We start from the raw sequence: 144,179 nt of genomic DNA, 5'->3' as shown, positions 1-144,179 counted from the left end.
ATATATATATATATATATATATATATATTGGAAAGGATCATAATTTTGCGCGTGATCAAGTATATTCCTAAGAGTCACTGGGAAAATGAAACGTGATAAGTTCCCAAGTGCACTTTCGTGTTATAATAATCAATCATCAGGGGAGAACACAATAGAGAAATATAACAGTCAGTTGATATACAACGAAGAGACGTAGCTAGGACACTGTTTGGTAAACATGCGATTGTCCAAGACAGACGACGAGCGTATCATAAACTTATCATTTTTCAAATTCTATCAACAATAAAGTTATCTAATTTGTATAGACCATCACTAATATTAAGATTATAATTCTTTGTGTATTAGATGATAAAAGATTCAATGATATATCTCGTGGTAATAGAGTTAGAGTTAATAAATGAGACGGCATTACTCCAGACAATACAATGATCAAAGTTTTTAACGTGATTAGATAAGGCATTTGATTCTTGTCCCGTTCTTATACTGTATCTATGTTGCTTAAGTCTAACAGAAAGATCCTTACCAGTCTGCCCATCATAAAGCTTATCACAATTTCTACATGGCACTTTATAGATGCACCCAGGAGAATTTTCTGGTGAATTCCTGATTAAGATATTCTTTATAGTACTATTGTTGCTGAAGGCAACATCTACATTAAAGGATTTAAGCAACATGGGAAGTAAAGTAAAATTATTATTGAAAAGGAGAACTAAAAGATTCTTGGTGTCAATGGGAGGTTTGGGCTCAACTCTATAAAATGATTTCTTTGTTAACTTAAGAGATTTATCAATGAAAGATCTGGGGTACTTTAACTTAGATCCAATTGAATACATCTTCTCAAACTCATCATCAACATACTCTGGACTGCAAATACGTAATGCCATAAGGAACATGGATTGAAATGATGATAATTTAACTCTGTCATGTTGAGATGAGCAATAATGGATATATGAGTATACATTGGTAGATTTTCTGTATATGCTAAACTTAAATTTCACATGCCTTGGTTCAATCCATTGACATCACGTCGACCCAGGTATAACACACCGTTCCAATTCACTCTATTCCTTGTACGCCTTTCACCCTTCAGTATGTTCAGGCCCCGATCGCTCAAAAGCTTTATCACTCCATCCTTCCACCTCCAATTTGGTCTCTCGCTTCTCCTCGTTCTCTCTACCTTTGACCATATATCCTCTTTGTCAATCTTTCCTCACGCATTCTATCCATGTGACCAAACCATTTCAACGCACCCTCTTCTGCTCTCTCAACCACTCTTTTATTACCACGCATCTCTCTTATCCTTTCATTACTTACTCGATCAAACCACCTCACACCACATATTGTCCTTCGCACAGCCCTGTCTATAGCCCATGCCTCGCAACCATATAACATTGTTGGAATCACTTTTCCTTCAAACATACCCATTTCTCCTCTCCGAGATAACGGTCTCGCCTTCCACACATTTTTCAACGCTCCCAGAACCTTCGCCCCTCCCTTTCCATGTGACTCACTTCCGCTTCCATGGTTCCATCCGCTGCTAAATCCACTCCCAGACATCTAGAACACTTCACTTCCACCAGTTTTTCTCCATTCAAACTTACCTCCCAATTGACTTGTCCCTAAATCCTACTGAACCTAATAACCTTGCTCTTATTCACATTTACTCTCAGCTTTCTTCTTTCACACACTCTTCCAAACTCAGTCACCAACTTCTGCGGCTTCTCGCCCGTACCAGCCACCAATGCTGTATCATCAGCAAACAACAACTGACTCACTACCCAAGCCCTCTCATCCATAACAGACTGCATACTTGCCCCTCTCTCCAAAACTATTCCAGTCCTTTCCCTAACTACCCTATCCATAAACAAATTAAACACCCATGGAGACATCACAAACCCTTACCGCAAACCGACATTCACTAGGAACCATAAACTTTTCTCTATTCCTACTCGTACACATGCCTTACATCCTTGGTAAAAACTTTTCAATGCTTCAAGGAACTTACCTCCCACACCATATACTCTTAATACCTTCCACAAAGCATCTCTATCAGCTCTGTCATATGCCTTCTCCAGATCCATAAATGCCACATACAAATCCATCTGGTTTTCTTAGTATTTCTCACATATATTCTTCAGAGCAAACACCTGATCCACACATCCTCTACCACTTCTGAAACCACTCTGCTCTTCCCCAATCTGATGCTCTGTACATGCCTTGACCCTCTCAATCAATACCCTCCCTTATTATTTCCCAGGAATACTCAACAAACATTTTTATACCTCTGTAATTTTGAACACTTACCTTTATCCCCTTTGCCTTTGTACAATGGCACTATGTATGCATTACGCCCATCCTCAGGCACTTCACCATGAACCATACATACATTGAACATCTTTCCCAACCAATCAACAACACAGTCACCCCCTTTTTTGATAAATTCCACTGCAGTACCATCCAAACCCGACGCCTTGCCGGCTTTCATCTTCTGCAAACCTTTCACTACCTCATCTCTGTTTACCAAACCATTCTCCCTGACCCTCTCTTTGCACACCACGTCTACCAAAACACCCTATATCTGCCACTCTATCATCAAACACATTCAACAAACCTTCGAGATACTCACTCCGTCTCCTTCTCACTTCACCACTACTTGTTATTACCTCTCCATTAGCCCCCTTCACCAATGTTCCCATTTGTTCTCTTGTCTCACGCACTTTATTTACCTCTTCCAAAACATTTTTTATTCTCCCTAAAATTTAATGATACTCTCTCACCCCAACTCTCATTTACCTTCTTTTTCCACCTCTTGCACCTGCAGCTTTCTTTTATACATCTCCAAGTCGTTTGCATTACCTCCCTGCAAAAATCGTCTAAATGCCTCTCTCTTCTCGTTCACTAACAATCTTACTTTTTCTTCCCACCACTCATTACCCTTTCTAATCTGCCAACCTCCCACCTTTCTCATGCCACAAGCATCTTTTGCGCAAGCCATCACTGCTTCCTTCCCTTAATACATCCTATTCCTCCCCCACTTCCCTTACGTCATTTGCTCTCTCCTTTTGCCTTTCTACACTCAATCTCTCCTGGTATTTCCTCACACAAGTCTCCTTTCCAAGCTCACTTACTCTGACCACTCATTTCACCCCACCATTCTTTCTTTTTTTCTGAAAACCTCTACAAATCTTCACCTTCGCCTCCACAAGATTATGATCAGGCATCCCTCAAGTTGCACCTCTCAGCACATTAACATCCCAAAGTCTCTGTTTCACGCGCCTATCAATTAAAACGTAATCCAATAACGCTATTTGGCCATCTCTCCTCCTTACATACGTATACTTATGCATATCTCTCTTTTTAAACCAGGTATTTCCAGTCACCAGTTCTTATTCAGCACACAAAACTACGAGCTCTTTACCATTTCCATTTACAACACTGAAAACCCCAGGTACATCATTTATTCCCTCAACTGCCACATAACTCACCGTTCCATATATATATATATATATATATATATATATATATATATATATATATATGTGTGTGTGTGCTGGATGTGCTGGAAATGAGATGTTTGAGGACAATGTGTGGTGTGAGGTGGTTTGATCGAGTAAGTAGCGTAAGGGTAAGCGAGATGTGTGGAAATAAAAAGAGCGTGGTTGAGAGAGCAGAAGAGGGTGTTTTGAAATGGTTTGGGCACATGGAGAGAATGAGTGAGGAAAGATTGACCAAGATGATATATGTGTCGGAGGTGGAGGGAACGAGAAGAGGGAGACCAAATTGGAGGTGGAAAGATGGAGTGAAAAAGATTTTGTGTGATCGGGGCCTGAACATGCAGGAGGGTGAAAGGAGGGCAAGGAATAGAGTGAATCGGAGCGATGTGGTGTACCGGGGTTGACGTGCTGTCAGTGGATTGAATCAAGGCATGTGAAGCGTCTGGGGTAAACCATGGAAAGCTGTGTAGGTATGTATATTTGCGTGTGTGGACGTATGTATATACATGTGTATGGGGGGGGGGGGGGGTTGGGCCATTTCTTTCGTCTGTTTCCTTGCGCTACCTCGCAAACGCGGGATACAGCGAAAAAAAAAAAATATATATATATATATATATATATATATATATATATATATATATATATATATATATATATATATATATATATATGTACTTTCAGTTTTACCCATATTAATCGAGAATTTACTTTCTTACATTCTATCACATACTCCCACAACTCCTGTTTCAGGAGTACTGCTACTCCTTCCCTTGCTCTTGTCCTCTCACTAACCCCTGACTTTACTCCCAAGACATTCCCAAACCACTCTTCCCCTTTACCCTTGAGCTTCGTTTCACTCAGAGCCAAAACATCCAGGTTCCTTTCCTCAAAAAAGTAAGAAAGTAAATTCTCGATTAATATGGGTAAAACTGAAAGTTGATGGAGAGAGATGGGTGATTATTGGTGCATATGCACCTGGGCATGAGAAGAAAGATCATGAGAGGCAAGTGTTTTGGGAGCAGCTGAATGAGTGTGTTAGTGGTTTTGATGCACGAGACAGGGTTATAGTGATGGGTGATTTGAATGCAAAGGTGAGTAATGTGGCAGTTGAGGGAATAATTGGTATACATGGGGTGTTCAGTGTTGTAAATGGAAATGGTGAAGAGCTTGTAGATTTATGTGCTGAAAAAGGACTGATGATTGGGAATACCTGGTTTAAAAAGTAGGAGAGATGGCCAGAGAGCGTTATTGGATTACGTGTTAATTGACAGGCGCGCGAAAGAGAGACCTTTGGATGTTAATGTGCTGAGAGGTGCAACTGGAGGGATGTCTGATCATTATCTTGTGGAGGCTAAGGTGAAGATTTGTATGGGTTTTCAGAAAAAAGAGTGAATGTTGGGGTGAAGAGGGTGGTGAGAGTAAGTGAGCTTGGGAAGGAGACTTGTGTGAGGAAGTACCAGGAGAGACTGAGTACAGAATGGAAAAAGGTGAGAACAATGGAAGTAAGGGGAGTGGGGGAGGAATGGGATGTAATTAGGGAATCAGTGATGGATTGCGCAAAAGATGCTTGTGGCATGAGAAGAGTGGGAGGTGGGTTGATTAGAAAGGGTAGTGAGTGGTGGGATGAAGAAGTAAGAGTATTTGTGAAAGAGAAGAGAGAGGCATTTGGACGATTTTTGCAGGGAAAAAATGCAATTGAGTGGGAGACGTATAAAAGAAAGAGACAGGAGGTCAAGAGAAAGGTGCAAGAGGTGAAAAAAGGGCAAATGAGAGTTAGGGTGAGAGAGTATCATTAAATTTTAGGGAGAATAAAAACATGTTCTGGAAGGAGGTAAATAAAGTGTGTAAGACAAGGGAGCAAATGGGAACTTCAGTGAAGGGCGCAAATGAGGAGGTGATAACAAGTAGTGGTGATGTGAGAAGGAGATGGAGTGAGTATTTTGAAGGTTTGTTGAATGTGTTTGATGACAGAGTGGCAGATATAGGGTGTTTTGGTCGAGGTGGTGTGCAAAGTGAGAGGGTTAGGGAAAATGATTTGGTAAACAGAGAAGAGGTAGTAAAAGCTTTGCGGAAGATGAAAGCCGGCAAGGCAGCAGGTTTGGATGGTATTGCAGTGGAATTTATTAAAAAAGGGGGTGACTGTATTATTGACTGGTTGGTAAGGTTATTTAATGTATGTATGACTCACGGTGAGGTGCCTGAGGATTGGCGGAATGCGTGCATAGTGCCATTGTACAAAGGCAAAGGAGATAAGAGTGAGTGCTCGAATTACAGAGGTATAAGTCTGTTGAGTATTCCTGGTAAATTATATGGGAGGGTATTGATTGAGAGGGTGAAGGCATGTACAGAGCATCAGATTGGGGAAGAGCAGTGTGGTTTCAGAAGTGGTAGAGGATGTGTGGATCAGGTGTTTGCTTTGAAGAATGTATGTGAGAAATACTTAGAAAAGCAAATGGATTTGTATGTAGCATTTATGGATCTGGAGAAGGCATATGATAGAGTGGATAGAGATGCTCTGTGGAAGGTATTAAGAATATATGGTGTGGGAGGCAAGTTGTTAGAAGCAGTGAAAAGTTTTTATCGAGGATGTAAGGCATGTGTACGTGTAGGAAGAGAGGAAAGTGATTGGTTCTCAGTGAATGTAGGTTTGCGGAAGGGGTGTGTGATGTCTCCATGGTTGTTTAATTTGTTTATGGATGGGGTTGTTAGGGAGGTGAATGCAAGAGTTTTGGAAAGAGGGGCAAGTATGAAGTCTGTTGGGGATGAGAGAGCTTGGGAAGTGGGTCAGTTGTTGTTCGCTGATGATACAGCGCTGGTGGCTGATTCATGTGAGAAACTGCAGAAGCTGGTGACTGAGTTTGGTAAAGTGTGTGAAAGAAGAAAGTTAAGAGTAAATGTGAATAAGAGTAAGGTTATTAGGTACAGTAGGGGTGAGGGTCACGTCAATTGGGAGGTGAGTTTGAATGGAGAAAAACTGGAGGAAGTGAAGTGTTTTAGATATCTGGGAGTGGATCTGGCAGCGGATGGAACCATGGAAGCGGAAGTGGATCATAGGTTGGGGGAGGTGGCGAAAATTCTGGGAGCCTTGAAGAATGTGTGGAAGTCGAGAACATTATCTCGGAAAGCAAAAATGGGTATGTTTGAAGGAATAGTGGTTCCAACAATGTTGTATGGTTGCGAGGTGTGGGCTATGGATAGAGTTGTGCGCAGGAGGATGGATGTGCTGGAAATGAGATGTTTAAGGACAATGTGTGGTGTGAGGTGGTTTGATCGAGTAAGTAACGTAAGGGTAAGAGAGATGTGTGGAAATAAAAAGAACGTGGTTGAGAGAGCAGAAGAGGGTGTTTTGAAATGGTTTGGGCACATGGAGAGAATGAGTGAGGAAAGATTGACCAAGAGGATATATGTGTCGGAGGTGGAGGGAACGAGGAGAAGAGGGAGACCAAATTGGAGGTGGAAAGATGGAGTGAAAAAGATTTTGTGTGATCGGGGCCTGAACATGCAGGAGGGTGAAAGGAGGGCAAGGAATAGAGTGAATTGGAGCGATGTGGTGTACCGGGGTTGACGTGCTGTCAGTGGATTGAATCAGGGCATGTGAAGCGTCTGGGGTAAACCATGGAAAGCTGTGTAGGTATGTATATTTGCGTGTGTGGACGTATGAATATACATGTGTATGGGGGAGGGTTGGGCCATTTCTTTCGTCTGTATCCTTGCGCTACCTCGCAAACGCGGGAGACAGCGACAAAGCAAAAAAAAAAAAAAAAAGAAAATATATATATATATATATATATATATATATATATATATATATATATATATATATATATATATTTTTTTTTTTTTTTTTTTATACTTTGTCGCTGTCTCCCGCGTCTGCGAGGTAGCGCAAGGAAACAGACGAAAGAAATGGCCCCCCCCCCCCCATACACATGTACATACACACGTCCACACACGCAAATATACATACCTACACAGCTTTCCATGGTTTACCCCAGACGCTTCACATGCCTTGCTTCAATCCACTGACAGCACGTCAACCCCTGTATACCACATGACTCCAATTCACTCTATTTCTTGCCCTCCTTTCACCCTCCTGCATGTTCAGGCCCCGATCACACAAAATCTTTTTCACTCCATCTTTCCACCTCCAATTTGGTCTCCCTCTTCTCCTCGTTCCCTCCACCTCCGACACATATATCCTCTTGGTCAATCTCTCCTCACTCATTCTCTCCATGTGCCCAAACCATTTCAAAACACCCTCTTCTGCTCTCTCAACCACGCTCTTTTTATTTCCACACATATCTCTTACCCTTTCGTTACTTACTCGATCAAACCACCTCACACCACACATTGTCCTCAAACATCTCATTTCCAGCACATCCATCCTCCTGCGCACATCTCTATCCATAGCCCACGCCTCGCAACCATACAACATTGTTGGAACCACTATTCCCTCAAACATACCCATTTTTGCTTTCCGAGATAATGTTCTCGACTTCCACACATTTTTCAAGGCTCCCAAAATTTTCGCCCCCTCCCCCACCCTATGATCCACTTCCGCTTCCATGGTTCCATCCGCTGACAGATCCACTCCCAGATATCTAAAACACTTCACTTCCTCCAGTTTTTCTCCATTCAAACTCACCTCCCAATTGACTTGACCCTCACCCCTACTGTACCTAATAACCTTGCTCTTATTCACATTTACTCTCAACTTTCTTCTTCCACACACTTTACCAAACTCAGTCACCAGCTTCTGCAGTTTCTCACATGAATCAGCCACCAGCGCTGTATCATCAGCGAACAACAACTGACTCACTTCCCAAGCTCTCTCATCCCCAACAGACTTCATACTTGCCCCTCTTTCCAGGACTCTTGCATTTACCTCCCTTACAACCCCATCCATAAACAAATTAAACAACCATGGAGACATCACACACCCCTGCCGCAAACCTACATTCACTGAGAACCAATCACTTTCCTCTCTTCCTACACGTACACATGCCTTACATCCTCGATAAAAACTTTTCACTGCTTCTAACAACTTGCCTCCCACACCATATATTCTTAATACCTTCCACAGAGCATCTCTATCAACTCTATCATATGCCTTCTCCAGATCCATAAATGCTACATACAAATCCATTTGCTTTTCTAAGTATTTCTCACATACATTCTTCAAAGCAAACACCTGATCCACACATCCTCTACCACTTCTGAAACCGCACTGCTCTTCCCCAATCTGATGCTCTGTACATGCCTTCACCCTCTCAATCAATACCCTCCCATATAATTTACCAGGAATACTCAACAAACTTATACCTCTGTAATTTGAGCACTCACTCTTATCCCCTTTGCCTTTGTACAATGGCACTATGCACGCATTCCGCCAATCCTCAGGCACCTCACCATGAGTCATACATACATTAAATAACCTTACCAACCAGTCAACAATACAGTCACCCCCTTTCTTAATAAATTCCACTGCAATACCATCCAAACCTGCTGCCTTGCCGGCTTTCATCTTCCGCAAAGCTTTTACTACCTCTTCTCTGTTTACCAAATCATTTTCCCTAACCCTCTCACTTTGCACACCACCTCGACCAAAACACCCTATATCTGCCACTCTGTCATCAGACACATTCAACAAACCTTCAAAATACTCATTCCATCTCCTTCTCACATCACCGCTACTTGTTATCACCTCCCCATTTACGCCCTTCACTGAAGTTCCCATTTGCTCCCTTGTCTTACGCACCCTATTTACCTCCTTCCAGAACATCTTTTTATTCTCCCTAAAATTTACTGATAGTCTCTCACCCCAACTCTCATTTGCCCTTTTTTTCACCTCTTGCACCTTTCTCTTGACCTCCTGTCTCTTTCTTTTATACTTCTCCCACTCAATTGCATTTTTTCCCTGCAAAAATCGTCCAAATGCCTCTCTCTTCTCTTTCACTAATACTCTTACTTCTTCATCCCACCACTCACTACCCTTTCTAAACAGCCCACCTCCCACTCTTCTCATGCCACAAGCATCTTTTGCGCAATCCATCACTGATTCCCTAAATACATCCCATTCCTCCCCCACTCCCCTTACTTCCATTGTTCTCACCTTTTTCCATTCTGTACACAGTCTCTCCTGGTACTTCCCCACACAGGTCTCCTTCCCAAGCTCACTTACTCTCACCACCTTCTTCACCCCAACATTCACTCCTCTTTTCTGAAAACCCATACTAATCTTCACCTTAGCCTCCACAAGATAATGATCAGACATCCCTCCAGTTGCACCTCTCAGCACATTAACATCCAAAAGTCTCTCTTTCGCACGCCTGTCAATTAACACGTAATCCAATAACGCTCTCTGGCCATCTCTCCTACTTACATAAGTATACTTATGTATATCTCGCTTTTTAAACCAGGTATTCCCAATCATCAGTCCTTTTTCAGCACATAAATCTACAAGCTCTTCACCATTTCCATTTACAACACTGAACACCCCATGCATACCAATTATTCCCTCAACTGCCACATTACTCACCTTTGCATTCAAATCACCCATCACTATAACCCGGTCTCGTGCATCAAAACCGCTAACACACTCATTTAGCTGCTCCCAAAACACTTGCCTCTCATGATCTTTCTTCTCATGCCCAGGTGCATATGCACCAATAATCACCCACCTCTCTCCATCAACTTTCAATTTTACCCATATTAATCGAGAATTTACTTTCTTACATTCTATCACATACTCCCACAACTCCTGTTTCAGGAGTATTGCTACTCCTTCCCTTGCTCTTGTCCTCTCACTAACCCCTGACTTCACTCCCCAGACATTTCCAAACCACTCTTCCCCTTTACCCTTGAGCTTCGTTTCACTCAGAGCCAAAACATCCAGGTTCCTTTCTTCAAACATACTACCTATCTCTCCTTTTTTCACATCTTGGTTACATCCACACACATTTAGGCACCCCACTCTGAGCCTTCGAGGAGGATGATCACTCCCCGCGTGACTCCTTCTTCTGTTTCCCATTTTAGAAAGTTAATACATATATATATACATGTATATATATATATATATATATATATATATATATATATATATATATATATATATATATATATATATATATATATATATATTATCCCTGGGGATAGGGGAGAAAGAATATTTCCCACGTATTCCTTGCGTGTCGTAGAAGGCGACTAAAAGGGGAGGGATCAGGGGCTGGAAATCCTCCCCTCTCGTTTTTTTTAAATTTTCCAAAAGAAGAAACAGAGAACGAGGCTAGGTGAGGATATTCCCTCAGAGGCCCAGTCCTCTGTTCTTAACGCTACCTTGCTAACGCGGGAAATGGCGAATAGTATGAAAGAAAGATATATATATATATATATATATATATATATATATATATATATATATATATATATATATATATATATATATATATATATATACAAAGGCAAAGGGGATAAGAGTGAGTGCTCAAATTACAGAGGTATAAGTTTGTTGAGTATTCCTGGTAAATTATATGGGAGGGTATTGATTGAGAGGGTGAAGGCATGTACAGAGCATCAGACTGGGGAAGAGCAGTGTGGTTTCAGAAGTGGTAGAGGATGTGTGGATCAGGTGTTTGCTTTGAAGAATGTATGTGAGAAATACTTAGAAAAGCAAATGGATTTGTATGTAGCATTTATGGGTCTGGAGAAGGCATATGATAGAGTGGATAGAGATGCTCTGTGGAAGGTATTAAGAATATATGGTGTGGGAGGCAAGTTGTTAGAAGCAGTGAAAAGTTTTTATCGAGGATGTAAGGCATGTGTACGTGTAGGAAGAGAGGAAAGTGATTGGTTCTCAGTGAATGTAGGTTTGCGGCAGGGGTGTGTGATGTCTCCATGGTTGTTTAATTTGTTTATGGATGGGGTTGTTAGGGAGGTGAATGCAAGAGTTTTGGAAAGAGGGGCATGTATGAAGTCTGTTGGGGATGAGAGAGCTTGGGAAGTGAGTCAGTTGTTCGCTGATGATACAGCGCTGGTGGCTGATTCATGTGAGAAACTGCAGAAGCTGGTGACTGAGTTTGGTAAAGTGTGTGAAAGAAGAAAGTTAAGAGTAAATGTGAATAAGAGCAAGGTTATTAGGTACAGTAGGGTTGAGGGTCAAGTCAATTGGGAGGTAAGTTTGAATGGAGAAAAACTGGAGGAAGTGAAGTGTTTTAGATATCTGGGAGTGGATCTGGCAGCGGATGGAACCATGGAAGCGGAAGTGGATCATAGGGTGGGGGAGGGGGCGAAAATTCTGGGAGCCTTGAAGAATGTGTGGAAGTCGAGAACATTATCTCGGAAAGCAAAAATGGGTATGTTTGAAGGAATAGTGGTTCCAACAATGTTGTATGGTTGCGAGGCGTGGGCTATGGATAGAGTTGTGCGCAGGAGGATGGATGTGCTGGAAATGAGATGTTTGAGGACAATGTGTGGTGTGAGGTGGTTTGATCGAGTAAGCAACGTAAGGGTAAGAGAGATGTGTGGAAATAAAAAGAGCGTGGTTGAGAGAGCAGAAGAGGGTGTTTTGAAATGGTTTGGGCACATGGAGAGAATGAGTGAGGAAAGATTGACCAAGAGGATATATGTGTCGGAGGTGGAGGGAACGAGGAGAAGAGGGAGACCAAATTGGAGGTGGAAAGATGGAGTGAAAAAGATTTTGTGTGATCGGGGCCTGAACATGCAGGAGGGTGAAAGGAGGGCAAGGAATAGAGTGAATTGGAGCGATGTGGTATACCGGGGTTGACGTGCTGTCAGTGGATTGAATCGGGGCATGTGAAGCGTCTGGGGTAAACCATGGAAAGCTGTGTAGGTATGTATATTTGCGTGTGTGGACGTATGTATATACATGTGTATGGGGGTGGGTTGGGCCATTTCTTTCGTCTGTTTCCTTGCGCTACCTCGCAAACGCGGGAGACAGCGACAAAGCAGAAAAAAAAAAATATATATATATATATATATATATATTTATATATTATTATTATTACTATTATTATTATTATTATTATTATTATTATTATTTATTATACTTTACCGCTGTCTCCCGCGTAGAGTTAGCGCAAGGAAACAGGAGAACGACTGGCCCAACCCATCCACATACACATGTATATACATTCATGTCCACACACGCACATATACGTACCTATACATCTCAACGTATACATATATATACACACAGACATATACATATATACACATGTATATGGTTCATACTGTCTGCTCTTATTCATTCCCGTCGCCACCCCACCACACATGAAATGACAATCCCCTCCCCCCGCATGTTCGCGAGGTAGCGCTAGGAAAAGACAGACAACAAAGGCCACATTCGTTCACACTCAGTCTCTAGCTGTCATGTATAATGCACCGAAACCACAGCTCCCTTTCCACATCCAGGCCTCACAGAACTTTCCTTGCTTTACCCCAGAAGCTTCACATACCCTGGTTCAATACATTGACAGCACGTCGACCCCGGATTACCACATCCTTCCAATTCACGCTATTCCTTGCGCGCCTTTCACCCTCCTGCATTTTCAGGCCCCGATCACTCAAAATCTTTTTCACTCCATCTTTCCACCTCCAATTTGGTCTCCCGCTTCTCCTCGTTCCCTCCACCTCTGACACATATATCCTATTTGTCAATCTTTCCTCACTTATTCTCTCCATGTGACCAAACCATTTCAAAACACCCTCCTCTGTTCTCTCAACCACACCCTTTTTATTACCACACATCTCTCTTACCCTTTCATTACTTAGTCGATCAAACCAGCTCACACCACATATTGTCGTCAAGCATCTCATTTCCAGCACATTCACCCTCCTGCGCACAACTCTATCTGTAGCCCACGCCTCGCAACCATATAACATTGTTGGAACCACTATTCCTTCACACATACCCAATTTTGCTTTCCAAGATAACGTTCTCGCCTTCCGCAGATTTTTCAACGCTCCCAGAACTTTCGCCCCCTCACCCACCCTATGATTCACTTCCGCTTCCATAGTTCCATCCGCTGCCAAATCCACTTCCAGATATCTAAAACACTTCACTTCCTCCAGTTTCTCTCCATTCAAACTTACCTCCCAATTGACTTGTCCCTCAACCCTACTGTACCTAATAACCTTGCTCTTATTCACATTTACTCTCAGATTTCTTTTTTCACACACTTTACCAAACTCAGTCACCAGCTTCTGCAGTTTCCCACGCGAATCAGTCACCAGCGCTGTATCATCAGCGAACAACAACTGACTCACTTCCCTAGCTCTCTCATCCACAACAGACTGCATACTTGCCTCTCTTTCCAAAACTCTTCCATTCACCTCCCAAACAACCCCATCCATAAACAAATTAAATAACCATGGAGATATCACGCACCCGTGCCGCAAACCAACATTCACTGAGAACCAATCACTTTCCTCTCTTCCCACTCGTACACATGCCTTACATCCTCGATAAAAACTTTTCACTGGTTTTAACAACTTGCCTCCCACACCACATATTCTTAATACCTCCACAGAGCATCTCTGTCAACTCTATCATATGCATTCTCCAGATCCATAAATGCTACATACAAATCCATTTGCTTTTCTAAGTATTTCTCGGATTCATTCTTCAAAGCAAACACCTGATCCACACATCCTCCACCACTTCTGAAACCACACTGCTCTTCCCCAATCTGATGCTCTGTACATACCTTCACTCTCTCAATCAATACCCTCCCATATAATTTCCCAGGAATACTCAAGAAACTTATACCTCTGTAATTTGAGCACTCACTTTTATCCCCTTTGTCTTTGTACAATGGCACTATGCAAGCATTCCTCCAATCCTCATGCACCTCACCATGAGTCATACATACATTAAATAACCTTACCAACCAGTCAACAATACAGTCACCCCCCCCCCTTTTTTTTTTAAATAAATTCCACTGCAATACCATGCAAACCCGCTGTCTTGCCGGCTTTCATCTTCCGCAAAGCTTTTACTACCTCTTCTCTGTTTACCAAATCATTCTCCCCAACCCTCTCACTTTGCACACCACCTCGACCAAAACACCCTATATCTGCCACTTTATCATCAAACACATTCAACAGACCTTCAAAATACTCCATATCCTTCTCATATCACCACTACTTGTTATCACCTCCCCATTAGCCCCCTTCACTGATGTTCCCATTTGTTCCTTTGTCTTACGCACTTTATTTCCAAAGCATCTTTTTATTCTCCCTAAAATGTAATGATACACTCTCACCCCAACTCTCATTTGCCCTATTTTTCGCCTCTTACACCTTTCTCTTGACCTCCTGCCTCTTTCTTTAATACGTCTCCCAGTAATTTGCATTATTTCCCTGCAAAAATCGTCCATATGCCTTTCTCTTCTCTTTCACCAATTATCTTACTTTTTCATCCCACCACTCCCTACCCTTTCTAATCTGCCCACCTCCAACGCTTCTCATGCCACAAGCATCTTTTGCGCAAGCCATCGCTGCTTCCCTAAATACGTCCCATTCCTCCCCCACTACCCTTAGGTCCGTTGTTCTCACCTTTTTCCATTTTGTACTCAAATACCCGTAGTATAGAAGATGTGAGCGGGGATTCAGCTGTATAAAGAGGTAAAACATGTGAAATAGATTACCTTTGGCTAGACCGGAAGTTTGAGCAACGGTGTTTTTATGACCGGCTGATGGTACTTCCGTAGTCGAGCGGGAAAACATTCCTCTGGAATCTTTGCATAATACAGGAAGTAAAGTTTGTATAGTACAGTAAGTAAGATTTGAACAGTACTAAGCGTAAACTTTTTACAGCACTGAGCGTAAACTTTGTACAGTACTGCAAGTAAACTTTGTACTGCAGCGAAAGTAAAGTTTCATAATAAGGGAATTAAACTTTGTACAGCACTGGAAGTAATCTTTATACGATACCGGAAGGCAATTTTCTACAGCACTGGAAATACCGGAAGTAAATCTTGTTCAGTGCTGAAAGTAAAGTTTGTACAGTACTGGAAGTAAATATCTTATAGCACTTAAATTAAAGTTTATGCGGTATTGCAGGTAAAGTTAGTACAGTACTGGAAGTAAACTTTGTGCAGCACTGAAAGTAAACTTTGTATAATCAAGGCAGTAGACTTTGTACAGTACTGGAAGTAAACTGTACAATAAAGGCAGTAAAGTTTGTACAACTTTGGAAGTAAATTGTGTATAGTAATGGAGATACACTGTACAGTACTAGAGAGAAACTCTGTATGTACTGTACTGGAAGTGAAGTTTGTACGCTACTAGAAGTAGACTTTGTATGGCACTGGAAGTAAAGTTTGTGCGGTATTGGAAATAGTTTACATTATCTGAAGTAGAGTTTGTACAGTACTGGAAGTAAAGGTTTTACCGAACTGGGAGTAAACTTTGAACGGTATTGTAAGTAAATTTCGGACCATATTGTAAGTATACTTTGTACAATTCTCAAAATATTTTGTATTCTACTGGAATTAAACTTTGTACAATGCTGGATATTCTTTTTTTTACAGTACTGGAAGTAAATTTCATAAGGTACTAGAAGTAAGCTTTGTACAGTGCTGGAAGTAAAGCTTGTATAGTAACGAGAGTAAAGTTTGTAAAGTACTAGAAGTAGAGTTTGTAAAGTACTAGATATATAGAGTATGTAATACTGAAAATGAATTGTAGTACTGGAAGTAAAGTTTTTCAGTGTTGGAAATGAACTTTGTACGGTACTGGAAGTAAACTTTGTGCAATACTGCTAGTGTATTTTGTGCAACACTAGAAATCTATTTTGTATAATACTGGAAGTAAACATTGTACACTGGTGATAGTATATTTTGTACAGGACTGGAAGTAAACTTTGTACAGGGCTGGAAGTAAACTTTGTATAGCACTGGAAGTAAACTTTGTGCAGCACTGAAAGTAAACTTTGTACAGCACTGGAAGTAAAGTTTGTTCAGTACTGGAAGTAATGTTCGTTCAGTACTGGAAGTAAACTTTGTACAGCACTGGAAGTAGACTTTTACAGCACTGAAATCTAATTGTGTACGGTATTGCAGGTAAAGTTAGTACAGTACCGGAAGTAAACTCTGTACAGCACTGGAAATTAACTTTCTACAGCCCTGGAAGTAAAGTTTGTTCAGCACTGGAAGTAAACTTTGTACAGTAGTGGAAGTAAACTTTTTACACCACTGAAATTTAAGTTTGTACGTATTGCAGGTAAAACTTGTACAGTCCTGGAAGTAAACTTTGTACAGTACTGGAAGTAAACGTTGTGCAACACTAAAAGTAAAATCTGTGAAATAAAGGCCGTAAACTTTGTGCGGCATTGGAAGTAAAGAGTGTATAGTAACGGAGGTAAACTTTGTACCGTACTTGAAGTAAAGTTTGTGCGGTACTAAAAGTAAATTTTGCAAAGTACTAGAAGTTAAGTTTGTACAGTACTGGAAGTAAAGATTTTACAGTGCTGAAAGTAAACTTTGTACAGTACTGGACATAGTTTACAGTATTGAAAGTAAAGGTTTTACAGAAAGAAGTAGACTTTGTACGGTATTGGAAGTAAATTTTATACAATACTGGTAGTATACATTGTACAATACTAGAAATATATTTTGTATTGTACTGGAAGAAAACTTTGTACAACGCTAGAAGTAAATTTTGTACAGTACTGGAAGTAAACTTTGTATTGTACTGCAAGAGCAGTTTTTACTAAACTGGAAGTAAACCTTGCACAGTTCTGAAAATAAAGTTTGTACGGTACAAGTAGTAAACTTTGTACAGCACTGGAAATGCGTTTGTATGATACAGGAAGTAAACTTTGTACGGCACAGGAGGTAAACTTTTTACAATAATGGAAATAAACTCTGTATAGTAATGGAAGTAAACTTTGTACGGCACGGGAAGTAAACTTTTTACAATAACGGAAATAAACTCTGTATAGTAATGGAAGTAAACTTTGTACAGTATTTAAAGTAAACTTTGTACAGTACTGAAAGTAAATTCGTACAGTAAAGGAAGCTAACGTTTTACAGCACTGGAGGTAAAACTCGTGCAGTATTAGAAGTAAACTTTTTACAATACGGGAAATAAACTTTGCACAGTACTGGAAGAAACGTTTGTACAGTACTGAAAGTAAACGCTTTTAATACAGGAAGTAAAATTTGCATAGCACTTGAAGTAAACTTTGCACAGTGCTGGAAGTAAACTGTATAATAAAGGAAGTAAACTTTGAACAGTATTGTAAGTAAAGTTTGTGCAGTAACGGAAGTAATCTTTGTACAGTATTGGAAGTAAAGTCTGTACGTTACTAGAAGTAAACTTTGTACAGTACTGGAAGTAAAATTTGTTCATTACTGGAAATAGAGTTAACAGTACTGGAAGTAAGTTTGTACAACATTGGAAATAGTTTAGAGAACTGGAAGTAAACTTTGTACAGTATTAGAAGTATATCTCTTATGATACTGGTAGTATGCTTTGTACAGTACTAGATACATATTTTGTATAGTACTGGAAGCAAACTTTGTATAATGCTAGAAGTAAATCTTATACAGTACTGGAAGTAAACTTTGTATTGTGCTGCAAGTACAGTATATACAATGCTGAAAGTAAATCTTGTACAATACTTGAAATAAAGATTGTACACACAGGTAGTTGACTTTTTACAGCACTAGAAATTATGTTTGTACAGTGCTGGAAGTAAACTTTGTACGGCACTGGAAGTAAACTTTTTTACAGTACTGGAAATAGATTGTACAGTACTGGAGGTAAAGTTGTGCATTATTGGAAGTAAACTTACAACAGCACTAGAAGTAAACTTTGTACAGCACTGGATGTACATTTGTAAGTGAGAGAAATAAAGTTTTACAGCACTGGAAATAAAGTTTGTACAGGACTAAAAGTAAACTTTCTACAATACTGGAAGTAAACTTTGTACAGTACTGGAAGAAAAGGTTGTTCAGTACTGGAAGTTAACTTTGTACAGCACTGGAAGTAGATTATGTACAGTGCTAGAAATAAACCTTGTACACTACTGAATGTAAAGTTTCTACAGGACTGGAAGTAAACTTCGTACAATACTGGTAGCAAACTTTGTACGGTACTGAAATTAGTTTTTATAGTAGTGGAAGTAAAGTTTTTACAGTAAAGGAAGTAATCTTAAAGTAAACTTTGTACAGTACTGAAGTAAACTTTCAACAGCTCTAGAAGTCAATTTTGTAGAGTACTATTGGTAAGTTTGTAAGTAAGGGAAGTAAACTTTTTACAGCAGTGGAAGTAAAGTTTGTACAGTACTAGAAGTAAACTTTGTACAATAGTAGATGTAAATTTTGAACACTACTGGAAGAAAAGTTTGTTCAGTACTGGAAGTAAACTTTGTACATCACTGGAATAAACTTTGTACAGCACTGGAAATAAACCTTGTACAGTACTGAATGTAAATTTTTACAGTACTGGAAGTAAACTTTTAACAGTGTTAGGAGTAAAGTTTTACAGCGCTAGAAGTAAACTTTGCACAATACTGGAAATAAAGTTTTTACAGTACTGGATGTAAAGTTTGTATAGTGAAGGAAGTAATCTTTGCACAGCACTGAAAGCAAACTTTTACCGTACTGAAAGTGAACTTTCCACAGTACTGGAAGTATCCATTGTACAGTACTGGAAATAAAGTTTGTAAGGTACTGGAAGTAAAGTTTATGAGTAGTGGGAGTAAACTTTGCAGTCTTGGGAGTTTTTACAATACTGGAAGTAAACTTTATACAATACTGAAAGTGAGCTTTGTAAGTACTAGAAGTAAAGCCTGTACAGTATTGGAAGTAAAGTTTGTACAGCAACGGAAGTAAAGTTTGCACAGTGCTTTGAAGTAAACCTTAATGTTGTGTCACCGACTTCATCGAAAATATCTGCCGTTTGCAGTGTGTGTGTGTGTGTGTGTGTGTGTGTGTGTGTGTGTGTGTGTGTGTGTGTGTGTGTGTGTAGATTATAATAATGGAAGAACTTCTCCCGTCATTCTGAGTGCTCATATAGAAAGGACACCTAATTTGCATATTATTATGTCACAGCGAGCCTAATATAATTTTTACGCTCGTCTTCATTATGCAAAGAAGGCTATATTTTGACGGGATACCCTCTATCCTCATGTCATAGACTTTTTTTATCAGACTAAATCAGTTTCTCTTGTGCGGACCAAGTTTTTCATCAATACATGATAGAAATTAAGTCTGAAAATTTTATAGCTTTTGTATATAAATAAAAACTTTGAAGTATGTATCTGTCTGGAACTTAGAATTCTTGAAAATCAGGTTAGACAATACATGTCCTCTTGCTGATAACATTACAGTCCATCTATATATCTATCTTCATATACTCCACTCGCAGATCTGTATTGTGACACAATGGCGGTACTTCCTTCTTTTCTTAATTGTGTTTAATGTGTATTTGAGTTGTCAAATGTTTTTAACATCAAGGATAATGGTAGATGTTGGATGATTGAATGTCGAAAAATTTACGTCATTGTAGCCCACCCTATGTATACTCCATGCCTCACAACCATATAACATTGTTGGAACTGCTATTCCTTCAAACATACCCATTTTAGCTTTCCGAAGTAACGTTCTTTCTTTCCACACATTCTTCACTGCTCCCAGAACCTTCGCCCCCTCCCCCACCCTGCGACTCACTTCCGCTTCCATGGTTCCATTCGCTGCTAAGTCCACTCCCAGATATCTAAAACACTTCACTGCCTCCAGTTTTTCTCCATTCAAAAATACATCCCAATCAACATGTCCCTCAACCCTACTGAGCCCAATAACCTTGTTCTTATTCACATCTACTCTCAACTTTCTCCTTTCACACACTTTTCCAAACTCAGTCATCAACTTCTGCTATTTTTCACTGGAATCAGCCTCCAGAGCTGTATCATCGGCGAACAATAACTCACTTCCCAGGCCCTCTCATTCACAAGAGACTGCATACTCGCCCCTCTCTCCAAAACTCTTGTATTTACCTCCCTAACCACCCCATCCATAAACCAATTAAACAACCATGGGGACTTGACACACCCCTGCCGCAGAACGACCTCTCTTCCCACTCGCACACATGCCTTACATCATTGATAAAAACTTTTCAATGCTTCTAGCAACTTACCTCCCACACCATAAACTCTTAAGACCTACACAAAGCATCTTTATCAACCCTATCATATGCCTTCTCCAAATCCATAAATGCTACATACAAGTCCATCTGTTTTTCTAAGTATTTCTCACACACATTCTTCAAAGCAAATAACTGATCTACACTTACTCTACCACTTCTGAAGCCACACTGCTCTTCCCCAATCTGATGCTTTGTACATGCCTTCACTCTCTCAATCAATACCCTCTCATATTTCCTAGGAATACTCAACAAACATATGCCTCTGTAGTTTGAACACTGACCTTTATCCCCTTTGCCTTTGTACAATGGCACTATACATGCATTCCGCCAATCCTCAGGCACTTCACCATGGTCCATACATTGAATATCCTTACCAACCAATCAACAACACAGTCACCCCCTCTCTTGATAAATTCTACTGCAATACGAACCAAACCCATCGCCTTGCCGAATTTCATCTTCCGCAAAACTTTCACTGCCTCTTCTCTCTTAACCAAACCATTCTCCCTGACCCTCTCACTTCGAACACCACCCCGACCAAAACACCCTATATCTGCCACTCTATCATCAAACACATTCAACAAACCTTCAAAATGGTCACTCCATCTGCTTTTCACTTCATCACTACCTGTTATTACTTCCCCCTTGCCCTCTTCACCGATGTTCCCATTTGTTCATTTGTCTTATGTACGTTATTTACCTCCATCCAAAACATCTTTTTACTCTCCCTAAAGTTTAATGATACTCTCTCACCCCAACTCTCATTTGCACTCTTCTTCAACCCTTGCACCTTCCTCTTGACCTCCTGCCGCTTTCTTTTATACATCTCCCAGTCATTTGTACTCCTTTCTTGTAAGTATCGTCCAAACGCCTCTATTTCTCTTTCACTAACAACTTTACTTCTTCATCCCACCACTCTCTACCCTTTCTAATCTGCCCACCTCCCACCTTTCTCATGCCACATGCATCTCTTGCACATGCCATCACTGCTTCCCTAAATACATCCCATTCCTCACCTACTCCCCTTACGTCACTTGCTTTGACTTTTTGCCATTCTATGCTCAATCTCTCTTGGTACTTCCTCACACAAGCGTCCTTTCCAAGTTCACTTACTCTCACAGCTCTCTTCTCCCCAACACTCTTCTTCTTTGAAAACCTCCACAAACCTCCACCTCCGCCGCCACAAGATAGTGATCAGATATCCCTCCAGCTGTAACTCTCAGCATACATATATATAGTGAGTTTGACAATTGAGATAAGTAGCAACATACTGCAGAGGTAATAAGAATCTTGATCCGAGCATATTGTTGTTATTCGTGATATAAGCTGTTAGATGCAACCAGTCACTAACATTATCATCTCAAGATTATCTGGTTAATCAGATTCGCCAACTGTTCGATACTGCCGTAATAAATTTTGGAACCATCTGGAGCTTATGGACCTCTTCCTCTCCCAGGTGGAGCTCACAGCTTCCTCTTGCCCCATCTTCACCACCGTATCCCTTAACCCTCTTACCATTTGCCCTCTTGTTCTCTCTCATCTATGGTTCATGTACATCATGACTATTTTCTTTTGATTTTAGAAGTCATTGACTGTAGATTCTTAGTTCTTTAATGACTGTTTCTATCATTAATGACTATGCTTTCCGCCACACTATCTCTAACCATCATGTTTGTCTCCCACCTCATTGTCTTTCACCATCATGTTTGTCTCCCACCACACTATATCTCACCACCATGTTTGCTTCTTACCACACTCTTTTATACCATCGTGTTTGTCTCCCACCTCACACCACCTCTCACCATCATGTTTGCCTCCCACCACCCACTATCACCATCACGTTTGTCTCCCACCACTTTAGCTCTCACCATAATGTTTGTCTTCCACCACACACTATCTCTCACAAACATATTTATCTCCTACCACACACTATCTTTCATCATCAAGTTTGTTTCCCACCACACTATATTTCACCATAATGTATGTCTTCCACAACAAACTCTCTCTCACCATCGTGTTTATCTCCTACCACGCACTGTCTTTCATCATCGTTTGTTTCCCACCACACTATATCTCACCATAATGTTTGTCTCCGACCAGACACTATCTCTTACCATGCTTATTTCCCACCTCACTGTCTCTCACCATCATATTTGTCTTTCACCACGCACTATAACTATCATCTCTGTCTTCCACCTCGCATTGTATCTCACCATCGTGTTTGCTTCCCACTACACTATCTACGTATCACCACTATGTCTCACGCCATACTATCTCTCACCATCATGTTTGTCTCCCAACACACTCTCTCACCGTCATCTTTGACTTTCACCACACTCTCTCTTACAATCATGTTTATCTCCCACCACACAATCTTTTACCGCCATCATGTTTGTCTCCCACCAAACACTGTCTCTCAACATGTTTGTCTCCTATCACACTCTCTTTCAGTCTTGTATGTCTCCTACCACAATATCACACCGTTATGCTTGTCTCCGACCATCGTGTTCGCTACGGAGTGAGATAATAATAAACATATCTTCACCATCAAAAACATCTTTACTACACGTTCGACATCACTTTGGACGTAACGGTCAGGTCACAGGTTGGATTAAAAAATTGAAATAAAAAACTGAACCAAGGTTATTCTCTCCTTTCTACGAAGGAGACATAACTGGCATTTGAAAAGGTCAAGTTAGAGGCCATAGGTTGTTACTTGTTCGAAGTAAAAGTTACGAAGTAAAATGAAAAGAAGAAACCGAGTAAAAATATAATATATACTTGCAACGGAGGGAGGCATGATTATTGTGTAACTCACGTGAAGTTTCCACCAAATTAATTTGAAACTTGCCATCGTTGTCGGATGATTGGTCGGAAACTTGACATAATTGTTGAATGCGTACTGGAAAGCAAACGTGCCAATCTGTTAGGATGAGAGAATCTTTCCGTAAATATAAGATCAAAATGTTGTTCCTCATTGATTAAGAGTCTGCAAGTAATCATTCTTTGATTTCGAATGCATCTTCCGATACTTGACGTAGTTTAAGAAAATAACATGGAAAATTGGTGTAACCCAAAGATTTTTGCGAGGCCTTTCGCATATATAAGGACCAAGGACCTTCATGTTGTAGTTTGCTAGGGGTAATGGAAGATCGTGTGAGAAGAAATTGAAGAATGTTGGAGAAAGAACTGCTCCTTGGGAAACTCCATAGTAGGCGTGTAATACTTTAGACTTTTAATGGAATGAAGTACCAGTAATTCATTTGGACAGCAGTAATACACTCACGTAAGGAAAAGTATATGTATATTCAGTATATGAGTTATACATGTATTTATATATAGTATTGCATTGTATGGTAATCATAACGAGTTCGAGAAATGTTACGATGAAGTGTTCATGGAGAAGCCTGAGAAAGTCGCAAATGATATGAAGCTCGATAAACATGGGAAACTTTCATACGAGATATCACAGAGTAGTTGTTAATAGTCTATGAAACCATATAACATAAAACAAAAATTAATGGAACATCTATCCAGCCTGTTAAATTTCATATCCGTTCAAATACGGAATACTTGTGGAAAGCCTTGAGTATGTAAGACTAATGAGAGAATACGAGGATGTATTGACAGCAGAAGATATTCTTTCAAAGGGAAGTAGATCTGAGACATATCAAAAGAGGATATTCATGATCTCCAGTCTCCAGCTGAAGTGATGAAAAGACTAATAGTATTAGTAGATGAAATTTCTTTTATAGTAAGACAAGGAAAAGCGGGCAGAGGAAATGTACGTAATGGAAGCGTGGGGATGCCAGTATACGCCGATGATTCATTATGTTTATGTGGCTTGTACAAAATGGAGGAGAAGGCATCTTGGAGGGGTAACGACGAGGAGCTGAGAATGGAAGAAGGATAAAAAGAACGTAGAACGATTAAGAGTGCGAACTTGTGCACAAGAAAATTAATGTGGGTCTGCTGAAGGAGGAATTGTGATGACTATGTCAGACTGGATTGGATATGGAGAAGCTCCGGAGGAAGAGGGAGGGAAGAAGGACTGATGCTGGAATTTCAGAGAAGGTAAAATTGGAAGGAAACAGATCACTAAGCTGTCGAAGAACGTGGCACAGGAAAGTAAACGCTGGAGCACGAACGTATGCCATATTCTTATGACGTTTAAATGTATCAAATAAAAATTTGAAACGGATTTTGCTTCCATAGCTTATCTCAAAGAACGTAAAAGTTTGAACGTTTATTTGACCAAGATATTTTGGGAGGTTGTCTTAAGGCCTGTCTACACGAGCGGGCCTGATCGGCGGGCTCGCCCGTTAACGGGCATATTTGACGGGCAAACGATCAAATTGCCCGAAAGCCCGCCGAGCGAAATCACTGAGCTGGTGCCCGGTAGCTGGAGTTTCTACCCTGCCAGACGCAAGATAATATCGTGAACCCATAGCGGGCCTTCATCCCACATCCCACGGCATAGTAGCACAGTGAACATTTAACGATGGCAGCCCAGGATAACTCTAGTGAGCCACCAAAAATTTTTTGGTCTAAAGCACTTACTAGTACTTTGATTGACCTTTATCGTAAGTAGACCCACTTGCTAAAAATCGCAGAGTTGCTTCCAGACGAGCTTCTGCTGTAATGCTGTTTCTCATAACTGTGTGTTTCTTCACTATGTATGGCTCCACCTTTGATAACAAGATGTAAAAAGTGCTTACACTCATCCTCAGGTAATTTCTGAAGTCGTGTTCCTCACTACTTTGTAGTTCATGAAGTATTGTTGCAGTGCTTCCAAACATACTTCTTTTCTTTAACCAATCTTTACACCATATCCTTTTCTTCTTTTTCTTCTTGAGACACAAAGCTATTATCATAGAGCACAAAATCTTTTTCTTGACAATGCTAGGCACCATGGTTCTCGTACCACTCCACCCACTACTGGCAACATCGTCGGGCAGGCCCGGCTGTTCATCACTTCGGTCATGTGGACAACATTCACGGGCAGGCCCGCCAGAATTTGCCCGTTAACGGGCAAACCCGCCGATCAGGCCTGCTCGTGTAGACAGGCCTTTAGTATACATATAATACACAGATTAACGTCCTATATCATTACAGAATTGAAACTATTCTGTGGATTTTTCCAATACACGAACGTTTATCCCCCTGCCGACTGATTCTACTAAAGATTTTGGTCTTTACCTACCTCCCATGCACGGCCCCTGCCACCCACGGCCTATTCATGAGGGTGTCGTTCCACACGCTGAAGGGAACATGGTAATCATCTCATGCCTTGCGATAGCTATCTATAAAGCACTAATAATCACCAATAGATCAACCGAAAAAAGATACTAGCACTCCTTTTACATATGGACTGCTATCATCAGCAAACTGACCACAGTAAAGGGTTTTACTTACCAGTCGCGAAATCTTACGACTGCCTCAGAAACAAACTGTAATCTATTCTTTGCAGCACTTAATATTCTGTTGTTAAGTTTTCAAAAGCCGTTTCGCATAATGGAATCGTACAGATAATTCTGTTCATATACTCACAGCAAGTTATGGTAGTTTTATATATTCATCGTAGGTTTTTAGCTGTTCAGCACCTTCACAGAAGATTTCTTACAAGTGTTTACTTTCAAAGTAGGTTTCTGACCGCTCAGTACCATCACACCAGGCCTCTTAGTTATATACATTCACAGTAGATTTCTGACTGTTCACTACCTTCAAAGCAGGTATCCAACAGCTTTACACACACAACATATTTGTAGTAGTTATACACACACGATAAATTCATAGCAATTACACTGTTTATAGACATAACTCGAAACCTATCCTTAAGGTGACCACAGACACGCGCTTTTTTGAACGGGAAGGAGAATGGTTTAGAACAACGTTACTCGTCGGATGCTCCAGAGCGAGTGAGAGGACCAGCAGGCAGCCAGCTCTCACTCCTACAACCTCTCACAGTCCGGTCAGCGGGTGCCAGTGAGCCAATAGAACCATCAACCAGGCACTTCTTACCTCTCACGCTAGCGCCCCTTAAACTGATCCACAAACAAAGCGAGCCTTTATGTTTCTCATATAAATATTATTTTATATCTATTTACTATATTTAATAGCCGTTTCCTCGCGTCAGCGAGGTAGTGCCAGGAAACAGACGAAGATAAACCCATTCAATCATATTATCATTTTCTATTCTACTTTGTCGCCGCTCCCGCGTTAGCGAGGTAGCGCAAGGAAACACAAAAGAATGGCCCAACCCACCCACATACACAAGTATATAGATACACGTCCACACACGCACATATACATACCTATACATCTCAACGTATACATATATATACACACAAAGACATATATACAAATGCACATGATTTGAATGCAAGGGTGAGTAATGTGGCAGTTGAAGGAATAATTGGTGTACATGGGGTGTTCAGTGTTGTAAATGGAATTGGTGAAGAGCTTGTAGATTTAAGTGCTGAAAAAGGACTGGTGATTGGGAATACCTGGTTTATAAAGAGAGATATACATAAGTATACGTATGTAAGTAAGAGATGGCCAGAGAGCGTTATTGGATTAAGTGTTGATTGATAGGCGCGTGAAAGAGAGACTTTTGGATGTTAATGTGCTGAGAGGTGCAACTGGAGGGATGTCTGATCATTATCTTGTGGAGGCGAAAGTGAAGATCTGTAGAGATTTTTCAGAAAAGAAGAGAGAATGTAGGGGTAAAAAGAGTGGTGAGAGTAAGTGAGCTTGTGAGGGAGACTTGTGTGAGGAAGTACCAGGAGAGACTGAGTACAGAATGGAAAAAGGTGAGAGCAAAGGACGTTAGGGGAGTGGGGGAGGAATGGGATGTATTTAGGGAAGTAGTAATGGCTTGCGCAAAAGATGCTTGTGGCATGAGAAGCGTGGGAGGTGGGCAGATTAGAAGGGGTAGTGAGTGGTGGGATGAAGTAGTAAGATTATTAGTGAAAGAGAAGAGAGATGCATTTGGACGATTTTTGCAGGGAAATAATGTAAATGAGTGGGAGATTTATAAAAGAAAGAGGCAGGAGGTCAAGAGAAGGGTGCAAGAGGTGAAAAAGAGGGCAAATAAGAGTTGGGGTTAGAGAGTATCATTAAATTTTGGGGTGAATAAAAAGATGTTTTGGAAGGAGGTAGATAAAGTGCGTAAGACAAGGAAACAAATGGGAACATCAGTGAAGGGGGCTAATGGGTAGGTGGTAACAAGTAGTGGTGATATGAGAAGGAGATGGAGTGAGTATTTTGAAGGTTTGTTGAATGTGTTTGATGATAGAGTGGCAGATATAGGGTGTTTTGGCTGAGGTGGTGTGCGAAGTGAGAGGGTTACGGAAAATGATTTGGTAAACAGAGAAGAGGTAGTAAAAGCTTTGAGGAAGATGAAAGCCGGCAAGGCAGCGGGTTTGGATGGTATTGCAGTGGAATTTATTGAAAAAGGGGGTGACTGTGTTGTTGATTGGTTGGTAAGGTTATTTAATGTATGTATGACCCATGGTGAGGTGCCTGAGGATTGGCGGAATGCGTGCATAGTGCCATTGTACAAAGGCAAAGGGGATAAAGGTGAGTGCTCAAATTACAGGGGTATAAGTTTGTTAAGAATTCTTGGGAAATTATTTGGGAGAGTATTGATTGAGAGGGTGAAGGCATGTACAGAGCATCAGATTGGGGAAGAGCAGTGTGCTTCCAGAAGTGGTAGAGGATGTGTGGATCAGGTGTTTGCTTTGAAGAATATGTGAGAAATACTTAGAAAAGCAAATGTATTTGTACGTAGCATTTATGGATCTGGAGAGGGCATATGGTAAGAGTTGATAGAGATGCTCTGTGGAAGGTATTACGAATATATGGTGTGGGAGGCAAGTTGTTAGAAGCAGTGAAGGGTTTTTATCGAGGATGTAAGGCATGTGTATGAGTAGGAAGAGAGGAAAGTGATTGGTTCTCAGTGAATGTTGGTTTGCGGCAGGGGTGCGTGATGTCTCCATGGCTGTTTAATTTGTTTATGGATGGGGTTGTTAGGGAGGTGAATGGAAGAGTTTTGGAGAGAGGGGCAAGTATGCAGTCTGTTGTGGATGAGAGAGCTTGGGAAGTGATTCAGTTGTTCGCTGATGATACACCGCTGGTGGCTGATTCAAGTGAGAAACTGCAGAAACTGGTGACTGAGTTTGGTAAAGTGTGTGAAAGAAGAAAGTTGAGATTAATGTGAATAAGAGCAAGGTTATTAAGTACAGTAGGGTTGAGGGATAAGTCGATTGGGAGGTATGTTTGAATGGAGAAAAACTGGAGGAAGTGAAGTGCTTTAGATATTTGGGAATGGATTTGGCAGCGGATGGAACTATGGAAGCGGAAGTGAGTCATAGGGTGGGGGAGAGGGGGAATGTTCTGGGAGCGATGAAAAATGTGTGGAAGGCGAGAACGTTTTCTCGGAAAGCAAAAATGGGTATGTTTGAAGGAATAGTGGTTCCGACAATGTTATATGGTTACGAGGCGTGGGCATAGATAGAGCTGTGTGGAGGAGGGTGGATGTGTTGGAAATGAGATGTTTGAAGACAATATGTGGTGTGAGGTGGTTTGAACCAGTAAGTAATGAAAGGGTTAGAGAGATGTGTCGTAACAAAAAGAGTGTGGTTGAAAGAGCAGAAGAGGGTATTTTGAAATGGTTTGGTCACATGGAAAGAATGAGTGAGGAAAGATTGACAAAGAGGATATATGTTTCAGAGGTGGAGGGAACGAGAAGTGGGAGACCAAATTGGAGGTGGAAAGATGGAGTGAAAAAGATTTTGAGTGATCAGGGTCTGAACATGCAGGGGGGTGAAAGGCGTGCAAGGAATAGAGTGAAATGGCCCGCCAATATGACACAGGAGGAGAAGATAGGACACGTCACTGACATGGCACATGCTACCGGGTTTGCCATTTCTGGACAGCAGGAACACGGCGCTGACCAATCCGGTCTTGGGGTACGAAGGTCAAAAAGAATCAGACGAACCCCTTATGATCTCAACTCCTCATCTGGACAATAACGGTCTCGCTTGGCCCTACTTGGTGCATTTAATGATGGACTTTCGACACACTTCGACAATGAATTATGCTCGGGAAGCCACTGGATAAAAATAAAGATGATTTATTCCCTAGTTTCATCTATATACGGTTTTGATAGGTGATTGGCTTCCCTTTCCTCTTTATAGATTCTTGAAGGCATGAAGGCACCACTTTGGCCAAGTTCTTGAGAACCAGTGGGTCTAAATTGTCCCACTCTTCACGAATGGCTTCCTTAAGCTTGCGGACACTGCTAGTCATATCCTTCCCTGAAAGTCGGCGCTCAATTGATGCTCCTCAAGTTCTCTACCATATTAATATCTGGGCTATTTCCAGGCCCGTCAATGATGAAGTCGATTCTACATTCAGTAAGCCACTGCTTCACAGATTTTGCCGTATGGCAAGGAGCACCATCCTGCATGCACACGTCCACATGGCACTTCTGATGACAGTCTGGTAAATAGCCCATCAGTAGCTTGAGGTAGTTGTGCTCATTCATGTTTCAATGTCTGGTTAGTATGAAAAGGTCACCAATTCCATGATAAGAAAAACAACCCCAGACCATGAGAGAATCAGGGTGTTTAACAGTACTCAAAGTGTACTTGGGATCAAGAGGGTCACTCCTGGGGTGCCCATAAGCATGCCAACTTGGTTCCTAGTCACAGAAAACGTGGTTTCGTTGCTCCACAGCATGTGCTTTCACTTGGTCTTATCCCAGTGAAGACGTCTTGGCAAGCGCAATCCTAGGCGTCCGCTGCATAAGGGTGAGGAGGGGCTTCTTTCAGGCGCAATAGCAGCTGAAGTGCAAGTTGACGAGGTTCACCAGTCTTGGTTTTTTCTTTTAAATCCATTGCTGACAAATGTGGATTAGCGCCAGGAAAAGACAACAAAGGCCACATTCGTTCACACTCAGTCTCTAGCTGTCATGTATAATGCAACAAAACCACGGCTCCCTTTCCACATCCAGGCCCCATAAAACTTTCCATGGTTTACCCCAGATGCTTCACATACCCTGGTTCAATCCATTGACAGCACGTCGACCCCAGTATACCACATCATTACAATTCACTCTATTCCTTGCATGCCTTTCACCCTCCTGCATGTTCAGGTCCCGATCACTCAGAATCCTTTTCACTCCATCTTTCCGCCTCCAATTTGGTCTCCCACTTCTCCTTGTTCCCTCCACCTCTGTCACATATATCCTATTTGTCAATCTTTCCTCACTCATTCTCTCCATATGACCAAACCATTTCAAAACACCCTCTTCTGCTCTCTCAACCACACTCTTTTTATTACCACACATCTCTCTTACCCTTTCATTACTTACTCGATCAAACCACCTCACACCACATATTGTCCTCAAACATCTCATTCCCAGCACATCCATCCTCCTCCACACAATTCTATCTGTAGCCCACGCCTCGCAACCATACAACATTGTTGGAACCACTATTCCTTCAAACGTACCCATTTTTGCTTTCCAAGATAACGTCCTCGACTTCCATACATTTTTCAAGGCTCCCAGAACTTTCACCCCCTCCCCCACCCTATGATTCACTTCCGCTTCCATGGTTCCATCCGCTGCCAAATCCACATCCATAGATATCTAAAACACTTCACTTCCTCCACTTTTGCTCCATTCAAACTTACCTCCCAATTGACTTGTCCCTCTACCCTACTGTACCTAATAACCTTGCTCTTATTCACATTTACTCTCAGCTTTCTTCTTTCACACATTTTACCAAACTCAGTCACCAGCTTCTGCAGTTTCTCACCTGAATCAGCCACCAGCGCTGTATCATCAGCGAACAACAACTGACTCACTTCCCAAGCTCTCTCATCCACAACAGACTGCATACTTGCCCCTCTTTTCAAAACTCTTTCATTCACCTCCCGAACAACCTCATCCATAAACAAATTGAACAACCATGGAGACATCACACACCCCTGCCGCAAACCAACATTCACTGAGAACCAATCACTTGCCTCTCTTCCTACTTGTATACATGCCTTACATTCCTCGATAAAAACTTTTCACTGCTTCTAACAACTTGCCTCCCACACCATATGTTCTTAATACCTTCCACAGAGCATCTCTATCAACTCTATCACATGCCTTCTCCAGATCTATAAATGCTACATACAAATCCATTCGTTTTTCTAAGTATTTCTCACATACATTCTTCAAAGCAAACACCTGATCCACGCATCCTCCACCACTTCTGAAAACCACACTGCTCTTCCCCAATGTGATGCTCTATACATGCCTTCACCCTCTTAATTGATACCCTCCCATGAAATTTCCCAGGAATACTCGACAAACTTATACTTCTGTAATTTGTGCACTAACTTTTATCCCCTTTGCCTTTGTACAATAACACTATGCAAGCATTCTGCCAATCCTCAGGCACCTCACCATGAGTCATACATACATTAAATAACCTTACCAACCAGTCAACAATACAATCACCCCCTATTTTTTAATATATCCCACTGCAATACCATCCAAACCCGCTGGCTTGCCAGCTTTCATCTGCAAAACTTTTACTACCTGTTCTCTGTTTACCAGATCATTCTCCCTAACCCTCTCATTTTGCACACCACCTCGACCAAAAAACCCTATATCTGCCGCTCTATCATCAAACACATTCAAGAAACCTTCAAAATACTCACTCCATCTCCTTTTCACATCACCATTATTTTGTTATCACCTCCCCATTAGCCCCCTTCACTGATGATCCCATTTGTTCCCTTGTCTTATGCACTTTACCTCCTTCTAAAACATCTTTTTTATTCTCCCTAAAATTTAATGATACTCTCTCACCCCAACTCTCATTAGCCCTTTTTCACCTCTTGCACCCTTCTCTTGACCTCCTGCCTCTTTCTTTTATACATCTCCCGGTCATTTACATTATTTCCCTGCAAAAATCGTCCAAATGTCTCTCTTCTCTTTCACTAATAATCTTACTTCTTCATCCCACCACTCACTCATATATATATATATGAGGGGGGAGGGGGTTGTGGGTTGTTATTCCATGTGTGGCAGGGTGGCGATGGGAATGAATACAGGCAGACAGTAAGAATTATGTTTTTTTTTTTTTTTTTTTTATACTTTGTCGCTGTCTCCCGCGTTTGCGAGGTAGCGCAAGGAAACAGACGAAAGAAATGGCCCAACCCCCCCCATACACATGTACATACACACGCAAATATACATACCTACACAGCTTTCCATGGTTTACCCCGGACGCTTCACATGCCTTGATTCAATCCACTGACAGCACGTCAACCCCTGTATACCACATCGCTCCAATTCACTCTATTCCTTGCCCTCCTTTCACCCTCCTGCATGTTCAGGCCCCGATCACACAAAATCCTTTTCACTCCATCTTTCCACCTCCAATTTGGTCTCCCTCTTCTCCTCGTTCCCTCCACCTCCGACACATATATCCTCTTGGTCAATCTTTCCTCACTCATTCTCTCCATGTGCCCAAACCATTTCAAAACACCCTCTTCTGCTCTCTCAACCACGCTCTTTTTATTTCCACACATCTCTCTTACCCTTACGTTACTTACTCGATCAAACCACCTCACACCACACATTGTCCTCAAACATCTCATTTCCAGCACATCCATCCTCCTGCGCACAACTCTATCCATAGCCCACGCCTCGCAACCATACAACATTGTTGGAACTACTATTCCTTCAAACATACCCATTTTTGCTTTCTGGGATAATGTTCTCGACTTCCACACATTTTTCAAGGCTCCCAGAATTTTCGCCCCCTCCCCCACCCTATGATCCACTTCCGCTTCCATGGTTCCATCCGCTGACAGATCCACTCCCAGATATCTAAAACACTTCACTTCCTCCAGTTTTTCTCCATTCAAACTCACCTCCCAATTGACTTGACCCTCAACCCTACTGTACCTAATAACCTTGCTCTTATTCACATTTACTCTTAACTTTCTTCTTCCACACACTTTACCAAACTCAGTCACCAGCTTCTGCAGTTTCTCACATGAATCCGCCACCAGCGCTGTATCATCAGCGAACAACAACTGACTCACTTCCCAAGCTCTCTCATCCCCAACAGACTTCATACTTGCCCCTCTTTCCAAGACTCTTGCATTTACCTCCCTAACAACCCCATCCATAAACAAATTAAACAACCATGGAGACATCACACACCCCTGCCGCAAACCTACATTCACTGAGAACCAATCACTTTCCTCTCTTCCTACACGTACACACGCCTTACATCCTCGATAAAAACTTTTCACTGCTTCTAACAACTTGCCTCCCACACCATATATTCTTAATACCTTCCACAAAGCATCTCTATCAACTCTATCATATGCCTTCTCCAGATCCATAAATGCTACATACAAATCCATTTGCTTTTCTAAGTATTTCTCACACACATTCTTCAAAGCAAACACCTGATCCACACATCCTCTACCACTTCTGAAACCACACTGCTCTTCCCCAATCTGATGCTCTGTACATGCCTTCACCCTCTCAATCAATACCCTCCCATATAATTTACCAGGAATATTCAACAAACTTATACCTCTGTAATTTGAGCACTCACTCTTATCCCCTTTGCCTTTGTACAATGGCACTATGCACGCATTCCGCCAATCCTCAGGCACCTCACCATGAGTCATACATACATTAAATAACCTTACCAACCAGTCAACAATACAGTCACCCCCTTTTTTAATAAATTCCACTGCAATACCATCCAAACCTGCTGCCTTGCTGGCTTTCATCTTCCGCAAAGCCTTTACTACCTCTTCTCTGTTTACCAAATCATTTTCCCTAACCCTCTCACTTTGCACACCACCTCGACCCAAACACCCTATATCTGCCACTCTGTCATCAGACACATTCAACAAACCTTCAAAATACTCATTCCATCTCCTTCTCACATCACCACTACTTGTTATCACCTCCCCATTTACGCCCTTCACTGAAGTTCCCATTTGCTCCCTTGTCTTACGCACCCTATTTACCTCCTTCCAGAACATCTTTTTATTCTCCCTAAAATTTACTGATAGTCTCTCACCCCAACTCTCATTTGCCCTTTTTTTCACCTCTTGCACCTTTCTCTTGACCTCCTGTCTCTTTCTTTTATACTTCTCCCACTCAATTGCATTTTTTCCCTGCAAAAATCGTCCAAATGCCTCTCTCTTCTCTTTCACTAATACTCTTACTTCTTCATCCCACCACTCACTACCCTTTCTAAACAGCCCACCTCCCACTCTTCTCATGCCACAAGCATCTTTTGCGCAATCCATCACTGATTCCCTAAATACATCCCATTCCTCCCCCACTCCCCTTACTTCCACTGTTCTCACCTTTTTCCATTCTGTACACAGTCTCTCCTGGTACTTCCCCACACAGGTCTCCTTCCCAAGCTCACTTACTCTCACCACCTTCTTCACCCCAACATTCACTCTTCTTTTCTGAAAACCCATACTAATCTTCACCTTAGCCTCCACAAGATAATGATCAGACATCCCTCCAGTTGCACCTCTCAGCACATTGACATCCAAAAGTCTCTCTTTCGCACGCCTGTCAATTAACACGTAATCCAATAACGCTCTCTGGCCATCTCTCCTACTTACATAAGTACATAATTCATACACATGAATTATGTACATGTGTATATATGTATATGTCTGTGTGTGTATATATATGTATATATATGTATATGTATACCTCCCCATTAGCCACCTTCACTGATGATCCCATTTGTTCCCTTGTCTTATGCACTTTACCTCCTTCTAAAACATCTTTTTTATTCTCCCTAAAATTTAATGATACTCTCTCACCCCAACTCTCATTTGCCCTTTTTCACCTCTTGCACCCTTCTCTTGACCTCCTGCCTCTTTCTTTTATACATCTCCCGGTCATTTACATTATTTCCCTGCAAAAATCGTCCAAATGTCTCTCTTCTCTTTCACTAATAACCTTACTTCTTCATCCCACCACTCACTCATATATATATATATATATATATATGAGGGGGGAGGGGGTTGTGGGTTGTTATTCCATGTGTGGCAGGGTGGCGATGGGAATGAATACAGGCAGACAGTATGAATTATGTACATGTGTATATATATATATATATATATATATATATATATATATATATATATATATATGTGAAGTGTTTTAGATATCTGGGAGTGGATCTGGCAGCGGATGGAACCATGGAAGCGGAAGTGGATCATAGGGTGGGGGAGGGGGCGAAAATCCTGGGGGCCTTGAAGAATGTGTGGAAGTCGAGAACATTATCTCGGAAAGCAAAAATGGGTATGTTTGAAGGAACAGTGGTTCCAACAATGTTGTATGGTTGCGAGGCGTGGGCTATGGATAGAGTTGTGCGCAGGAGGATGGATGTGCTGGAAATGAGATGTTTGAGGACAATGTGTGGTGTGAGGTGGTTTGATCGAGTGAGTAACGTAAGGGTAAGAGAGATGTGTGGAAATAGAAAGAGCGTGGTTGAGAGAGCAGAAGAGGGTGTTTTGAAGTGGTTTGGGCACATGGAGAGGATGAGTGAGGAAAGATTGACCAAGAGGATATATATGTCGGAGGTGGAGGGAACAAGGAGAAGAGGGAGACCAAATTGGAGGTGGAAAGATGGAGTGAAAAAGATTTTGTGTGATCGGGGCCTGAACATGCAGGAGGGTGAAAGGAGGGCAAGGAATAGAGTGAATTGGAGCGATGTGGTATACCGGGGTTGACGTGCTGTCAGTGGATTGAAGCAGGGCATGTGAAGCGTCTGGGGTAAGCCATGGAAAGCTGTGTAGGCATGTATATTTGCGTGTGTGGACGTATGTATATACATGTGTATGGGGGGGGGGGTTGGGCCATTTCTTTCGTCTGTTTCCTTGCGCTACCTCGCAAACGCGGGAGACAGCGACAAAGTATAATAAATATAAAATAAATATATGTCTGTGTGTGTATATATATGTATACATTGAGTTGTATAGGTATGTATATTTGTGTGTGTGGACATGTATGTATATACATGTGTATGTGGGTGGGATGAGCCATTCTTTCGTCTGTTTCCTTGTGCTACTTCACTAACGCGGGAGACAGCGACAAAGCAAAATAAATAAATAAGAGAAAGGTGCAAGAAGTGAAAAAGAGGGCAAATGAGAGTTGGGGTGAGAGAGTATCATTATATTTTAGGGAGAAAAAAAGATGTTCTGGAAGGAGGTAAATAAAGTGCGTAAGACAAGGGAGCAAATGGGAACTTCAGTGAAGGGCGCTAATGGGGAGGTGATGACAAGTAGTGGTGATGTGAGGAGGAGGTGGAGTGAGTATTTTGAAGGTTTCTTGAATGTGTTTGATGATAGAGTGGCAGATATAAAGGGAGCTGTGGTTTCGGTGCATTATACATGACAGCTAGCGACTGAGTGTGAACGAATGTGGCCTTTGTTGTCTTTTCCTAGCACTACCTTGCATGTGTGTGGGGGGAGGGGGTTGTTATTTCATGTATGGTGGGGTGACGACAGGAATGAATAAAGGCAACAAGTATGAATTATGCACATGTGTATACATGTATGTCTTTTTATGTATATATATGTGTACAGTGAAATGTAAAGGTATTTATATGTGTGTGTGTGGACATGTATGTATATACATGTGTATGTGGTTGGGTTGGGCCACTGTTTCGTCTGTTTCCTTGCGCTACCTCGCTGAAGCGGGAGACAGTGACAAAGTACAATATATAATAAAAAAAATTAATATTCATTTGAGTCCACAGGGAAAATGAAACACCATAAATTCCTAAGTGCACTCGTGTAATAATCACATCATCAGGGTAGATACAAGAGAGAAATATAACAGTCAGTTGATATACAACGAAGAGACACAGCTAGGATGCCATTGTGTGTGTGTCAGTGTGTGGCAGGGGTGTGCGATGTCCTAATGCTTGTTTAATTTGTTTATAGATGGGGTTTTTAAGGAGGTAAATGCAAGAGTTTTGGAGAGAAGGGTAAGCATGCTGTCTCTTAGGGATGAGGGGGACTGGAGGTGTCAACTGTTGTTCGCTGATGATACAGTACTGGTGGCTGATTTGAGTGAGGAACTGCAGAAGTTGGTGATTGAGCTTGGAAAAGTGTGAAAGGAGAAAGTTCAGAGTAAATGTGAATAAGACCAAGCTTATTAAGTTAAGCAGGGTTGAGGGATAAGTTAGTCTGAATGTAAGTTTGAATGGAAAAAAATTGGAGGAAGTGAAGTGCTTTAGATTTCTGAGAGTGGACTTAGCAGTGAATGAAACCACAGAAGTAGAAGTGAGTCATGGAGTGGGGGAGGGGGTGAAGGTTCTGGAAGTGATGTAGAATGTGTGGAAAGAGAGAATGTTATCTCAGGAGAGCAAAAATGGGAATGTTTGAAGGAACAGTAGTTCCAACGATAATATATGGTTGCGAGGTATGGGATATATATAGGGTTGTACAAAGGAGGGTGGATGTGTTGGAAACGAAATGTCTGAGGACAATAAGTGGTGTGAGGTGGTTTAATTGAGTTAGTAATGAAAGGGTAAGTGAGATGTTTGGTGATAGAGTGTGGTTGACAGAGCACAAGAGGGTTGTTGAAATGGTTTGGGCATATGGACAGAATGAGGGAGGAAAGGTTGAAAGAGGATATATAGAAATGGCGGTATGAAGGAGAAGCAGGAGACCAAATAAGAGGGCGAAGGATGGAATGAAAAGGATCTTGAGCGATCAAGGACCAAACATGCAAGAGGGTGAATGGCATGCATGGAATAGAGTGAATTAGAATGATGTGGTATACTGTGAGTCACAGGGTGGGGAGGGGGCAAAAGTTCCAGGAGCGTTGAAAAATGTGTGGAATGTGAGAACATTATCCCGGAAAGCAAAATGGGTATGTTTACAGTAATAGTGGCTCCAACAATGTTATATGGCTGTGAGGCGTGGACTATAGATAGAGTTGTGCGGAGGGGGTGGATGTGTTGGAAATGAGATGTTTGAGGACAATATGTGGTGTGAGGTGGTTTGATTGAGTAAGTAATGAAAGGGTAAGAGAGATGTGTGGTAATAAAAAGAGTGTGGTTGAGAGAGCAGAAGAGGGTGTTTTGAAATGGTTTGGTCACATGGAGAGAATGAGTGAGAAAAGACTGACAAAGAGGATATATGTGTCAGAGGTGGAGGGAACGAGAAGTGGGAGACCAAATTGGAGGTGGAAAAATGGGAGTGAAAAAGATTTTGAGCCATCAGGGCCTGAACATGCAGGAGGGTGAAAGGCATGCAAGGAATAGAGTGAATTGGAATGATGTGGTATACCGGGGTCGACATGCTGTCAATGGATTGAACCAGGGTATGTGAAGCGTCTGGGGTAAACCATGGAAAGTTTTGTGGGGCCTGGATGTGGAAAAGGAGCTGTGGTTTTGGTGCATTATACATGACAGCTAGAGACTGAGTGCGAACGAATGTGGCCTTTGTTGTCTTTTCCTAGCACTACCTCATGCGCATGCAGGGGGAGGGGGTTGTATTTTCATGTGTGGCGGGGTGGCAACGGGAATGAATAAAGGCAGCAAGTATGAATCATGTACATGTGTATATATGTATGTGTCTGTGTATGTATATATATGTATGCATTGAAATGTATAGGTATGTATATGTGTATGTGTGGACGTGTACGTATATACATGTGTATGTGGGTGAATTGGGCTATTCTTTTGTCTGTTTCCATGCGCTACCTCACTGATGAGGTAGACAGCGACAAAGTACAATAAAGAAAATAAAGAAATGTTGATATGTATATGTATGTATATGTATGCACATGTATATGTGTGTATATGAGCGGCTGGGTCTTTGTCTCTTTACAGGTGCTACCTTGGCAACGTGGAAAATGGCACTGAAGTATAAGGATTATTATTATTATTATTATACTTTGTCGCTGTCTCCCGCGTTTGCGAGGTAGCGCAAGGAAACAGACGAAAGAAATGGCCCAACCCCCCCCCCCCATACACATGTATATACATACGTCCACACACGCAAATATACATACCTACACAGCTTTCCATGTTTTACCCCAGACGCTTCACATGCCTTGATTCAATCCACTAACAGCACGTCAACCCCGGTATACCACATCGCTCCAATTCACTCTATTCCTTGCCCTCCTTTCACCCTCCTGCATGTTCAGGCCCCGATCACACAAAATCTTTTTCACTCCATCTTTCCACCTCCAATTTGGTCTCCCTCTTCTCCTCGTTCCCTCCACCTCCGACACATATATCCTCTTGGTCAATCTTTCCTCACTCATTCTCTCCATGTGCCCAAACCACTTCAAAACACCCTCTTCTGCTCTCTCAACCACGCTCTTTTTATTTCCACACATCTCTCTTACCCTTACGTTACTCACTCGATCAAACCACCTCACACAACACATTGTCCTCAAACATCTCATTTCCAGCACATCCATCCTCCTGCGCACAACTCTATCCATAGCCCACACCTCGCAACCATACAACATTGTTGGAACCACTATTCCTTCAAACATACCCAGTTTAGCTTTCCGAGATAATGTTCTCGACTTCCACACATTCTTCAAGGCCCCCAGAATTTTCGCCCCCTCCCCCACCCTATGATCCACTTCTGCTTCCATGGTTCCATCCGCTGCCAGATCCACTCCCAGATATCTAAAACACTTCACTTCCTCCAGTTTTTCTCCATTCAAACTCACCTCCCAATTGACTTGACCCTCAACCCTACTGTACCTAATAACCTTGCTCTTATTCACATTTACTCTTAACTTTCTTCTTCCACACACTTTACCAAACTCAGTCACCAGCTTCTGCAGTTTCTCACATGAATCAGCCACCAGTGCTGTATCATCAGCGAACAACAACTGACTCACTTCCCAAGCTCTCTCATCCCCAACTGACTTCATACTTGCCCATCTTTCCAAAACTCTTGTATTTACCTCCCTAACAACCCCATCCATAAACAAATTAAACAACCATGGAGACATCACACACCCCTGCCGCAAACCTACATTCACTGAGAACCAATCACTTTCCTCTCTTCCTACACGTACACATGCCTTACATCCTCAATAAAAACTTTTCACTGCTTCTAACAACTTTCCTCCCACACCATATATTCTTAATACCTTCCACAGAGCATCTCTATCAACTCTATCATATGCCTTCTCCAGATCCATAAATGCTACATACAAATCCATTTGCTTTTCTAAGTATTTCTCACATACATTCTTCAAAGCAAACACCTGATCTACACATCCTCTACCACTTCTGAAACCACACTGCTCTTCCCCAATCTGATGCTCTGTACATGCCTTCACCCTCTCAATCAATACCCTCCCATATAATTTACCAGGAATACTCAACAAACTTATACCTCTGTAATTTGAGCACTCACTCTTATCCCCTTTGCCTTTGTACAATGGCACTATGCACGCATTCCGCCAATCCTCAGGCACCTCACCATGAGTCATACATACATTAAATAACCTTACCAACCAGTCAACAATACAGTCACCCCCTTTTTTAATAAATTCCACTGCAATACCATCCAAACCTGCTGCCTTGCCGGCTTTCATCTTCCGCAAAGCTTCCACTACCTCTTCTCTTTTTACCAAATCATTTTCCCTAACCCTCTCACTTTGCACACCACCTCGACCAAAACACCCTATATCTGCCACTCTATCATCAAACACATTCAACAAACCTTCAAAATACTCACTCCATCTCCTTCTCACATCACCACTTCTTGTTATCAACTCCCCATTTGCGCCCTTCACTGAAGTTCCCATTTGCTCCCTTGTCTTACGCACTTTATTTACCTCCTTCCAGAACATCTTTTTATTCTCCCTAAAATTTAATGATACTCTCTCACCCCAACTCTCATTTGCCCTTTTTTTCACCTCTTGCACCTTTCTCTTCACCTCCTGTCTCTTTCTTTTATACATCTCCCACTCAATTGCATTTTTTCCCTGCAAAAATCGTCCAAATGCCTCTCTCTTCTCTTTCACTAATACTCTTACTTCTTCATCCCACCACTCACTACCCTTTCTAACCAACCCACCTCTCACTCTTCTCATGCCACAAGCATCTTTTGCGCAATCCATCACTGATATAAGGAATGTAAGTAAATAAACAATATGTGTATGTATATAAGTGTAGATGAGTGAATGGGTCTTTCTTCGTCTATTTCCTGGCAGTACCTGACTAACGTGGGAAATGGTAATCAAATATAATAAAAAAATACTTTTAAATACTATGTCCAAAATAAGAAAGTTCATTGTTCTTTCCATCAACACTGTAAACTTGATCTTGACTGTTTAAATAGTCAAAAAATTTATAAGTATGAGAAGTGCATCAAAAGAACAGAAAGGTGTCATCTGCATAATGCTAATACAGAGTGGTGTGGAACTTAGACAATTACTCAACCACTTGCATTCATGAAAGCCGTAAACAACTTAGCTATGGTGGAGCCAAGAGGTAGACTCATCCTATATTTAGGTGAAAGTAAAATCTTATCATCTAAGGTAAAATATGAGATTAAAACAGACATTTCCACTGGAGATTTAAATCATTTTCTAAGTAGACCAATCACATTGTCACAAGAATCAAAAACTGAACTGAGGCTTGTGTAATAATTGGAAATAATTGTTACTAAATCATTATATACTTAATTTATTGAATAAGAATCACATGAAATAATGTATAATACATATAACAAATTTAGATATTGCTGCCACAATTCTCATTAATTACATAAAAAACATAACTAGCAGGGCTTTATGTAATGGAATATTCACAAGCGAACTTTCTACAGGACAGTTACCTATGCAAAATTTCTCACATTCCATGAAATTTCTCATCTGTGAAAATTCACAGATTATAAACAATGAATTCGTCAGGTGTTGACTGTGAGAGGACAGAAATTAAGAAGTTGGAAAGGTTTTAGGCCGGACAATTATGTGCAGCAAAACTACTAAGATGAACAGGAACATTATTCTTGTGAATTCTTAACAAATCATACAAAATACTAGGTGAACATCATGAAGTAAACATTTAATTTTATAATCACTAATCACACCAAGTTTCTTGAATTTGTTCAAAAATGGGCAAATCTTATCACCTAATGTTGAGACAGTTTTGATGATGAAATCAAAAAACTTTTAGGAATATGAAAAGGAATATTTGTAACATCAGCACAGTCCAATATGATTATGAATCAATATGTCTCACCCCTTATCTGGTCTGCACACAACTAATGATTTATCAGCAGTTGTTTTGAGATAGTTGCTGGCTTTTTTTGGTAAAAAGTCAACTATTCTGGGTACAGAACCATTTGTCTTTACACCCAACTGGACCAGCTTCTGGCAATGTAACTTTTTCCACAGATACAGAAATACAAAATCATCAACTTTGTTGAATAGAAACTTCGGAAAAAAATCATATGATGTATTCATAAAATAAATCATTCGATGTAATTAATACAATAAAGCCAAAGTAGAATGCTATCAATACCCTTAGTTGCTATGTTCATAAAATCTGACATCCTTTCTCCTGATTTTTACATTTCTTAAGCTAATAACAGTGTAGAACATCCTTGATATTTACTTTCTTCCCCATTCCTGGTCCCTCAGTTCCACTCTTCGTATTTTTCCACTAACAGTCTTTGGCAGAGATTTCACAAACTCAATCTGTAAATCAATTCAATTAGCTTAAAGTTCATCTTTTAGATAAGATAACTTTCCCTGGGCAAAAAATAAATACATTTTGATATAACCATTCAAGCAATACTAAAATATAATGGAATAGTCGCTGACTGTTTACTGAAAGTAGAATGCACTGATTTATGGACTGAAAAATCAACATGGAAGATATTCAATTATTATATTTTGTCGCTGTCTCTCGCATTAGTGAGATAGCGCAAGGAAAAACGAAAGAATGGCCTAACCCTCCCACATACACATGCATATACATACATGTCCACACATGCACATATACTTACCTATACACTTCAACGTATACATATGTATACATACACAGACATAAACATATATATACATGTACATAATTCACACTTGCTGCCTTTATTCATTCCCATCGCCACCCCACCACACATGAAAATAACACCCCCTCCCCCAGTACACATGCGAGCTAGTGCTAGGAAAAGACAACAAAGGCCACATTCATTCACACTCAGTCTCTAGCTGTCATGTGTGATGCATCGAAATCACAGCTCCCTTTCCACATCCAGGCCCCACAAAACTTTCCATGGTTTACCCCAGACGCTTCACATGCCCTAGTTCAATCCACTGACAGCATGTCGACCCCGGTATATCACATCGTTCCAATTCACTCTATTCCTTGCACGCCTTTCACCCTCCTGCATGTTCAGGTTCCGATCGCTCAAAATCTTTTTCACTCAAACCTTCCACCTACAATTTAGTCTCCCACTCCTCCTCGTTCCCTCCACTTGACACATATATCTTCTTTGTAAATCTTTCCTCACTCATTCTCTCTAAGTGACCAAACCTTTTCAATACACCCTCTTCTGCTCTCTCAACCACATTCTTTTCATTACCACACATCTCTTTTACCCTTTCATTACTTACTCGAGCAAACCACCTCACACCAAATATTGTCCTCAAACATCTCAATTCCAACACATTCATCCTCCTCTGCACAACCCTATCTATAGCACATGCCTTGCAATCATATAACATTGTTGGAACCACTATTCCTTTACATATACCCATTTTTGCTTTCCGAGATAAGTTTATCGTCTTCCACACATTCTTCAACACTCCCAGAACTTTCGCCCCCTCCCCCACCCTGTTACTCACTTCTGCTTCCATAGTTCCATCCGCTGCCAAATCCACTTCCAGATATCTAAAACACTTCACTTCCTCCAGTTTTTCTCCATTCAAACGTACTTCTCAACTGACTTGTCCCTCAACCCTACTGTACCTGATAAACTTGCTCTTATTCCCATCTACTCTCAGCTTTCTGCTTTCACACACTTTACCAAACTCAGTCACCAGTTTCTGCAGTTTCTCACCCGAATCAGCCACCAGCACTGTATCATCAGCGAACAACAACTGATTTACTTCCCAAGCCCTCTCATCCACAACAGACTGCATACTTGCCCTTCTCTCCAAAACTCTTTGCATTCACCTCCCTGACAACCCCATCCATAAACAAATAAACAACCATGGAGGCATCAAGCACCCCTGCTGCAAACATTCACTGAGAACCAATCACTTTCCCCTCTTCCTACTTGTACACATGCCTTATATCCTCGATAAAAGCTTTTCACTGCTTCTAGCAACTTGCCTCCCACACCATATACTCTTAATACCTTCCACAGAGCATCTCAATCAACTCTATCATATGCCTTCTCCAGATCCATAAATTTTTTTTTTTTTTTTTTTATACTTTGTCGCTGTCTCCCGCGTTTGCGAGGTAGCGCAAGGAAACAGACGAAAGAAATGGCCCAACCCCCCCATACACATGTATATACATACCTACACAGCTTTCCATGGTTTACCCCAGACGCTTCACATGCCTTGATTCAATCCACTGACAGCACGTCAACCCCGGTATACCACATCGCTCCAATTTACTCTATTCCTTGCCCTCCTTTCACCCTCCTGCATGTTCAGGCCCCGATCACACAAAATCTTTTTCACTCCATCTTTCCACCTCCAATTTGGTCTCCCTCTTCTCCTTGCTCCCTCCACCTCCGACACATATATCCTCTTGGTCAATCTTTCCTCACTCATCTCTCCATGTGCCCAAACCACTTCAAAACACCCTCTTCTGCTCTCTCAACCACGCTCTTTTTATTTCCACACATCTCTCTTACCCTTACGTTACTCACTCGATCAAACCACCTCACACCACACATTGTCCTCAAACATCTCATTTCCAGCACATCCATCCTCCTGCGCACAACTCTATCCATAGCCCACGCCTCGCAACCATACAACATTGTTGGAGCCACTATTCCTTCAAACATACCCATTTTTGCTTTCGGAGATAATGTTCTCGACTTCCACACATTCTTCAAGGCCCCCAGAATTTTCGCCCCCTCCCCCACCCTATGATCCACTTCCGCTTCCATGGTTCCATCCGCTGCCAGATCCACTCCCAGATATCTAAAACACTTCACTTCCTCCAGTTTTTCTCCATTCAAACTCACCTCCCAATTGACTTGACCCTCAACCCTACTGTACCTAATAACCTTGCTCTTATTCACATTTACTCTTAACTTTCTTCTTCCACACACTTTACCAAACTCAGTCACCAGCTTCTGCAGTTTCTCACATGAATCAGCCACCAGCGCTGTATCATCAGCGAACAACAACTGACTCACTTCCCAAGCTCTCTCATCCCCAACAGACTTCATACTTGCCCCTCTTTCCAAAACTCTTGCATTTACCTCCCTAACAACCCCATCCATAAACAAATTAAACAACCATGGAGACATCACACACCCCTGCCGCAAACCTACATTCACTGAGAACCAATCACTTTCCTCTCTTCCTACACGTACACATGCCTTACATCCTCGATAAAAACTTTTCACTGCTTCTAACAACTTTCCTCCCACACCATATATTCTTAATACCTTCCACAGAGCATCTCTATCAACTCTATCATATGCCTTCTCCAGATCCATAAATGCTACATACAAATCCATTTGCTTTTCTAAGTATTTCTCACATACATTCTTCAAAGCAAACACCTGATCCACACATCCTCTACCACTTCTGAAACCACACTGCTCTTCCCCAATCTGATGCTCTGTACATGCCTTCACCCTCTCAATCAATACCCTCCCATATAATTTACCAGGAATACTCAACAAACTTATACCTCTGTAATTTGAGCACTCTCTCTTATCCCCTTTGCCTTTGTACAATGGCACTATGCACGCATTCCGCCAATCCTCAGGCACCTCACCATGAGTCATACATACATTAAATAACCTTACCAACCAGTCAACAATACAGTCACCCCCTTTTTTAATAAATTCCACTGCAATACCATCCAAACCTGCTGCCTTGCCGGCTTTCATCTTCCGCAAAGCTTTCACTACCTCTTCTCTGTTTACTAAATCATTTTCCCTAACCCTCTCACTTTGCACACCACCTCGACCAAAACACCCTATATCTGCCGCTCTATCATCAAACACATTCAACAAACCTTCAAAATACTCACTCCATCTCCTTCTCACATCACCACTACTTGTTATCACCTCCCCATTTGCGCCCTTCACTGAAGTTCCCATTTGCTCCCTTGTCTTACGCACTTTATTTACCTCCTTCCAGAACATCTTTTTATTCTCCCTAAAATTTAATGATACTCTCTCACCCCAACTCTCATTTGCCCTTTTTTTCACCTCTTGCACCTTTCTCTTGACCTCCTGTCTCTTTCTTTTATACATCTCCCACTCAATTGCATTTTTTCCCTGCAAAATGCTACATACGAATCCATTTGTTTTCCTAAGTATTTCTCACATACATTCTTCAAAGCAAACACCTGATCCACACATCTTCTACTACTTCTGAAACCACACTGCTCTTCCCCAATCTGATGCTCTGTACATGCCTTCACCCTCTCAATCAATACCCTCCCATATAATTTCCCAGGAATACTCAACAAACTTATTCTCTGTAAATTAAAAACTCACCTTTATCCCCTTTGCCTTTGTACAATGGCACTATACATGCGTTCTGCCAATCTTCAGGCACTTCACCATGAGCCAAACATACATTGAATATCCTCACCAACCAGTCAACAACACAGTCACCCCCTTTTTTAATAAATTCCACTGCAATACCATCCAAACCCGCTGCCTTGCCAGCTTTCATCTTCTGTAAAGCTTTCACTACCTTCTCTGTTTAAATCATTCTCCCTGACCCTCTCACTTTGCACACCACCTTGACCACAACACCCTCTATCAGCCATTCTTATCATCTAACACATGCAACAAACCTTCAAAATACTCAGTCTATCTCCTTCTCAAATCACCATTACTTGTTATTACCTCCCCATTTGCCCCCTTCACCGATGTTCCCATTTGTTCTCTTGTCTTATGCACTTTATTTACCTCCTTCTAAAACATCTTTTCATTCTCCCTAAAATTTAATGATACTCTCTCACCCGAACTCTCATTTCCCTCTTTTTCACCTCTTGCACCTTTCTCTTGACCTGCCTCTTTCTTTTATACATCTCCCAGTCATTTGCACTATTTCCCTGCAAAAATAGTCCAAATGCCTCTCTCTTCTCTTTCACTATTAATCTTACTTCTTTATCCCACTACTCATTACCCTTTCTAATCTGCCCACCTCCCATGCTTCTCATGCCACAAGCATCTTTTGTGCAAGCCATCACTACTTCTCCAAATACATCCCATGGAAGATATATAAAGTAAAATTTCCTGAAGGAGGTTGAAAACATTATGAAAGTTAATAACAAAGCCACTAAATCATGGTGTATATTATCAATTCAAGAATTTCTAAGAATTACCTTTCTTGGATACTTGTATGGGGCTGAACTTTTTTTCACGTGCTCTTGTAACACTGCCACCAGAGACTTGGGATCATGATTTTCATAGTCACTGGCAAGTACAATAAAGGCCTTGACTACTTCCCCACGCTGACTATCAGGGGAGGACACTACAGCAGATTCCGTCACTGCAGGATGTTCCAGCAGTGAAGACTCTACTTCAAAAGGACCAATGCGATAGCTGTAAATGTTAACATGTACTACTCAGTTTTGATTGTCATTGCCCTCGTGAATCACTCTGATGACTCTCGCAATATCATTACCTGCAGTATCATGAACTGGGATGGTCAATATCGTGCCTACTCAAAATGTCCTAATCATTTTATGTTTTTTCTCTTTACAATCTAACAATCTTTTATAGTCACTAGTAAGCACCATAAAGGACTTGACTACTTCCCCACACAGGCTCTCAGGGGAGGACACTACAGCAGATTCTGTCACTGCAGGATGTTCCAGCAGTGAAGACTCTACTTCAAAAGGACCAATACAATAGCTGTAAATGTTAACATGTACTACTTAGTTATGGTTGTCATTGCCCTCATGAATAACTTTGATGACTCGCAATATCATGAACTGGGATGGTTAATAACCTGCCGACCCAAAATGCCTTCATCATTTTATGTTTTTTTTTTTTTTTTTTACAATTTATCAGTCTACCTATATCTTTGATGCCTGTTCTAATTGGAACTCCCTCAAGAGGGTGGCCAAGGCAACAGAGGCTTTATAACTAAAGAAATCCAGTGCCACTTCTTAGCCTTCATGCCTCACCCTTAACAGGCCACTGGCAAAGGGCAACTCTAGTACAGTGTCTGCAGACTCCAAACTAATGTTCATAATGACTACTTGTATTCAATGCTCCTACCCACTACTGTTTTTACCTAATGTTTTTACCTAAATGTTTTTACCTAATGCTCCTGCCTAAATGTCCTTACCCACTATTTCTCTCTTCTGCTCCTACTATTTTACCAAAAGGAATGGTACTCACCACAGGAAAAATCTAGTTACAAAGAATGAGCCGTGGGAGTTAAGTGCTGACAAGTGTTACATATGAAAAGGAGAGATTATATGTTTGTAGGCAGAATGCCAGTGGTCCCCATGTTAGAGAGGCAGAAAGAAAAAACACCTACATAGGTTATAAGAGTGCAACTTGACAACCATCAAAGCACTGGCTCACTAAGCAAAAGCTACTAACTCTCATGATATCCAAGCAGGTAGTAGTGGTAATATACCTCCCTGGTCGTTGGTTGCCTACCAACTACTACCTACCACAATAACTTAAAATCCATATCATCCTTTCAAACTTTGTGATTTCCCTTGTCTCTCTATATCTAAATGTGATAGGTAGGTAGGTAGTAGTTGCTAAGTTGCCAGGGAGGTATATTACCAGTACTACCTGCTTGGGTATTGTGAAGATATGTGATGGCTGCATAGTGAGCCAGCACATTAGTGGAAGTCAACCTGCAATCTTTTTTTATGGACTTCTGGCATTCTGTCCACAGACATACAATCTCTCCTTGTCATACACAACACTTGGAAACTAGACAACACTTCACTCCCACAGCTCATTCCTCATACCTCAAGATTTTCCAGCGGTGAGGACTGTGCCTGTTTTGCCCTGTCTTGAGGCAAAACAGTAGGAGCAACAGATAGTAGTAGTAATTAGTAGGCAGGAACATTAGGTAGAAGTAAAAGATAGGAGCATAAAGTAGTAGTAGTCAGCCCTATTGCCTCCATGGATGCTGAGGACAACTACAAGTACCTTGGCATCCTTGTTGGGGCAGGAGGCAGGCAAAAGTCCTACAGTGCCCTGCTAGAAGAGGGGATCAACAGCATCACCAAAGCTCTTCTAAAACCTCAGCAGAGGGTTATGATCCTTATGGGCCACCTAGTACCTAAGCTCATGCATCGCCTAGTGCTGGTGAAGTCTAGAAGACGCAGTTAGCACACATGGAAAGGCAGGTGAGAGTGGCAGTTCACCGCTGGCTCCATCTGCTGCATGACACACCCTACGCATACTTCCACTTGATGGCAGGGGATGTGGGCTTGAGATACCCAACACTGTCTCAACTGTTTGGTTGATCTGACCCTGTGATTCAGGCAGCAGTCCGGGAACCTGCAGAGTTGGTCAGGCCCCGCATGCATTGCTTGTCAGCAGGCAAGCAACATGATCAAATGCCATCATGCATGGAGGTCAAACTTGATCAGTACCTGTGATGGGAAGGGTCTCGCTCCATCTACAGTTGTACCTCAGGTTAGTAGATGGGTTGCCAGTGGGACGTGTCTCCTGACAGGTGGGGATTACACGAAGACCATCCAAGTGAGGGCAGGAGCTTTACCTACCCCTGCCGAGGCTACCAGAGGCCGACCCAAGAACTCCGGCCTCTGTGACACCAGTCAAAAGCCCAATACACTTTGGCATATCACCCAGGTATGCCCACGTACCCATGGAGGTAGAGTGAAGCAGCACAATAACATCAGTGCCTTTCTGGCTGGCCAGTTGAGACAGAAGGGTTATGATGCGGTGTGTGAGCCTTGCATCCCTACTGCGGAGTCCTTTAGGAAGCCAGCAAGCCAGACATTGTGGCTTCCATAGGGTCAGAGTCTTATGTCATGTCATAGACACACAATCCTCTGGAGTGCTTTGCACTTTCAGCTGCATACCAAAACAAGTGCAGCTATTATGGCACCCCGGACGTCCTTCAGGGTGTATGGGATCTTACTACCAAAGACAGTGCTCATAACATCAGCCACACTGAACTGACGAGGTGCATGGTGTCAAGAAAGGACGAATGCTCTTAGAGGGTTAGGGATTTCCTACTGGGGACCTAGAGGTGTGCTCCATGAAAGCCCTAACCTGGACCCATTCCCTTTACAGGACGTGGTCCAAGAGCACGGGTTGAAATCAGTAGCCTGCCTGTAACATCTGGTGTTGGCCCTCAGGCTGGTGTGGGTGTTCCCCCTTGTCTGTTCGTGACAGGCGGAATTTGGTCGTCCCCCCAAGGATACCATGGCGGATACCAGTTCCTGATGGTGGTTTGACATGGCAGGAGAGTGGATATCTTGGCAGGGCAAGCCTGCTACTCACGTTCATTAGGCCGCAATGGGAAGGCGTGCGGTTCTGGGGAATGACTGTGTGGAAGGTAAGGTAAGGTCATATTCAGACCACTTTTCCTAGCTGCCACTGTCTCTCCTTACTTCTGCCTTTGCTATCTTCCTCTTGCTGATCTACACATCTCCAAATAACAATTTTCACTATCTACACTTGGTTAATACCCAGTTATCTTGCACTGTAGTTAGCTCCTTTCCCAGCACCTCCCATTAATAATTGGGAAATGATGAAGAAATCTAGGAGCCACTGCAAACACTGTGCTAGACTTGCCCTCTGCCAGTGACCTGTAAAGGGTGATGCACTAAAGTCTAAGAAGCAGCACTGGTATTCATTGCTTATGGGGAGACTATTGCAATGGTCACCCCTATTAGGGAGTTCCAGGTGGGAACAAGTGTTTCAGATACAGACTGATATATAAATAGATTATTTACATTAAAATATTACAAATAATCTCTTATAACACCAAGGAAAAAATGTTCCCTCTTTTCTTAGCACCTGAAGGTCCACAACTTGCTTGATCAACAAATGCTGATATATCCTGTTATACCACACTCTTTGGGTTGGGGACCCTGGTACTATAAATTTCAACATTATTCAATGTTTATGTTTTCAAACCAGCCTAAGTCAATTACACTTTTTTTCAGATAACAGTAAACTTTAACAAACACCTGAGTTAATTCAACTGCTTACCATCAAAACAAGAGAAAAGGATCCCTCCATCTTGTGTCTCTATATAATTGCCTATTTGTACAGTAAGGGGAGGGAGTTTTACACTCATGGGACCTTATGTCTTGAACATTCTGTGTTACCAAGCAATCTCTTAAATCATGTATACTATCTGTCCTCTGTTTGCCTATTTGCTTGTCTCCATCTGTACAAGGAGATGTAGGCTGTGAAAGAGATGAATATATGTAGTACAAGAACTGATTAAGACAAAGGGGAATTTCAAGCAAAGATGCTACAGAAATTCCTTTGGGACCTAATGAAATTCATTCTGTAATGGAAGCAATTTGAACAGAAACAGTTCCACATAAAGGATCAACTTATTGTGTAAACTAGAAGTTAGAAGCTCTCATAATCATGTTAGTCAATGTTTCAATTCAACATAGGTTGAGGATATGAGTGTGATACTCATTGGTTCAACACACTACTCCACTTTATATGGATTTCTGATTTTTCAAAAGCTATTAATGACTATTTCAGCAAATGTACCAGGGGGCCCCTGTATGACCTCATACTGCAGTTTTTCAAAAGTGGTATTTGAGAAATGGATTATAAACACTAAAAATAACACTAATACCCCATAACAGTGACATGAAAAAAAAATCACATTTGTTTACTTACACGTATAAATATTCTTTTCCTTTAATCTCAAAACATTTCAAAATAGTTTAAGTTTCTGTGTTTGTGCAAACCCTTTTCAGGGCTGAACTGAACCACCTAGAAGCCTCATATTTGGGATGTAAGTATTTCAGAGTCTGGGGACAGTATTAAATGGCTACCATACACTGGACCTTAAGTCTGTTTTGAGGCCACCTTTTCACGAATCAGACTTATTATGGCATTATGTGGTACCTAGAGACCCCATAGTTTGGTGTAGGTAGTACTTCAGGATCTGGGCAAGTGATTCAGATCCTGTATGCTGGACTTGAAGGCCAATTGCAAGCCAATAAAGGTCACCACAATCTTATAGATTACACTAATCACTGCAGTCATTCAAAATAGGTAAGTTAGTAGCTTCAAATTATAAAAGTACCTTAGGATCAAAGGCCAATAAAGGCTACCATTTGAGATTCAGACTTCCTGCAGCTTCATGTAGCACCAGAGATCCTAGATTTTGAGTAGAGGTACTTCAAAATACCGTACAATGGCCTTGAAGGCCATTTTAAGGTCACTCTATCCTTACAGATAGGACTTAATTCACTGCAGTAATCAAAAATACAGGACCAAGCAGCCTAAAATCATAATGGAGGTACCTCAGGATCAAAGGCAGGACACAAGGGTACCATAGCCTGTCTTTAAAGGCTAACTTAAGTCACCTAAGGTTCAGAAGTACTACAGCTTCAGTAACACCTAAAGGCCCATCATTTTAGTGAAAGTACCTCTGAATCTGGATTAGAGAATAAGCTATGACAGGGTGGCATTGAAGGCCTTTCTGAGACCACCAAACCACTCCTGCCTTATAGATTACACTTAATTATCTGCATTCATGTAGAACATGCGACCCAGCAATCTAAAATTATAATAAAGGTGGCTCAGGGATCAAAGGAAGAACCTAAAGGTACCATCCTCCCAATTGTCTGAACATCATACAACTAGACATACACCTTCCTAAAACTAAACTCTCCCAGCATATACAAGTTATACTGTCCCTTGTTTGTTATGTACACCAACATTATAAACACTATTTCAACAAATCACAAGACCCATCAGGCCCATGATGCAACTTCTACAATGATGATACTGAACACATATGGTACCACTTAACCCTATCACTTTTGTAATAGAAACCAGATATCTGATCTGCTGTTGAGCTGTATTTCTGTTCTTGAAAAAGAAATATCATAAACATTAGTGTACAAAGTAAGAAACAATGTTAGAAACCTGACTGACATGTAAGAAATGAGTAAGAGCTAAATAAAAAAGAGTTAGTGTCATATGTTAAGGGGGAAGCCAGGCAAATGCCATGTGAACTTATGAATCGGCATGCCCTCACAGTTTCACATCTCCATTTGCATGTAAATGTTATTTATAAAAATGAATTTGTGATGCAAATTTGAGATCTTTATTTTTTCCGTGTATTTGTTTACAAATACTTGCTCTGTAATATTGTACACACCAAACAGTTTCACTAAAAAGAAATAAAAAGTGATTATGTTCAAATGAATGCTACTTCTGATCAGGAAATATTTATGATAATCATCCATTTATAATGCTTTTTTTGTTTAACACTGTTTACTTTACAATAATTTTTTCATAAAATATTATTCTGTAATAGTTTATCCACCAAAAAAATCATTAGCAATTTTACAATTGCAAAGTGATTATGTTAAGTGCCAATACCAGTTTGGAATTCATTACAATAATCATCAAAATTAAGCTTTGCATGATCACTTCTTCCAACTGTTGAAGAATATATGATATTCTCAGTACACATGCCACATGATGAAATATCAGTCCCTCTAACCTGCACAACCTTAAAGCTGCAAGAGCCCATAAAAGTTGCCCTGGGATTGCATAAATAACTATCAACAGCATATGGTTTGGACTGTGTTACAAACGTGTGTGTGCCCCATGTGTGTTTATGGTGTAAGTGATGTTTTATGTTATAGGATGGCAGAGTGAGGGCCAGGGCCTCAGTTATCTCAGCTTGGAATTCACTTCCCTGGCCGGGTCATCAATCCAGTTATCCTCAACATTTAGGCCTGTCATTCCTCCCACATTAGAGGTGCCAGACGGCTGAGGTCAAGCCAATTCATCAATCCAGTTACCTTCAACACTTAGGCCTGTCATTTTTCCCACGTCCGAGGCACCAGATGGCTGAGGTTAAGAGAAGAGGCAATCTAGGAAATATGGCTTCCTATATATCATCATTACAATCAGAAGTGGCACTCTGGGTCACCCTTCTCCAATCCTAACAGAGACTAGGGCAGCAGGCTGGGGCAGGCCGCTCCTGGCTCGTTCCCCCTTCAATAAAAACCTCTGATGCCAGCTGGGCCACGATTCCTAGCTACCCCGTGGGCCCACCAGGTAAGTGGGTTTCCCTGTCTCAAACACTTAGCCTACAATCACTGTGTAAATTGGCGCCATACTAAACTATACGGTGTTGCACTGCCTCTGTCATTTAGGCCTGAGTGTCATAGTGTATTGTAGCTTGTCATAGAAGTGCCCAATGAATAAGTTTATCTTGAATCATGTTTCTAGAGTCAAATTTTCATTAAGGAAAGAGATCTTCTGGTCTGAAATCTTACCTGAAATACTGAATGTTAAGTGTTAATGTAAATGATTTGTGCCCGATTTAATGTGCTTCTGTTATTGGGTACTCTTTATTTCTTGTATCATAAGCAGTTTTAATACTGGTGTTTGATTTAATATCATAACTCAAAGATAGTGTTATCCATGTGTGTAACACATGTACTGCATATAAATAATCACAACAGCTATTTTTTTCTTACATACCCTCCAGATAAAATAACATCATCTGCTCGTCCAATAAACCAGAAATATCCATCATCATCGTAGTATGCCTTATCACCAGTTAGATAGTAGTCACCAACAAATGCCTCATCTGTTCTTTCCTCACTGAACAAATACCCTGAAAAATAACATTTAACAGTGTTAATTTCCAGCACATTAATGAAACAACATTTAACATCACTTTATTTTCCAGCACATTGATTGTGAACTAAGAGGAGCTCAGATACAGAACAAAGGAGACAAGGGACTGCATTAATCATAAGCAAAAGAAATAGTGAAAGTCTTGGAGAAAGCCTAGTTTCAATTTATGGTTGGACACACACCACTCCTCAGTCATCCTTAAACTGTTAAGAACTATCCCATCATAGTATACAAATATCTATGACTTATATTCCTCAATCTGTCAATCTGTCCATCCATTCATTCATTGCCATATCTTAACCTAACATTCAGAATAGCTACCAGCACTACAGGATAAGAAATGGCACTGGAGTTCACTAGCTATGGAAACTCTATTGTCGTGGCCATCTCGAGGGATTTCACAAAATGGAACAGGTGTCAAATATATAGATAGAAAGATAGCTATAAGCCATCCCTGACTCCTTCAAATGTTGCATGCCCAAGAGCAGTACATCAAAATCACTGAAGAATAAAGCTTTTCTTAATACTATATGAGATAGGAAGCAACAAATTGCTGTATTGGAGGGTATGACCACATGAAGAAAATAGACAAATTTGCCTCACAACTGCACATAACAGGGATAACAGAAGGGAAATTACGACACAAGAAAAATCTGAATATAGGGACTATCTTTGAAATGTGTGGTTTGGGAATGTGTGACATAAATTCTTTGATATGTGAGAGATGAGAACATATGCCAATCTACCAAATGGGCAGCACTAAGAATGTGTAAAATATAGGAAGCTTAATCAATCGATCAACCATCAACATCAGTTGCTTGATTTTTCAAATAAAATCCTTCTCAAAAAAACGAGAAATTACAGTAAACCCTCAATGTAACAGATCCTGATATGATGGATTTTGGATTTAATGGACAAATAATAATACCGTACATTAATTCATAATAAAAAAAATAAAAAAATCTCACTCTACACATCATTTACATTTCATATTACACTAGTTTTTGGTAGTGTGGTGTATCTCTCTTTAAACTAGGTATTCCCAATCACCAGTCATTTTTCAGCACACAAATCCACAAGATCTTCATTTTCATTCACAACACTGAATACCCCATGTGCACCAACTACATCCTCCACTGCCACATTACTCACCTTCACATTTTAAATCACCCATCACTGATACCCAGTCTCGGGCATCAAAACTATTGACACACTCAGTTGCTCCAAAAACATTTGCCTCTCAAGATCTTTCTTCTCATGCCCAGATCCAAAAGTAACAATAATCACCCATCTCTTACAACAATCTAGAATTCACATGCTTACCCTTGAGCTTCATTTCACTCAGAGCCAGAACATCCAGGCTTCTCTCCTTAAACATACTACCTATCTCTCCTTTCTTCTCATCTTGGTTACATCCACACAATTCAGATCCCAACTGGAGCCTTCGAGGAGGATGAGCACTCCCCACTTGACTGCTTCTGTTCTCTCTTTGAGAGACTGAACCACAAGAAAGGGAGGGTTTCCAGCCCCACACTCCCATCCCCTTTAGTCACTTTCAAAGACACACGGGGAATATGTGGGAAATATTCTTACTCCATTAACGCCATATGTCTAAACAATTTCAACACATCCTCTTCTGCTCTCTCAACCACACTCATTTTATTTCCACACATCTCTCTCACCCTTTCATTACTTACTCAGTCAAAGCACCTCACACCACATAATGTCTTCAAACATTTCATTTCCAACACATCCACCCTCCTCCGTACAACCCTATCTATAGCCCATGCCTCTCAACCATATTATTCGTTCAAGCATACCCATTTTTGCTCTCCGAGATAAGGCACTCTCCTTCCACACATTCTTCATCACTCCAGAACTTTTGTCCCTTCCCCCACCCTATGACTCACTACCTCTTCTATGGTTTCATTTGCTGCTAAGTCCACTTCCAGATATCTAAAACACTTTACTTCCTCCAAATTTTCTCCATTCAAACCTACATCCCAATTAACTTGTCCCTCAACCCTGCTGAACCTAATAACCTTGCTCTTATTCACATTTACTCTCAACTTTCTCCTTTCACACACTTTTCCAAACTTGGTCACCAACTTCTGCAGTTTCTCACTCGAATCAGCCACCCGTGCTGTATCATTGGTGAACAACAACTCACTCAATTCCCAGGCCCTCTCATCCCCAACAGACTGCAAACTTGCCCCTCTCTCCAAAACTCTTGCATTTACCTCCCTAACTTCCCCATCCATAAACAAATTAAACAACCATGGGGACATACACACCCTTGCCACAGACCGACCTTTGCTGGGAACCAATCACTCTCGTCTCTTCCTACTCAAACACATGCCTTATATCCTTGATAAAAAAACTTTTCACTGCTTCTAGCAGCCTACCTCCGACACTATATACTCTTAAGACCTTCCACAAAGCATCTCTATCAACCCTATCCTATAACTTCTCCAGATCCAAAAATGCTTCATACAAATCCATCTGTTTTTCTAAGTATTTCCCACACACATTCTTCAGAGAAAACACGTAATCCACACATCCTCTATCACTTCTAAAACCACACTGCTCCTTCCCAATCTAATGCTCTGTACATGCCTTCACCCACTCAATTAATTTATTAAGATTTATTAAAAAACGGGATGACTGAGTTGTTGATTAGTTGGTAAGAATATTCAATGTATGTATGGATCGTGGTGAAGTGCCTGAGGATTGGCGGATTGCATGCAGAGTGCCACTGTACAAAGGCAAAGGGGATAAAAGTGAGTGTTTAAAATTACAGAAGCATAAGTCTGTTGAATAGTGCTGGGAAATTGTATGGAAGGGTATTGATTGAGAGGGTAAAGGCATGTACAAAGCAACAGATTTGGGAAGAGCAGTGTGGTTTCAGAAGTGGTAGTGGATGTGCGGATCAGGTGTTTGCTTTGAAGAATGTATGTGAGAAATACTTAGAAAAACAGATGAATTTATATGTAGCAATTATGGATCCGAAGAAGGCATATGATAGGGTTGGTAGAGAGGCTCTGTGGAAGGTTTTAAGAATAAATAGTGTGGGAGGTAAGTTGCTGGAGGCAGTGAAAAGATTTTACCAAGGATGTAAGCAAGTGTACTAGTAGGAAGGGAGAAAAGTGATTGTTTCCCAGTGAATGCTGGTCTGCAGCAGGGGTGTGTTATGTCCCCATGGTTGTTTAATTTGTTTATGGAATGGGGTGGTTATGGAGGTGAATGCAAGTGGATTTAGCAGCAGATGGAACCATGGAAGCAGAAGTGAGTCACAAGGTGGAGGAGGGGGCGAAGGTTCTGGGAGTGTTGAAGAATGTGTGGAAGGCAAGAACATTATCTCGGAGAGCAAAAATGGGTATGTTTGAAGGAACAGTGGTTCCAACAATGCTATATGGTTGCGAGGCATGGGCTATAGTTAGAGTTGTGCAGAGGAGGGTGGATGTGTTGGAAATGAGATGTTTAAGGACAATATGTGGTATGAGGTGGTTTGATCGAGTAAGTAATGAAAGGGTAAGAGAGATGTGTGGTAATAAAAAGTGAGGTTGAGAGAGCAGAAGATAGTGTATTGAAATGGTTTGGTCACATGGAGAGAATAAGTGAGGAAAGACTGACGAAGAGGATATATGTGTCAGAGGTGGAGGGAATGAGAAGTGGGAGACCAAATTGGAGGTGGAAGGATGGAGTGAAAAAGATTTTGAGTGATCAGGGCCTGAACATGCAGGAGGGTGAAAGGCGTGCAAGGAATAGAGTGAACTGGAATGATGTGGTATACTGCGGTCGACGTGCTGTCAGTGGATTGAACCAGGGCATGTGAAGCATCTGGGGTAAACCATGGAAAGTTTTGTGGGGTCTGAATGTGGAAAGGGAGCTGTGGTTTCAGTGCATTATACATGACAGCTAGAGACTAAGTGTGAACAAATGTGGCCTTTGTTGTCTATTCTTAATGCTACCTCATGCGCTTGCAGGGGGAAGGGGTTGTCATTTCACGTGTGGCGGGGTGGCAACAGGAATGAATAAAGAAAGCAAGTGTGAATTATGGACATGTGTATATAAGTTTATGTATGTATAAATATATATGTATACGTTGAAATGTATAGGTATGTATATGTGCATGTGTGGACATATATGTATATAAATGTGTATGTGGGTGGGTTGGGCTATTCTTTCGTCTGTTTTCGTGCACTACCTTGCTAACACGGGAGACAGCGACAAAACATAATAAATAATACATATATATTCTTTTTTCTTTCATACTATTCGCCACTTCCCGCGTTAGCAAGGTAGCAGCGAATAGTATGAAAGAGAAAAGAACATATATATATTTATTTATATTTATTTTGCTTCGTCGCTGTCTCCCGCATTAGCGAGGTAGCGCAAGGAAACAGACGAAAGAATGGTCCAACCCGCCTACATACACATGTATATACATACACGTCCACACACGCAAACATATATACCTATACATCTCAATGTACACACACATATACACACACAGACATATACATATATACACATGTACATAATTCATACTGTCTGCCTTTAATTGTTCCCATCGCCATCTCGCCACACATGGAATAACAACCCCCTCCCCCCTCATGTGCGCGAGGTAGCGCTAGGAAAAGACACCAAAGGCCACATTCGTTCACACTCAGTCTCTAGCTGTCATGTAATAATGCATCAAAACCACGGCTCGCTTTCCACATCCAGGCCCCACACAACTTTCAATGGTTTACCCCAGACACTTCATATGCCCTGGTTCAATCCATTGACAGCACGTCGACCCCGGTATACCACATCGTTCCAATTCACTCTATTCCTTGCACGCCTTTCACCCTCCTGCATGTTCAGGCCCCGATCACTCAAAATCTTTTTCACTCCATCTTTCCACCTCCAATTTGGTCTCCCACTTCTCCTCGTTCACTCCACCTCCGACACATATATCCTCTTGGTCAATCTTTCCTCACTCATTCTCTCCATGTGACCAAACCATTTCAAAACACCCTCTTCTGCTCTCTCAACCACACTGTTTTTATTTCCACACATCTCTCTTACCCTTACATTACTTACTCGATCAAACCACCTCACACCACATATTGTCCTCAAACATCTCATTTCCAGCACATCCACCCTCCTGCGCACAACTCTATCCATAGCCCATGCCTCGCAACCAAATAACATTGTTGGAACCACTATTCCTTCAAACATACCCATTTTTGCTTTCAGAGACAATGTTCTCGACTTCCAAACATTCTTCAAGGCTCCCAGAATTTTCGCCCCCTCCCCCACCCTATGATTCACTTCCGCTTCCATGGTTCCATCAGCTGCCAGATCCACTCCCAGATATCTAAAACACTTTACTTCCTCCAGTTTTTCTCCATTCAAACTTACCTCCCAATTGACTTGACCCTCAACCCTACTGTACCTAATAACCTTGCTCTTATTCACATTTACTCTTAACTTTCTTCTTTCACACTCCTTACCAAACTCAGTCACCAGCTTCTGCAGTTTCTTACATGAATCAGCCACCAGCGCTGTATCATCAGCGAACAACAACTGATTCACTTCCCAAGCTCTCTCATCCACAACAGACTTCATACTTGCCCCTCTTTCAAAAACTCTTGCATCCACCTCCCTAACAACCCCATCCATAAACAAATTAAACAACCATGGAGACATCACACACCCCTGCCGCAAACCTACATTCACTGAGAACCAATCACTTTCCTCTCTTCCTACACGTACACATGCCTTACATCCTCGATAAAAACTTTTCACTGCTTCTAACAACTTGCCTCCCACACCATATATTCTTAATACCTTCCACAGAGCATCTCTATCAACTCTATCATAAGCCTTCTCCAGATCCATAAATGCTACATACAAATCCATTTGTTTTTCTAAGTATTTCTCACATACATTCTTCAAAGCAAACACCTGATCCACACATCCTCTACCACTTCTGAAACCACACTGCTCTTCCCCAATCTGATGCTCTGTACATGCCTTCACCCTCTCAATCAATACCCTCCCATATAATTTACCAGGAATACTCAACAAACTTATACCTCTGTAATTTGAGCACTCACTCTTATCCCCTTTGCCTTTGTACAATGGCACTATGCAAGCATTCCGCCAATCCTCAGGCACCTCACCATGAATCATACATACATTAAATAACCTTACCAACCAGTCAACAATACAGTCACCCCCTTTTTTAATAAATTCCACTGCAATACCATCCAAACCTTGCCAGCTTTCATCTTCCGTAAAGCTTTTACTACCTCTTCTCTATTTACCAAATCATTTTCCCTAACCCTTTCACTTTGCACACCACCTCAGCCAAAACACCCTATATCTGCCACTCTACCATCAAACACATTCAACAAACCTTCAAAATACTCACTCCATCTCCTTCTCACATCACCACTACTTATCACCTCCTCATTAGCCCCCTTCACTGAAGTTCCCATTTGCTCCCTTGTCTTACGCACTTTATTTACCTCCTTCCAAAGCATCTTTTTATTCTCCCTGAAATTTAATGATACTCTCTCACCCCAACTCTCATTTGCCCTCTTTTTCACCTCTTGCACCTTTCTCTTGACCTCCTGCCTCTTTCTTTTATACATCTCTCACTCATTTGCATTTTTTCCCTGCAAAAATCGTCCAAATGCCTCTCTCTTCTCTTTCACTAATAATCTTACTTCTTCATCCCACCACTCACTACCCTTTCTAATCAACCCACCTCCCACGCTTCTCATGCCACAAGCATCTTTTGCGCAAGCCATCACTGCTTCCCTAAATACATCCCATTCCTCCCCCACTCCCCTTACCTCCTTTGTTCTCACCTTTTTCCATTCTGTACTCAGTCTCTCCTGGTACTTCCTCACACAAGTCTCCTTCCCAAGCTCACTTACTCTCACCACTCTCTTCACCCCAACATTCTCTCTTCTTTTCTGAAAACCCCCACAAATCTTCACCTTCGCCTCCACAAGATAATGATCAGACTAAAGATGGGCTAGAAACCCTCCTCCTTGTATTTTAACTTTCTAAAAGGGGAAACAGAAGAAGGAGTCACCCGGGGAGTGCTCATCCTCCTCAAAGGCTCAGACTGGGGTGTCTAAATGTGTGTGGATGTAACCAAGATGAGAAAAAAAGGAGAGATAGGTAGTATGTTTGAGGAAAGGAACCTAGATGTTCTGGCTCTGAGTGAAAGGAAGCTCAAGGGTAAAGGGGAAGAGTGGTTTGGGAATGTCTTGGGAGTAAAGTCAGGGGTTAGTGAAAGGACAAGAGCAAAGGAAGGAGTAGCACTACTCCTGAAACTGTTGTGGGAGTATGTGATAGAGTGTATGAAATTAAACTCTAGATTGATATGGGTAAAACTGAAAGTGGATGGAGAGAGATGGGTGATTAATGGTGCATATGCACCTGGGCATGAGAAGAAAGATCATGAGAGGCAAGTGTTTTGGGAGCAGCTGAATGAGTGTGTTAGTGGTTTTGATGCACGAGACCGGGTTATAGTGATGGGTGATTTGAATGCAAAGGTGAGTAATGTGGCAGTTGAGGGAATAACTGGTATACATGGGGTGTTCAGTGTTGTAAATGGAAATGGTGAAGAGCTTGTAGATTTATGTGCTGAAAAAGGACTGGTGATTGGGAATACCTGGTTTAAAAAGCGAGATATACATAAGTATACGTATGTAAGTAGGAGAGATGGCCAGAGAGCGTTATTGGATTACGTGTTAATTGATAGGCACGTGAAAGAAAGACTTTTGGATGTTAATGTGCTGAGAGGTGCAACTGGAGGGATGTCTGATCATTATCTTGTGGAGGCAAAGGTGAAGATTTGTAGAGGTTTTCAGAAAAGAAGAGAGAATGTTGGGGTGAAGGGAGTGGTGAGAGCAAGTGAGCTTGGGAAGGAGACTTGTGTGAGGAAGTACCAGGAGAGACTGAATACAGAATGGAAAAGTGTGAGAACAAAGGACCTAAGGGGAGTAGGTGAGGAATGGGATGTATTTAGGGAAGCAGTGATGGCTTGCACAAAAGATGCTAGTGGTATGAGAAGTGTGGGAGGTAGGCAGATTAGAAAGGGTAGCGAGTGGTGGGATGAAGAAGTAAGATTATTAGTGAAAGAGAAGAGAGAGGCATTTGGATGATTTTTGTGGGGAAAAAATGCAAATGAGTGGGAGATGTATAAAAGAAAGAGGTAGGAGGTCAAGAGAAAGGTGCAAGAGGTGAAAAAGAGGGCAAATGAGAGTTGGGGTGAGAGAGTATCATTAAATTTTAGGGAGAATAAAAGGATGTTTTGGAAGGAGGTAAATAAAGTGCGTAAGACAAGGGAACAAATGGGAACTTCAGTGAAGGGGGATAATGGGGAGGTGATAACAAGTAGCGGTGATGCGAGAAGGAGATGGAATGAGTATTTTGAAGGTTTGTTGAATATGTATCTATGTGGTAGACCGGGGCCGACGTGCTGTCAATGGGTTGAATCAGGGCATGTAAAGCGTCTGGGGTAAACCATGGAAAGTTCTGTGGGGCCTGGATAAGGAAAGGGAGCTGTGGTTTCGGGCATTATTACACAACACCTAGAGACTGAGTGTGAACGAATGGGGCCTTTGTTGTCTTTTCCTAGCGCTACCTCGCACACATGAGGGGGGAAGGGGATGTTATTCCATGTGTGGCAAGGTGGCGATGGGAATAAATAAAGGCAGACAGTATGAATCATGTACATGTGTATATATGTATATGTCTGTGTGTGCATATATATATGTGTACATTGAGATGTATAGGTATGTGTATTTGAGGGTGTGGACGTATATGTATATACATGTGTATGGGGGTGGGTTGGGCCATTTCTTTCGTCTGTTTCCTTGCGCTACCTCGCAAACGCGGGAGACAGAGACATAGCAAAATAATAATAATAATAATTGATCATTCATTTTGCTTTGTCGCTGTCTCCCGCGTTTGCGAGGTAGCGCAAGGAAACAGACGAAAGAAATGGCCCAACCCACCCCCATACACATGTATATACATACACATCCACACACGCAAATATACATACCCATACATCTCAATGTGCACATATATATACACACACAGACACATACATATATACACATGCACACAATTCACACTGCCTTTATTCATATAATAAAAGAGACAGGAGGTCAAGAGAAAGGTGCAAGAGGTGAAAAAAAGGGCAAATGAGAGTTGGGGTGAGAGAGTATCATTAAATTTTAGGGAGAATAAAAAGATGTTCTGGAAGGAGGTAAATAAAGTGCGTAAGACAAGGGAGCAAATGGGAACTTCAGTGAAGGGCGCAAATGGGGAGGTGATAACAAGTAGTGGTGATGTGAGAGGGAGATGGAGTGAGTATTTTGAAGGTTTGTTGAATGTGTTTGATGATAGAGTGGCAGATATAGGGTGTTTTGGTCGAGGTGGTGTGCAAAGTGAGAGGGTTAGGGAAAATGATTTGGTAAACAGAGAAGAGGTAGTGAAAGCTTTGCGGAAGATGAAAGCCGGCAAGGCAGCAGGTTTGGATGGTATTGTAGTGGAATTTATTAAAAAAGGGGGTGACTGTATTGTTGACTGGTTGGTAAGGTTATTTAATGTATGTATGACTCATGGTGAGGTGCCTGAGGATTGGCGGAATGCGTGCATAGTGCCATTGTACAAAGGCAAAGGGGATAAGAGTGAGTGCTCAAATTACAGAGGTATAAGTTTGTTGAGTATTCCTGGTAAAGTATATGGGAGGGTATTGATTGAGAGGGTGAAGGCATGTACAGAGCATCAGATTGGGGAAGAGCAGTGTGGTTTCAGAAGTGGTAGAGGATGTGTGGATCAGGTGTTTGCTTTGAAAAATGTATGTGAGAAATACTTAGAAAAGCAAATGGATTTGTATGTAGCATTTATGGATCTGGAGAAGGCATATGATAGAGTTGATAGAGATGCTCTGTGGAAGGTATTAAGAATATATGGTGTGGGAGGAAAGTTGTTAGAAGCAGTGAAAAGTTTTTATCGAGGATGTAAGGCATGTGTATGTGTAGGAAGAGAGGAAAGTGATTGGTTCTCAGTGAATGTAGGTTTGTGGCAGGGGTGTGTGATGTCTCCATGGTTGTTTAATTTGTTTATGGATGGGGTTGTTAGGGAGGTAAATGCAAGAGTTTTGGAAAGAGGGGCAAGTATGAAGTCTGTTGGGGATGAGAGAGCTTGGGAAGTGAGTCAGTTGTTGTTCGCTGATGATACAGCGCTGGTGGCTGATTCATGTGAGAAACTGCAGAAGCTGGTGACTGAGTTTGGTAAAGTGTGTGGAAGAAGAAAGTTAAGAGTAAATGTGAATAAGAGCAAGGTTATTAGGTCCAGTAGGGTTGAGGGTCAAGTCAATTGGGAGGTGAGTTTGAATGGAGAAAAACTGGAGGAAGTGAAGTGTTTTAGATATCTGGGAGTGGATCTGGCAGCGGATGGAACCATGGAAGCGGAAGTGGATCATAGGGTGGGGGAGGGGGCAAAAATTCTGGGGGCCTTGAAGAATGTGTGGAAGTCGAGAACATTATCTCGGAAAGCAAAAATGGGTATGTTTGAAGGAATAGTGGTTCCAACAATGTTGTATGGTTGCGAGGCGTGGGCTATGGATAGAGTTGTGCGCAGGAGGATGGATGTGCTGGAAATGAGATGTTTGAGGACAATGTGTGGTGTGAGGTGGTTTGATCGAGTGAGTAACGTAAGGGTAAGAGAGATGTGTGGAAATAAAAAGAGCGTGGTTGAGAGAGCAGAAGAGGGTTTTTTAAAATGGTTTGGGCACATGGAGAGGATGAGTGAGGAAAGATTGACCAAGAGGATATATGTGTCGGAGGTGGAGGGAACGAGGAGAAGAGGGAGACCAAATTGGAGGTGGAAAGATGGAGTGAAAAAGATTTTGTGTGATCGGGGCCTGAACATGCAGGAGGGTGAAAGGCGGGCAAGGAATAGAGTGAATTGGAGCGATGTGGTATACCGGGGTTGACGTGCTGTCAGTGGATTGAATCAAGGCATGTGAAGCGTCTGGGGTAAACCATGGAAAGCTGTGTAGGTATGTATATTTGCGTGTGTGGACGTATGTATATACTTGTATATGGGGGGGGGGGGTTGGGCCATTTCTTTCGTCTGTTTCCTTGCGCTACCTCGCAAACGCGGGAGACAGCGACAAAGTATAAAAAAAAAAAAAAAAAAAAACGTTGAATTGTATAGGTATGTATATGTGCGTGTGTGGACATGTATGTATATACATGTGTATGTGGGTGGGTTGGACCATTCTTTCGTCTGTTTCCTTACGCTACCTCGCTAACGCGGGAGACTGCGACAAAGTATAATAAATAAATAAATAAATATAATAATATATTTCTTTCTTTTCTTTTAAACTATTTGCCATTTCCCGCTTTAGCGATGTAGCGTTAGGAACAGAGGACTGGGCCTTTTTTGGAATATCCTCACCTGGCCCCCTCTGTTCCTTCTTTTGGAAAAAAAAAAAAAAATATATATATATAATATATATAATAATATATATCCTGGAGATAGGGGAGAAAGAATACTTCCCACGTATTCCCTGCGTGTCGTAGAAGGCGACTAAAAGGGGAGGGAGCGGGGGGCTGGAAATCCTCCCCTCTCGTTTTTTTTTTAATTTTCCAAAAGAAGGAACAGAGAATTGGGCCAGGTGAGGGTATTCCTTCAAGGCCCAGTCCTCTGTTCTTAACGCTACCTCGCTAATGCGGGAAATGGCGAATAGTTTGAAAGAAAAAAAGAAAGATATATAATATATATATATAATATATATAATATAATAATATAATAATATATAATAATAATAATAATAAAACTGAAAGTTGATGGAGAGAGATGGGTGATTATTGGTGCATATGAACCTGGGCATGAGAAGAAAGATCATGAGAGGCAAGTGTTTTGGGAGCAGCTGAATGAGTGTGTTAGTGGTTTTGATGCACGAGACCAGGTTATAGTGATGGGTGATTTGAATGCAAAGGTGAGTAATGTGGCAGTTGAGGGAATAATTGGTATACATGGGGTGTTCAGTGTTGTAAATGGAAATGGTGAAGAGCTTGTAGATTTATGTGCTGAAAAAGGACTGGTGATTGGGAATACCTGGTTTAAAAAGCGAGATATACATCAGTATACGTATGTAAGTAGGAGAGATGGCCAGAGAGCGTTATTGGATTACGTGTTAATTGACAGGCGCGAGAAAGAGAGACTTTTGGATGTTAATGTGCTGAGAGGTGCAACAGGAGGGATGTCTGATCATTATCTTGTGGAGGCTAAGGTGAAGATTTGTATGGGTTTTCAGAAAAGAAGAGTGAATGTTGGGGTGAAGAGGGTGGTGAGAGTAAGTGAGCTTGGGAAGGAGACTTGTGTAAGGAAGTACCAGGAGAGACTGAGTACAGAATGGAAAAAGGTGAGAACAATGGAAGTAAGGGGAGTGGGGGAGGAATGGGATGTATTTAGGGAATCAGTGATGGATTGCGCAAAAGATGCTTGTGGCATGAGAAGAGTGGGAGGTGGGTTGATTAGAAAGGGTAGTGAGTGGTGAGAAGAAGTAAGATTATTAGTGAAAGAGAAGAGAGAGGCATTTGGATGATTTTTGCAAGGAAAAAATGCAATTGAGTGGGAGATGTATAAAAGAAAGAGACAGGAGGTTAAGAGAAAGGTGCAAGAGGTGAAAAAGAGGGCAAGTGAGAGTTGGGGTGAGAGAGTATCATTAAATTTTAGGGAGAATAAAAAGATGTTCTGGAAGGAGGTAAATAAAGTGCGTAAGACAAGGGAGCAAATGGGAACTTCAGTGAAGGGCGCAAATGGGGAGGTGATAACAAGTAGTGGTGATGTGAGAAGGAGATGGAGTGAGTATTTTAAAGGTTTGTTGAATGTGTTTGATGATAGAGCGGCAGATATAGGGTGTTTTGGTCGAGGTGGTGTGCAAAGTGAGAGGGTTAGAGAAAATGATTTGGTACACAGAGAAGAGGTAGTAAAAGCTTTGTGGAAGATGAAAGCCGGCAAGGCTGCAGGTTTGGATGGTATTGCAGTGGAATTTATTAAAAAAGGGGGTGACTGTATTATTGACTGGTTGGTAAGGTTATTTAATGTATGTATGACTCATGGTGAGGTGCCTGAGGATTGGCGGAATGCGTGCATAGTGCCATTGTACAAAGGCAAAGGGGATAAGAGTGAGTGCTCATATTACAGAGGTATAAGTTTGTTGAGTATTCCTGGTAAATTATATGGGAGGGTATTGATTGAGAGGGTGAAGGCATGTACAGAGCATCAGATTGGGGAAGAGCAGTGTGGTTTCAGAAGTGGTAGAGGATGTGTGGATCAGGTGTTTGCTTTGAAGAATGTATGTGAGAAATACTTAGAAAAGCAAATGGATTTGTATGTAGCATTTATGGATCTGGAGAAGGCATATGATAGAGTTGAGAGAGATGCTCTGTGGAAGGTATTAAGAATATATGGTGTGGGAGGCAAGTTGTTAGAAGCAGTGAAAAGTTTTTATCGAGGATGTAAGGCATGTGTACGTGTAGGAAGAGAGGAAAGTGATTGGTTCTCAGTGAATGTAGGTTTGCGGCAGGGGTGTGTGATGTCTCCATGGTTGTTTAATTTGTTTATGGATGGGGTTGTTAGGGAGGTGAATGCAAGAGTTTTGGAAAGAGGGGCAAGTATGAAGTCTGTTGGGGATGAGAGAGCTTGGGAAGTGAGTCAGTTGTTGTTCGCTGATGATACAGCGCTGGTGGCTGATTCATGTGAGAAACTGCAGAAGCTGGTGACTGAGTTTGGTAAAGTGTGTGAAAGAAGAAAGTTAAGAGTAAATGTGAATAAGAGCAAGGTTATTAGGTACAGTAGGGTTGAGGGTCAAGTCAATTGGGAGGTAAGTTTGAATGGAGAAAAACTGGAGGAAGGTAAAGTGTTTTAGATATCTGGGAGTGGATCTGGCAGCGGATGGAACCATGGAAGCGGAAGTGGATCATAGGGTGGGGGAGGGGGCGAAAATTCTGGGAGCCTTGAAGAATGTGTGGAAGTCGAGAACATTATCTCGGAAAGCAAAACTGGGTATGTTTGAAGGAATAGTGGTTCCAACAATGTTGTATGGTTGCGAGGCGTGGGCTATGGATAGAGTTGTGCGCAGGAGGATGGATGTGCTGGAAATGAGATGTTTGAGGACAATGTGTGGTGTGAGGTGGTTTGATCGAGTAAGTAACGTAAGGGTAAGAGAGATGTGTGGAAACAAAAAGAGCGTGGTTGAGAGAGCAGAAGAGGGTGTTTTGAAATGGTTTGGGCACATGGAGAGAATGAGTGAGGAAAGATTGACCAAGAGGATATATGTGTCGGAGGTGGAGGGAACGAGGAGAAGAGGGAGACCAAATTGGAGGTGGAAAGATGGAGTGAAAAAGATTTTGTGTGATCGGGGCCTGAACATGCAGGAGGGTGAAAGGAGGGCAAGGAATAGAGTGAATTGGATCGATGTGGTATACCGGGGTTGACGTGCTGTCAGTGGATTGAATCAGGGCTTGTGAAGCGTCTGGGGTAAACCATGGAAAGCTGTGTAGGTATGTATATTTGCGTGTGTGGACGTATGTATATACATGTGTATGGGGGTGGGTTGGGCCATTTCTTTCATCTGTTTCCTTGCGCTACCTCGCAAATGCGGGAGACAGCGACAAAGCAAAAAAAAAAAAAATATATATATATATATGAGGGGCAAGTATGAAGTCTGTTGGGGATGAGAGAGCTTGGGAAGTGAGTCAGTTGTTGTTCGCTGATGATACAGTGCTGGTGGCTGATTCATGTGAGAAACTGCAGAAGCTGGTGACTGAGTTTGGTAAAGTGTGTGGAAGAAGAAAGTTAAGAGTAAATGTGAATAAGAGCAAGGTTATTAGGTACAGTAGGGTTGAGGGTCAAGTCAATTGGGAGGTGAGTTTGAATGGAGAAAAACTGGAGGAAGTGAAGTGTTTTAGATATCTGGGAGTGGATCTCGCAGCAGATGGAACCATGGAAGCGGAAGTGGATCATAGGGTGGGGGAGGGGGCGAAAATTCTGGGGGCCTTGAAGAATGTGTGGAAGTCGAGAACATTATCTCGGAAAGCAAAAATGGGTATGTTTGAAGGAATAGTGGTTCCAACAATGTTGTATGGTTGCAAGGCGTGGGCTATGGATAGAGTTGTGCGCAGGAGGATGGATGTGCTGGAAATGAGATGTTTGAGGACAATGTGTGGTGTGAGGTGGTTTGATCGAGTGAGTAACGTAAGGGTAAGAGAGATGTGTGGAAATAAAAAGAGCGTGGTTGAGAGAGCAGAAGAGGGTGTTTTGAAGTGGTTTGGGCACATGGAGAGGATGAGTGAGGAAAGATTGACCAAGAGGATATATGTGTCGGAGGTGGAGGGAACAAGGAGAAGAGGGAGACCAAATTGGAGGTGGAAAGATGGAGTGAAAAAGATTTTGTGTGATCGGGGCCTGAACATGCAGGAGGGTGAAAGGAGGGCAAGGAATAGAGTGAATTGGAGCGATGTGGTATACCGGGGTTGACGTGCTGTCAGTGGATTGAATCAAGGCATGTGAAGCGTCTGGGGTAAGCCACGGAAAGCTGTGTAGGTATGTATATTTGCGTGTGTGGACATATGTATATACATGTGTGTGGGGGGGGGTTGGGCCATTTCTTTCGTCTGTTTCCTTGCGCTACCTCGCAAACGCGGGAGACAGCGACAAAGTATAAAAAAAAAAAAAAAAAAAATTAATCATTATTATTATTATTATTTTGCTTTGTCGCTGTCTCCTGCGTTTGCGAGGTAGCGCAAGGAAACAGACGAAAGAAATGGCACAACCCACCCCCATATACAATGTACAACATACACGCAAATATACATACCTATACATCTCAATGTACACATATATATATACACACACAGACACTTACATATATATCCATGCACATAATTCACACCGTCTGCCCCTATTCATTCCCATCGCCACCTCGCCACACATGGAATACCATCCCCCTCCCCCCTCATGTGCGCGAGGTAGCGCTAGAAAAGACACCAAAGGCCACATTCGTTCACACTCAGTCTCTAGCTGTCATGTAATAATGCATCAAAACCACGCTCGCTTTCCACATCCAGGCCCCACACAACTTTCAATGGTTTACCCCAGACACTTCATATGCCCTGGTTCAATCCATTGACAGCACGTCGACCCCGGTATACCACATCGTTCCAATTCACTCTATTCCTTGCACGCCTTTCACCCTCCTGCATGTTCAGGCCCCGATCACTCAAAATCTTTTTCACTCCATCTTTCCACCTCCAATTTGGTCTCCCACTTCTCCTCGTTCACTCCACCTCCGACACATATATCCTCTTGGTCAATCTTTCCTCACTCATTCTCTCCATGTGACCAAACCATTTCAAAACACCCTCTTCTGCTCTCTCAACCACACTGTTTTTATTTCCACACATCTCTCTTACCCTTACATTACTTACTCGATCAAACCACCTCACACCACATATTGTCCTCAAACATCTCATTTCCAGCACATCCACCCTCCTGCGCACAACTCTATCCATAGCCCATGCCTCGCAACCAAATAACATTGTTGGAACCACTATTCCTTCAAACATACCCATTTTTGCTTTCAGAGACAATGTTCTCGACTTCCAAACATTCTTCAAGGCTCCCAGAATTTTCGCCCCCTCCCCCACCCTATGATTCACTTCCGCTTCCATGGTTCCATCAGCTGCCAGATCCACTCCCAGATATCTAAAACACTTTACTTCCTCCAGTTTTTCTCCATTCAAACTTACCTCCCAATTGACTTGACCCTCAACCCTACTGTACCTAATAACCTTGCTCTTATTCACATTTACTCTTAACTTTCTTCTTTCACACTCCTTACCAAACTCAGTCACCAGCTTCTGCAGTTTCTTACATGAATCAGCCACCAGCGCTGTATCATCAGCGAACAACAACTGATTCACTTCCCAAGCTCTCTCATCCACAACAGACTTCATACTTGCCCCTCTTTCCAAAACTCTTGCATTCCACCTCCCTAACAACCCCATCCATAAACAAATTAAACAACCATGGAGACATCACACACCCCTGCCGCAAACCTACATTCACTGAGAACCAATCACTTTCCTCTCTTCCTACACGTACACATGCCTTACATCCTCGATAAAAACTTTTCACTGCTTCTAACAACTTGCCTCCCACACCATATATTCTTAATACCTTCCACAGAGCATCTCTATCAACTCTATCATAAGCCTTCTCCAGATCCATAAATGCTACATACAAATCCATTTGTTTTTCTAAGTATTTCTCACATACATTCTTCAAAGCAAACACCTGATCCACACATCCTCTACCACTTCTGAAACCACACTGCTCTTCCCCAATCTGATGCTCTGTACATGCCTTCACCCTCTCAATCAATACCCTCCCATATAATTTACCAGGAATACTCAACAAACTTATACCTCTGTAATTTGAGCACTCACTCTTATCCCCTTTGCCTTTGTACAATGGCACTATGCAAGCATTCCGCCAATCCTCAGGCACCTCACCATGAATCATACATACATTAAATAACCTTACCAACCAGTCAACAATACAGTCACCCCCTTTTTTAATAAATTCCACTGCAATACCATCCAAACCTTGCCAGCTTTCATCTTCCGTAAAGCTTTTACTACCTCTTCTCTATTTACCAAATCATTTTCCCTAACCCTTTCACTTTGCACACCACCTCAGCCAAAACACCCTATATCTGCCACTCTACCATCAAACACATTCAACAAACCTTCAAAATACTCACTCCATCTCCTTCTCACATCACCACTACTTATCACCTCCTCATTAGCCCCCTTCACTGAAGTTCCCATTTGCTCCCTTGTCTTACGCACTTTATTTACCTCCTTCCAAAGCATCTTTTTATTCTCCCTGAAATTTAATGATACTCTCTCACCCCAACTCTCATTTGCCCTCTTTTTCACCTCTTGCACCTTTCTCTTGACCTCCTGCCTCTTTCTTTTATACATCTCTCACTCATTTGCATTTTTTCCCTGCAAAAATCGTCCAAATGCCTCTCTCTTCTCTTTCACTAATAATCTTACTTCTTCATCCCACCACTCACTACCCTTTCTAATCAACCCACCTCCCACGCTTCTCATGCCACAAGCATCTTTTGCGCAAGCCATCACTGCTTCCCTAAATACATCCCATTCCTCCCCCACTCCCCTTACCTCCTTTGTTCTCACCTTTTTCCATTCTGTACTCAGTCTCTCCTGGTACTTCCTCACACAAGTCTCCTTCCCAAGCTCACTTACTCTCACCACTCTCTTCACCCCAACATTCTCTCTTCTTTTCTGAAAACCCCCACAAATCTTCACCTTCGCCTCCACAAGATAATGATCAGACTAAAGATGGGCTAGAAACCCTCCTCCTTGTATTTTAACTTTCTAAAAGGGGAAACAGAAGAAGGAGTCACCCGGGGAGTGCTCATCCTCCTCAAAGGCTCAGACTGGGGTGTCTAAATGTGTGTGGATGTAACCAAGATGAGAAAAAAAGGAGAGATAGGTAGTATGTTTGAGGAAAGGAACCTAGATGTTCTGGCTCTGAGTGAAAGGAAGCTCAAGGGTAAAGGGGAAGAGTGGTTTGGGAATGTCTTGGGAGTAAAGTCAGGGGTTAGTGAAAGGACAAGAGCAAAGGAAGGAGTAGCACTACTCCTGAAACTGTTGTGGGAGTATGTGATAGAGTGTATGAAATTAAACTCTAGATTGATATGGGTAAAACTGAAAGTGGATGGAGAGAGATGGGTGATTAATGGTGCATATGCACCTGGGCATGAGAAGAAAGATCATGAGAGGCAAGTGTTTTGGGAGCAGCTGAATGAGTGTGTTAGTGGTTTTGATGCACGAGACCGGGTTATAGTGATGGGTGATTTGAATGCAAAGGTGAGTAATGTGGCAGTTGAGGGAATAACTGGTATACATGGGGTGTTCAGTGTTGTAAATGGAAATGGTGAAGAGCTTGTAGATTTATGTGCTGAAAAAGGACTGGTGATTGGGAATACCTGGTTTAAAAAGCGAGATATACATAAGTATACGTATGTAAGTAGGAGAGATGGCCAGAGAGCGTTATTGGATTACGTGTTAATTGATAGGCACGTGAAAGAAAGACTTTTGGATGTTAATGTGCTGAGAGGTGCAACTGGAGGGATGTCTGATCATTATCTTGTGGAGGCAAAGGTGAAGATTTGTAGAGGTTTTCAGAAAAGAAGAGAGAATGTTGGGGTGAAGGGAGTGGTGAGAGTAAGTGAGCTTGGGAAGGAGACTTGTGTGAGGAAGTACCAGGAGAGACTGAATACAGAATGGAAAAGTGTGAGAACAAAGGACCTAAGGGGAGTAGGGTGAGGAATGGGATGTATTTAGGGAAGCAGTGATGGCTTGCACAAAAGATGCTAGTGGTATGAGAAGTGTGGGAGGTAGGCAGATTAGAAAGGGTAGCGAGTGGTGGGATGAAGAAGTAAGATTATTAGTGAAAGAGAAGAGAGAGGCATTTGGATGATTTTTGTGGGGAAAAAATGCAAATGAGTGGGAGATGTATAAAAGAAAGAGGTAGGAGGTCAAGAGAAAGGTGCAAGAGGTGAAAAAGAGGGCAAATGAGAGTTGGGGTGAGAGAGTATCATTAAATTTTAGGGAGAATAAAAGGATGTTTTGGAAGGAGGTAAATAAAGTGCGTAAGACAAGGGAACAAATGGGAACTTCAGTGAAGGGGGATAATGGGGAGGTGATAACAAGTAGCGGTGATGCGAGAAGGAGATGGAATGAGTATTTTGAAGGTTTGTTGAATATGTATCTATGTGGTAGACCGGGGCCGACGTGCTGTCAATGGGTTGAATCAGGGCATGTAAAGCGTCTGGGGTAAACCATGGAAAGTTCTGTGGGGCCTGGATAAGGAAAGGGAGCTGTGGTTTCGGGCATTATTACACAACACCTAGAGACTGAGTGTGAACGAATGGGGCCTTTGTTGTCTTTTCCTAGCGCTACCTCGCACACATGAGGGGGGAAGGGGATGTTATTCCATGTGTGGCAAGGTGGCGATGGGAATAAATAAAGGCAGACAGTATGAATCATGTACATGTGTATATATGTATATGTCTGTGTGTGCATATATATATGTGTACATTGAGATGTATAGGTATGTGTATTTGAGGGTGTGGACGTATATGTATATACATGTGTATGGGGGTGGGTTGGGCCATTTCTTTCGTCTGTTTCCTTGCGCTACCTCGCAAACGCGGGAGACAGAGACATAGCAAAATAATAATAATAATAATTGATCATTCATTTTGCTTTGTCGCTGTCTCCCGCGTTTGCGAGGGTAGCGCAAGGAAACAGACGAAAGAAATGGCCCAACCCACCCCCATACACATGTATATACATACACATCCACACACGCAAATATACATACCCATACATCTCAATGTGAACATATATATACACACACAGACACATACATATATACACATGCACACAATTCACACTGCCTTTATTCATATAATAAAAGAGACAGGAGGTCAAGAGAAAGGTGCAAGAGGTGAAAAAAAGGGCAAATGAGAGTTGGGGTGAGAGAGTATCATTCAATTTTAGGGAGAATAAAAAGATGTTCTGGAAGGAGGTAAATAAAGTGCGTAAGACAAGGGAGCAAATGGGAACTTCAGTGAAGGGCGCAAATGGGGAGGTGATAACAAGTAGTGGTGATGTGAGAGGGAGATGGAGTGAGTATTTTGAAGGTTTGTTGAATGTGTTTGATGATAGAGTGGCAGATATAGGGTGTTTTGGTCGAGGTGGTGTGCAAAGTGAGAGGGTTAGGGAAAATGATTTGGTAAACAGAGAAGAGGTAGTGAAAGCTTTGCGGAAGATGAAAGCCGGCAAGGCAGCAGGTTTGGATGGTATTGTAGTGGAATTTATTAAAAAAGGGGGTGACTGTATTGTTGACTGGTTGGTAAGGTTATTTAATGTATGTATGACTCATGGTGAGGTGCCTGAGGATTGGCGGAATGCGTGCATAGTGCCATTGTACAAAGGCAAAGGGGATAAGAGTGAGTGCTCAAATTACAGAGGTATAAGTTTGTTGAGTATTCCTGGTAAAGTATATGGGAGGGTATTGATTGAGAGGGTGAAGGCATGTACAGAGCATCAGATTGGGGAAGAGCAGTGTGGTTTCAGAAGTGGTAGAGGATGTGTGGATCAGGTGTTTGCTTTGAAAAATGTATGTGAGAAATACTTAGAAAAGCAAATGGATTTGTATGTAGCATTTATGGATCTGGAGAAGGCATATGATAGAGTTGATAGAGATGCTCTGTGGAAGGTATTAAGAATATATGGTGTGGGAGGAAAGTTGTTAGAAGCAGTGAAAAGTTTTTATCGAGGATGTAAGGCATGTGTATGTGTAGGAAGAGAGGAAAGTGATTGGTTCTCAGTGAATGTAGGTTTGTGGCAGGGGTGTGTGATGTCTCCATGGTTGTTTAATTTGTTTATGGATGGGGTTGTTAGGGAGGTAAATGCAAGAGTTTTGGAAAGAGGGGCAAGTATGAAGTCTGTTGGGGATGAGAGAGCTTGGGAAGTGAGTCAGTTGTTGTTCGCTGATGATACAGCGCTGGTGGCTGATTCATGTGAGAAACTGCAGAAGCTGGTGACTGAGTTTGGTAAAGTGTGTGGAAGAAGAAAGTTAAGAGTAAATGTGAATAAGAGCAAGGTTATTAGGTCCAGTAGGGTTGAGGGTCAAGTCAATTGGGAGGTGAGTTTGAATGGAGAAAAACTGGAGGAAGTGAAGTGTTTTAGATATCTGGGAGTGGATCTGGCAGCGGATGGAACCATGGAAGCGGAAGTGGATCATAGGGTGGGGGAGGGGGCAAAAATTCTGGGGGCCTTGAAGAATGTGTGGAAGTCGAGAACATTATCTCGGAAAGCAAAAATGGGTATGTTTGAAGGAATAGTGGTTCCAACAATGTTGTATGGTTGCGAGGCGTGGGCTATGGATAGAGTTGTGCGCAGGAGGATGGATGTGCTGGAAATGAGATGTTTGAGGACAATGTGTGGTGTGAGGTGGTTTGATCGAGTGAGTAACGTAAGGGTAAGAGAGATGTGTGGAAATAAAAAGAGCGTGGTTGAGAGAGCAGAAGAGGGTTTTTTAAAATGGTTTGGGCACATGGAGAGGATGAGTGAGGAAAGATTGACCAAGAGGATATATGTGTCGGAGGTGGAGGGAACGAGGAGAAGAGGGAGACCAAATTGGAGGTGGAAAGATGGAGTGAAAAAGATTTTGTGTGATCGGGGCCTGAACATGCAGGAGGGTGAAAGGCGGGCAAGGAATAGAGTGAATTGGAGCGATGTGGTATACCGGGGTTGACGTGCTGTCAGTGGATTGAATCAAGGCATGTGAAGCGTCTGGGGTAAACCATGGAAAGCTGTGTAGGTATGTATATTTGCGTGTGTGGACGTATGTATATACTTGTATATGGGGGGGGGGGTTGGGCCATTTCTTTCGTCTGTTTCCTTGCGCTACCTCGCAAACGCGGGAGACAGCGACAAAGTATAAAAAAAAAAAAAAAAAAAAAACGTTGAATTGTATAGGTATGTATATGTGCGTGTGTGGACATGTATGTATATACATGTGTATGTGGGTGGGTTGGACCATTCTTTCGTCTGTTTCCTTACGCTACCTCGCTAACGCGGGAGACTGCGACAAAGTATAATAAATAAATAAATAAATATATAATATATTTCTTTCTTTTCTTTTAAACTATTTGCCATTTCCCGCTTTAGCGATGTAGCGTTAGGAACAGAGGACTGGGCCTTTTTTGGAATATCCTCACCTGGCCCCCTCTGTTCCTTCTTTTGGAAAAAAAAAAAAAATATATATATATATAATATATATAATAATATATATCCTGGAGATAGGGGAGAAAGAATACTTCCCACGTATTCCCTGCGTGTCGTAGAAGGCGACTAAAAGGGGAGGGAGCGGGGGGCTGGAAATCCTCCCCTCTCGTTTTTTTTTTAATTTTCCAAAAGAAGGAACAGAGAATTGGGCCAGGTGAGGGTATTCCTTCAAGGCCCAGTCCTCTGTTCTTAACGCTACCTCGCTAATGCGGGAAATGGCGAATAGTTTGAAAGAAAAAAAGAAAGATATATAATATATATATATAATATATATAATATAATAATATAATAATATATAATAATAATAATAATAAAACTGAAAGTTGATGGAGAGAGATGGGTGATTATTGGTGCATATGAACCTGGGCATGAGAAGAAAGATCATGAGAGGCAAGTGTTTTGGGAGCAGCTGAATGAGTGTGTTAGTGGTTTTGATGCACGAGACCAGGTTATAGTGATGGGTGATTTGAATGCAAAGGTGAGTAATGTGGCAGTTGAGGGAATAATTGGTATACATGGGGTGTTCAGTGTTGTAAATGGAAATGGTGAAGAGCTTGTAGATTTATGTGCTGAAAAAGGACTGGTGATTGGGAATACCTGGTTTAAAAAGCGAGATATACATCAGTATACGTATGTAAGTAGGAGAGATGGCCAGAGAGCGTTATTGGATTACGTGTTAATTGACAGGTGCGAGAAAGAGAGACTTTTGGATGTTAATGTGCTGAGAGGTGCAACAGGAGGGATGTCTGATCATTATCTTGTGGAGGCTAAGGTGAAGATTTGTATGGGTTTTCAGAAAAGAAGAGTGAATGTTGGGGTGAAGAGGGTGGTGAGAGTAAGTGAGCTTGGGAAGGAGACTTGTGTAAGGAAGTACCAGGAGAGACTGAGTACAGAATGGAAAAAGGTGAGAACAATGGAAGTAAGGGGAGTGGGGGAGGAATGGGATGTATTTAGGGAATCAGTGATGGATTGCGCAAAAGATGCTTGTGGCATGAGAAGAGTGGGAGGTGGGTTGATTAGAAAGGGTAGTGAGTGGTGAGAAGAAGTAAGATTATTAGTGAAAGAGAAGAGAGAGGCATTTGGATGATTTTTGCAAGGAAAAAATGCAATTGAGTGGGAGATGTATAAAAGAAAGAGACAGGAGGTTAAGAGAAAGGTGCAAGAGGTGAAAAAGAGGGCAAGTGAGAGTTGGGGTGAGAGAGTATCATTAAATTTTAGGGAGAATAAAAAGATGTTCTGGAAGGAGGTAAATAAAGTGCGTAAGACAAGGGAGCAAATGGGAACTTCAGTGAAGGGCGCAAATGGGGAGGTGATAACAAGTAGTGGTGATGTGAGAAGGAGATGGAGTGAGTATTTTAAAGGTTTGTTGAATGTGTTTGATGATAGAGCGGCAGATATAGGGTGTTTTGGTCGAGGTGGTGTGCAAAGTGAGAGGGTTAGAGAAAATGATTTGGTACACAGAGAAGAGGTAGTAAAAGCTTTGTGGAAGATGAAAGCCGGCAAGGCTGCAGGTTTGGATGGTATTGCAGTGGAATTTATTAAAAAAGGGGGTGACTGTATTATTGACTGGTTGGTAAGGTTATTTAATGTATGTATGACTCATGGTGAGGTGCCTGAGGATTGGCGGAATGCGTGCATAGTGCCATTGTACAAAGGCAAAGGGGATAAGAGTGAGTGCTCATATTACAGAGGTATAAGTTTGTTGAGTATTCCTGGTAAATTATATGGGAGGATATTGTTGAGAGGGTGAAGGCATGTACAGAGCATCAGATTGGGGAAGAGCAGTGTGGTTTCAGAAGTGGTAGAGGATGTGTGGATCAGGTGTTTGCTTTGAAGAATGTATGTGAGAAATACTTAGAAAAGCAAATGGATTTGTATGTAGCATTTATGGATCTGGAGAAGGCATATGATAGAGTTGAGAGAGATGCTCTGTGGAAGGTATTAAGAATATATGGTGTGGGAGGCAAGTTGTTAGAAGCAGTGAAAAGTTTTTATCGAGGATGTAAGGCATGTGTACGTGTAGGAAGAGAGGAAAGTGATTGGTTCTCAGTGAATGTAGGTTTGCGGCAGGGGTGTATGATGTCTCCATGGTTGTTTAATTTGTTTATGGATGGGGTTGTTAGGGAGGTGAATGCAAGAGTTTTGGAAAGAGGGGCAAGTATGAAGTCTGTTGGGGATGAGAGAGCTTGGGAAGTGAGTCAGTTGTTGTTCGCTGATGATACAGCACTGGTGGCTGATTCATGTGAGAAACTGCAGAAGCTGGTGACTGAGTTTGGTAAAGTGTGTGAAAGAAGAAAGTTAAGAGTAAATGTGAATAAGAGCAAGGTTATTAGGTACAGTAGGGTTGAGGGTCAAGTCAATTGGGAGGTAAGTTTGAATGGAGAAAAACTGGAGGAGGTAAAGTGTTTTAGATATCTGGGAGTGGATCTGGCAGCGGATGGAACCATGGAAGCGGAAGTGGATCATAGGGTGGGGGAGGGGGCAAAAATTCTGGGAGCCTTGAAGAATGTGTGGAAGTCGAGAACATTATCTCGGAAAGCAAAACTGGGTATGTTTGAAGGAATAGTGGTTCCAACAATGTTGTATGGTTGCGAGGCGTGGGCTATGGATAGAGTTGTGCGCAGGAGGATGGATGTGCTGGAAATGAGATGTTTGAGGACAATGTGTGGTGTGAGGTGGTTTGATCGAGTAAGTAATGTAAGGGTAAGAGAGATGTGTGGAAACAAAAAGAGCGTGGTTGAGAGAGCAGAAGAGGGTGTTTTGAAATGGTTTGGGCACATGGAGAGAATGAGTGAGGAAAGATTGACCAAGAGGATATATGTGTCGGAGGTGGAGGGAACGAGGAGAAGTGGGAGACCAAATTGGAGGTGGAAAGATGGAGTGAAAAAGATTTTGAGTGATCGGGGCCTGAACATGCAGGGGGGTGAAAGGAGGGCAAGGAATAGAGTGAATTGGATCGATGTGGTATAGCGGGGTTGACGTGCTGTCAGTGGATTGAATCAGGGCTTGTGAAGTGTCTGGGGTAAACCATGGAAAGCTGTGTAGGTATGTATATTTGCGTGTGTGGACGTATGTATATACATGTGTATGGGGGTGGGTTGGGCCATTTCTTTCATCTGTTTCCTTGTGCTACCTCGCAAATGCGGGAGACAGCGACAAAGCAAAAAAAAAAAAATATATATATATATATGAGGGGCAAGTATGAAGTCTGTTGGGGATGAGAGAGCTTGGGAAGTGAGTCAGTTGTTGTTCGCTGATGATACAGTGCTGGTGGCTGATTCATGTGAGAAACTGCAGAAGCTGGTGACTGAGTTTGGTAAAGTGTGTGGAAGAAGAAAGTTAAGAGTAAATGTGAATAAGAGCAAGGTTATTAGGTACAGTAGGGTTGAGGGTCAAGTCAATTGGGAGGTGAGTTTGAATGGAGAAAAACTGGAGGAAGTGAAGTGTTTTAGATATCTGGGAGTGGATCTCGCAGCAGATGGAACCATGGAAGCGGAAGTGGATCATAGGGTGGGGGAGGGGGCGAAAATTCTGGGGGCCTTGAAGAATGTGTGGAAGTCGAGAACATTATCTCGGAAAGCAAAAATGGGTATGTTTGAAGGAATAGTGGTTCCAACAATGTTGTATGGTTGCAAGGCGTGGGCTATGGATAGAGTTGTGCGCAGGAGGATGGATGTGCTGGAAATGAGATGTTTGAGGACAATGTGTGGTGTGAGGTGGTTTGATCGAGTGAGTAACGTAAGGGTAAGAGAGATGTGTGGAAATAAAAAGAGCGTGGTTGAGAGAGCAGAAGAGGGTGTTTTGAAGTGGTTTGGGCACATGGAGAGGATGAGTGAGGAAAGATTGACCAAGAGGATATATGTGTCGGAGGTGGAGGGAACAAGGAGAAGAGGGAGACCAAATTGGAGGTGGAAAGATGGAGTGAAAAAGATTTTGTGTGATCGGGGCCTGAACATGCAGGAGGGTGAAAGGAGGGCAAGGAATAGAGTGAATTGGAGCGATGTGGTATACCGGGGTTGACGTGCTGTCAGTGGATTGAATCAAGGCATGTGAAGCGTCTGGGGTAAGCCACGGAAAGCTGTGTAGGTATGTATATTTGCGTGTGTGGACATATGTATATACATGTGTGTGGGGGGGGGTTGGGCCATTTCTTTCGTCTGTTTCCTTGCGCTACCTCGCAAACGCGGGAGACAGCGACAAAGTATAAAAAAAAAAAAAAAAAAAATTATCATTATTATTATTATTATTTTGCTTTGTCGCTGTCTCCTGCGTTTGCGAGGTAGCGCAAGGAAACAGACGAAAGAAATGGCACAACCCACCCCCATATACAATGTACAACATACACGCAAATATACATACCTATACATCTCAATGTACACATATATATATACACACACAGACACTTACATATATATCCATGCACATAATTCACACCGTCTGCCCCTATTCATTCCCATCGCCACCTCGCCACACATGGAATACCATCCCCCTCCCCCCTCATGTGTGCGAGGTAGCACTAAGAAAAGACAACAAATGCCCCATTCGTTCACACTCAGTCTCCAGCTGTCACGCAATAATGCCCGAAACCACAGCTCCTTTTCCACATCCAGGCCCCACACAACTTTCCATGGTTTACCCCAGACGCTTCACATGCCCTGATTCAATCCACTGACAGCACGTCAACCCCGGTATACCACATCGATCCAATTCACTCTATTCCTTGCCCGCCTTTCACCCTCCTGCATGTTCAGGCCCCGATCACTCAAAATCTTTTTCACTCCATCTTTCCACCTCCAATTTGGTCTCCCACTTCTCGTTCCCTCCACCTCCGACACATATATCCTCTTGGTCAATCTTTCCTCACTCATTCTCTCCATGTGCCCAAACCATTTTAAAACACCCTCTTCTGCTCTCTCAACCACGCTCTTTTTATTTCCACACATCTCTCTTACCCTTACATTACTTACTCGATCAAACCACCTCACACCACACATTGTCCTCAAACATCTCATTTCCAGCACATCCACCCTCCTGCGCACAACTCTATTCATAGCCCATGCCTCGCAACCATACAACATTGTTGGAACCACTATTCCTTCAAACATACCCATTTTTGCTTTCCGAGATAATGTTCTCGACTTCCACACATTCTTCAAGGCTCCCAGGATTTTCGCCCCCTCCCCAACCCTATGATTCACTTCCGCTTCCATGGTTCTATCCCCTGCCAGATCCACTCCCAGATGTCTAAAACACTTTACTTCCTCCAGTTTTTCTCCATTCAAACTTACCTCCCAATTGACTTGACCCTCAACCCAACTGTACCTGATAACCTTGCTCTTATTCACATTTACTCTTAACTTTCTTCTTTCACACACTTTACCAAACTCAGTCACCAGCTTCTGCAGTTTCTCACATGAATCAGCCACCAGCGCTGTATCATCAGCGAACAACAACTGACTCACTTCCCAAGCTCTCTCATCCACAACAGACTTCATACTTGCCCCTCTTTCCAAAACTCTCGCATTCACCTCCCTAACAACCCCATCCATAAACAAATTAAACAACCATTGAGACATCACACACCCCTGCCGCAAACCTACATTCACTGAGAACCAATCACTTTCCTCTCTTCCTACACGTACACATGCCTTACATCCTCGATAAAAACTTTTCACTGCTTCTAACAAATTGCCTCCCACACCATATATTCTTAATACCTTCCACAGAGCATCTCTATCAACTCTATCATATGCCTTCTCCAGACCCATAAATGCTACATACAAATCCATTTGCTTTTCTAAGTATTTCTCACATACATTCTTCAAAGCAAACACCTGATCCACACATCCTCTACCACTTCTGAAACCACACTGCTCTTCCCCAATCTGATGCTCTGTACATGCCTTCACCCTCTCAATCAATACCCTCCCATATAATTTACCAGGAATACTCAACAAACTTATACCTCTGTAATTTGAGCACTCACTCTTATCCCCTTTGCCTTTGTACAATGGCACTATGCACGCATTCCGCCAATATATATATATATATATATATATATATATATATATATATATATATATATATATATATATATATATATATATATTATATTTTTTTATTTTGCTTTGTCGCTGTCTCCCGCATTTGCGAGGTAGCGCAAGGAAACAGACGAAAGAAATGGCCCAACCCACCCCCATACACAATGTATATACATACACGTCCACACACGCAAATATACATACCTATACATTTCAATGTACACATATATATACACACACAGACACATACATATATACCCATGCACACAATTCACACTGTCTGCCTTTATTCATTCCCATCGACACCTCGCCACACATGGAATATCATCCCCCTCCCCCCTCATGTGTGCGAGGTAGCACTAGGAAAAGACAACAAAGGCCCCATTCGTTCACACTCAGTCTCTAGCTGTCATGCAATAATGCCCGAAACCACAGTCTCTTTCCACATCCAGGCCCCACACAACTTTCCATGGTTTACCCCAGACGCTACACATGCCCTGATTCAATCCACTGACAGCACGTCAACCCCGGTATACCACATCGATCCAATTCACTCTATTCCTTGCCCTCCTTTCACCCTCCTGCATGTTCAGGCCCCGATCACACAAAATCTTTTTCACTCCATCTTTCCACCTCCAATTTGGTCTCCCACTTCTCCTCGTTCCCTCCACCTCCAACACATATATCCTCTTGGTCAATCTTTCCTCACTCATTCTCTCCATGTGCCCAAACCATTTCAAAACACCCTCTCCTGCTCTCTCAACCACACATCTCTCTTACCCTTGCATTACTTACTCTATCAAACCACCTCACACCACACATTGTCCTCAAACATCTCATTTCCAGCACATCCACCCTCCTGCCAAAACTCTATCCATAGCCCACGCCTCGCAACCATACAACATTGTTGGAACCACTATTCCTTCAAACATACCCATTTTTGCTTTGTCCCTGTCTCCTGGAGATAGGGGAGAAAGATTACTTCCCATGCATTCCCTGCAAGTCGTAGAAGGCAACTAAAGGGGACGGGAGCAGGGGGCTAGAAACCATCTCCTCCTTGTATTTTAGCTTTCTAAAAGGGGAAACAGAAGAAAGAGTCATGCAGGGAGTGCTCATCCTCCTCGAAGGCTCAGATTGGGGTGTCTAAATGTGTGTGGATGTAATCAAGATGAGAAAAAAGGAGAGACAGGAAGTATGTCTGATGAAAGGAACCTGGATGTTTTGGCTCTAAGTGAAACGAAGCTCAAGGGTAAAGGGGAAGAGTGAGTTGGGAATGTCTTTGGGAGTAAAGTCAGGGGTTGGTGAGAGGACAAGAGCAAAGGAAGGAGTAGCATAACTCCTGAAGCAGGAGTTGTAGGAGTATGTAATAGAGTGTAAGAAAGTAAACTCTAGATTGATAAGGGTAAAACTGAAAGTGGATGGAGAGAGATGGGTGATTACTGGTGACTATGCACCCGGTCATGAGAAGAAAGATCATGAGAGGCAAGAGTTTTGGGTGCAGCTGAGTGAGTGTGTTAGCAGCTTTAATGCCAAGACTGGGTTATAGTGATGGGTGATTTGAATGCAAAGGTGAATAATGTGGCAGTTGAGGGTATATTTGGTGTACATGGGGTGTTCAGTGTTGTAAATGGAAATGGCAAAGAGCTTGTAGATTTGTGTGCTGAAAAAGGACTGGTGATTGGGAATACCTGGTTTAAAAAGACAATATACATAAGTATACGTATGTAAGTAGGAGAGATGGCTAAAGAGCATTATTGGATTACGTGTTAATTGATAGGCACGTGAAAGATTGGCTTTTGATGTTAATGTGCAGAGAAGGGCAAGTGGAGGGATGTCTGATCATTATCTTGTGGAGGCGAAAAGAAGAGAGAATGTTGTGGTGAAGAGGTGGTGAGAGTAAGTGAGCTTGGAAAGGACACTTGTGTGAGGAAGTACCAGGAGAGATTGAGTGCAGAATGGAAAAAGGTGAGAGCAAATGACGTAAGGGGAGTGAGGGAGGAATGGGATGTATTTATGGAAGTAGTGATGGCTTGTGCAAAAGATGCCTGTGGCATGAGAAAGGTAGGAGGTGGGCGGATTAGAAAGGGTAGTGAGTGGTGGGATGAAGAAGTAAGACTGTTACTGAAAGAGAAGAGAGAGGCATTTGCACAATTTTTGCAAGGAGGTAGTACAAATGACTGGGAGATGATAAAAGAAAGAGGGAAGAGGTCAAGAGAAAGGTGCAAGAGGTGAGAAAGTGAGCAAATGAGAGTTGGGGTGAGAGAGTACCATTAAATCTTAGGGAGAATATAAAGATGTTTTGGAAGAAGGTAAATAAAGTGCGTAAGACAAGAGAACAAATGGGAACATCGGTGAAGGGGGCAAATGGGGAGGTAATAACAAGGAGTGGTGAAGTGAGAGGGAGATGGAGTGAGGTTTTTGAAGGTTTGTTGAATGTGTTTGATGATAATAGTAGCAGACATGGGGTATTTTTGTTGAGGTTGTGTGCGAAGTGAGAGGGTCAGGGAGAATGATTTGGTAAACAGAGAAGAGATAGTGAAAGCTTTGCAGAAGATGAAAGCCGGCAAGGCAGCAGGTTTGGATGGTATTGCAGTGGAATTTATCAAAAAAAGGGGGTGACTGTGTTGTTAACTGGTTGGTGAGGATATTCAATCTATGTATGGTTCATGGTGAAGTGCCTGAGGATTGACGGAATGCATGCATAGTGCCAACGTACAAAGGCAAAGGGGATAAAGGTGAGTGTTCAAATTACAGAGGCATAAGTTTGTTGAGTATTTCTGGGAAATTATATGGGAAGGTATTGATTGAGAGGGTCAAGGCATGTACAGAGCATCAGATTGGGGAAGAGCAGTGTGGTTTCAGAAGGGGTAGAGCATGTGTGGATCAGGTTTTTGCTTTGAAGAATGCATGTGAGAAATACTTAAGTGGATTTGTAAGTAGCATTTATGGATCTAGAGAAGGCATATGATAGAGTTGATAGAGACGCTCTATGGAAGGTATTAAGAGAATATGGTGTGGGAGGTAAGTTGCCAGAAGCAGTGAAAAGTTTTTATTGAGGATGTAAGGCATGTGAACGAGTAGGAAGAAAGGAAAGTGACTGGTTCTCAGTGAATGTCGGTTTGCGGCAGGCGTGTGTGATGTCTCCATGATTGTTTAATTTGTTTATGGATGGAGTTGTTAGGGAGGTGAATGCTAGAGTTTTGGAGAGAGGGACAAGTATGCAGTCTGTTATGGATGAGAGGGCTTGGGAAGTGAGTCAGTTGTTGTTCGCTGATGATACAGCGCTGGTAACTGATTTGGGTGAGAAACTGCAGAAGCTGGTGACTGAGTTTGGTAGTGTGAAAGCAGAAAGCTGAGAGTAAATGTGAATAAGAGGAAAGTTATCATTTTCAGTAGGGTTGAGGGACAAGTAAATTGGGAGGTAAGTTTGAATGGAGAAAAACTGGAGGAAGTGAAATATTTCAGATATCTGGGAGTGGATTTGGCAGTGGAGGGAACCATGGAAGCAGAAGTGAGTCACAGGGTGGGGGAGGGGGTGAAGGTTCTGGGAGCGTTGAGGAGTGTGTGGAAGGCGACAACATTATCTCAGAGAACAAAAATGGGTATGTTTGAAGGAATAGTGGTTACAACAATGTTATATGGTTGCAAGGCATGGGCTATAGATAAGGTTGTGCAGAAATGAGATGTTCAAGACATTATGTGGTGAGAGGTGGTTTGATCGAGTAAGTAATGAAAGGGTAAGAGATGTGTGGTAATAAAAAGAATGTGGTTGAGAGAGCAGTAGAGGGTGTATTGAAATGGTTTGGTCACATGGAGAGAATGAGTGAGGAAAGATTGACAAAGAGGATATATGTGTCAGACATGGAGGGAACAAGGAGAAGTGGGAGACCAAACTGGAGGTGGAAGAATGGAGTGAAAAAGATTTTGAGTGATGGGGGCCTGAACATGCAGGAGGGTGAAAGGTGTGCAAGGAACTGAGTGAATTGGGACGATGTGGTATACTGAGGTCGATGTGCTATCAATGGATTTAACCAGGCCATGTGAAGTATCTGGGGTAAACCATGGAAAGTTTTGTGGGGCCTGGATGTGGAAAGGGAGCTGTGGTTTCGGTGCATTACACATGACAGCTAGAGACTGAGTGTGAACGAAAGTGGCCTTTGTTGTCTTTTCTTAGTGCTACCTCGCACGCACGCGGGGGGAGGGGGGTGCCCTTTCATGTGTGGCGAGGTGGCAGCGGCATTGGATGAAGGCAGCATGTATGAATATGTTCATGTGTATATATATATGTGTCTGTATATGTATATGTATGTATATGCTGAAATGTATAGGTATGTATATGTGCATGTATATATATGTGTATGTAAATGGGTTAGGCCATTCTTTTGTCTGTTTCCTTGCGCTACCTCGCTAACTTGGGAGACAGCGACAAAGTACAATAAATAATAAAATAAATATATATTCTTTTATTCAAACTGTCTCATAAAGTGAAATAAATCAAGGACATTCCTTCAAAAACTTAAGCTAAATTGATGTCAGTTAAATGAGGTATATTAATGCCTACCTTTGAACAATCCAACAGGATGACCATCTTTTAGGGACACAGCTAAATAGCCCTCTTGATGGGGTGCCAATTCCCGTTGCTTGTCGTCAATCACCTTGATTAATATCACAAAAGTTTTACTAGCCCCTTGATACACATATATATATATATATATATATATATATATATATATATATATATATATATATATATATATATATATATATTTTTTTTTTTTTTTTTTTATACTAATCGCCATTTCCCGCATTAGCGAGGTAGCGTTAAGAACAGAGGATGAGGACTGGGCCTTTGAGGGAATATCCTCACCTGGCCCCTTTCTCTGTTTCTTCTTTTGGAAAAAAAAAAAAAAAAAAAAAAAAAAAAAAATGGGAGGATTTCCAGCCTCCCGCTCCCTTCCCTTTTAGTCGCCTTCTACGACACGCAGGGAATACGTGGGAAGTATTCTTTCTCCCCTATCCCCAGGGATAATATATATATATATATATATATATATATATATATATATATATATATATATATATATATATATATATAAACATATACATATTTGTTATGCATTTTTCATCTAAATTTGATTATCCATCTGCTTTTTAGTCATAGATTATCAAGAAGGCTCTTATAATAAAACCTTACTTTTAAAGTATATCCTGGTGCAGCTTTCCCCATGGATCCTAATCTGCTGTCCATACCTTTAAACATACCACTCAAAAGAGTTGTCTCAGACTGTCCATATCCTTCATATATATGAAGACCTTCAAAGGAGAGAGGAGTTTTACATTAGTCAAATTCGTGATACCAATTTTTAGAGAAAATGCTCCACAATAAGACGGGCACCATTTTTTTTTCTTTTTCTACTTGAGAGCTTGAATCTACTTCATTTGCTGCCTGGACCATCTATCTAACAACAAAAAATCTGTTGGGAGAAATTTTCTCAGGAGCCTTGGATTATACTGAAATTTCACAACATGTACTCTCAAATGTATCTGAAATTCATTTCACTAGAAGAGAAAACGAAAGTATTTTATACATTATTTGAAATTTCTGCCAACATTGCTGGACTGATACAGCACACAATACACCCTACCAATCTTGTCCCTTTGATAGGTCTTTTCTTTGTACTCCCCCATGTACCACATGTTCCACTCTCTAATACCTACTACAAAGTTACTAGGTACAGTGGAAAGACAAATACACACATTACAGGTACAATGTCTTTCCCATCCATTAATGATAGGGATCATGGAAGTGCCTTGTGTAAAAGGCGTGGGAGGAAAGCTATTAGAAGCAGTGAGGGGTTTTTATCAAAAGAATAAGGCATGTGTACAAGTAGAGAAAAAGGTGAGTGGTTCCAGGTGAAGGTGGGTCTATGACAGGAGTGTATGATGTCACCATGGCTATCTAATATGTTTATGGATGGGATGGTGGAGGTAAATGGAATGAAGGATGCAGGTATGCAGTCTGTTGGGGGGGGGTGGGGTCAGTTGTTTACTACCAATAACATGACACTGAAAGCACATTTGAGTGACAAACTGCAGAAACTGGTTTCTTAGTATGAAAAAGTGTGTGAAAAGAGTAAGTTGAGAGTAAATGTGAATACGAGCAAGATCAGGTTTAACTGCATAGAAAGATAAGTTGGACCACTGTCTACTAGGGTAAAGATGAGAGGCATGGGCTGCTGATGAGAATGCATGAGAAAGGGTGAATGTGTTGGAAATCATATGTTTGAGGATAATATATGGTGTGTGGAGGGTTGACTGAGTATGAAAAGACAAGGTAAGAAAGAGGTGTGGTAATACGAAGAGAGTTGAAGAGGATGTGCCGACACATGGACATATGGAGACAATGTGTGAGGAGACGTTGTCAAAGAAGATATCTGTGTCAGAAGTGGAGGGTACAAGAAGAATGGAGAGATGAAATGGTGATGGAAGGATGGAGCAAATAAGGTTTTGAGGGCTTGGGGCCTGAACTGCAGGAGGGTGAAAGATATGCATGGAAAAGACTGAATTGGAGAGATGTGGCATACAGAGGCAATGTGCTGTTAGTGGATTGAATCAAGGCACATGAAGCAATAAGGTACCTGGTTAATGATAGTGGCTGGGGTTTTAGTGCATTACACATGAAAGCTAGAGAATGTAAGCGAGGGAATGAGATCTTTCTTTGTCTGTTCCTAAAGCTACCTAGTTAATGTGGGGAAACAGTGAATGAGTATGAAAGAAATATAATAATGATAATAAAAATCCTTTTCATACTTGATCTTTCTTTCCTGTGTTACAGATGTAGCATGAGGATGGAAAAAGAAAGGCTGCATTCTCTCCCATCCCTTCTCTAGTCATGTGCAATGTACCACAACCACAGCCTTCTATCCACAACCAGACCCTACAGACCTTTCCATGCTTTTCCCCCAGCTACTTCACATGCCCTGGTTCAGTCCACTGAAAGCACAGGTATCTAAAAACATTTCCTCCTCATTTACTTCATTCAAACTTACACCCCAACTAACCTGTCCCTTTACCCTGCAAAACCTCATAACCTTGCTTTTATTCACATATACTCTCAACTTCCTGCTTCACACACACTCTAAAACTCTATTGCCAACTTCAGTAGTTTCTCACTCAAATCTGCCACCTGTGTTGTGTCATTAGCAAACAACTACTTGCTCACTTTCCAAGCCCCACTCATCCCCTACAGACTGCATACTTGCTCCTCTTTCCAAGATTTGCAATTACCTCCCTAACCACCTCATCCATAAACAAATTAAACAGCCATGGTGACATCACACACCCCTGCCACAGACTAACCCACTTGGAACCACTTAGCCTCCTCTCTTCCTACTCGTATACTTGCCTTACAGTCTTAATAAAAACTTCTCACTGCTTCAAGCAGCTTTCTTCCCACATCATACACTCTAATACCTTCTTCCACATGGCATCTCTATCAACCTTATCATATGCTTTTCCTGCCAAAAAAAATATCCATCTGTATCTCTAAGTATTTCCCACATACAGCTGTTCCACACATCCATTACCACTTCTGAAACCAGCTTCTTTCTTCCTGATCTGATTCTCTGCACATGCTTTATCCCTCATAATCACTACTCTGCCATATAATTTATCAAGTACACTCAGCAAACTTATATCTGTGCATGTTTAAACACTTATCTTTGTCCCCAGGCCTTTAAACAATGGCACTATACATGCATTTTGCCCATCCTCAGGCACCTCACCATGATCTGCATATACAGTGAAAATCCTAACTAACCAATCAATAACACAGTCAACTACTTTCTGAAGAAATTCAGATGCAATACCATCAACTCCAGCTCCCTTGCCACAATCTATTATACACAAAGCTTTCACCACTTTTCTCTCTTTAATAAACCACTCTCCATGACTTTCTCACTTTACATACAAAACCAACCCAAACACCCAACACATTCCACCCAATCTATCATCAAACACATTCAACAGTCCTTCAACAGTCTCCTCCTCACTTCATTACTACTTGTTACCACTTACCCATAATAATGATAATAATAACAATAACAAGACAGCTAGAGACTGAGTGTGAACGAACGTGGCCTTTTTTTTTCTGTTTTCCTGGCGCTACATTGCAGAAGCAGGGGGTAGTGATGCTGTTTCCTGTGGGGCGGGGTAGCAACAGGAATGGATGAAGGCAAACAAGTATGAATATGTACATGTGTATATATGTCTGTGTATGTATATATATGTATATGTTGATATGTTATCCCTGGGGATAGGGGAGAAAGAATACTTCCCACATATTCCCTGCATGTCGTAGAGGGCAACTAAAAGGGGAGGGAGCGGGGGGCTGGAAATCCTCCCCTCTCGTTTTTTTAATTTTCCAAAAGAAGGAACAGAGAAGGGGCCAAGTGAGGATATTCCCTCAAAGGCCCAGTCCTCTGTTCTTAACACTACCACGCTAACGCAGGAAATGGTGAAAAGTATGAAATTATGAAAGATGTTGATATGTATATGTGCGTATGAGTGGATGGGCCATCCTTTGTCTGTTTCCTGGCGCTACATTGCTGATGCAGGAAACAGTAATTAAGTATAATAATGGACTGAACCAGGGCATGTGAAGCATCTGGGGTAAACCACGGAAAGGTCTGTGGGGACTGGAGGTGGATTGAGAGCTGTGGTTTCAGTGCATTAAACATGACAGCTAGAGACTGAGTGTAAATGAATGGGGCCTTTTTGTCTGTACTCCTGGCACTACCTCACTGAAGTAAGGGATAGAGAAGCTGTTTTTTCCTGTGGGGTGGGGTAGTGACAGGAATGGATGTAGGCAAGCAAGTATGAATATGTAAATGTGTATGTATGGGGTCTGCATATGTGTATGTGTATGTATATATGTGGGCATTATGTATATATATGTGTAACATACATGAGTGGGTAGGCCATTCTTTGTCTGTTTCCTGGCATTACTTTGCTGATGCAGGAAAAGGCGATTATGTATAATAAATTACTTTTTTTTTTTTTGCTTTGTCGCTGTCTCCCGCGTTAGCGAGGTAGCGCAAGGAAACAGACGAAAGAATGGCCCAACCCACCCACATACACATGCATATACATACACGTCCACACACGCAAATATACATACCTATACATCTCAACGTATACATATATATATACACACACAGACATATACATATATACGCATGTACATAATTCATACAGTCTGCCTTTATTAATTCCCATCGCCACCCCACCACACATGAAATAACAACCCCCTCGCCCTCATGTGTGCGAGGTAGCGCTAGGAAAAGACAACAAAGGCCACATTCGTTCACACTCATCTAGCTGTCATGTAATAATGCCCGAAACCACAGCTCCCTTTCCACATCCAGGCCCCACAGAACTTTCCATGGTTTACCCCAGACGCTTCACATACCCTGGTTCAATCCGTTGACTGCATGTCGACCCCGGTATACCACATCGTTCCAATTCACTCTATTCCTTGCACGTCTTTCACCCTCCTGCATGTTCAGGTCCCGATCACTCAAAATCTTTTTCACTCCATCTTTCCACCTCCAATTTGGTCTCCCACTTCTCCTCGTTCCCTCCACCTCCGACACATATGTCCTCTTGGCCAATCTTTCCTCACTCATTCTCTCCATGTGACCAAACCATTTCAAAACACCCTCTTCTGCTCTCTCAACCACACTCTTTTTATTACCACACGTCTTTCTTACCCTATTATTACTTACTCGATCAAACCACCTCACACCAAATATTGTCCTCAAACATCTCATTTCCAGCACATCCACCCTCCTACGCACAACTCTATCCATAGCCCATGCCTCGCAACCATATAACATTGTTGGAACCACTATTCCTTCAAACATACCCATTTTTGCTTTCCGAGATAATGCTCTCGACTTCCACACATTCTTCAACACTCCCAGAATTTTCGCCCCCTCCCCCACCCTATGATTCACTCCCACTTCCATGGTTCCATCTGCTGCCAAATCCACTCCCAGATATCTAAAACACTTCACTTCCTCCAGTTTTTCTCCATTCAAACTTACCTCCCAATTGACTTGACCCTCAACCCTACTGTACCTAAAAACCTTGCTCTTATTCACATTTACTCTCAACTTTCTTCTTTCATACACTTTACCAAACTCAGTCACCAGCTTCTGCAGTTTCTCACATGAATAATAAAAATAATAATAAAAATATGAGTGGAGGGGCTGTTCTTAGTCTGTTTCCTGGTGCTAACTCGCTGATGCAAGAAACGGTGATCAAGCATATAAGATAAATAAATACTACTAATAAAAATGATAATAATCAAAAGAATTAAACAAGTTCCATTTTTTCTACATATGAAGAAGTCTATCATATATGAAATTCATTTCTTTTTTATAGAATCTTACATTGGGCTACTTAGCTACTTATGCAGAAGTTGAGGTTAGCACAGTTCACCTGCATGTGTTTAAATCATAAAAGAAAGAATACATTCTGAAAGGCTGCATAAATGTTAGTGAATGAAGAGGAGCAGTCTTGTTAAGGAGCTTCTTTTTTCAAAAGATTATCAATTTCCTGCTTCTGATTGGAGGGCAGCTCAAAGCTGCTCATTAAAATTGGCCCTAGAGTTGTATAATTACAAAATTTTTCCACTAATAACTGACTTTCTTATCCACTGAAGAAAAGTGTACAAATAATGAAATCACAGCATTCCATGAAAGATATTCTTAAATTGAAATCAATAGCAGATAATGCATAAATCTGAGGAAAAAGATTACCGTATAAAATAATGTATACTGTCTTGATAAAATATACTCATACCTGTATTTCTCGTCCAGATCTCTATTGCTTCAGGATTCAGTGGTTCACCAGCACTGACACAGTGTCTCAGGGACTGGAACCGATACTGGGACAAGTTGAACTGTATCATTGCCCTATAAGCTGTTGGTGGTGCACAGAGCACTGTCACAGGATATTCACAAAGGCTACGAAGAGTTTCTTCAGGATCAAAACGAGACATCTGAAACACATTTTATGTGAATAGTTCATGTACAGAGGGAGCTGAGAACAGAGCATATAGATGACATTTAAGATCTTGCTGCTCATCACTGTTCAAATGAAGTACTTTTGGGGATAAGAAAACTGAAAGCAGCACTGCCCAACTACCTCCTATGCAAGTAACAGAGAGGGGCGGAAAAAAAAAGGGGGGGGGGCTTAAAATCCTTCTCCATCGAAATATCACATTTTGCAAGGAACAAAAGAGGGAACCAAATAATGATTTTATCCCAAAGTCTGATGCTCTCAGAAGTTGTGGGAATATGGAAAAGGGGGAAATGAAGAAAAAGGTGGAGGGCTGTACTGAAAGAAGCATTTGGTGTTTGGGGTAAATTGGCCAGCTGACTGACCTGTGTAGGAGTGGCTGGGAGATACAAACTGAGAGATCAGAGAGAAAACTCCAGGACTGAAACAATGTAAGAATGGTGCAGAACTGAAAAGAGGGGATGGAAGTTATAAGGAAAATCTTTAACATAATATTTTCAAGTAGTGTGAGGCATTAGGTAACATATTTCTTGTGTGTGTGTGTGTGTGTGCGTGTGTGACATGAAAGAAATACATGGAATACTAAGAACTGGAGCAATTAGGCATACAGGGGAAGACTTGCTGTGGGATTAACCTGGATATTTGCAATAATAAGGGGACATCTAAGAACATCAGTGGGACTTGGCTGTAGGCAAGGGGCTCTGGTTTAGGTGCATGATACACAACTGTTAGAGGGTGGAAGTGAATGATTGAGGTCATTCTTCATCTCCTCCTAGAACTAATTGCTATGTGTGAAACAGTAAATGTTTAAAAAAAATATATATATATTTTTTTTTTTTTTTTTGCTTTGTCGCTGTCTCCCGCGTTTGCGAGGTAGCGCAAGGAAACAGATGAAAGAAATGGCCCAACCCACCCCCATACACATGTATATACATACGTCCACACACGCAAATATACATACCTACACAGCTTTCCATGGTTTACCCCAGACGCTTCACATGCCTTGATTCAATCCACTGACAGCACGTCAACCCCGGTATACCACATCGATCCAATTCACTCTATTCCTTGCCCTCCTTTCACCCTCCTGCATGTTCAGGCCCCGATCACACAAAATCTTTTTCACTCCATCTTTCCACCTCCAATTTGGTCTCCCACTTCTCCTTGTTCCCTCCACCTCCGACACATATATCCTCTTGGTCAATCTTTCCTCACTCATTCTCTCCATGTGCCCAAACCATTTCAAAACACCCTCTTCTGCTCTCTCAACCATGCTCTTTTTATTTCCACACACCTCTCTTACCCTTACGTTACTTACTCGATCAAACCACCTCACATTGTCCTCAAACATCTCATTTCCAGCACATCCATCCTCTTGCGCACAACTCTATCCATAGCCCACGCCTCGCAACCATACAACATTGTTGGAACCACTATTCCTTCAAACATACCCAGTTTTGCTTTCCGAGATAATGTTCTCGACTTCCACACATTCTTCAAGGCTCCCAGAATTTTCGCCACCTCCCCCACCCTATGATCCACTTCCGCTTCCATGGTTCCATCCGCTGCCAGATCCACTCCCAGATATCTAAAACACTTTACTTCCTCCAGTGTTTCTCCATTCAAACTTACCTCCCAGTTGACTTTACCCTCAACCCTACTGTACCTGATAACCTTACTCTTATTCACATTTACTCTTAACTTTTTTCTTTCACACACTTTACCAAACTCAGTCACCAGCTTCTGCAGTTTCTCACATGAATCAGCCACCAGCGCTGTATCATCAGCGAACAACAACTGACTCACTTCCCAAACTCTCTCATCCCTAACAGACTTCATACTTGCCCCTCTTTCCAAAACTCTTGCATTCACCTCCCTAACAGCCCCATCCATAAACAAATTAAGCAACCATGGAGACATCACACACCCCTGCCGCAAACCTACATTCACTGAGAACCAATCACTCTCCTCTCTTCCTACACGTACACATGCCTTACATCCTCGATAAAAACTTTTCACTGCTTCTAACAACTTGCCTCCCACACCATATATTCTTAATACCTTCCACAGAGCATCTCTATCAACTCTATCATATGCCTTCTCCAGATCCATAAATGCTACATACAAATCCATTTGCTTTTCTAAGTATTTCTCACATACATTCTTCAAAGCAAACACCTGATCACACATCCTCTACCACTTCTGAAACCACACTGCTCTTCCCCAATCTGATGCTCTGTACGTGCCTTCACCCTCTCAATCAATAACCTCCCATATAATTTACCAGGAATACTCAACAAACTTATACCTCTGTAATTTGAGCACTCACTCTTATCCCCTTTGCCTTTGTACAATGGCACTATGCACGCATTCTGCCAATCCTCAGGCACCTCACCATGAGTCATACATACATTAAATAACCTTACCAACCAGTCAATAATACAGTCACCCCCTTTTTTAATAAATTCCACTGCAATACCATCCAAACCTGCTGCCTTGCCGGCTTTCATCTTCCGCAAAGCTTTTACTACCTCTTCTCTGTTTACCAAATCATTTTCCCTAACCCTCTCACTTTGCACACCACCTCGACCAAAACACCCTATATCTGCTACTCTATCATCAAACACATTCAACAAACCTTCAAAATACTCACTCCATCTCCTTCTCACATCACCACTACTTGTTATCACCTCCCCATTTGCGCCCTTCACTGAAGTTCCCATTTGCTCCCTTGTCTTGCGCACTTTATTTACCTCCTTCCAGAACATCTTTTTATTCTCCCTAAAATTTAATGATACTCTCTCACCCCAACTCTCATTTGCCCTCTTTTTCACCTTTCTCTTGACCTCCTGTCTCTTTCTTTTATACATCTCCCACTCAATTGCATTTTTTCCCTGCAAAAATTGTCCAAATGCCTCTCTCTTCTCTTTCACTAACAATCTTACTTCTTCATCCCACCACTCACTACCCTTTCTACTCAACCCACCTCCCACTCTTCTCATGCCACAAGCATGTTTTGCACAATCCATCACTGATTCCCCAAATACATCCCATTCCTCCCCCACTCCCCTTACTTCCATTGTTCTCACCTTTTTCCATTCTGTACTCAGTCTCTCCTGGTACTTCCTCACACAAGTCTCCTTCCCAAGCTCACTTACTCTCACCACCCTCTTCACCCCAACATTCACTCTTCTTTTCTGAAAACCCATACAAATCTTCACCTTAGCCTCCACAAGATAATGATCAGACATCCCTCCAGTTGCACCTCTCAGCACATTAACATCCAAAAGTCTCTCTTTCGTGCGCCTGTCAATTGACACGTAATCCAATAACGCTCTCTGGCCATCTCTCCTACTTACATACGTATACTTATGTATATCTCGCTTTTCAAACCAGGTATTCCCAATCACCAGTCCTTTTTCAGCATATAAATCTACAAGCTCTTCACCTTTTCCATTTACAACAGTGAACACCCCATGTATACCAATTATTCCCTCAACTGCCACATTACTCACCTTTGCATTCAAATCACCCATCACTATAACCTGGTCTCGTGCATCAAAACCACTAACACACTCATTCAGCTGCTCCCAAAACACTTGCCTCTCATGATCTTTCTTCTCATGCCCAGGTGCATATGCACCAATAATCACCCATCTCTCTCCATCAACTTTCAGTTTTACCCATATTAATCGAGAATTTACTTTCTTACATTCTATCACATACTCCCACAACTCCTGTTTCAGGAGTACTGCTACTCCTTCCCTTGCTCTTGTCCTCTCACTAACCCCTGACTTTACTCCCAAGACATTCCCAAACCACTCTTCCCCTTTACCCTTGAGCTTCGTTTCACTCAGAGCCAAAACATCCAGGTTCCTTTCCTCAAACATACCACCTATCTCTCCTTTTTTCACATCATGGTTACATCCACACACATTTAGACACCCCAGTCTGAGCCTTCGAGGAGGATGAGCACTCTCCGCGTGACTCCTTCTTCTGTTTCCCATTTTAGAAAGTTTTTTTTTTTTTTTTTTTTTTTTTTTTTAGAACTTTCTAAAAAAAATATATATATTTCTCTATTTCTATGAGTCTTCTCACTTCATAACACCAAAGCAGGATAGCATACAGAACACATGACCAGGCTGTCGAAATACAAATGAGTATCACTGAAGATAATACATTTTTACCTGATGAATAAATCCTGTAGCCCCACACATAAAAGGAGCATATAGACTGCTCCATGCTGCTTTGGCCCATCCTGTATCAGAAATGTTCCATATCAGATCATCTTCTTTTAGGTCAAGCCAATATCTGAAACATAATATAATAGTTTATGGGAAAACAAAGATATGCATAATAAGAGGTAATCAAAAGCCTCTGTGTTGTAAATTAATCTCTGAACACCATTTATTGTGTTGTAGAAGGCAACTAAAAGGGGAGGGAGTGGGGGGGGCTGGAAATCCTCCCCTCCCAATTCTAATTTTCCAAAAGGGAACAGAAGGGGACCAAGTGAGGATGTGTCCTCCAAGGCTTAGTCCTCTGTTCTTAACGCTACCTCGCTAATGTGGGAAATGGCGAAGCTATGAAAAAAAAATTTCTAAAAAACTTTGAGTGTCCAATGGACAGTCAATCATATGAAACAAAAATGGCCTTTGAACAGAGGAACCTTATCTCCCACATAATGCAAAAGCATTTATCAGAATTGTGCTACAATATAACAAATGAATTAGGGAACAAATTCATTTATCAGAAAGCTGAACCTTGCTAAAACAAAATTTTATTATCTAATGACCCCCCCCCCACTTTTTGTTTCAAGACTAAGTTGCTTTCTATTATGAAAAAGGAGGCATTCATTTATAAAGACAAGGATATGTTTGCTAAGCTAATCTCAATAGATATTAAATAGAAACCAGATTATGCCTCTTAGACTTGGTCACCACATCTAAAACACAAAAACATGACTAAGAAGGTCCAGAAAAAACAAACAGGGCAGTACTGGCATGAGTTAGGTACAAAGAAAGGTTGATGGCTTCACAGCTGTCCCGCATGGGAAAAGGCTGACCTAACAACAACACTGAAGTTCTTAGATTAATTGGATAATGTTGACAGTCAACAGTTCTTCCCAAGGTGCAGTACCAGATTTTATAAAGGCCATGATCAGAAAAGTAGAGGATGGAAACTACAATTAAAGCATGGAAACCATGTATCTAGAGATGATAGCTTACAAAATGAGGATGAAAATGCCAATGACATAGCCATACCATAACGCAACTGTAAAATTTTGGTGGTCATATAAAGAAATGATTTGCAGGCCCCCTCTATCCTTCCCAAGTAACTCGTAAGTCCCCCGCAAAACTACAATGTGCAAAAAATAGCCACCACTTCCCAGGAGGTACTGACAATATCATTAGTCTCATTTCTGTGCCTTCTTTTTAGTACTACTATTATTTCTATCTTATCATTATTTCATTATACCTTGTCGCTGTCTCCTGCGTTAGCGAGGTACCGCAAGGAAACAGACAAAAGAATGGCCCAACCAACCCACATGCACATGTATATACATAAACACCCACACATGAACATATACATACCTATACATTTCAATGTATATATACATATATATACACAGACATATACATATATACACATGCACAATTTCACACTTGCTGCCTTCATCCATTCCAGCTGCCACCCTGCTACACATGAAATGGCACCCCCCTCCCCCTGCGTGCACGCAAGGTAACGCTAGGGAAAGACAACAAAAGACCACATTCATTCACACTCAGTCTCTAGCTGTCATGTGTAATGCACAGAAACCACAGCTCCCTTTCCACATCCAGGCCCCACAAAACTTTCCATGGTTTATCCCAGATGCTTCACATGCCCTGGTTCAATCCATTGACAGCACGTTGACCCCAGTATACCACATCGTTCCAATTCACTCCATTCCTTGCATGCCTTTCACCCTCCTGAATGTTCAGGCCCCAATTGCTCAAAATCTTTTTCACTCTATCCTTCCACCTCCAATTTGGTCTCCCGCTTCTCGTCGTTCCCTCAACCTCTGACACACATATATCCTCTTTGTCAATCTTTCCTCACTCATTCTTTCCATGTGACCAAACCATTTCAATACACCCTCTTCTGCTCTCTCAGCCACTCTTTTTATTACTACACATCTCTCTCACCCTTTCATTACTTACTTGATCAAACCACCTCACACTACATACTGTCCTCAAACATCTCATTTCCAAGACACACACCCTCCTCTGCACAACCCTATCTATAACCCATGCCTCACAACCATATAGCATTATTGGAACCACTATTTCTTCAAACATACCCATTTTTGCTCTATGAGTTAACGTTCTCGCCTTACAGACATTCTTCAACACTTCCAGAATCTTTGCCCCCTTCCCCACCCTGTGACTCACTTCTGCTTCCATGGTTCCATCTGCTGCTAAATCCACTCCCAGATATCTAAAACACTTCACTTCCACCAATTTTTCTCCATTCAAACTTACCTCCCAATTGAATTGTCCCTCAACCCTACTGTACCTAATAACCTTGTTCTTATTCACATTTACTGTCAGCTTTCTTCTTTCACATACTTTACCAAACTCAGTCACCAGCTTCTGCAGTTTCTCACCCAAATCAGCCATCAGCACTGTATCATCAGCGAACAACAACTGACTCACTTCCCAAGCCCTTTCATCCACAACAGACTGCATACTTGCTCCTCTCTCCAAAATTCTTGCATTCACCTGCCTAACAACTCCATCTATAAAAAAATTAAACAACCATGGAGACATCACGCACCCTTGCCACAAACTGACATTCACTGGGAACGAATCACTTTCCTCTCTTCCTACTCGTACACATGCCTCACATTCTCAATAAAAAACTTTTCACTGCTTCTAGCAACTTACCTCTCACACCATATGCTCTGAATACCTTCCACAGAGCAACTCCATCATATGCTTTCTCCCAATCCATAAATGCTAAATACAAATCCATCTGTTTTTCTAAGTTTCTCACATACATTCTTCAAAGGTTACGGAGAATGATTTGGTAAACAGAGAAGAGGTAGTAAAAGCTTTGCAGAAGATGAAAGCCGGCAAGGCAGTGGGTTTGGATGGTATTGCAGTGGAATTTATTAAAAAAGGGGATGACTGTATTGTTGATAGGTTGGTAAGGATATTCAATGTATGTATGGTGAGGTACCTGAGGACTGGTGGAATGCGTGCACAGTGCCATTGCACAAAGGCAAAGGGGATAAGAGTGAGTGCTCAAATTACAGAGGTATAAGTTTGTTAAGTATTCCTGGGAAATTATATGGGAGGGTATTAATTGAGAGGGTGAAGGCATGTACAGAGCAGTGTGGTTTCAGAAGTGGTAGAGGATGTGTGGATCAGGTGTTTGCTTTGAAAAATGTATGTGAGAAACACTTACAAAAGCACATGGATTTGTATGTTGCATTTATGGATCTGGAGAAGGCATGTGATAGAATTGATAGAGATGCTCTGTGGAAGGTATTAAGAATGTATGGTTTGGGAAGTAAGTTGTTAGAAGCAGTGAAAAGTTTTTATCGAGGATGTAAGGCATGTGTACGTGTAGGAAGAGAGGAAAGTGACTGGTTCTCAGTGAATGTTGGTTTGCGGCAGGGGTGAGTGATGTCTCCATGGTTGTTTAATTTGTTTATGGATGGGGTTGTTAGGGAGGTGAATGCAAGAGTTTTGGAGAGAGGGGCAAGTATGCAGTCTATTGTGGATGAGAGAGCTTGGGAAGTGAGTCAGTTGTTGTTTGCCGATGATAGAGTGCTGGTGGCTGATTCGGGTGAGAAACTGCAGAAGCTGGTGACTGAGTTTGGGAAAGTGTGAAAAAAGAAAGTTGAGAGTAAATGTGAATAAGAGCAAGGTTATTAGGTACAGTAGGGTTGAGGGTCAAGTCAATTGGGAGGTAAGTTTGAATGGAGAAAAACTGGAGGAAGTAAAGTGTTTTAGATATCTGGGAGTGGATTTGGCAGCGGATGGAACTATGGAAGCGAAAGTGAATCATAGGGAGGTTGAGGGGGGTGAAAGTTTTGGGAGTGGTGAAGAATGTGTGGAAGTTGAGAACGTTATCTTGGAAAGCAAAAATGGGTATGTTTGAAGGAATAATGGTTCCAACAATGATATATGGTTGCGAGGCGTGGGCTGCAGATAGAGTTGTGTGGAGGAGGGTGGATGTGCTGGAAATGAGATGTTTGAGGACAATATTTGGTGTGAGTTGGTTTGATCGAGTAAGTAATGAAAGGGTGAGAGAGATGTGAGGTAATAAAAAGAGTGTGGTTGAGAGAGCAGAAGAGGGTGTTTTGAAATGGTTTGGTCACATGGAGAGAATGAGTGAGGAAAGATTGACAAAGAGGATATATGTGTCAGAGGTTGAGGGAACGAGGAGAAGTGGGAGACCAGTTTGGAGGTGGAAAGATGGAGTGAAAAAGATTTTGAGTGATCATGGCCTGAACATGCAGGAGGGTGAAAGGCGTGCAAGGAATAGAATGAATTGGAACAATGTGGTATACTGGGGTCGATGTGCTGTCAATGGATTGAACCAGGGCATGTGAAGTGTCTGGGGTAAACCATGGAAAGTTGAGTGGGGCCTGGATGTGGAAAGGGAGCTGTAGTTTTGGTGCATTATACATGACAGCTAGAGACTGAGTGTGAACGAATGTGGCCTTTGTTGTCTTTTCCTAGCCCTACCTTGCGCACATGCGGGGGAAGAGGGGTTGTTATTTCATGTGTGGCAGGGTGGCGACGGGAATGAATAAGGGCAGACAGTATGAATTATGTACATGTGTATGTACGTATATGTCTGTTTGCATATATATATATGTATACGTTGAGATGTATAGGCATGTATATGTGCATGTGTGGATGTGTATGTATGTACATGTGTATGTGGGTGGGTTCGGCCATTCTTTCGTCTGTTTCCTTGTGCTACCTCGCTAACGCGGGAGGACAGCGACAAAAAATAATAAAATATATATAAATAAACATTCTTCAAAGCAAACACCTGATCCACACATCCTCTACCACTTCTGAATCCACACTGCTCTTCCCCAGTCTGATGCTCTGTACATGCCTTCATCCTCTCAATCAATACCTTCCCACATAATTTCCCAAGAATACTTAACAAACTTATACCTCTGTAATTTGAACACTCATCTTTATCCCCTTTGCCTTTGTACGATGGCACTATGCATGCATTCCGCCAATCCTCAGTCCTCAGGCACTTCACCATGAACCATACATACAATGAATACCCTCACGAACCAGTCAACAACACAGTCACCCCCTTTTTTTTAATAAATTCCACTGCAATACCATCTAAACCCGCTGCCTTGCTGGCTTTCATCTTCTGTAAAGCTTCACTGCCTCTTCTTTGTTTAACAAATCGTTCTCCCTGACCCTCTCACTTCGCACACCACCTCAACCAAAACACCCTATATCTGCCACTCTATCATCAAACACATTCAACAAACCTTCAAAATACTCACTCCATCTCCCTCTCACTTCACCACTTGTTATTACCTTCCCATTTGCCCCCTTCACAGATGTTCCCATTCATTTTCTTGTCTTACGCACTTTATTTACTTCCTTCCAAAACATTTTTTTTTTTATTTATTTATATATATTTTGCTTTGTCGCTGTCTCCCGCGTTTGCGGGGTAGCGCAAGGAAACAGACGAAAGAAATGGCCCAACCCACCCCCATAGACATGTAAATACACACACGTCCACACACACAAATATAAATACCTATACATCTCAATGGACACATATATATACACACACAGACACATACATATATACCCATGCACACAATTCACACTGTCTGCCTTTATTCATTCCCATCGCCACCTCGCCACACATGGAATACCATCCCCCTCCCCCCTCATGTGTGCGGGGTAGCGCTAGGAAAAGACAACAAAGGCCTCATTCGTTCACACTCAGTCTCTAGCTGTCATGCAATAATGCCCGAAACCACAGCTCCCTTTCCACATCCAGGCCCCACACAGCTTTCCATGGTTTACCCCAGACGCTTCACCTGCCCTGATTCAATCCACTGACAGCACGTCAACCCTGGTATACCACATTTTTTTATTATCCCTAAAATTTATGATACTCTGTCACCCCAACTCTCATTTGCCCTCTTTTTCACCTCTTGCACCTTTCTCTTGACCTCTTGCCTCTTTCTTTTATACATCTCCCAGTCATTTGCACTACCTCCCTGCAAAAATCGTCCAAATGCCTCTCTCTTCTCTTCCACTAACAATCTTACTTCTTCATCCTACCACTCACTACCCTTTCTAATCTGCCCACCTCCCACCTTTCTCATGCTACAGGCATCTTTTGTGCAAGCCATCATTGCTCCCCTAAATACATCCCATTCCTCCCCACCCTCCCCTTATGTCATTTGCTCTCACCTTTTTCCATTCTGTACTCAATCTCTCCTGGTACTTCCTCACACAAGTCTCCTTTCCAAGCTCGCTCACTCTCACCACTCTTTTCACCCCAACATTCTCTCTTCTTTTCTGAAAACCTTTACATATCTTCACTTTTGCCTCCACAAGATAATGATCAGACATCCCTCCAGTTGCACCTCTCAAAACATTAACTTCCAAAAGTCTCTTTCATGCGCCTATCAATTTACATGTAATCCAATAACGCTCTCTGCCCATCTCTCCTACTTACATACATATATGTATGTGTATCTTTCTTTTTAAACCAGGTATTCCCAATCACCTGTCCTTTTTCAGTACACAAATCTACAAGCTCTTCAATATTTTCCATTTACAACACTGAACACCCTATGCCAATTATACCCTCAACTGCCACATTACTCACCTTTGCATTCAAATCACCCATCACTATAAACCGGTCTCATGCATCAAAACTGTTAACACACTCACGCAGCTGCTCCCAAAACACTTGCCTCTCATGATCTTTCTTCTCATGCCCAGGTGCATAGGTACCAATAATAACCCATCTCTCTCCATCCACTTTCAGTTTTACCCATATCAATCTAGAGTTTACTTTCTTGCACTCTATTACATACTCCCACAACTCCTGCTTCAGGAGTAGTGCTACTCCTTCCTTTGCTCTTGTCCTCTCACTAACCCCTGACTTTACTCCCAAGACATTCCAAAACCACTCTTCCCCTTAACCCTTGAGCTTTGTTTAACTCAGAGCCAAAACATTCAGGTTCCTTTCCTTAAACATACTACCTATCTCTTCTTTTTTCTCATCCACACACATTTAGACACCCCAATCTGAGCATGTCTCCTGTTTCCCTTTCAGAAAGTTAAAATACAAGGAGGGGATGGTTTTTAGCCCCCGGCTCCCGTCCACTTTAGTCAACTTCTACAACACGCGGGGAATGGGTGGGAAGTATTATTTCTCCCCTATCCCAGGCATAAATTTCTATCTATCTATATCTATGACGCCTGTTCCAATTAGAATTTCATCATAAGGGTCACCACGGCAACAGAGTCACCATAATAAGTGAACTCCAGTGCCGCTTCTTAGCCCGTTACGGTACTTCACCCCTAACAGGTCACTGGCAGAGAGCAACCCTAATCCAGTGTTTGCTGAGGCAAAGATTACATGCAAGATTAAAAAGATTTTTGGAGCAACGTGACATTACGTAGGTAGATTCTGCTATTCTCCTCTTCCATTCCACTTCTGCAGAATAGTTCTTCTTCTAGAGTCCTCTGAAATACTCAGAAAGAGAATGGAATATATTTCATATGTCAAAGAACACTGTTATCCACATTCCTTTTTCCTCCCTGCAAATAAATCTAAAATATTGTTATATCAAAGATATGATCAAGTGAATTACATACACATTAACATCTATGCATCTGTACTGCACCAACAACTCTTACATTCAAACTTATGCTTGCAATCTATTACTTAACATACAATCTACTGCCACTCCTAATATAAATCAACAGGTTATCTAAGCTAAAAAGGGATATCTAAACTCTCCATGTACATAATGGAGGCTTCCACTTAGTGGCAGGGTAACCTTCCTGGACATGTCTTGGTTCAGGCCATTGACAACATGTTGACCTCTGTATACCACATTGTTCCAATTCACTCTAACCCATGCATGCCTTTCACCCTTCCGCATGTTCATACCCTGAATGCTCAAAATCTTTTCCACTCCATCTCTCCATCTCCAATTTGGACTCCCATTCTCCTTGTTCCCTTATCAAAACATTATCCAATATAAATATCTTAAATGTGATTCTTTACGTTCTTAATTTTATTTTTTGCTTTGTGGCCAAAAGTTGTTAGAATGCAATTCCAATTATCAAATGAGAATCTATGGGAAAATGGTTTTCACTTCCCAGGATTCTGCATGACATTTAACTTTTTGGGTGTGCATCCATTCTGGTAAGGGAGGGATAATTGTACTATAGGCCTTTATTTGCTTTTTGACTGTTTACTTTAATATCTATGTACTACACACTCTCTAAGACACATATTTCTCTGCAATAAGAATTGAAGACTAGGATTTTGGCAAAATCATTCCAGTTTTATAATGCTAAGTTCTATTTGCATAGGTCTCTGGCACACTAACAGCACAAAAATTAAATTCATCAAGTTAATGGATTATTTCATTTATCTATTTTATTTTGCTTTGTCGCTGTCTCCCGCGTTTGCGAGGTAGCGCAAGGGAACAGACGAAAGAAATGGCCCAACCCACCCCCCATACACAATGTATATACATACACGTCCACACACGCAAATATACATACCTATACATCTCAATGTACACATATATATACACACACAGACACATACATATATACCCATGCACACAATTCACACTGTCTGCCTTTATTCATTCCCATCGCCACCTCGCCACACATGGAATACCATCCCCCTCCCCCCTCATGTGTGTGAGGTAGCACTAGGAAAAGACAACAAAGGCCCCATTCGTTCACACTCAGCCTCTAGCTGTCATGCAATAATGCCCGAAACCACAGCTCCCTTTCCACATCCAGGCCCCACACAACTTTCCATGGTTTACTCCAGACTCTTCACATGCCCTGATTCAATCCACTGACAGCACGTCAACCCCGGTATACCACATCGATCCAATTCACTCTATTCCTTGCCCTCCTTTCACCCTCCTGCATGTTCAGGCCCTGATCACACAAAATCTTTTTCACTCCATCTTTCCACCTCCAATTTGGTCTCCCACTTCTCCTCGTTCCCTCCACCTCCGACACATATATCCTCTTGGTCAATCTTTCCTCACTCATTCTCTCCATGTGCCCAAACCATTTCAAAACACCCTCTTCTGCTCTCTCAACCACGCTCTTTTTATTTCCACACATCTCTCTTACCCTTACATTACTTACTCGATCAAACCACCTCACACAACACATTGTCCTCAAACATCTCATTTCCAGCATATCCACCCTCCTGCGCACAACTCTATCCATAGCCCACGCCTCGCAACCATACAACATTGTTGGAACCACTATTCCTTCAAACATACCCATTTTTGCTTTCCGAGATAATGTTCTCGACTTCCACACATTCTTCAAGGCTCCCAGGATTTTCGCCCCCTCCCCCACCCTATGATTCACTTCCGCTTCCATGGTTCCATCCGCTGCCAGATCCACTTCCAGATATCTAAAACACTTTACTTCCTCCAGTTTTTCTCCATTCAAACTTACCTCCCAATTGACTTGACCCTCAACCCTACTGTACCTAATAACCTTGCTCTTATTCACATTTACTCTTAACTTTCTTCTTTCACACACTTTACCAAACTCAGTCACCAGCTTCTGCAGTTTCTCACATGAATCAGCCATCAGCGCTGTATCATCAGCGAACAACAACTGACTCACTTCCCAAGCTCTCTCATCCACAACAGACTTCATACTTGCCCGTCTTTCCAAAACTCTTGCATTCGCCTCCCTAACAACCCTATCCATAAACAAATTAAACAACCATGGAGACATCACACACCCCTGCCGCAAACCTACATTCACTGAGAACCAATCACTTTCCTCTTTTCCTACACGTACACATGCCTTACATCCTCGATAAAAACTTTTCACTGCTCCTAACAACTTGCCTCCCACACCATATATTCTTAATACCTTCCACAGAGCATCTCTATCAACTCTATCATATGCTTTCTCCAGATCCATAAATACTACATACAAATCCATTTGCTTTTCTAAGTATTTCTCACATACATTCTTCAAAGCAAACACCTGATCCACATAATTCCTCTACCACTTCTGAAACCACACTGCTCTTCCCCAATCTGATGCTCTGTACATGCCTTCACCCTCTCAATCAATACCCTCCCATATAATTTACCAGGAATACTCAACAATGGATAATGGATAACTACTGTAAAAAACTGGTTTCCATTATGTGATGACTGTATATCAGTAAAATTCAGTAAAATGTAATTAAGTATACATAAGGGTAGTTAGGAAACAGTTAAAATGCAAGGGTCTGAATTAAAATAGGGAATTCACTTTATATTGTTGTAATAGTAAGCATGAGACTGTCAGTTACGACTGCAGTTCACTTAGTTTTTGTTATCAGGAAAACATCCATTTCAAATGTTAAAGAATGCAATTAACATTCTGAATATTAGTGATATTAGTATATAAAAACCTTATGGATATCTTTAGTGATATTAGTATTTAAAAACCTTGTGGATATCTTTAAGGTAATAAAAACTTTCTCTTATATTTCCATGTGATTACAAAGGAATGCTTGTTGCAGTCATATGGGAATATAACCTGGCAGCTGTAAGGAGACCAAGACCATAACTGGATTGAGTATGTGGCACTATTTTTGGCATGCCCGTTGTTCCAGATGTGAAGAAGAGTTGAGCAATATCATCTCCTCTGGATACGATACAAGGCTTTACAGGTTTTCCCTTAACAGACTCCAGCAGATGATGATAAGAAACCCAGTTATGCCTGAAAATACAAACTATTCTTTATTATTTTGTAGGATAATGTAAAATCATATCTTCATAACTATCAAACAAAGAACAGGTAATCACACATTTAATTTCATACTTCAGCTTCTATAAATCAACTTCCTCATAATTTGTCATATCTGTAATCCATCAATTACAGTATTGAAAGCATCTTCAAAGCATAATTCTGACCAACCGAATCTCTTGGTTATTTCTTGTAACAGCTATCCGAAGTGGCAGAGAGCAAGTGACAGAATCAAGAGCAGTGGCCATATCAGCATCACATATAATACAATCAGCACCACACTTTGAGAGGCGGTATGCAATATCACTAAGAGTCAGTAATGTGGTGCCTGGGGATATCATAGTTCCTGAAAAATAATGCATTTTTCATGATGTTAAGATAAAAAAAGATAGAGGCACTGGAAGAAAAATCACTATGAGGGATGAGCAATGTCAGGATGGGAAAGCAGAGAGTGTTAATTGAGGACTGTCTTTTGCATCTCTGGTTTAAAAACTTTCTTGCGATAAAATCTTTTTCAACACTAAAGATCCTGATCTTTTCTTTTTTCACTTCCAGCACTACAAAGCAATGTCAACTGCAGCTGAATGGTCTGCTAACTGTGAGTATAAACTGAAGTAAAATTACTCATCCTATCCTACACATTGTGCCTAAAAGCATCTACTTAAAAATCTTAAAATTGGACAGAACTAATGTGAAGGACTCACTGCTTATCCTGCTTGTCTCATAATACTGTTGTTTCCAGCTGCTAAACACACTTGTTAACCTTCCATTCAACTAGAATTTTCACCAATTACCTAGCTATCTTTTGGAGGTTTCAGCACTCACTTCTTACATATTTCTTGGCAAATTTTGTCATGATTTTTTTGCTTGGTGTATTTTTGATATTTTCCTTGGAATTCTTGCAAATGTGCTCATTCTCTTTCTTCCAAATTATGAAGTTTTTAGTCTTAATCTTTCATAAAAGTTCAAGGACTACACCTCCTAAGTCATACTTGTAGGGTTTCTGAATCATCTACAAATTATTAATATCAGCTTGTTCAGTCAGTGAGCTTCCAGTACATGAGTAATCAATTTTGCCTGATAAATAATGAATATTTTTATCACAATTTCATCCTGAGGTAAAAGTTCCCATTATCATTTTTTGATCTCTGTTATTTATCAGCAGCTGCTTTACTATGCACCCCCTGCTCATCCTGTGAGCAGAAGCACGAATGAAAGAATGTGAGCAATGAGGCCATTTCTTTGCCTGTTCCTAATGCTGTGTCACTAACGTATGAAACAGCACACAAACATGAAAAAGAACTACTTTTCGTTAGGGGGTGGGGGTCCCAGAAGGTAAATCAGTTGTTTTGTCTGATGAAACGGCATTGGTGGCAGATTTAAGTAAAAAACTAGAGTTGGCATGTGAGTTTGGGAGAGTATGCAAAAGGAGAAAGTAGAAAGTAAATGTGAATAAAAACAAGGATACTACATTTAGCAAAGATCTGCTGGAGTGTGAGGCTGAATGGAGAGAACCTGGAGGTGAGATCTCTTAGATATGGCAATGAATGGAACTATGGAAGATGAAGTGAGGGTGGGTGAGAGGGATAAGGCCCTGGGCACATTGAAGAATGTGTGAAAGTGTGAAAGAGAGGACACTATCTTTAAGGGTACAGTAGTCCCATCACTGCCTTATGGATACAAGGTATGGGCCTTACACAAGATGTAAGCAATAATAATATATACGGTCAACGTGTTGGAAATTAAAGTTTGAGGATAATCTGTGGTATGAGGTGGGTTGATCACGTAAAAAGAGACAGGGTATGAGAGCGATGGAGTTGTAAAAGGTGGATGTGTGCTGGAGCTTAAGAGGATCTGCTAAAATGGTTTTGACATTTGAAAAGGATGAACGAATGGTGTACAGGCTCACATTGTTGACCATGACACTCATGGGCCACTCAGGAACAAACACATAGGTTCAAATCTGGGATGCAGCAGTTGGTCCACAGCAAACCCAGTTGTTATCCTCCCATAGGAGTCAATAAAATGGGTACCTGGCTTAGGCTATAGTGCAAGTATTAAGAATATATAGTGTGGGAGGCAAACTGTTAGAAGCAGTGAAAAGTTTTTATCGAAGATGCAAGGCATGTGTATGAGTAGGAAGAGAGGAAAGTGATTGGTTCTCAGTAAATGTCAGTCTGCAGCAGGGGTGCGTGATGTCTCCATGGTTGTTTAATTTGTTTATGGATGGGGTTGTTAGGGAGGTGAATGAAAGAGTTTTGGAGAGAGGGGCAAGTATGCAGTCTGTTGTGGATGAGAGAGCTTGAGAAGTGAGTCAGTTGTTGTTCGCTGATGACACAGTGCTGGTGGTTGATTCAGGTGAGAAACTGCAGAAGCTGGTGACTGAGTTTGGTAAAGTGTGTGAAAGAAGAAAGCTGAGAGTAAATGTGAATAAGAGCAAGGTTATTAGGTACAGTACGGTTGAGGGACAAGTCAATTGAAAGGTAAGTTTGAATGGAGAAAAACTGGAGGAAGTGAAGTGTTTTTGATATATGGGAGTGGATTTGGCAGCGGATGGAACCATGGAAGCGGAAGTGAGTCATAGGGTGGGGGAGGGGGTGAGAGTTCCGGGAGTGTTGAAAAATGTGTGGAAGTCGAGAACGTTATCTCGGAAAGCAAAAATGGGTATGTTTGAAGGAATAGTGGTTTCAACAATGTCATATGGTTGCGAGGAATGGGCTATAGACAGAGTTGTGCGGAAGAGGGTGGATGTGCTGGAAATGTTTGAGGACAATATGTGGTGTGAGGTGGTTTGATTAAGTAATGAAAGGGTAAGAGAGATGTGTGGTAATAAAAAGAATGTGGCTGAGAGAGCAGAAGAGGGTGTTTTGAAATGGTTTGGTCACATGGGGAGAATGAGTGAGGAAAGATTGACAAAGAGGATATATGTGTCAGAGGTTGAGGGACCGAGGAGAAGTGGGAGACCAAATTGGAGGTGGAAAGATGGAGTGAAAAAGATTTGGAGTGATCGGGGCCTGAACATGCAGGAGAGTGAAAGGCGTGCAAGGAATAGAGTGAATTGTAACGAGGTGGTATACCGGGGTCGACGTGCTGTCAATGGATTGAACCAGGGCATGTGAAGCGTCTGGGGTAAGCCATGGAAAGTTGTGTGGGGCCTGGATGTGGAAAGGGAGCTGTGGTTTTGGTGCATTATACATGACAGCTAGAGACTGAGTGTGAATGAATGTGGCCCTTGTTGTCTTTTCTTAGCGCTACCTCGCGCACATGTGGGGGGAGGGGGGTTTTCATTTCATGCGTGGCGTGGTCGCGACGGGAATGAATAAGGGCAAACAGTATGAATTATGTACATGTGTATATGTCTGTGTGTGTACATATATGTATACGGTGAGATGTATAGGTATGTATATATGCGTGTGTGGACGTATATGTATATACATGTGTATGTGGGTGGGTTGGGCCATTCTTTCGTCTGTTTCCTTGCACTACCTCGCTAACGCGGGAGACAGCGACAAAGTATAATAAATATAATAAATAAATACATATATATATTCATTTACATTTATTTATGATGTCTCCATGGTTGTTTAATTTGTTTATGGATGGGGTGGTTAGGGAGGTAAATGCAAGAGTTTTGGTGAGCAGGGCAAGTATGCAGTCTGTTGTGGATGAGAGGGCTTGAGTCACTTGTTGTTCGCTGATGATACAGTGCTGGTGGCTGATTCGGGTGAGAAACTGCAGAAGTTGGTGACTGAGTTTGGAAAAAAAGTGTGAAAGGAGAAAGTTGAGAGTAAATGTGAAAAAGGGCAAGGTTATTAAGTTCGGTAGGTTTAAGGGACAAGTAAACTGGGATGTAAGTTTGAATGAAGATAAACGAGGAAGTGAAGTGTTGTAGATATCTGGGAGTGGACTTAGCAGCGAAGGGAACTATGGAAGCACAATTGAGTCACAGGGTTGGGGAGGGGGTGAAGGTTCTGGGAGTGATGAAGAATGTGGAAGTAGAGAATGTTATCTCCGAGAGCAAAAATGGTGATGTTTGAAGGAATAGTAGTTCCAACAGTATTATAAGGTTGCAAGACATGGGCTGAAGATAGAATTGTACAGAGGAGGGTGGATGCGTTGCAAATGAAATGTTTGAGGACAATATGTAGTGTGAGGTGGCATGATCGAGTAAGTAATGAAAGGGCAAGGGAGATGTGTGGAAATAAAAAGACTCCAGAAGAGGGTGTGTTGAAATGGTTTAGACATAAAGAGAGAATGAGTAAAGAAAGATTGACAAAGAGGATATACATGTCAAAGGTGGAGGGAACAAGAAGCAGGAGACCAAATTGGAGGAGGAAGGATGGAGTGAAAAAGATTTTGAGTGATAAGGGCCTGAACATACAGAGGGGTGAGAGGTGTGCGAGGAATACAGTGAATAGGAACAATGTGGTATACCGGGATTGATGCGCTGTCATTGGACTGCACCAGGACATGTGAAACGTCTGGGGAAACCATGGAAAGGTCTGTGGGGCCTGGATGTTGATAAGGAGCTGAGGTATCAGTGCTATAGATGTATAGCCATTAAGTCTTGCTCTACCCCAGCTAAACTATAGGAAATAGGATGAACATTATATCACAAGAACACCTCCACCACCTCTCTTCATCTGTCACCACATCCACCAATTCTCAGTCCCACAAACACTTACAATATTTGTTATGAAACATTGCACTTATGAGTACATAGACTGTAATGAGAATAGAATTAAAACATCATTCAAATGTGTGCATTTGTTTTGTTGTACTACACAATCACATGCATAAATTTCATGAAATGGGATAAACTGAATAAATAAATCATGAGGTGTGTTATCTTACCGCACCATGATCCAGCAACATTTATGATCCACCACTCAGGAACTTTTGGCAAGATGACAAGAGCACATCTTGGTGGACCTTGGTCAATGAGAGCTGTGGCTAGTGCCTGGGCCTGCTGATACAGGTCATGGTAGGTCATCATGATGCTATCATGGCCATTTGTAAAATGCAGTGCTGGGTGACCTGGCTGAAGAAAGGGCATCAAAGTCCAATGTATACTGAAAGATTCTGCAATATTTTCTGATTAACCTTCCATCAAGTACATCTTACATTTAGATTAATCTTAATCCATAACAGCAACTCATCAAAGAAAAAAGTCCCGAATCTTTACATATCATGGAATACACTCCTCCCTCTATAGCCTCAGGCTATAAGGAAAAGTTTTTACACGAAGACACTGAGAAGTTAAACTTAAAGGATCTATTTGACTTAAAACATTTAAAAGACTTTCTGGGGACAAAAAAAGCTCAAGAGATAAGGCTACTTATATGTCAAACACTACTCTATATGGTACAAGTCTATCTATCTGTATCTCCTTCAAGGGGGTGACCCTGGCAAGTAAGTACAAGTAGGTGCCATAACTAAATGCACATAACACATATGAAAGTAAAAGCACATTAACTCACCTTTTTCTTAGCCCAGGAGCCAACTATATCCTTGGCAAAGTTGAAATGCTCTGCTGGTTTAAGAGTTTGGAACTCTGATCTCACTTCATCGTAATCATAATGGCTGTTCAAAGCTATGCACGTCCGATATCCTAAAATATATATTGTTAATTCAGCTTTTTTTTACAATGGAATAATAGAATTCACTATTGCACCCAGTACTATTGTGCAATCTGCTGTCTCTGACATCAAAAAATCCTTTCAAATGACAAACATCTTTTGTTCTATGTGTAAGGGCATAATTACATACCAGTCTTTATTATGATACATGATGAAACAAATGGGTATAACTGCATACCAGTATTTATCATAATACAATATTAAGAAACATAGTTGTGCCAAAATCTCAACATCCTTCTCAGTCTCAGTAAGAAAAGGGATATTCTTTAAATTTCCATGAGTTTAAAATGAACTTCAATACAGAATCATAAACACAGTAGTACTGCTATCATCAAAAAGCAGCTTTCAAGCCAAACGAGTACAAATCTTGGTTTAATATGATACCCACCTCCAAAGGGTGATACAAACACCTAGCAACATTACCATACAAGGGCAAGTTACTTTCCTTTAGCCATTTACCTTTGTCCTCTGGGGTCTCATTACCAGCAACTTATGAAAAATACTCTCTACAACCTTCAGATTCTGATCTTGTTACCAGTAACCTATAGCATGTCCTACCTTCCCCTGTAAATCTTCTCAGTCAATTGGTTTCATCGAGAATCTGGAAGCAAATTAACCCTAGACAAGAGTCCTTTTCCTAGAGTTGTTTTCTTTTATAAAGTCAGATGACTTTACCCCACTTCAACTCTCCTACTAACACCCAAACTCCTTTATATTCAGCCTTTTCATCCATCTTTGGTGGGTGTTCAAACAGTACTATTTCTGCAATACACATCACAAATATATTGTTTTAAATCAGTAAGTATTCTGGTCAACCACAGAACAAGAAAATGAACACTCACTGTCTGTCACCACCACTACCATTGCTGCCACTTTAACTTAAGCCACCTATCTTTTTGGTGTTTTATAGCAAAATTACTACACTATAGCAACTGTATAACTAACAGTGCAATAACAGCAAAACAATCATTATGGCAACTTAGTGATTTTAGCACAATATGGATGTCAAAAAATTTGACCTTGGAGCTCATCCTAACTCATATAATGGAAGTTTATTGGAAATTTATTACATACCTTCTATGCATTAGGAGTCCATTCTAAAATCCTTATGAAGGTCCTGCCTAGGTTTTATGGTCTACAGAAGCATAGGTTTTATTTCCTTTTAGCTCAGATGGAATGGGCAACTGAGTATTCTAATCAAAGCCATCTCACTAACGATATAAATAGTCAATTTATTTTCATACATGATCACCACTTCCCATCTCCGTGAGGTAGCACTAAAAACAAAGAAAGGCCACATCCACTCACATCCATTCTCTAGCTGTCATATGTAATACATCAATACCACAGCTTCCCATTCACGATCAGGCCCCAAAGGCCTTTCTATGGTTTACCCCGGATGCATCACATGCCCTGGTCCAGTCAACTGACAGTACATCAACCTCTGTATACCACATCATTTTAATTCACTCTATCCCATGCATGTTTTTTACCCTCCGGTAAGTTCAGGCCCAAATCACTCAGAATCTTTTTCATCTCATCCCTCCCCCTCCAATTTGGTCTCCCTGCTTCACCTTGTTCCCTCCACCTCCGACACATATATCTTCTTTGTCAATTTTTCCTCACTCATTCTCTATATTCCAAATCACTTCAACACACCTTCTTCAGCTCTCTCAACCACAGTCTTTTTATTTCCACACATCTATCTTACCCTTTCATCACTTACTCGATCAAACCACCTCACACCACATATTGTCCTCAAACATCTAATTTCCAACACGTTCATTATCCTCCATACAACCCTATCCATAGCCCATGTCTTGCAACCATACAACACTGTTGGAACCACTATTCCTTCAAACATACCCATTTTTGCTCTTTGAATAACATTCTTTCCTTTCACACATTCTTCATCGCTCCCAGAACCTTCGCCCCTTCCACACCCTGTGACTCATTTCCGCTTCCATGGCTCCATTCACTGCTAAGTCCACTCCTAGATACCTAAAACACTTCACTTCCTCCAATTTTTCTCCATTCATAATTACATCCCAATCTACTTGTCCCTCAACCCTACTGAACCTAATAACCTTGCTCTTATTCTTTCAACTTTCTCCTTTCACACACTTTTCCAAACTCAGTCACCAACTTTTGCAGTTTCTAACTCGAAAGTGAATAAAAGCAAGGCTATTAGGTTTAGCTGGGATGAGGAAGGGGTTAGTTGGGGTGTGAGTTTAAATGGAGAAGTATTGGAGGAAGTGAAGTGCTTCAAATAACTGAGAGTAGACATGCCAGCGAATGAAACCATGGAAACAGAAATAAGTCATAGGGTGAAGAAACAAAGTTCTGAGAGTACAGAAGAATGTATGGAGAGAGAATGTTATCTGTGAGGGCAAAAATGGGTATGTTCAACAGAATAGTAGTCCTAACAATAGTGAATAGTGAAAAGCTGTGTGGCACAGGGGTGGATGTGATGGAAATGATATGTTTGAGGACAATATGTGGTGTGAGGTGGTTTTATAGAGTCAGTAATGAAAGGATAAGAGAGATGTGTGGTAATAAAAACAGTGTGGTTGAGAGAGCAGAAGAGGGTATGCTGAAATGGTCTGACCATATAGAGAAAATGGTCAGAAAATGGACATGTGCAGCATCTGTCATACAGTATGAAGGGGGAAGACTGACTACTTCTCATGCACCATGCATATGTTCAACTATAGCAATACCTTGAGTTATGGTTCCCCTGGGCTCAACAAATACTGAGCGAGGTGCTGATGCTAAACCTCTGCCAGACATCCAGGCTGAGCCCTGCAGATAATGCATCAACAGCCTGGCCATAATAAATTTGGAGGCTGGTCTGATTTTCCTTCACCTCTGTTATTGTAGTGCATGGATGTTAACTCTGGAAGGTAAAAAGCGTAAAATGTATTTTCCTTTAGTAACAAAATTGAGAAGCTTTTTCCTTAGTTCAAGTTAGACAATAAAACTAATGATTCTTCTTTATAGTAAAACTATGAAAAATACTAAATAATCTATATCTAGCCAAGTTGATAAGCATCTTCCATAAGTTATCGATCCCCTCACTGAAAACAATAGAGTAAAAATTTTCAGTTTTTCACCTATTCCTATTATTCTTATTCTTATTATCATTATTATAATTATTATTATAACTATCATTATTATTATTTCATCATACTCTGTCACAGTCTCCCGTGTTAGCGAGGTAGCGCAAGGAAACAGACGAAAGAATGGCCCAACCCGCACACACACATGTATATACATACACGTCCACACATGCACATATACATACCTAAACATTTCAATGTATACATATATATACACACACACCTGAAAAGGGACTGGTGATTGGGAATACCTGGTTTAAAAAGAGAGATTTACATAAGTATACGTATGTAAGTAGGAGAGATGGCCAGAGAGCATTATTGGATTACGTGTTAATTGATAGGCGTGCAAAAGAAAAACTTTTGGATGTTAATGTGCTGAGAGGTGCAACTGGAGGGATGTCTGATCATTATCTTGTGGAGGCGAAGGTGAAGATTTGTAGAAGTTTTCAGTAAAGAAGAGAATATTGGAATGAAGAGAGTGGTGAGAGTAAGTGAGCTTGGGAAGGAGACTTGTGTGAGGAAGTACCTGGAGAGACGAGTACAGAATGGAAAAAGGTAAGAACAAAGGACGTAAGGGGAGTGGGGGAGGAATGGGATGTATTCAGGGAAGCAGTGATGGCTTGCACAAAAGATGCTTGTGGCATGAGAAGCGTGGGAGGTGGGCAGATTAGAAAGGGTAGTGAGTGGAGGGGTGAAGAAGTAAGATTATTAATGAAAGAGAAGAGAGAGGCATTTGGACAATTTTTGCAGGGAAAAAATGCAAATGAGTGGGAGATGTATAAAAGAAAGAGGCAGGAGGTCAAGAGAAAGGTGCAAGAGGTGAAAAAGAGGGCAAATGAGAGTTGGGGTGAGAGAGTATCATTAAATTTTAGGGAGAATAAAAAGATGTTTTGGAAGGAGGTAAATAAACTGCACAAGACAAGGGAGCAAATGGGAACCTCAGTGAAGGAAGCTAATGGGGAGGTGATAACAAGTAGTGGTGATGTGAGAAGGAGATGGAGTGAGTATTTTGAAGGTTTGTTGAATGTGTTTGATGATAGAGTGGCAGATATAGGGTGTTTTGGTCGAGGTGGTATGCAAAGTGAGAGGGTTAGGGAAAATGATTTGGTAAACAGGGAAGAGGTAGTAAAAGCTTTGCACACGATGAAAGCCGGCAAGGCAGCGGGTTTGGATGGTTTTGCAGAGGAATTTATTAAAAAAGGGGGTGACTATATTGTTGACTGGTTGGTAAGGTTATTTAATGTATGTATGATTCTTGGTGAGGTGCCTGAGGATTGGTGGAATGCTTGCATAGTGCCATTGTACAAAGGCAAAGGGGATAAGAGTGAGTGCTCAAATCACAGAGGTATAAGTTTGTGGAGTGTCCCTGGTAAATCATATGGGAGGGTATTGATTGAGAGGGTGAAGCCATGTACAGAGCATCAGATTGGGGAAGAGCAGTGTGGTTTCAGAAGTGGTAGAGGATGTGTGGATCAGGTGTTTGCTTTGAAGAATGTATGTGAGAAATACTTAGAAAAGCAAATGGATTTGTATGTAGCATTTATGGATCTGGAGAAGGCATATGATAGAGTTGATAGAGATGCTCTGTGGAAGGTATTAAGAATATATGGTGTGGGAGGCAAGTTGTCAGAAGCAGTGAAAAGTTTTTATCGAGGATGTAAGGCATGTGTACGTGTAGGAAGAGAGGAAAGTGATTGGTTCTCGGTGAATGTAGGTTTGCGGCAGGGGTGTGTGATGTCTCCATGGTTGTTTAATTTGTTTATGGACGGGGTTGTTAGGGAGGTGAATGCAAGAGTTTTGGAAAGAGGGGCAAGTATGCAATCTGTTGTGGATGAGAGAGAGCTTGGGAAGTGAGTCAGTTGTTGTTCGCTGATGATACAGCACTGGTGGCTGATTCATGTGAGAAACTGCAGAAGCTGGTGACTAAGTTTGGTAAGGTGTGTGAAAGAAGAAAGTTGAGAGTAAATGTGAATAAGATCAAGGTCATTATTTACAGTAGGGTTGAGGGTCAAGTCAATTGGGAGGTAAGTTTGAATGGAGAAAAACTGGAGGAAGTGAAGTGTTTTAGATATCTGGGAGTGGATTTGGCAGCGGATGGATCCATGGAAGTGGAAGCGAATCATAGGGTGGGGGAGGGGGCGAAAATTCTGGGAGCGTTGAAGAATGTGTGGAAGTCGAGAACATTATCTCCGAAAGCAAAAATGGGTATGTTTGAAGGAATAGTGTTTCAAACAATGTTGTATGGTTGCGAGGCGTGGGCTATGGATAGAGTTGTGCGCAGGAGGGTGGATGTGCTGGAAATGAGATGTTTGAGGACAATATGTGGTGTGAGGTGGTTTGATCGAGTAAGTAATAATAGGGTAAGAGAGATGTGTGATAATAAAAAGAGTGTGGTCGAGAGAGCAGAAGAGGGTGTTTTGAAATGGTTTGGTCACATGGAGAGAATGAGTGAGGAAAGATTTACCAAGAGGATATATGTGTCAGAAGTGGAGTGAACGAAGAGAAGTGGGAGACCAAATTGGAGGTGGAAAGATGGAGTGAAAAAGATTTTGAGTGATCGGGGCCTGAACATGCAGGAGGGTGAAAGGTGTGCAAAGAATAGAGTGAATTGGAACAATGTGGTTTACCGGGGTCGACGTGCTGTCAATGGATTGAACCAGGGCACGTGAAGCGTCTGGGGTAAACCATGGAAAGTTGTGTGGGGCCTGGATGTGGAAAGGGAGCTGTGGTTTCGGTGCATTATTACATGACAGCTAGAGACTGAGTGTGAACGAATGTGGCCTTTGTTGTCTTTTCCTAGCGCTACCTTGCACATATGAGGGGGGAGGGGGTTGTTATTCCATGTGTGGCGAGGTGGCGATGGTAATGAATAAGGGCAGACAGTATGAATTATGTACATGTGTATATATGTATATGTCTGTGTGTGTATATATATGTATACGTTGAGATGTATAGGAAAAGACAACAAAGGCCACATTCGTTCACCCACAGTCTCTAGCTGTCATGTATAATGCACCGAAACCACAGCTCACTTTCCTCATCCAGGCCACACAAAGCTTTCCATGGTTTACCCCAGACGCTTCACATGTCCTGGTTCAATCCATTGACAGCATGTCGATCTTGGCATAACACATCGTTCCAATTCACTCTATTCCTTACACGCCTTTCACCCTCCTGCATGTTCAGGCCCCGATCGCTCAAAATCTTTTTCACTCTATCCTTCCACCTCCAATTTGGTTTCCCATTTCTCCTCATTCCCTCCACCTCTGACACATATATCCTCTTGGTCAATCTTTCATCACTCACTCTCTCCATGTGACCAAACCATTTTAATACACTCTCTTCTGCTCTCTCAACCACACTCTTTTTTTATTACCACACATCTCTCTTACCCTTTCATTACTTACTCGATCAAACCACCTCACCCCACATATTGTCCTCAACATCTCATTTCCAAAACATTCATACTCCTCCGCACAACCCTATCTATAGCCCAGGCCTCGACACCATGTAACATTGTTGGAACTACTATTCCTTCAAACATACCCATTTTTGCTTTCCGAGATAATGTTCTCACCTTCCACACATTTTTCAATGCTCCCAAAACTTTCGCCCCCTTCCCCACTCTGTGACTCACTTCCGCTTCCATGGTTCCATCCGCTGCCAAATCCACTCCCAGATATCTAAAACAATTCACTTCAGATTTTCTCCATTCAAACTTACCTTCCAACTGACTCTTCCCTCAACCCTACTGTACCTATTAACCTTGCTCTTATTCACATTTACTCTCAGCTTTCTTCTCTCACACACTTTACTAAACTCACACTTTACAAAACTCAGTCACCAACTTCTACAGTTTCTCAACTGAATCAGCCACCAGCGCTGTATCATCAGCGAACAACAATTGACTCACTTCCCAAGCCACCTCATCCACAAGAGACTGCATACTTGCCCCTCTCTCCAAAACTCTTGCATTCACCTCCCTAGCAACCCCATCCATAAACAAATCAAACAACCATGGAGACGTCACACACCCCTGCCGCAAACCGACATTGACTGAGAACCAATCACTTTCCTCTCTTCCTACATGTACACATGCCTTACATCCTCGATAAAAACTTTTCACTGCTTCCAACAACTTACCTCCCACACCAAATACTTTTAATACCTTCCACAGAGCATCTCATATGCTTCTCCAGATCCATAACTGCTAAATACAAATCCATTTGTTTATCTAAGTATTTCTCACATACATTCTTCAAAGCAAACACCTGATCCACACATTCTCTACCACTTCTCAAACCACACTGTTCTTCCCCAATCTGATGTTCTGTACATGCCCTCACCCTCTCAATCAATACCTTCCCATATAATTTCGCAGGATTACTCAACAAACTTATATCTCTGTAATTTGAACACTCACCTTTATCTCCTTTGCCTTTATACAATGGAACTATGCATGCACTCTGCCAATCCTTAGGCACTTCACCACGAGCCATACATATGCTAAATATCCTCACCAACCATTCATCACCACAGTCACCCCCTTTTTTTAATAAATTCCACTGCAATACCATCCAACCCGCCGCCTTGCTGGCTTTCATCTTCCGCAAAGCTTTCACTATATCTTCTCTGTTCACCAAATTATTCTCCCTACCCCTCTCACTTTGCACACCACCTCAACCAAAACACCCTTTATCTGCCACTCTATCATCTAACACATTTAACAAACCTTCAAAATACTAACTTCATCTCCTACTCAAATCACCACTGATTGTTATTACCTCCCCATTAGCCCCCTTCACCGATGTTCCCATTTGTTCTCTTGTCTTACGCAATTTATTTACCTCCTTCCAAAACAACTTTTTATTCTCCCTAAAATCTAATAATACTATTCCTTTTATAATCTTAAAATCAGCCGAATAACACACGAAGCAAACAGCATATCATACTTGATATGCTGTGACACTACAAAACACATTCTGGATCATTTTTTTACACTTGTTCACCATATCAAACATTACTTAACTAGTATTATGAACAGAAGAAAAATGGCTTCAATTGTTCATATTCACTGTGCTATCATATGTAATAAAAAAAAAAAGTGCCTAATCCACAGCCTAGCTAAAACGACATTTCCATGCTTTTCCCTGACCAGTTCATATGTTCTGGTTCAGCCCAAAAACAGCATGTTGTTCCCTGTATACCAAATCACTCCATATCTCTCTCACAAGCCGTGATAACTCAAAGCATCTTTAACACAATCCTTCCGTCCTGACCTCGGTTTCCTCCTTGTTCTCTCCACTTTTGACACATGTAAATCCTTTGCTGGTTTCCACTTGCTCATTTTCTCTATTATAATATACTATGCTTACCATCACACCTCTCGCTAATCCTGTAATTCCTTATCAATCCTTGCACCACATATTATCCAACAAAGTTCTAATTCATCTATCCTATTCCACACTTTTGCATTTGAGGCCTAATTTCTACCTCAAAAGACTGATCTCCTTAACCATACACTCCAGTCTCATCAAGAACCGTTGGCCCTTCCCCAACCCCATAGTTCACATCTAATCGTTTCTTCTGCTGCTATGCCCACTCCCAGGTCTCTAAAGTATTCACTTTCTCCAGGTTTTCTCCATTCGAACTCGCACTGAAATCAACTTCACTCTCCCAAGATGAAGCTTATGACCTTACATTTACTCACATACTCTAAAACTTACTCTTTCATACACTCCCTCAAACTCAATCGACTCAACCCTCAGGCCACTCCGCCCACATCATATTATCGAACTCCTCCCTCCAAATTCCTCAAAACCTTCTCTATACACAGAATAAACAATCATGATGACATCATAGGCCTTTAACATACATTTACCTTCAACTGGATCCACTTACCCTCACTAGTGTGTCCATGGTCATTTGAGTGTAATTATCTAAGAGTTTTTGGGTCTCATACTTAGTTCAACAATTCTCGAGACCCATCATGAACCTTTCCTTCAAACCCGATTCCTCTTGGGCCCAGACGTTCTGTAACTCAGTGGCAAATTCTCACCTCCTGGTTTTGAGTAACATCACCAAACGAGATGCTCATACCGTGTAAGATTATCAATGACAAATCACATTACAGATGGTAAACAGGCGCCAAGTGTTGCCAACTCAACATTTCAGCACTAAAAAAACCGCTAAACTTATTAAAATGACAGAAAAATGCTTTTCGAATTATTTCTGCTCCTTGACGTACCAGATTACTACTAACAGGTACGACTGACTGACTTAACAGTAAACTAAACATCCACTATTATTCCAGATCTGCTAATTCCTAATCCGCAATCTCCGTCCTCGTTGACATGTTTGTCGAGGTCTATAGGAGGGTCCTGGTTGCGGATGCAATGACTCGTGTTTTCATTGACACTGTTTTTTGTTACATCCTTAGGCAGCTTATAATCATAACAGCAGTTTCCATTTCTTCTTAACCATACTTTACAGTTAGCATTGCACTTAAGCTTCTGATATCTATTTCGGAACTTTGACTTTACAATGTTCATATAACTAAAGATACGCTCTACATCAGAGTTGGAGTGAGACAATGTCAGCGCAGTCAAAGCCAACTCAGAGAAGTCACTACATGGATTTTCTCCTGTTGCATCCCTGGACGAGGACATTTCAGCCGAGTGCTAGGTTGCCATTGTTTTGTTTCCACAATGCGTGATGAAGCTTCCTCCACTGGAACTCAGTGCGTGAGAATTTCTTCGTTATCATTAAACGTCTTTGCTAATTCTGGTATTCCAAACTTTATGGGTTGCAGGCATTCACTTGTACTCAAGTGACGACATTGACTGTAAACATTGGACGTTGTCTGGCAAGCGTTGGCGGAATCGTTTCACCAACCCCACGTCAAATTGTATGCATCTTCCTCGAATATTCTTTTCATAGGAAGCTTGCATTGTGCCATCTCGTTTTCAAACTGATGAACCAAGTACGGATATGGGTTATCCCAAACTGAACCTGTTCAAAAAAAATTTCGAACATGTTTATTTCGATGAAAATGAATTACGTGCAATATTTGTTTTGTTTCCCATATTCAAATAGGTTTCGTTTAACTTCCTAAATCACATTAACATATTCAAATAAATGTTCGAATTTCCTCTTATACTGAGATAACACTAAGTCTGGCGCTCATTAAGGAATAAAAAGGCACCACAGACGTGCAAAGACGCTAAATACGAACTTTAGGAGAAAGCCTATAAAAAGCGCTATATCTAGCGTCAAAAGTGGTTAGTTGGCAACTCTGTTAAAGATTACGCTTCAAGTCTCGTCCATTCACCGACCCTTCCACACATTTTTGAAGATAAGATGAATTCAAATGAAAACGTTGAGACAACCATAGAGAGTATCCTACACAACTTCTCAACCCAATGTAAGAAAAGATATTAGACAGCTTGAAAGATTTATAAAGAATCTAATATAAAAAAGGTAATAGTTATTTTAAGTGTGTAATTTTTCTCTACCTGTGGAACAAGTTTTGTGGAGACAATCCAACTCAGCATGACTGTCTCCACGAAACATGCCGTGCCATATGTATTGAAAAATTACGTTAGATAAAATTGTATGAATTACTGAAGTGCGGTCACGGGCTAGTGTGATCATATATATAGGGGATAGGGGAGAAAGAATACTTCCCACGTATTCCCTGCGTGTCGTAGAAGGCGACTAAAAGGGGAGGGAGCGGGGGGCTGGAAATCCTCCCCTCTCACTTTTTTTTTTTTTTTTTAATTTTCCAAAAGAGGGAACAGAGAAGGGGCCCAGGTGAGGATATTCCCTCAAGGGCCCAGTCCTCTGTTCTCAACGCTACCTCGCTAATTTTTTTTTTTTTTTTTTTTTTTTTTTTTCCAAAAGAAGGAACAGAGAATTGGGCCAGGTGAGGGTAGTCCCTCAAAGGCTCAGTCCTCTGTTCTTAACGCTACCTCGCTAATGCGGGAAATGGCGAATAGTTTGAAAGAAAGAGAAAAATGAAAAAAAAAAAAAAAAATATATATATATATATATATATATATATATTTTTTTTTTTTTTTTTGCTTTGTCGTTGTCTCCCGCGTTTGCGAGGTAGCGCAAGGAAACAGACGAAAGAAATGGCCCAACCCACCCCCATACACATGTATATACATACGTCCACACACGCAAATATACATACCTACACAGCTTTCCATGGTTTACCCCAGACGCCTCACATGCCTTGATTCAATCCACTGACAGCACGTCAACCCCGGTATACCACATCGCTCCAATTCACTCTATTCCTTGCCCTCCTTTCACCCTCCTGCATGTTCAGGCCCTGATCACACAAAATCTTTTTCACTCCATCTTTCCACCTCCAATTTGGTCTCCCTCTTCTCCTCGTTCCCTCCACCTCCGACACATATATTCTCTTGGTCAATCTTTCCTCACTCATTCTCTCCATGTGCCCGAACCATTTCAAAACACCCTCTTCTGCTCTCTCAACCACACTCTTTTTATTTCCACACATCTCTCTTACCCTTACGTTACTTACTCGATCAAACCACCTCACACCACATATTGTCCTCAAACATCTCATTTCCAGCATATCCATCCTCCTGCGCACAACTCTATCCATAGCCCACGTCTCGCAACCATACAACATTGTTGGAACCACTATTCCTTCAAACATACCCATTTTTGCTTTCCGAGATAATGTTCTCGACTTCCACCCTATGATCCACTTCCGCTTCCATGGTTCCATCCGCTGCCAGATCCACTCCCAGATATCTAAAACACTTCACTTCCTCCAGTTTTTCTCCATTCAAACTCACCTCCCAATTGACTTAACCCTCAACCCTACTGTACCTAATAACCTTGCTCTTATTCACATTTACTCTTAACTTTCTTCTTCCACACACTTTACCAAACTCAGTCACCAGCTTCTGCAGTTTCTCACATGAATCAGCCACCAGCGCTGTATCATCAGCGAACAACAACTGACTCACTTCCCAAACTCTCTCATCCCCAACAGACTTCATACTTGCCCCTCTTTCCAAAACTCTTGCATTTACCTCCCTAACAACCCCATCCATAAACAAATTAAACAACCATGGAGACGTCACACACCCCTGCCGCAAACCTACATTGACTGAGAACCAATCACTTTCCTCTCTTCCTACACGTACACATGCCTTACATCCTCGATAAAAACTTTTCACTGCTTCTAACAACTTTCCTCCCACACCATATATTCTTAATACCTTCCACAGAGCATCTCTATCAACTCTATCATATGCCTTCTCCAGATCCATAAATGCTACATACAAATCCATTTGCTTTTCTAAGTATTTCTCACATACATTCTTCAAAGCAAACACCTGATCCACACATCCTCTACCACTTCTGAAACCACACTGCTCTTCCCCAATCTGATGCTCTGTACATGCCTTCACCCTCTCAATCAATACCCTCCCATATAATTTACCAGGAATACTCAACAAACTTATACCTCTGTAATTTGAGCACTCACTCTTATCCCCTTTGCCTTTGTACAATGGCACTATGCACGCATTCCGCCAATCCTCAGGCACCTCACCATGAGTCATACATACATTAAATAACCTTACCAACCAATCAACAATACAGTCACCCCCTTTTTTAATAAATTCCACTGCAATACCATCCAAACCTGCTGCCTTGCCGGCTTTCATCTTCCGCAAAGCTTTCACTACCTCTTCTCTGTTTACCAAATCATTTTCCCTAACCCTCTCACTTTGCACACCACCTCGACCAAAACACCCTATATCTGCCACTCTATCATCAAACATATTCAACAAACCTTCAAAATACTCACTCCATCTCCTTCTCACATCACCACTACTTGTTATCACCTCCCCGTTTGCGCCCTTCACTGAAGTTCCCATTTGCTCCCTTGTCTTACGCACTTTATTTACCTCCTTCCAGAACATCTTTTTATTCTCCTTGAGAAGAAAGATCATGAGAGGCAAGTGTTTTGGGAGCAGCTGAATGAGTGTGTTAGTGGTTTTGATGCACGAGACCGGGTTATAGTGATGGGTGATTTGAATGCAAAGGTGAGTAATGTGGCAGTTGAGGGAATAATTGGTATACATCGGGTGTTCAGTGTTGTAAATGGAAATGGTGAAGAGCTTGTAGATTTATGTGCTGAAAAAGGACTGATGATTGGGAATACCTGGTTTAAAAAGCGAGATATACATAAGTATACTTATGTAAGTAGGAGAGATGGCCAGAGAGCGTTATTGGATTACGTGTTAATTGACAGGCGTGGAAAGAGAGACTTTTGGATGTTAATGTGCTGAGAGGTGCAACTGGGGGGATGTCTGATCATTATCTTGTGGAGGCTAAGGTGAAGATTTGTATGGGTTTTCAGAAAAGAAGAGTGAATGTTGGGTGAAGAGGGTGGTGAGAGTAAGTGAGCTTGGGAAGGAGACCTGTGTGAGGAAGTACCAGGAGAGACTGAGTACAGAATGGAAAAAGGTGAGAACAATGGAAGTAAGGGGAGTGGGGGAGGAATGGGATGTATTTAGGGAATCAGTGATGGATTGCGCAAAAGATGCTTGTGGCATGAGAAGAGTGGGAGGTGGGTTGATTAGAAAGGGTAGTGAGTGGTGGGATGAAGAAGTAAGAGTACTAGTGAAAGAGAAGAGAGAGGCATTTGGACGATTTTTGCAGGGAAAAAATGCAATTGAGTGGGAGATGTATAAAAGAAAGAGACAGGAGGTCAAGAGAAAGGTGCAAGAGGTGAAAAAAAGGGCAAATGAGAGTTGGGGTGAGAGAGTATCATTAAATATATATATATATATATATATATATATATATATATATATATATATATATATATATATATATTATCCCTCGGGATAGGGGAGAAAGAATACTTCCCACGTATTCCCTGCGTGTCGTAGAAGGCGACTAAAAGGGGAGGGAGCGGGGGGCTGGAAATCTTCCCCTCTCGTTTTTTTTTTTTTAATTTTCCAAAACAAGGAACAGAGAAGGGGGCCAGGTGAGGATATTCCCTCCAAGGCCCAGTCCTCTGTTCTTAACGCTACCTCGCTAGCGCGGGAAATGGCGAATAGTTTGAATGAAAGAAATATATATATATATATATATATATATATATATATATATATATATATATATATATATATATATATATATATATATATATATATATATTCCATGTGTGGCGGGGTGGCGATGAGAATGAATAAAGGCAGACAGTGTGAAGTGTGTGCATGGGTATATATGTATGTGTCTGTGTGTGTATATATATGTGTACATTGAGATGTATAGGTATGTATATTTGCGTGTGTGGACGTGTATGTATATACATTGTGTATGGGGGTGGGTTGGGCCATTTCTTTCGGCTGTTTCCTTGCGCTACCTCGCAAACGCGGGAGACAGCGACAAAGCAAAATAATATCTATCTATCTATCTATCTATCTATCTATCTATCTATATATATATATATATATATATATATATATATATATATATATATATATATATATATGTTTCATTTTCTTTCATATTTGCCATTTTCCGCGTTAGCGAGGTAGCGTTAAGAACAGAGGGTTGAGCCTTAGAAGGAATATCCTCACTTGGTCGCCTTTTCTGTTCCTTTTGGAAAATTAAAAAAACGGGAGGGGCGTTGCAAATGCTTGGCACGTGTGTGCAAAAGCAATGTAAAGTTGAATTGTGTTACCATAGAGGCATAGAAGTTGATGGACAGAAAGAGAATGAAGCATGGCTGATTTGTTTGAGGTGAGGTGAGGTCGGTCGGTCGTTTGCTTAAGAAGGTTTGTGAAAGTACGGGGAGACCTGAGTTTCTACCTCGGCGCCTCGGCAAGTACTTACATCATGTCGCTTGGCCTTGCGCGTGCGAATCTTAGTATTAGTGATCTGCCCCAATGCCGCAGCAGCCTCCTTCAATGCAACCTCCTCCTCCTCAATGAGTCAAAAAGGAAGGCGACAAAAAAAAAAAAATCCGATGGCATGCATTCATTGGTGTATATGTTCCATGGGATAATACAGAGAAACCATGACCTGAAAGATATCACACATAGGCGCGTGTCGTTGTGGAGTTTTTCGCTCTGTGATCTCAGCTAACACGCATCTCTGCTTCAGTCGAAGCAGGCAGCCAAAATCCGATGGCATGCATACATTGGTGTGCATGTTCCATGGGATAATGCAGAGAAACCATTACCTGAAAGATACCACACATAGGCGCGTGTCGTTGAGTTTTTCGCTCTCTCAGTTAACACGCATCTCTCCTTCAGTCGAAGCAGGGAGGCATGCAGCCAGGCAGTCAAGTCTGACTGGTGGTGGTTGCTGTTGTTGTGGGTGCATGTATGCTGTGAGAGATTGGGCGGCTTCATCCAGCCTCGAGCGTGTTACACCGGTGCAGCAGCAGCCGCCCAAATGATTATCATAACTCTAACCTGATAATGTACGGGGAGATCTAAGTTTCTACCTCGCCGCCTCGGCAACCGCTTGCATGCATCATGTCATGTCGCTTGACCGTGCGCGTTTCTGCGATTCGTATGTCTTAGTGTTCTACCCTAAGCTGTTGTGGGTGTTGGCCAGACCCCAAGACCAAAGAAGATGCACTGAAGGCGCTGTGTGCATCTGTGTCGGTCAGAGGATGAGCCATGCATTTCACGGGCCGTGCATGAGCATACTCATATGCTTGTCTCAAAGATTAAGCCATGCAAGTGTAAGTAGAAGCATCCTCCTTCAATGCACATGCTCTGCTTGGTATGTGTACTGTTAACAAATGCCTCGTCATCTAAATAGTGACGCGCCGCTTATGAGCGATTTAAAGGGATTCCCAATGTCAAATGTGGCTGGTGGCTGCTATTGTTGTGGTTGCATGTATGCTGTGAGAGGTTCGGAGTCATCCAGCCTAGAGCGTTAAAGCAGCAGCAGCAGAAGTAGCCGCCAAAATGTTTATGATCTTGGTGGAAGTAGCAAATAAAGTTAGTCAGTCAAGTCTGACTGGTGGTGGTTGCTGTTGTAGTTGGTGCATTTATGCTGTGAGAGGTCCGGCGGCGTCATCTAGCCTCGAGCGTGTTACACCGGTGCAGCAGCAGCCGCCCGAATGTTTATAATGACTCTTGGGTCAAGCTGATTGTTGGCCAGACCCAGAGAGACAAAGCATGCACCTTTGGGGTTGGGTGCATGCCTGCTCATCTGAATAGTGACGCTTATGAATGGACTAAAGAGATGCCCAAGGTGTTCTTTTTCTCCTACCTTGGGTACGTGCACGCTGGAGTGCAGGAGTGCGCCATAGAGCTGGGGTTTTAAGAAAGGTGATCTTTTTGAGCTTGACTCTAGCCAGATATTGTACGCGGAGATCTAAGTTTCTACCTCGCCGCCTCGGCAATTGCATGAATGCATCATGTCATGTCGCTTGATTGTGTGCGTTTCTGCGATTCGTAGGTCTTAGTGCTCTACCCCAAGCTGTTGTCAGTGTTGGCCAGACCCAAAGAAGATGCACTTAGGGTGTGTGTTTGTGTGTGGTATGGAAAGCGAGAGCGCGCGGGAGGTAGATTAAGAGTTGTGTATTTCGCCACCGTAACTGGACCTCCTACGCCGGCATCGAAAGTGAGAGTGAGGAGGAGGAGGCTGGCTGGGTGTGTGTGTTTGTGTGTGGTATGGAATGCGAGAGCGCGCGGGAGGTAGGGGGGTCAGCCTTCCTCCTCCTCCTCCGCCGTCACAATCCCGCTCCCTCGCTCGCGTACGACGTTACGAAAACAACCGGCAATCTAGTGAGTGATGTCAAACTCCGCGAACGCAATGTGGGTCGATCGATAATGGTCCACTGATGTTCACCACCACCACCGTGTGTGAGGAAGGGAGGGAGGTGGGTCGGCCGCGCGTCATCGAAAGCGAGAGTGAGGAGGAGGTGGTTGACTGGCTGGCTGGCTCGGTGTGTGTGGTATGCGCGCGGGGAGGGAGGGGGGTCGGCCGCCGCCGCCGCTCTCTCGCTTAGGTTAGGTTTAACTCGGAGAAAGTTTAGGGGATTTGTCACGCCTATTGATGGCAAAAGCCCCAACATAGTCGACATATAGATTAAGAGTTGTGTATTTCGCCACTGTAACTGGACCTCCTATACCAGCATCGAAAGTGAGAGTGAGGAGGAGAAGGAGGAGGAGGAGGAGAAGGCTGGCTGGGTGTGTGTTTGTGTGTAGTATGGAATGCGAGAGCGCGCGGGAGGACGGGGGGGGGGGGGGGAGGCGGCCGGCCTTTTCCTCCTCCGCCGCCACCCGCCCGTTCCCTCGCTCGCGCACTACTTACTAAAACAACAACCGGCAATCTAGTGAGTGATGTCAAACTCCGCGGACGCAATGTGAGTCGATCGATAATAGTCTACTGATGTTCACCACCACCACCGTGTGTGAGGAAGGGAGGGAGGTGGGTCGGCCGCGCGTCATCGAAAGCGAGAGTGAGAAGGTGAGTGTCTGTCTGGCTGGCTCGGTGTGTGGTATGCGCGCGGTGAGGGAGGAGGGTTGGCCTCCTCCTCCGCCGCCACCCGCCCGTTCCCTCGCTCGCGCACTACTTACTAAAACAACAACCGGCAATCTAGTGAGTGATGTCAAACTCCGCGGACGCAATGTGAGTCGATCGATAATAGTCTACTGATGTTCACCACCACCACCGTGTGTGAGGAAGGGAGGGAGGTGGGTCGGCCGCGCGTCATCGAAAGCGAGAGTGAGAAGGTGAGTGTCTGTCTGGCTGGCTCGGTGTGTGGTATGCGCGCGGTGAGGGAGGAGGGTTGGCCATCGCCGTTGCCGCCGCTCTCGCTTGTTGTTAGGTTAGGTTGGGTTAGGTTAGGTTAGGTTAGGCTAGGCTAGGTTAGGTCGAGGTGGTGTGCCAAGTGAGAGGGTTAGGGAGAATGATTTGGTAAACATAGAAGAGGTAGTAAAAGCTTTACGGAAGATGAAAGCCGGCAAGGCGACGGATTTTGGATGGTATTGCAGTGGAATTTATTAAAAAAGGGGGTGACTGTATTGTTGACTGGTTGGTAAGGCTATTTAATGTATGTATGATTCATGGTGAGGTGCCTGAGGATTGGCGGAATGCTTGCATAGTGCCATTGTACAAAGGCAAAGGGGATAAAAGTGAGTGCTCAAATTACAGAGGTATAAGTGCTGAATATTCCTGGGAAATTATTTTTTTTTTTTTGCTTTGTCGCTGTCTCCCGCGTTTGCGAGGTAGCGCAAGGAAACAGACGAAAGAAATGGCCCAACCCACCCCCATACACATGTATATACATACGTCCACACACGCAAATATACATAATTACACAGCTTTCCATGGTTTACCCCAGACGCTTCACATGCCTTGATTCAATCCACTGACAGCACGTCAACCCCGGTATACCACATCGATCCAATTCACTCTATTCCTTGCTCTCCTTTCACCCTCCTGCATGTTCAGGCCCTGATCACACAAAATCTTTTTCACTCCATCTTTCCACCTCCAATTTGGTCTCCCTCTTCTCCTCGTTCCCTCCACCTCCGACACATATATCCTCTTGGTCAATCTTTCCTCACTCATTCTCTCCATGTGCCCAAACCATTTCAAAACACCCTCTTCTGCTCTCTCAACCACGCTCTTTTTATTTCCACACATCTCTCTTACCCTTACGTTACTTACTCGATCAAACCACCTCACACCACACATTGTCCTCAAACATCTCATTTCCAGCACATCCATCCTCCTGCGCACAACTCTATCCATAGCCCACGCCTCGCAACCATACAACATTGTTGGAACCACTATTCCTTCAAACATACCCATTTTTGCTTTCCGAGATAATGTTCTCGACTTCCACACATTCTTCAAGGCTCCCAGAATTTTCGCCCCCTCCCCCACCCTATGATCCACTTCCGCTTCCATGGTTCCATCCGCTGCCAGATCCACTCCCAGATATCTAAAACACTTCACTTCCTCCAGTTTTTCTCCATTCAAACTCACCTCCCAATTGACTTGACCCTCAACCTTACTGTACCTAATAACCTTGCTCTTATTCACATTTACTCTTAACTTTCTTCTTTCACACACTTTACCAAACTCAGTCACCAGCTTCTGCAGTTTCTCACATGAATCAGCCACCAGCGCTGTATCATCAGCGAACAACAACTGACTCACTTCCCAAGCTCTCTCATCCCCAACAGACTTCATACTTGCCCCTCTTTCCAAAACTCTTGCATTCACCTCCCTAACAACCCCATCCATAAACAAATTAAACAACCATGGAGACATCACACACCCCTGCCGCAAACCTACATTCACTGAGAACCAATCACTTTCCTCTCTTCCTACACGTACACATGCCTTACATCCTCGATAAAAACTTTTCACTGCTTCTAACAACTTGCCTCCCACACCATATATTCTTAATACCTTCCACAGAGCATCTCTATCAACTCTATCATATGCCTTCTCCAGATCCATAAATGCTACATACAAATCCATTTGCTTTTCCAAGTATTTCTCACATACATTCTTCAAAGCAAACACCTGATCCACACATCCTCTACCACTTCTGAAACCACACTGCTCTTCCCCAATCTGATGCTCTGTACATGCCTTCACCCTCTCAATCAATACCCTCCCATATAATTTACCAGGAATACTCAACAAACTTATACCTCTGTAATTTGAGCACTCACTCTTATCCCCTTTGCCTTTGTACAATGGCACTATGCACGCATTCCGCCAATCCTCAGGTACCTCACCATGAGTCATACATACATCAAATAACCTTACCAACCAGTCAACAATACAGTCACCCCCTTTTTTAATAAATTCCACTGCAATACCATCCAAACCTGCTGCCTTGCCGGCTTTCATCTTCCGCAAAGCTTTTACTACCTCTTCTCTATTTACCAAATCATTTTCCCTAACCCTCTCACTTTGCACACCACCTCGACCAAAACACCCTATATCTGCCACTCTATCATCAAACACATTCAACAAACCTTCAAAATACTCACTCCATCTTCTCACATCACCACTACTTGTTATCACCTCCCCATTTGCGCCCTTCACTGAAGTTCCCATTTGCTCCCTTGTCTTACGCACTTTATTTACCTCCTTCCAGAACATCTTTTTATTCTCCCTAAAATTTAATGATACTCTCTCACCCCAACTCTCATTTGCCCTTTTTTCACCTCTTGCACCTTTCTCTTGACCTCCTGTCTCTTTCTTTTATACATCTCCCACTCAATTGCATTTTTTCCTTGCAAAAATCGTCCAAATGCCTCTCTCTTCTCTTTCACTAATACTCTTACTTCTTCATCCCACCACTCACTACCCTTTTGGATGTTAATGTGCTGAGAGGTGCAACTGGAGGGATGTCTGATCATTATCTTGTGGAGGCTAAGGTGAAGATTTGTATGGGTTTTCAGAAAAGAAGAGTGAATGTTGGGGTGAAGAGGGTGGTGAGAGTAAGTGAGCTTGGGAAGGAGACTTGTGTGAGGAAGTACCAGGAGACACTGAGTACAGAATGGAAAAAGGTGAGAACAATGGAAGTAAGGGGAGTGGGGGAGGAATGGGATGTATTTAGGGAATCAGTGATGGATTGCGCAAAAGATGCTTGTGGCATGAGAAGAGTGGGAGGTGGGGAAATTATATGGGAGGGTATTAATTGAGAGGGCGAAGGCATGTACAGAGCATCAGATTGGGGAAGAGCAGTGTGGTTTCAGAAGTGGTAGAGGATGTGTGGATCAGGTGTTTGCTTTGAAGAATGTATGTGAGAAATACTTGGAAAAGCAAATGGATTTTTATGTAGCATTTATGGATCTGGAGAAGGTATATGTCAGAGTTGATAGAGATGCTCTGTGGAAGGTATTAAGAATATATGGTGTGGGAGGCAAGTTATTAGAAGCAGTGAAAAGTTTTTATCGAGGATGTAAGGCATGTGTACTTGTAGGAAGAGAGGAAAGTGATTGGTTCTCAGTGAATGTAGGTTTGCGGCAGGGGTGTGTGATGTCTCCATGGTTGTTTAATTTGTTTATGGATGGGGTTGTTAGGGAGGTGAATGCAAGAGTTTTGGAAAGAGGGGCAAGTATGCAGTCTGTTGTGGATGAGAGAGCTTGGGAAGTGAGTCAGTTGTTGTTCGCTGATGATACAGCGCTGGTGGCTGATTCATGTGAGAAACTGCAGAAGCTGGTGACTGAGTTTGGTAAAGTGTGCGAAAGAAGAAAGCTGAGAGTAAATATGAATAAGAGCAAGGTTATTAGGTACAGTAGGATTGAGGGACTAGTCAACTGGGAGGTAAGTTTGAATGGAGAAAAACTGGAGGAAGTGAAGTGTTTTAGATATCTGGGAGTGAATTTGGCAGTGAATGGAACCATAAAAGCGGAAGTGAATCATAGGGTGCGGGAGGAGGCGAAAGTTCTGGGAGCGTTGAAGAATGTGTGGAAGGCAAGAACATTATCTTGGAAAGCAAAAATGGGTATGTTTGAAGGAATAGTGGCTCCAACAATGTTATATGGTTGCGAGGCGTGGGCTATGGATAGAGTTGTGCGCAGGAGGGTGGATGTGCTGGAAATGAGATGTTTGAGGACAATGTGTGGTGTGAGGTGGTTTGATCGAGTAAGTAATGTAAGTGCAAGAGAGATGTATGGTAATAAAAAGGGTGTGGTTGAGAGAGCAGAGAGTGTGTTTTGAAATGGTTTGGTCACATGGAGAGAATGAGTAAGGAAAGATTGACAAAGAGGATATATGTGTCAGAGGTGGAGGGAATGAGGAGAAGTGGGAGACCAAATTGGAGGTGGAAAGATGGAGTGAAAAAGATTTTGAGCGATCTGGGCCTGAACATGCAGGAGGGTGAAAGGCGTGCAAGGATTAGAGTGAATTGGAACGATGTGGTATACCGGGGTCGACGTGCTGTCAATGGATTGAACCAGGGCATGTGAAGCGTCTGGGTAAACCATGGAAAGTTGTGTGGAGCCTTGATGTGGAAAGGGAGCTGTGGTTTCGGTGCATTATTACATGACAGCTAGAGACTGAGTGTGAACGAATGTGGCCTTTGTTGTCTTTTCCTTGCGCTACCTCGCGCATATAAGGGGGAAGGGGGTTGTTATTTCATGTGTGGCGGGGTGGGGATGGGAATGAATAAAGGCAGACATTATGAATTATGTACATGTGTATATATGTATATGTCTGTGTGTGTATATATATGTATACGTTGAGATGTATAGGTATGTATATTTGCTTGTGTGGACGTGTATGTGGGTGGGTTAGGCCATTTTTTCTTCTATTTCCTTGCGCTACCTCACTAACGCGGGAGACAGCGACAAAGCAAAATAAATAAAGAAATAAAAATAGATAGTATTGTAGCTTATGTATCGTCCAGCATGCTTCGCTGTTTATGAGTCAACCTGAAAGATGACATGGTTTTTTGAGGAGGCAGATGTTATGTATTCAGTTTTTTGTACCTTAAAAAAGAATGTTTTTGTTTTGTATAATATCCCATAATATACCGTTAACTTTTCTCTTACAGACTTAAAGAATGTTATAAATTTTCTATTCTCTTATTATGTCACTGACTTTATTTAATTATATAAATTACTATCAAAGTTTTGCTTAAATTATAATTGTTACTTTTCTGTATAAAAAGTGCTTGTTTTGCTAAAACAGTAATTTTGGGAGCTGGAGCTATGGTGTTCAAACTCACATTCGCTCTCTCTGCTCGTTGCTTCTTAGTTGGGTAAACGTTCGCGCTGGCTTCTCTGCAGAATCAGGTTGTATTTGCCCTTCTTGTTGTCATCAGCCCTTGATTAATTGTCATATTCAAAGATAAGGATATAGGCTTTATTTAGAGAAGGAAATAACAATATTTGTGGACAGATGCAAATATTTAATTAGGATAAATGTTTCCGTTGCTAGTCCATCTCGACGTCGGTCATGTGTTCAGATCATAACTTTGTTTTCTGTTTCTTTCAAGATATTTTTGCTGATTGTTTATCTACCGAAAGAGTTATATCAGGGCATAATCCTGGGCTAATGTGTGTTAAGGGGTCGAAACCTACCGTATTCGAAGGCGATTGGTAACGTGACACTGAGGATGGAGATGTGGTGTGTGAAACCATTAAGCGCGTCGTAAACAGGATCCTCCTGAATCTTGTGTCGCGACTTTTACCACAGTTTCGGTAGAGAGATGACACGCAATAGTACAATATCTTCTTTGGTTTTCAGTGTCAGCGTTTTTTATGTTTCTCGTATGTAATTTGGGATATCTTATTTCCCTGTCTGACAGGAGAGCCTGTAGTACATGAAACGTAACCCTAAATTAGTTCCTAGATAAGCTCTTCATGTCATTGGAACACCTTATACTAGTATCTACGTTTCTAGATAGCACGCTCGACACACAGCAATACAGAAAGATTATGTATATCTGTGTTTGAGTCTCTTATAGATTAAGATAAAACTATACGTCTGCCTCTAAATCATATCTTACCGCTTGGCAAGCATAAGTTGAACCGAGCTTAAGGGTCAACCACTTGCCTTCAAGAACTTCCCTCACTTTAAAAAAAATGTGGCAACCGTCGCCAGGGAAATGAAATCATAAACAAGCATGCTGGCCATAGGGGGATTTGAGCCTGTAGTTCAGGTGGTGTCACCACTCTGTCTATACAGAGCCACCTTATTATCGTGATAGGTATTTCGACGACGCAGGTAGCTATAATAACTAGACCTCCGTCCCTTGCAGAGCTAGATTACGCAATTGTCCAAGACAATATGTTTACCAAATGGCGTCCTAGCTACGTCTCTTCGTTGTATATCAACTGACTGTTATATTTCTCTTGTATCTTCCCTGGTGATGTGGCTATTACACAAAAGTGCACTTGGGAACATACCGTGTTTCATTTTCCCCGTGGACTCGTAGGAGTATACATATATATATATATTTTTTTTTTGTCGCTGTCTCCCGCGTTTGCGAGGTAGCGCAAGGAAACAGACGAAAAAAATTGCCCAACCCACCCTCATACACATGTATATACATACACGTCCACACACGCAAATATACATACCTACACAGCTTCCCATGGTTTACCCCAGACGCTTCACATGCCCTGATTTCAATCCACTGACAGCACGTCAACCCCGGTATACCACATCGATCCAATTCACTCTATTCCTTGCCCTCCTTTCACCCTCCTGCATGTTCAGGCCCCGATCACACAAAATCTTTTTCACTCCATCTTTCCACCTCCAATTTGGTCTCCCACTTCTCCTCGTACCCTCCACCTCCGACACATATATCCTCTTGGTCAATCTTTCCTCACTCATTCTCTCCATGTGCCCAAACCATTTCAAAACACCCTCTTCTGCTCTCTCAACCACGCTCTTTTTATTTCCACACATCTCTCTTACCCTTACATTACTTACTCGATCAAACCACCTCACACCACACATTGTCCTCAAACATCTCATTTCCAGCACATCCACCCTCCTGCGCACAACTCTATCCATAGCCCACGCCTCGCAACCATACAACATTGTTGGAACCACTATTCCTTCAAACATACCCATTTTTGCTTTCCGAAATAATGTTCTCGACTTCCACACATTCTTTAAGGCTCCCAGGATTTTCGCCCCCTCCCCCACCCTATGATCCACTTCCGCTTCCATGGTTCCATCCGCTGCCAGATCCACTCCCAGATATCTAAAACACTTCACTTCCTCCAGTTTTTCTCCATTCAAACTCACCTCCCAATTGACTTGACCCTCAACCTTACTGTACCTAATAACCTTGCTCTTATTCACATTTACTCTTAACTTTCTTCTTTCACACACTTTACCAAACTCAGTCACCAGCTTCTGCAGTTTCTCACATGAATCAGCCACCAGCGCTGTATCATCAGCGAACAACAACTGACTCACTTCCCAAGCTCTCTCATCCCCAACAGACTTCATACTTGCCCCTCTTTCCAAAACTCTTGCATTCACCTCCCTAACAACCCCATCCATAAACAAATTAAACAACCATGGAGACATCACACACCCCTGCCGCAAACCTACATTCACTGAGAACCAATCACTTTCCTCTCTTCCTACACGTACACATGCCTTACATCCTCGATAAAAACTTTTCACTGCTTCTAACAACTTGCCTCCCACACCATATATTCTTAATACCTTCCACAGAGCATCTCTATCAACTCTATCATATGCCTTCTCCAGATCCATAAATGCTACATACAAATCCATTTGCTTTTCCAAGTATTTCTCACATACATTCTTCAAAGCAAACACCTGATCCACACATCCTCTACCACTTCTGAAACCACACTGCTCTTCCCCAATCTGATGCTCTGTACATGCCTTCACCCTCTCAATCAATACCCTCCCATATAATTTACCAGGAATACTCAACAAACTTATACCTCTGTAATTTGAGCACTCACTCTTATCCCCTTTGCCTTTGTACAATGGCACTATGCACGCATTCCGCCAATCCTCAGGTACCTCACCATGAGTCATACATACATCAAATAACCTTACCAACCAGTCAACAATACAGTCACCCCCTTTTTTAATAAATTCCACTGCAATACCATCCAAACCTGCTGCCTTGCCGGCTTTCATCTTCCGCAAAGCTTTTACTACCTCTTCTCTATTTACCAAATCATTTTCCCTAACCCTCTCACTTTGCACACCACCTCGACCAAAACACCCTATATCTGCCACTCTATCATCAAACACATTCAACAAACCTTCAAAATACTCACTCCATCTTCTCACATCACCACTACTTGTTATCACCTCCCCATTTGCGCCCTTCACTGAAGTTCCCATTTGCTCCCTTGTCTTACGCACTTTATTTACCTCCTTCCAGAACATCTTTTTATTCTCCCTAAAATTTAATGATACTCTCTCACCCCAACTCTCATTTGCCCTTTTTTCACCTCTTGCACCTTTCTCTTGACCTCCTGTCTCTTTCTTTTATACATCTCCCACTCAATTGCATTTTTTCCTTGCAAAAATCGTCCAAATGCCTCTCTCTTCTCTTTCACTAATACTCTTACTTCTTCATCCCACCACTCACTACCCTTTTGGATGTTAATGTGCTGAGAGGTGCAACTGGAGGGATGTCTGATCATTATCTTGTGGAGGCTAAGGTGAAGATTTGTATGGGTTTTCAGAAAAGAAGAGTGAATGTTGGGGTGAAGAGGGTGGTGAGAGTAAGTGAGCTTGGGAAGGAGACTTGTGTGAGGAAGTACCAGGAGACACTGAGTACAGAATGGAAAAAGGTGAGAACAATGGAAGTAAGGGGAGTGGGGGAGGAATGGGATGTATTTAGGGAATCAGTGATGGATTGCGCAAAAGATGCTTGTGGCATGAGAAGAGTGGGAGGTGGGGAAATTATATGGGAGGGTATTAATTGAGAGGGCGAAGGCATGTACAGAGCATCAGATTGGGGAAGAGCAGTGTGGTTTCAGAAGTGGTAGAGGATGTGTGGATCAGGTGTTTGCTTTGAAGAATGTATGTGAGAAATACTTGGAAAAGCAAATGGATTTTTATGTAGCATTTATGGATCTGGAGAAGGTATATGACAGAGTTGATAGAGATGCTCTGTGGAAGGTATTAAGAATATATGGTGTGGGAGGCAAGTTATTAGAAGCAGTGAAAAGTTTTTATCGAGGATGTAAGGCATGTGTACTTGTAGGAAGAGAGGAAAGTGATTGGTTCTCAGTGAATGTAGGTTTGCGGCAGGGGTGTGTGATGTCTCCATGGTTGTTTAATTTGTTTATGGATGGGGTTGTTAGGGAGGTGAATGCAAGAGTTTTGGAAAGAGGGGCAAGTATGCAGTCTGTTGTGGATGAGAGAGCTTGGGAAGTGAGTCAGTTGTTGTTCGCTGATGATACAGCGCTGGTGGCTGATTCATGTGAGAAACTGCAGAAGCTGGTGACTGAGTTTGGTAAAGTGTGCGAAAGAAGAAAGCTGAGAGTAAATATGAATAAGAGCAAGGTTATTAGGTACAGTAGGATTGAGGGACTAGTCAACTGGGAGGTAAGTTTGAATGGAGAAAAACTGGAGGAAGTGAAGTGTTTTAGATATCTGGGAGTGAATTTGGCAGTGAATGGAACCATAAAAGCGGAAGTGAATCATAGGGTGCGGGAGGAGGCGAAAGTTCTGGGAGCGTTGAAGAATGTGTGGAAGGCAAGAACATTATCTTGGAAAGCAAAAATGGGTATGTTTGAAGGAATAGTGGCTCCAACAATGTTATATGGTTGCGAGGCGTGGGCTATGGATAGAGTTGTGCGCAGGAGGGTGGATGTGCTGGAAATGAGATGTTTGAGGACAATGTGTGGTGTGAGGTGGTTTGATCGAGTAAGTAATGTAAGTGCAAGAGAGATGTATGGTAATAAAAAGGGTGTGGTTGAGAGAGCAGAGAGTGTGTTTTGAAATGGTTTGGTCACATGGAGAGAATGAGTAAGGAAAGATTG

The 144,179-nt window shown here is 41.9% G+C and overlaps 1 protein-coding gene across 4 annotated transcripts; it reads right to left on the bottom strand.

The window, feature by feature from the left end:
• Nucleotides 1-42,402: 42,402 nt before the first annotated feature.
• Nucleotides 42,403-126,240, bottom strand: LOC139757748 (acyl-coenzyme A synthetase ACSM3, mitochondrial-like). Of its 4 annotated transcripts, none has more exons than XM_071678499.1 (13): nucleotides 125,572-126,240; nucleotides 119,272-119,447; nucleotides 116,393-116,523; nucleotides 115,767-115,953; nucleotides 111,084-111,258; nucleotides 110,703-110,885; nucleotides 100,068-100,191; nucleotides 95,662-95,860; nucleotides 89,990-90,108; nucleotides 89,357-89,450; nucleotides 55,602-55,737; nucleotides 48,275-48,494; nucleotides 42,403-43,434 (listed from the first exon to the last, which is right to left on the bottom strand). In XM_071678499.1, exons 2-13 carry the CDS (start codon nucleotides 119,381-119,383, stop codon nucleotides 43,348-43,350), a joined length of 1,767 nt encoding a protein of 588 aa, XP_071534600.1. In that variant the 5' UTR covers nucleotides 119,384-119,447; nucleotides 125,572-126,240; the 3' UTR covers nucleotides 42,403-43,347. The 4 variants fall into 4 exon arrangements, with proteins under 4 accessions (XP_071534600.1, XP_071534601.1, XP_071534602.1 ...); XM_071678500.1 differs by having other exon boundaries at nucleotides 125,729-125,800; XM_071678501.1 differs by lacking the exon at nucleotides 89,357-89,450 and having other exon boundaries at nucleotides 90,046-90,108; nucleotides 125,572-125,710.
• Between the last annotated feature and the right edge of the window lie 17,939 nt (nucleotides 126,241-144,179).

The sequence above is a fragment of the Panulirus ornatus genome, chromosome 28, assembly GCF_036320965.1.
Source record: "Panulirus ornatus isolate Po-2019 chromosome 28, ASM3632096v1, whole genome shotgun sequence".
Classification (NCBI taxonomy): Eukaryota; Metazoa; Arthropoda; class Malacostraca; order Decapoda; family Palinuridae; genus Panulirus; species Panulirus ornatus.
The sequence above is the reverse complement of the archived record's forward strand: the minus strand, read 5'-3'. Positions and strand labels throughout refer to the sequence as shown.

Coding starts and splice junctions, on each gene's coding strand:
- LOC139757748 (XM_071678499.1), bottom strand. CDS start 119,383: ATGGCCAGGCTGTTGATGCATTATCTGCAGGGCTCAGCCTGGATGTCT. Junction 115,954..116,392: donor GCTCCTGGGCTAAGAAAAAG/GTGAGTTAATGT, acceptor CCCTTTCTTCAG/CCAGGTCACCCAGCACTGCA. Junction 110,886..111,083: donor AGAAATAACCAAGAGATTCG/GTTGGTCAGAAT, acceptor TTGTATTTTCAG/GCATAACTGGGTTTCTTATC.